The 129,256-nt window shown below is 42.6% G+C and overlaps 9 protein-coding genes and 1 pseudogene across 10 annotated transcripts; 7 read left to right on the plus strand and 3 right to left on the minus strand.

Moving 5' to 3' along the window:
- Window positions 1-1,519: 1,519 nt before the first annotated feature.
- eif1 (eukaryotic translation initiation factor 1) lies at window positions 1,520-3,826 on the minus strand. Its single transcript, XM_079746495.1, has 4 exons — window positions 3,658-3,826; window positions 2,514-2,677; window positions 2,107-2,208; window positions 1,520-1,974 (listed from the first exon to the last, which is right to left on the minus strand). Exons 1-4 carry the CDS (start codon window positions 3,686-3,688, stop codon window positions 1,930-1,932), a joined length of 342 nt encoding a protein of 113 aa, XP_079602621.1. The 5' UTR covers window positions 3,689-3,826; the 3' UTR covers window positions 1,520-1,929.
- Window positions 3,827-7,970: 4,144 nt separating this feature from the next.
- On the plus strand, window positions 7,971-11,941 carry LOC307082309 (keratin, type I cytoskeletal 19-like). Its single transcript, XM_079745835.1, has 8 exons — window positions 7,971-8,324; window positions 9,135-9,263; window positions 9,737-9,819; window positions 9,972-10,131; window positions 10,562-10,726; window positions 11,058-11,189; window positions 11,330-11,548; window positions 11,807-11,941. Exons 1-7 carry the CDS (start codon window positions 8,079-8,081, stop codon window positions 11,543-11,545), a joined length of 1,131 nt encoding a protein of 376 aa, XP_079601961.1. The 5' UTR covers window positions 7,971-8,078; the 3' UTR covers window positions 11,546-11,548; window positions 11,807-11,941.
- Window positions 11,832-16,409, plus strand: LOC307082308 (uncharacterized protein; the record flags this gene model as incomplete). The annotated part of the gene is made up of 2 exons (XM_079745834.1): window positions 11,832-15,525; window positions 15,699-16,409. 2 exons carry the CDS (start codon window positions 11,832-11,834, stop codon window positions 15,779-15,781), a joined length of 3,777 nt encoding a protein of 1,258 aa, XP_079601960.1. The 3' UTR covers window positions 15,782-16,409.
- A 12,305-nt stretch (window positions 16,410-28,714) lies between these two features.
- On the plus strand, window positions 28,715-40,820 carry LOC307083261 (uncharacterized protein; the record flags this gene model as incomplete). The annotated part of the gene is made up of 13 exons (XM_079747094.1): window positions 28,715-29,291; window positions 29,559-29,641; window positions 29,758-29,914; window positions 30,184-30,345; window positions 30,496-30,621; window positions 30,767-30,990; window positions 31,133-31,248; window positions 38,542-38,966; window positions 39,408-39,490; window positions 39,643-39,799; window positions 40,051-40,212; window positions 40,299-40,424; window positions 40,545-40,820. The coding sequence occupies exons 1-13, from the start codon at window positions 28,851-28,853 to the stop codon at window positions 40,818-40,820; spliced, it is 2,538 nt and encodes an 845-aa protein (XP_079603220.1). The 5' UTR covers window positions 28,715-28,850.
- A 1,113-nt stretch (window positions 40,821-41,933) lies between these two features.
- LOC307083262 (keratin, type I cytoskeletal 13-like) lies at window positions 41,934-47,087 on the plus strand (annotated as a pseudogene). The gene is made up of 6 exons: window positions 41,934-42,038; window positions 43,918-43,989; window positions 44,450-44,532; window positions 44,752-44,908; window positions 45,173-45,677; window positions 47,006-47,087. The product of its transcript is annotated as a keratin, type I cytoskeletal 13-like (transcript).
- A 1,336-nt stretch (window positions 47,088-48,423) lies between these two features.
- Window positions 48,424-50,890, plus strand: LOC307082975 (keratin, type I cytoskeletal 50 kDa-like). The gene is made up of 6 exons (XM_079746738.1): window positions 48,424-48,852; window positions 49,302-49,384; window positions 49,502-49,658; window positions 49,866-50,027; window positions 50,114-50,239; window positions 50,360-50,890. The coding sequence occupies exons 1-6, from the start codon at window positions 48,454-48,456 to the stop codon at window positions 50,576-50,578; spliced, it is 1,146 nt and encodes a 381-aa protein (XP_079602864.1). The 5' UTR covers window positions 48,424-48,453; the 3' UTR covers window positions 50,579-50,890.
- Window positions 50,891-56,884: 5,994 nt separating this feature from the next.
- On the plus strand, window positions 56,885-59,164 carry LOC307082974 (keratin, type I cytoskeletal 13-like; the record flags this gene model as incomplete). Its single annotated transcript, XM_079746737.1, has 6 exons — window positions 56,885-57,274; window positions 57,427-57,509; window positions 57,703-57,859; window positions 57,995-58,156; window positions 58,388-58,513; window positions 58,844-59,164. 6 exons carry the CDS (start codon window positions 56,885-56,887, stop codon window positions 59,123-59,125), a joined length of 1,200 nt encoding a protein of 399 aa, XP_079602863.1. The 3' UTR covers window positions 59,126-59,164.
- Window positions 59,165-69,956: 10,792 nt separating this feature from the next.
- Window positions 69,957-81,570, plus strand: LOC307083263 (uncharacterized protein). The gene is made up of 16 exons (XM_079747095.1): window positions 69,957-70,430; window positions 71,241-71,323; window positions 71,824-71,980; window positions 72,184-72,345; window positions 72,722-72,847; window positions 73,314-73,388; window positions 74,027-74,178; window positions 74,622-74,742; window positions 77,573-78,202; window positions 78,778-78,860; window positions 79,277-79,433; window positions 79,581-79,742; window positions 79,994-80,119; window positions 80,616-80,690; window positions 80,914-81,062; window positions 81,217-81,570. The coding sequence occupies exons 1-16, from the start codon at window positions 69,981-69,983 to the stop codon at window positions 81,332-81,334; spliced, it is 2,826 nt and encodes a 941-aa protein (XP_079603221.1). The 5' UTR covers window positions 69,957-69,980; the 3' UTR covers window positions 81,335-81,570.
- A 1,205-nt stretch (window positions 81,571-82,775) lies between these two features.
- LOC307082972 (uncharacterized protein) lies at window positions 82,776-88,005 on the minus strand. Its single transcript, XM_079746735.1, has 3 exons — window positions 87,801-88,005; window positions 85,564-86,319; window positions 82,776-84,726 (listed from the first exon to the last, which is right to left on the minus strand). Exons 2-3 carry the CDS (start codon window positions 85,996-85,998, stop codon window positions 83,614-83,616), a joined length of 1,548 nt encoding a protein of 515 aa, XP_079602861.1. The 5' UTR covers window positions 85,999-86,319; window positions 87,801-88,005; the 3' UTR covers window positions 82,776-83,613.
- Window positions 88,006-90,246: 2,241 nt separating this feature from the next.
- Window positions 90,247-115,934, minus strand: LOC307082973 (uncharacterized protein). The gene is made up of 5 exons (XM_079746736.1): window positions 115,452-115,934; window positions 102,487-102,792; window positions 98,245-98,553; window positions 97,470-97,771; window positions 90,247-94,821 (listed from the first exon to the last, which is right to left on the minus strand). Exons 1-5 carry the CDS (start codon window positions 115,813-115,815, stop codon window positions 94,558-94,560), a joined length of 1,545 nt encoding a protein of 514 aa, XP_079602862.1. The 5' UTR covers window positions 115,816-115,934; the 3' UTR covers window positions 90,247-94,557.
- Between the last annotated feature and the right edge of the window lie 13,322 nt (window positions 115,935-129,256).

Below are 129,256 nucleotides of genomic sequence, written 5' to 3' on the forward strand. Positions count from 1 at the left end.
TAAAGAGGATGGTTTTATATTAGGTCAATACGAAGGTGAATAGTTGGAGGATGGCCAACGCAAAAAAAAGTAAGGAAGGTTTTTTTCCAGGTGACTTTGAGAAGCCTTCCAGTCTTACTGAATCGGGGCTGCCGATCACCCAGGGGAGCTGGCCTGCAAACATCAATTCAGGACACTAGGTCTCACATCGCCGCCCTCTTCATCCAACAGCTTCGGTCAGACCATCATGAACAGAGAGGACTGTTTTCACTTTCAGTTTAAAGGGATCCTAATTATAGCATTGTGTTGAGGGATCGTGACAAGACGCAATCGATTTGCCTGTGATATCGCAAGTGTGGGTGTCCTCCCCCATATGTATGACGGATGGGTTCACGCCAGCCTACCAGTTGTTGAATTCCACCTGGGAAGTAACTGGGGAGTTAGTCGTATCATCATCACACACACACACACACACACACACACACACACACACACACTTGTGATGTCACAAGTGGATCGATTTTGAAATGGCTTGTCATGACGGTCAACTTTTTACTCTTGAATTCAAATATAAAGGTAGGGGAGGACATTTAGAGAAAACAGCTATAGTAGGCTAGATTTAGAATGCATCCAATTGAAAAATGTTCAGGCCTCCCTCCAAAGGCCCCCCATCCAACACCTGAGTAGCTACCTAGCTTTAGCAATAGGTCTGCATAGCCTTTTGGAAGGCTACGGCCTTGCGCAATGAGGGCACTGACCGGGGCACCCAGGGAGCCGGGTAGGTAGGTGGACAGACAGGTAGGCCATCCAATCATTGTGTTTGGGCTGAATAAATTGATTGTAAAGGCCTGATGTCATTTTTTTGTGAGAAGCTTAGATTGCAGTCAGGATGCTAAGAGAATTTCAACAAATATGACAATGCTTAAAAATGATTGGCCTTCCCTAGCTTTAAGATAAATGTGGTGGATTTACTCATTACTTGAAACCATTAGACCGTTAAGGGTTCAAATAAGTTGCCCAGTTTGGTCGTCAATCATTCCAATAAAATTGTAAGCAATCATTAATGAGCTTTTCCTTGTGTTATCTTTCAGGTAGAAACAGTGCTTCAATCCTGTTCCCTCACCATTAAACAGCCCACACATTGCATCCAATGTATATTGTACCCTTTTAAAACTGCTGCGTGTCACCTAATGAAAAACAGCAGCTTCAATCTAAATCAATTCAGACATAGCACTTATCTTAGGGTCTCAATGCCTGTTTATATTCAAAACAGTACCCTTCAATGCAAATTGACACATTGCTCTGTACTATTAGGGCTTTAAGAAACATTTAATGTCAGCTTAAAATTCTCATTGTCCACATTGAAGGAGATATTGAATATATGCAAACAATATTGCTTAGTCTACGTTTAAGAGCAATCTACCATCATTTGCCCCATCATAATTTAATGAGTCATTTGAGTGTAAGTCAATCAAGTACGGTAGCCCATCAAGCATAAACCCTTCTGCCTGCGCACTGTTTAATCAACACAACACTTCAATTCATGGAGACTCATTTTATTGAAACACCTTGTAGTACAAAACAAAAAACAGTTACATGAAACGGTGCCATATTAATGTAGCACAAAACCTAAAAAAAGGGGGACCTCAGGAGGTAAAAGGAAGGAAGAAGTCATCACCACCCGTCCCTGATGTCGTGTGGCGCGGTGGTGACACTTTGTTGCGAGGGCGCCCCCAGGTGTCGGAGCGGGGCTTTTTTACAGAGTTCCATGCTTTCAGAGGTAATTGGCTTGTTAGCTAAGTGGAGCTAGAGAAATGACGGGAGCCACCACAGCAGCACATAGGAGGGTTAGGGGAGGGAGGAAGAGAGGGGAGAGGGAAGGGGGACAAAGGGGGTGTGGCTGTCAGGATTAGGGATGGGAAGGATAGGGGCAGTGCAAAAACAGCTCTTTTAGAAGCCGTGGACTTTGAGCTGCTCCTCTTTAGCCAGATCAACCTGTGAGCCAAAGATAAACAGACGTAACATCAGTAAAAGGTGCCCTTTGGTCCCCAGTCTGTACATTCTGTTGACTTATTGTTGTGGGAATATCATTGCAGTTGGCACAATGTCAGAGGCTAAACGACTCACGTCGATCAGGAACTGGCGAATATTCTTGCGCTGGTCTCCCTGCAGCTGGATTACTTCACCATGCTCTGAATGCTCAACCACTGTGCCGTTACAGGCAAACTTCTGTTGAACGGGGCAGAAAAGAAAGCACAATGGTCAACAGCTGAACTTGAAAAAGGTGCCCCACAATATAGATGGATCAACAAAGTCGCATACACAACTGATAGAATGATCTCCCCATCATACAACTGGACAATCCCGCATATGATGTCACTGTAGGGAAGGGATTGTGGCTGAACATCGCACCCTGGTGGTAATTTAAAAGTAGTGTAGTTCGTTATTCTATCGTCTACAGCCACATGCCTCCCCACTTCAGTGTCGAGCCAAGCACATTATGTCATAGGATCGCAACGGGGTCCCTTTAGTACCTTCTTGAAAGCCTTGACTAGCTTTTTCTTATCATAGTTGGTGGAAATGCCCTGGACAGTAGTGAGCGTCTTCCTGCCGTTCCTCTGCTGGACTCTTATGTGGATGTAGTCCTCTCCCCCCGCTGGGAGTCGATCATCACCCTTAGTTGCATCAGCAAAGGGGTCTACAAGGAAAAAGAGGATTTTCAGAGATTACAATTAGGAACAGTGAGCAAACATTGGTAACCTCTCTTCGAATTTTAAACGAATATCAAAAGATTTCAAAATAAAAACCGACATCAAGTTAAAAGACTATCCCATGTAAAATGGCTGTCCGCAGTCAAAGTGCATAGTTACGTTGCCAAAACGATGAGCCGTGCTGAACAAACTATGCCCTCACAAGGTGACAACTGCTTACTCATGAGGCCTAGCTAGTCTGCACGCAGAACATAAAACATAATAGTCCTCGGACTGGAGCGGCTTAAAGACTGCATGCGGCGAACCGGCCTGTTGGGGTACAATTAGCGACGCGATTTGATGGAGAGGAGCATGTCTGCTTGGCTATGACAGCATTTCGATGAAACCATTACCATCCAGTCACCAATTTTTCATTTAATCGTTGTTTGAAGGCCTACGGTGCTACAGACCGACTTCAACCCGATCACCTCGTAGTTCGTGGGCTGTCTGGTTGCTGTCAACACATTCCGAGGTGGAGTCATATTTTCAAAAGACAGACTGCGCAGATCTGAAGGAGGCCAGAAGAATATAGCTGCCTTTATACCTGAAATGTTAATACTATAATAAACCAAAACACGGTTCGGACCAAAGTAATACTGGGTGTTCAGTTGATAACAACCGCCCCCCAACACACACATTTGCTCGGTGTCAGTATTGGATCTTTCCATTTCCAGATCCTGCAGAAGTGTCTGGAGGCCCTATTCAACTAGAGGCCTTATGGCCAGCGAACGGCCTCAAACAGAGGCCCCGACACCACAGTAATAAAATGTCACCCAATATCATAATATGACTCAAGTTTCCTACAGCACCAACAACGTATGTAAAGGATGGCAGATCCAATTCGTTGGTCAACGACTCGATTTTCAAATATTCGACGCGACGCCCATCCCCCACCCTGGTGGTCAGAACGACGGCGCGATCGGCTTACCAAAGGTTTGGAGGTTCTGGATAGCGGACATACGATAAGATTTCCCTTCCTTAAGGATAATAACTTGGTTAGCGAGCTGTTCGTCGACTAGCGTTTTTCTCTGTTGTATTCTGGAGTCTTGTCTTCACACAAGGACAACCTCGACTCACTCTGCTTGAAGGCTGGCACAAAATGGAGATTGTTGAGCTTGCAAAAGTGGAAAAACAAGCCTATAAGCTCCTCCCCGAAACCGGCGTCCTCACGCGGTTGACGTACGTGCACGTCAAGACGCTGGGATGGCGGCTCAACGGGAAGCATTACGTCACTATCGCCCAACCTTGTTGTGTTCGTAGGAATTGCCTAATCATGTTACAGTAAATGATATAATCAACAACAAAAACTCACCTCAGTCAATTTAATGATACCATATATGGGTTTACGCAGATATATATCGATTTCCTCTCACAGCTGCCTGGATCTCATTGTGTATAAAATTAAGTATTCCATATAATTATTGAGCCTTTATTAATATGGAAATCAATTCATCTAATATGATTTTTGATCAGTATGCCTATAGGGGGAGCTCCTATCAATTGCTTACAGGATTTTAAATTTTAAATAGGCCATGTTTTTCAGAATTAACCCTGTGCAATATAACCCTGTTCTAAACTAGACCGTGTTAGCACATCTTTTGATACCAATTCCAAATGCGACGTGTAAAATCAAATGCTTACAATATGCGTTATTGTACGCATAATTGAGGGCAAGTCAAATGAATATCAACCTATGTCAAATGTATAATATGTTAAATCTAGTTGTTTGAGTAAGGGTGAAACTGGGATGTCACAAATAATGAACTCTCACTCTGCCTTCACTCAGAGAGACAAAGGGAGAGAGAGAGAGAGAGAGAGAGAGAGAGAGAGAGAGAGAGAGATTGCATAATAATGTTACATTGAGTAATATTATAGGACTTTGAAACTGCCTTATAAGTGTTTTGTTGCCCTCAATAAAAATAAAATAAAATGAAAATACATGAAAATATATGACTAGCTTGACATTCGTAACCAAATCTAACACTGAACATCAGTCCATTTCTTTCACTGAGCACAAAGCTCCTCTGTAGCCCCATATGTTCTGGACCAGGGGCCAGCAACCTTTTCAACTTGCAGTGCCAGTTTTACATGTTGTCGTTATGAGTGTGCCTTAAGCAACAATATATTAAAAAGTAAGCTGAATTATGACACAGAGACCAAAAACATTTCCAGAAGACCTGGAATTGTACTATTTCCATATAGTCCACAATCATGCATCAACATTTTAAATGTTTTTTTGGTTGTTATATTTGCAGCATGGGCTTACAAATTATAATTACATATGTCCCATCTTAAAACACCATTTTCAGAAACTCATTCAAAAACATATTTGCACTGTGAGAAATGTAAAAAACGAGAATATATGAGAATGTTGGAACCATCCACATCAATATCTTTACGACATGTACAGCTTTGCAAAACCATGTGAAGGCGATACATAGAGGCCATTTGCAACAATATTTTAAATATTTTCTTCTCTATTACTCACTACATAGGTTTAAAAACTATTAGTTGATCCCATTTCTGAACACTGGTTTCTGTAACTAATTTAAACATATTTGCACTGGGAGGAAATGCCCAAAACAGAATTAAGTGCAAAAAAAGTCGGTAGTAATGATTATGCTGCCGCATTGTGCTGTGATTTTTTAAAATAATAATAATAATAATAATAATATATATATATATATATATATATATATTTTTTTTTAAGTGTGCCAATGATTATGCTGCCCCGTGCCAGTGGTGGCACGCGTGCCTAGGGTTGCCGACCCCTGTTCTGGACTGTTTCTAGATCAATCATTGACTTGTAGCCTAGTAGTACAAGTCAATGCTCCGACTTGTCTTTACCACCCTAACAAACAGAAGATTAACATTAGAACCAAAGACAATTTCATTTTCCTTTTCCTGCTGACTTAAAAGGGCAATTGTTATCTGTCATAGAATGTTACTGAGAAAGGTACACTTTTGCTAATTCGATTAAATTGACACCCGAAAATTAGCGTTTGTTCAGATAAACATATTCCAGAGGACATATAAAGTACATCTAACATGGAATACAGGAGTGGTTGACACATTCTAAAAAACAACCTTTTAAGCACATCTTTTGTTACTGGTGGTTTATTCAAACACTTTCCACACTGGCTTTAAACATCCTGATCTAAAATAAAATACGCTCTCCATATCCATTCTACCATTCAGTTCTGGCTAGTAAAGAGTTTTGACAAGAAACCTACAAAGCAGCTCTCAGAAATCTTTTGTTGAAACTTGAAACCCTGTGCAGTCTTCGAAATGTGGAATAATCTGTAAAAATCGGTTTATTTTTTCTTAGGTTGAACAAGTCCATTATGAAGAGCTGTTATTAAAGATAGGTATTTTTCTGTTAACTGTATTTTCCATGATGAAGGAGTTGGTACATGAGCCAATTGATTTGACTCCTAGATGTGACGGCAGGAGTGCAGCCTTGTCTAGGAGAGGCCCAGTCACTCTGATCACTGGCCAAAGTGTGGTCATACCCTGCAGAGGGTCTATATACCACAGAGGGTCCTGACCTATTACCTGCATTCAACTGGTTCAATCAAAGGCCAGTACAGAGTGTCCGAACTGTTCGTCCCTCCCTTACTTTAGATACTCCTGTACATAGTCCACCACATAAGCCAGTAATCCAGTAGTGTTGGATTTGTTACTGTCCAATCCTAGCACAGAAAAACAAATCAATATCAGACAGGCCACTGCTCTCCGCACCAGAACTTTGGGTCTACGAAGTCTCTGATGTATTGTAGACGGAAGGTTGCCCCCAAAACGTATGATTCTTCGTCCACCCTAATAGGTATGTTTTCCCCAGACACACAAACTATGCTGCTATGACAGCAACATTCATAATACTAGCGAGTGCAAGTGCTTTCATCAGTCGGCTTTAGGCTCAATCAGCATTGTGTTACCTCATTCATCTATAGATAGTGATTTAAAGCTAGAATTTGTAGCACATTTATTATGCTGTTTCATAAAACTGCCATAATATGTCATCAGATCATGAGGAAACAGGCCAAGTCGGAATACTGGCTTCTCCGACAACAATGCGACAGCCAATATGTTCTCCTTTGAAAATTCCCTTCCGGGGGAAAGGTTTGTTTTTTGTTTTGGCGTGTGTGTGATGACTCACTATGCTCCGAGCACCCCAGGTTGACAGATATGAAACTAATTGGAAAGCAAACACACTGGCTGCAGCCATGGAAACAAGCCAACAAATTGGATCAATTGAGATTGTACTAGATTCTACCCGACCTAAAAAAACCTCAACCTCTTTCGAAAAAGCTTCTAAAACATTCTGGCAACCAGCGTGAGCTTCGAGTCTGGGGAGAAAGGGGCAGGTGGAGAGAACTCTCCAATATGGTGATGAGTAGAGCAGTACCCATTTTGAACACTTAGTGTCATGTTACATAATCGAACAATATCATTAAATATTTTTCACTAGTTCAATAAGCGTGTATAATCATCTGCACAGGCCAACAGCTTAATTTTGGTATAACAGCCTGGAAGGCCGGATATGTTTCTTCTCACTCTGTGTAAAAATGGCTCTATGGCAAGTAGGTATAGCACACTGGAGTCACAGAAACCCTGTCTCAATCCCCTCCTGATCGTAGTAGTGCACTCAGACCACCATCTATCCTGAGTGTTCTCTCTCTCTCTCTCTCTCTCTCTCTCTCTCTCTCTCTCTCTCTGTCTCTCTCTCTCTCCCTCTCTGTCTCTCTCCCTCTCTCTCTCTTTCTCTCTCTCTCTCTCGCTCTCTCTCTTTTTCTCTCCCTCTCCCTCTCTCTCTCTCTCTTTCTTTCTCTCTTTTACACACAGACGCAAAGACTGACGCCAGTACATCATCTATTCTACCTGTCAAGATGCAGGCTTGGCAGAGACAGAAGCATATTAAATAAGTATCTCTTCCCTGCAAGTCATCTAAAATCTCCTCAAATCCGGGCTTGCACAGATTGTACGCTTCAAGGGCCACATTTTCTGAACAGGATAGGCATCAGTCTTGCCTAAACCTGCTGCGAATTCCACCGCTTAAAGGTTAAGACAGGGAAATAATACATTGAGGCTGTACACATCACAAAGGTAACGCCCTTAAGTTCAACTCAATGGCCCAATCAAGATCTGTGCTTTGCCGTGGGGGGTGACAGACTGTCATGAATGATGCGATGATGATGTTAAGCTCTGTGATCTACCAGACACAAAAGATATAAACGCGGTACAACAGCTCAGCTCCAACAACATCCTAAATAACGTTGTAGAAACCGGTGTGACAACAAGACAATGTGATAATTGAAAACACTTTCAGTAAGAGACAGGGAGAGAAAGATGGTCCTCTGGCAGCTGTTGCGGGCACGGGGGGCCTTGCAGACCATGCGGGACCGGACTCTCGGCCATGGCAGGGTGGGGGGCCAGGCCGTGCCGGGTAGCTATAACGGGCCCCTGGGAGCCTACGCGCCCGTGCACTATGCTGGGGACACTGCACATGGCTCCGTGAAGACTTTCTCCATGGGGGCCGACAACAAGATGGCCATGCAGGACCTCAACTGGAGATTGGCTTCCTACATGGATGAGGTAGACACCGACTCTGCTTTAAATGTGATGTAAATAAAGAGTTTTAGATGATCAAGAAGAATTCTCTCTCTCTCCCTTTCTTTCGTTCTCCCTCTCTCTACATCAATATTTCAAACGTTTACATTTGAGGTTTTTTTGTATTCAGTTATTACTTTATTTTAAATCTGTTCGAATTCATGTCTAATGAGTAGTACATGCAGTTATGCTAGAAATGCCAGGGATTAAAATGCATGCATATTTGATTCTTTAATTATACCTGAAAAACATTGATTGGACATCATCTAACAATCTTCATTCAGCAACGATAATTTGTTTAAACTGGAACATTTTAGAAAATTGTAAATTGAAAAGATATCTTGAGAAATTGCTATTTAACAACAATCCCAAATGGTCATTGGAATCTCGATATAAGGGTTCATATAGTTGTTTGTATCATGGTCCAGGGCTCCATTTTCTTTTTTAGTTATCATGAGTAAAGCATACCTTTAATTTATTTTAATGATAAACAAGTTGTTGGATCCTTAAATGAATTGATTATTCTAACAAAATCAAATTACAAATTGATGCTGTATGTTTGGAATAATGAATGTAGTTATTATAGACACACCAAAACATTATTATTTGATTATGATTAGAGAAAAACAGACAATATTTTAGAGTTGGGTTACTATTATTAAAATAATGCTGCACAGGACCCAGAGGAAACATACTATATAATAGACCTACTATAAATATAGAATAGTATAATAGATGAATAGACATTGGAATGCTGTTTACTGATTTTCTGTGTACACTGAATGGCGGTTCAAGGTCCAGGCTTTGGAGGTGGCCAATGAGACGCTGGAGATGCAGATCAATGAGCTCTTGGACAGGAAGAGCCCAAGTGATCTCATCAACCTCGACCGATACCTTGAAACTGTCAACTTGCTACACTCCCAGGTAAGCGCCTCAAAGATAATTACTGTGCCCTTTAACACTTAATGGGTTCATCCTCAGTAATATCCGTTAGGCGCACCCACATAAACATTGCAAGTCATACATTCAAAGAACGCACAGTGACATTTAAAAACAATGGACAGAGTAGACAACATAAAGGTTAGCGAGACTGGTTCTGACTAGCTGGAAGATTAGTGCTTACTTCGGTTTAATAGGTCATACAGGCACTGACAAGTCGATCTGAAAGGTTCTTACCGTGCCCAGTTGAAAATGACATTTGATTTGAGATCATCTAATCTGTCACCATAATGATGACTTGAAATTAATGAACACATAAAACACAATGATCGAAACTTTTCAAAACTTTTTTTCTTTCTTTCGTACTTTTTTTCTTGTGATGATTCTAACTTGATCATCTTACTCCTGCTCTCTTTCTCTCTGTGCCTCTACCTCTCTCTTCTTCTCTCTCTCCTCAGATCACAGAGGCTCAGACCGCAGAAGCACAGACCAAGCTACAGTTGGTCAGCCTGGTGCTGGTAGTCAGTGACCTCAGTGCCAGGTTAACACGCACACGCACACACATACAAACACACACGCACACACTCGCTCGCATACACACAAACAAACACAAGAATACACGAATACAAGAATACGCCAGCATTCATCCACACGCACACCTAAATGCTTAACTGTGCGTGCTGTGTTGTGCAGGTTGGATGCGGAGCAGGGCATGTGTGCACATCTGCAGGCTAACCTGAGAGATCTGAGGCTGACGGGGGAGCAAATGTTGGCCAACACGCTGCCTTGCCTGTCCTGTCTGGCCAGCTCGCTCACACAGGAACTCACCGAGCTGCAGACCCAACACCTCCAGGTCTGTGATCCTTTCCACACTGTGCACCACCTCCCAAGGCCTTCTCCCCAACACCGTGCACCAACCGGCATATTTGTATTGACTATTTCAGGATACTGTTAGCATCAAATAATATTTAGTTTTGGACCACACTTAGTTGGCTGAATGTTTAACATTGGATGTATTTTAAAATCAAATGAGTCAACAAGAAAAAACACCCTTGAGTCAGTAAAATATTTAAGTCATTATCTATCTATCTATCTATCTATCTATCTATCTATCTATCTATCTATCTATCTATCTATCTATCTATCTATCTATCTATCTATCCATCCATCCATCCATAGATATAGATATCAAATTAAGACGGTGTGAGGTGATTTCATAACCTTTTGACTTTCTCTCTGACTGTTGATCCATTCTTTCGCCTGCCAATCACTTGGCCCTCCAGGATGTACAAGATCTCCGTGCCAAGGCGTCAGGGGAAATTTCAATGCAGCTATCTTGTGCTGAATCAACCAAACTCAGCGAACAGCTGGAGATGTTCAGGGATGAGTCCCTGAATGTGATGATCGACAAGAACCAGGCACAAAACAATCACTGGTTCAACGCTCAAGTGAGTACAATTACAACTTTGTGTCAACTTTTCCACATATCCTATACTATCCTATACAACTTTTCCACATAACGTACTATGTAATCTGTTGAGTTAGCTTAATGCACGTAAGTACAACTTATCACGACTATTTCCTTTACAATACGATACAAACCACACAATTATAAACTTCTTGGGATAGGACACACCACAATAACATGACACACACATACACATGACATACACATAAAGCATGACAGATGGATGACAAACGGACACACAGTGGAGGTGCTTGCGCCGTCATGAAAACGATAGATAGATAATGCTTCCATGTTTGTGTGGTTCTATACAGGCCTCCGTGCTGACTCGTAACAAAGAAGAGAATCCTTCTATATCCAGTTCAGAGGTCTCCCAGACAGAAATGAACAATCGGAAGATGAACAAGTTCATGTTAGAGGAAGAGCTGACCAAACTACAGACACAAGTAATGTAGAACAAAGTTCTATGCTATGAATTTGAAACAAAAACTACAAATACATTGAATGTGCTTATATTTGTCATATGTGGTTATCAGTGACCGAAGATTTACAATTCCAGCAAATGCATATCCGTCTGTCTGTCTAGAAAATATTGTTGGAAGGGAGTGACCTAAGCATAATGGACGGCTACAGTATGCAGCTGGCCCATCTACAGCAAAGGGCAGATGGTCTAGCGCTGCAGCTCAGCTCCGTTCGACAGGCGACAAGCGAACAAGCTGAGGAGTACCAGGCTCCTCCACATAAAGAGCGGCCTGGAGAGAGAGATAGAAGACTACACAACGCTGCTCAACATGAACAATGACAGGTATCGTGTTTCAACAGGCCAGAGCCACAGGGGCACTTACCCTGTTAAAGTTGATTTATTGAGACAAGTCTTGCTGAAAGACTTTTTGCCAATCGTTTGTATAACTAATTGCACGTAGCTGAATAAGACAATGTGGTGCTTAAAGTGATCCTTGGATATGTCAACACACTTTAGCTCTAAGCAGACCTTCTCAACAAGGTATTAGCTTAACTTAAGTTTATGATTATGATCTCACGGTAGCTTTATTTTCCTCAACAGGACTCTGAGTTCAAGCTTTCAGACTATGACTAGTGCCGTTCCCCTTAACGTACGAACTAGTGGCACAGCCTTCCAAAGTACAGCCATAATGGAGCACGATAGAAGAATTGGAGCTCAGACCAGGACACTCTGGAATGGGTCAGAGTTAAAAGCCCAAGAGTCACGTGTTCACATGCCAACTACAATCCACCTAGGCCCCGTGGACCCAACATCAGATCTTCACATCTCAGTAAGCCCTTCTACACAAACATCTATCCGTCCAAATCAGGTGAAGTTGGCCGAAGATGCCCCAAGAAAATATTCCACATCTGTTACATCCATCGGTACCAGTGGTTTGCTTGACCGGTCATTGACATCTTCTGAAAACAAAATCCAGAGCATCACCAAAGAAATCCTAGGCACTCGCACTGGGAGCCAAGAAGGTGAATCCAAGATAGCGAGTTTAGAGGTGAAAGAACAGAGCATATTATTGGAAAGTCAAGTCCAAAGTCTACATACTCCTACTAAAAACACTGTCATCGTTGAACCAAGAGGTGTCCAGGAATTCACTGGGACTACTCTTGACCGACAAATGACCAAACAAGTGACCAATACCGTAACAGAGATTGTCGTCAAAAACACAAATATACAGCACACCATCACTAAGGTGCCAAAACCAGAATCGCATATCAACTCATATTGCCTCACCCCAACAATCCCAGTCATAGAGAGACTACTAGAGAAAGAACATGACATTTCACCCGATCTAAGCATTACCAGTTGTGACATGCAGATAAGTGAAAGAAGCAGCAGCCAGTCCAATGTTTGCCAGATTGATTCTGTAGTGCTCCAGGCTGCAGTTACAACAGGGACAGCAAATACAGATATTGTAGGGGAGCCAACAGTGGTGGATATAAATATATCTGAAGCTAAGAGAGTTACATCAATAGAGAGACCCACTGAAGAAGAGATCCATGTTGGCACCGTACAGGGGAACACACTAGATATCAGTCAGAAAAGTAAATCAGTGGAAATCACGGCAGTTGGCAACCATTTAGAGAAGACCATCCAAGAGAACACAGATGGTGATGCATTGGGACAAGCACAGGCTAGTTTGGATGAAGCTCTTGTTAGCAAAGAAGTGGATGTCAGGGTTCGGCTTGAGAGTAAAACATATTCCACTGAGGATACATCAGATCAGATCCCAGGTACTGTTGTTAAACTCCAGGCTTCGACAGTTACCAAAGTAGAGGATAATAGGTCTCATGTCGGAGGCAATGCAGAAGGCCTACTTCTGCACAGCAGTGTAGAAAGTAAGACTGATGACAGTTTTTCGCCCTTGTTAGCCAGTGCTGTGAGGATCAAGGAGGAGGCTGAGGATGTTGAACAGAGTGCAATAACAAGCCATGGTTCCTCTGATAATATTGATTCCATCAATCACACGCCTTTATCTGAGAACAACCCAATACCAGCAATCATTGATAAATGCCCCATAATTGAGAACAGAGAGGGAGCTGTCGAGTTGGACAATGCAGTGCCCAAGGTCCAGATCATTGAATTTGTTGACAAAACTCATCATGTCAAAGAGATTGAAAAGGGTCTTTCTACACACTGTGCTCTCGTGGAGGTTAAAAAGGATGAACCAGAACAGGAAGAGGGGAAGGAGAAAGTGGACCCAACACTGCACGCAATAGACAATAGCCTTCTTTCAGGCCTTCCAAAAACTATACAACAAGGTGATCAGGTTCATACAATTGTCAATGTGGTTTGTCCTAACCTAGAAAGTGAGGCTGCTTTGGTCGTAGAAGTCAACCCAACACACCAAACAGACACTGACATAGAAACAAACACTGGCATGTCTTCAATGGTTGGCTGTGAAGAGGAGACCAAAGTTAATTTGAGCCAAACACATCCAGACCTAAGCTTGAGTCGTGAAGATACAGAGTTGTGTTTGAGTCTAAACAAAACCGTAGTGTGTTCTCGCACAACAACCCCAGGGGTATCTGAAGGAAAATTTGTGTCTGCAAGGGATTCTGATTCCCTTTTGAGTCAGATTGATCCACACACTAGTTTAAGCCAGAAGGAACCAGGCCCTGTTGAAACTAATGATGCTGAGGTCATTGACCAAAATGAGTTTGAGACTTGTTTCAGTCCTGTTGATATTGGCAACATGACTCAAAATGAATTGGAAATGTGCATCAGTCCCGTTTATCAAGATATTCTCAATGAAAATGAACTACAAGCTTGCATGAGTCCTGTTGATAATAGTGACATTATGAGCCCAAATCAATTTGAAACTTGTTTCAGCCCTGTTGATATTAACGACATTCTGAGCCAAAATGAGTTAGAAGGTTGTTTCAGCCCCGATGATAATGACATCCTGAGCCCAAATGAATCCGAAACTTGTTTCAGCCCAGTTGATAATGACATTCTGAGCCCTAATAGGTCGGAAGCTTGTTTGAGCCCTGATGCCAACGAGACTGGTTGCATTAATCGTGAAGAATGCTTCAGTCCATCAGATGATGTGTGCATGAGTCCAACAGAGGAAAAAAATTCCAGTCCGGTAAAGAGATATTTGCTAACCACAGAAGAAGAAAATCAATCTTTGCCATTTTCAGGAGAGCTGAGTTTGAAGGAAAAGGACAAGGCCTCCAAAGCTAGTGAGCCCCCGAAAAAAGGGAACAGTTTTAGAAAAGTGCTGAGCTCTGGATTTAAGTTTCTTTCTAAAATGGATGCAGGAAGCAGGGATGAGGCAAATAATGGTGAAAGAAGCTTCAGAAATAGAAGCATCGGAGGGTTAGGACAAGATGCTTTAGGTCGAGTAGGTAGTCCACCAGATAAAAGCTCCAGGAAACTCAGCCTTGGAGACAGAGAAGACACCAGATTTCACAGCATCACTCGTAGCTCATGGAGCTCCAGTTCAAATAAGAGTTTGGATGGGCAGAACGATTCAACCAGAATGGCCTCTGGTAGCAGTTTAACAAACGAAAGATCTCATTGCTTCAGGAGCGTCCCCACCAAAGGGGCTAGCTTTAGTTCTTCGAGTAGCAATACAGAGGCTGCTTCCAAGAACAACAGGGCGACCAGTCCTGGAGGACGAATCTTTAGCATGGGGAGCGGTGAGTGGAAGCTGTATGGTGGAAGCGTGGGCCGCACGAGCAGCGCGTCCGGCGGCAGCGTAGGTAGCGGCGGGAGACTAGCTAGGCCAGGGAGCGGGGACAAAATTAGCAACGCGCCAAGTAGCAAAGTCATCAGTAGTTCAAGGAGATATGGCAGCGTGGGCAGCGGTGAATCCAAGCCTGTGTACAGCAGCGCTAGCGGGCACATCAGCGGCGTGGTGCGGCAGAGCGGTGCGCCCGGGGGCACCAGGGCGCCAAGCCCCGGCGCCGCGCGGAAGCTGGGCTCCTCGACCGGAGGCAGCGGAGGTAGACTCAGCTCGGCGTTTGGCGGGAGCAGGATGAGCAGCGGGAGCGCGGGGAAACACAGTCAATCGGGCAGCAACGATAGGCTCAGCGGTGGGCAGGTCCTGAGAGTCAGCAGCACGGCAGGCCAGGTGAGGACCAATAGCACGGGAGGAAGGGTGATCAGCAGCAGCGACCGGCCAGGCTCCAGCGTGGGTAGCGGCGTTGGCGCCAACAAGGAGCGCATCAGTGTGTGCAAGAGGGCCGCCCTGTCCATCTCAGCGGCCGGGAGAGAGAGGAGCCAAGAGAAACGCAGGTCCACCCAGCGAATGGCTTCGGGTAAGGGTTGCACCACACGGAAATGCATATTATTCACCCCCACCCCAAGTCAACGATTATCTGAAAACCATGCACCTATGTGCACGCATAGATATGGATGCATTTAAAACACCCTCACAAAATGATTGTTTAACTCAATTCTTTGTTCTTTTTCATGCTTTTTTGTTGCACAGCCAAGAGTATTCAGCATTGGGTCACGACAGGGGTCGGGGGAACAGACGGTATGGACGACCAGGACGACATCCTTAACCTCTGATTGGGTAGAAGTGGGAACCCTGGGTACTCAATCGATTTTTACTCATTGACATTGAGTCAAAAAAGATTAGCATTGGCTTTGATGACCATACTTCCATAAAGACAATAACACTATTTTTTAGATTTCTTTTGCCTTTTTTTTTTATCAGGACGATGATAATGATGATAGTTGCAATCCTAATGGGGAAAAAAAGGAAACCAATCCATGAGTATTGCATGGACAGCTTTCTGTTTTATCACTGTTTAATTGGTAATGCGTTACGATAAGGGTTCATTAATTAACCATCAATAAACATCAGTTAATGCAGTAATAAACATTGTAATGAAGTTTTAGCATGAGGGTTAGGTTTAGGGTAAGGAAACGGGTTAGGGTAAGTGGATATAGGTTAACCCTAACGTATTTATAATGTACGTACGTACCCAAGCTAACATGAACACCATTAATAAACTTGATTTGATTTCCTGTTGGTTGATGCTTATTACTGCATTAACCAATGTTAATTCATGTTCCTTCATTGCAAAGTGTTACCGTTTTATTGAGGTATTGTAAATGTTGGCTAATATGTAACAAATTCATTTCACAAAATGATTGTTTATGTTTCATGATTATCAATATTTTGTGTTTTGATATATTTCAATTATATCACAGTTACCAACAAAATAAAATTGATCATCAAAATATAGTCATACATTTTGTAAATATATACTTTATTGTGTACATTCATCAATCTTCCGTAACTTATGACCGTCAATTATTTTGCTGTCATAATTAGGGCGAAACTTATGACGGCAAAATATTTTTTGTTTTCCTCCCTCCGTGAAGAAAAGCTAAATTAATTAATTAATAAGAAAGAAAAAAAAATGACACCATTTGCATAGTCCTTTGTATATACATTTAAATCTAATAATAAGTAATCCCTTATTCACTAACACTTCATGCTTGTATCAGGAAAATGCAGAAAAAAAAAAAAAAAGAACAAGAGAAAAATACATATACGTACACACACATGCATATTCATATATATATATATATATATATATATATATATATATATATACACATATACATACATATATACACATATATACATGCATACTTCTGCATACCACCCCACAAAAAATGTGGCTTTTAGAATCTCTATTCCAACTAAAGGTTACTACCGCTTCTCATGAGAGAGTTTTAGCAGGATCTCTCATTTAACTACCAACCCTCCCTTTTCTCCACCACCCTTCATGCTTGATTTTATAGTAAAGGGCCCATCTTTTTTCAAATAAATGTTCCTTGTTGATAGTCTTAGAAGTTACCTTTTCCATGTTTTGCATTCCCTATGCTTATACCTATACTGGGTGCTTCTATTACTCGCCCAACGTACTCACATGCATTTTTAAGCTAATAGTGCCATATTATGATTGGTATAGTGGTTGGGTTTATTGTGTATTATGCCTTAATTTGAATAGTAGAATGGCTGCTTAATCTGTTTATTCTGAATAATCTTTTAAAATATGTTAAAAATATTTACAATTCTTTATACTCTGAAGCAAAATGTGTGTTTTGGTTGCATCAGCTGGACAACGACACGGACTGGTTCATCGGTCATAGAATTGCTGACCTCAGCAATCTCTCGGAAAGGTATGAACCCCTCTGGTTCAGGAGGTTGCCCTCGTTAGCAAATTAAATTTGACTTGGGGACAAAAAGCAACACCACGACTGCCTGTTTGTACAGCCAATGCGTAAGCCTCATAGTAGTCTAAGTTGTAAAGTTCTACCGCCTATAGATTGCTCGCAATGTCATCATTTTAAGTAAGAATCTCAGTGGCTAGCTCACATATGTATTATGAGTCTTTCCCTAAGTCCTTATAAATACTCAAAATGAATGCAGGATATGGTCGGCGATAGTGATGGGTGAAAATCTTTATGAAGAACTCTTTTTAGTGTCTGGTACGTTGTAGGCCTGTCCGATTCCGTCCAGAGGCATTTTTGTCGGCACCCGGTGGTGACCCCCTTTGGAAACCTAAAATGATCGGAGAGGTTCTTATAGGACTTATTGCAGTTTTCAATACTTCTGGAGATGCCAGGCTAGTATAACACACATTTATTAATGTAAACTATAATGCATTGAATATACTTTTTGTGAGGGGGAGGCACTATCTGTCGATCTGTAGAAACTGATTCCATTTTGAAAAACATAATCTAAATTTGAAAGGTTTGACACTGCCGACTCATTTACATGTATCAACTTGAAGGAAAATATTCTGTGAAAATATTTAGTCTGCCCATTAGGTAGCCATCATTTGCAAGCAAATGCGTAGTTAAACAGTACTTGAGCAAAATATAATTTGCAAACAGTAAATACATTGCAAACTCGAGCATAAGTTGATCAACTTTTGGACTTGTTATTACTTGTAATTGGTGAGATATCTCCCTCTTCAACATTGTGAATTTGGACTGCAGTTCCCAAATTAAACGCATGATGTCAGTGTTTCATCTTGTATCATTAACTGTTTTTTTTTTTTTTAACAATTTACTCAACTCAAAATGATACATGTCTTTAAATTAAAGGCAATACTATTCCAAATAGCATGCAAAGAGACATCATGCATATGAACCCATTTACCTAAAGATCACACTGGTAAATGTAATACCACCTCAATGAGATCACTATTTTCTATAGGCTTTTGAATGTATCGTGCACAAGTGCATCTTGTCTAACCTGCTCTCAAACAGGGATTGTTCGCATTGTCGGTGTGCGACACATGCTCCATATATTCACAATACCTTATGTAAATGTAGGTCTGTATTTTAGAAAATAATGACATGGAAGTTGGAAACTGAAGCGGGGAGAGTATGAGTTTGTGCTGAGGCCAGGGCAATAACCGAGTGTTTTTGTTGGTGTTATGCTATGACATGGGCTGACCACTGGATGACAACATATTCACATTTTTCTACAGAGGACGCAGTAATGCATTGCATTGACTCACTACAAAAAACTTTATTTCCTTACTGTTACACAAATTTATTTGGTTCTGTCTTTGTAAGTGGCAAAAAGCTTAGTTACATTATGTTTACTCTATTTATGTTTATTTTAGTTGAGCAGCTTATTTCAGTTTTTCAGTGTTTAGCTTATCTTCATTTTTGGTTAAATGTAGACGCCATGTGTCTACATGAAAAACCTTTTTAACTACTTTTCAACGGCAATAGCACATATAAGGGTGTACATCACATGCGATAAGCGATATATTTGTGTTTAAACAAATACAAAGTGTGCTAGGCCTAACTCATATGTCAAAGTCCGCATGAAGAGGCTGTGCGGGAGCCTCTGAGGCATTCAGAGAGGTGTTTCAGGTCGAGGGACCACTCCCCTGTGCCGACAATTCGGTTGTTGTAATTGGACAACAACCGCAGCCAGAACCCTATGGTGTGTTAGCTGACCTGGGCTCATTTTCTTCTTGTTTTGGGCATAAGCAAGTAAAACTACGCACACATGCATACACATATATACGCGGGAATATGCACACCCACACTCACACACAAACAAATATGCGGGCATACTATTCATGAAGACAAGCAAACCATCATGTGTGCTTCCACCTGCACACAGCCACACATACAGTCGCACACACAGACACAGGCGCACAAACACACACGTACACACACAGAGTTTAATCACTGATTTGTTTATTGAAGGTGCATGCTTGCATTGAAGCTAATGTGTCCCTTAAGAAATAAGTGAAAGAGCTGCACAAAGGTGTGTCTCTATGCTTCTCCTATATGACAGGAATGCTTTATAGGGCGAAAAGCATAAAAAAAACACAACCCCAAACCTAAAAATAGCACAATGACCAATGTTATCCTTCAGATCTGCTTCTGCGTCCCGCCGAGCTCCAGCATGCCTGAATAAACATGCGATAATCTGTCCTGCCCACTTAAGCTTAAATAAAGGACAGGAAAGATCCCGCTTAACACAGCACAAGTATTCATTAGGAGACCACACAAAGAGGTGAATAAAGCCACTGGTTTAAAGTGAGAACCGAGAACTACAAACCTGGTCAACTAGCATCGCTCTGGCCCCCGAAAGTCCACCAATCATAGTGGTGACACTTGGGGGTGTGTTCCAGCATAGGGGTGGGTGGATGGAGGAAGTCCACATGGTGCTTCGCATTACACGGTAGCGTTTATTTTCCTGCCCCAACATGCTGTTTCTGGAGGTGAAATACAATTAATTTAAATGTCAGAACCCTTTTGTGTCTAGTGTGCAGGGTGCATATTTAGCTGTCATCTCACGCTGGCTCAACAGTGTAAAGGTCAGACTTTGCGCAATGGAGGTCAATGGCGGACTTTGCGCAATGGCGGTTTCGATGACCAATTCCCCAGCTTAACAAAACTTTGACAGCAAACCTTTGATATATATAATATTTATGAATAACATTTCCTTGAAGCAAGTTAAAGTTAAACAGTGTGTATAATTCCATCTGCAGCGATCGCCATTTATTTTCAACTGAGTTACTTTCTTAAGAATAAAGCCCAATCCCCCAAACATAAATAAGGGTTTTATTCTCTCTGTGGAAAAAGAAGATCTAGTTTTAAACTAAATGGCAGATGACTGCGGCGACATTGTTGTGTCGTGTCCTTCTCTCAGTTTGCTACTGATGCAATTGCAGCCTTGTGTCTAGATAGCCAAGGAGGGTGCATTTAGCGGTTGTTTTGCAACCTCCTTTATCGATATGGGACAAAACCTTCCTACTGTTGGAGAGATGGGAGCTTCCATTAATAACAGCCTTAACAAAAGATTCCCAACTTACAAATGGACGGCATTATTTAACCAAGCCTGCGTAAAATCTTCAGTTATTTTGCTGGCCTTAAACTTTCCCCCACTCACAACTAATCCGTCAGCAAAACAGTTTAAGAGATTTAGAGCCAACGGTACTATTCAAACCAGTATTAACTTTGCAAACACACACAAACCCACACACACACACACACACACACACGCACACACACACACACACACACACACACACACACACACACACACACACAAACAAACAAACGACCACACCAACACACAAATTTGATATATTATAACCAATGAAATGCTTGTTTTCATAAATATATATATATATATATTCTGAATGGCAGATCATTATCCACTGTTATCCAAAGTTGATCATGGGCAAATATGAAGGACTGTGAACTTATTTTTAGGCATCCACTTTTTGCTTAACACAACAATGATTAAATGGCCACATTGTGCAGGTACAGGTTAAGTAACAGATAAGCAAGTTAACCTGACAGGAGATTGACAGCTGTGTATGCTACATGCGTTTCTGTTAGATCGGCATAACGTGATGTTATCATGTTCCCAGGATGTTTATCACATGGATTATTTTTCAGAATATCAGCTAGAATGTTGTGGAAGCTTGCCTGTCAGGCCGGCATAACGTGATGTTTTAATGTCATGTTATCATGTTATCAAGAGTATCAACTAGGATTTTTCTTCAGAATAGCTCTATTTCTTTATCTTAGAAAAACCTGTGTTATATATATGATGATGTGCAAAACCCTGCCTGTTCTGTATCCCAAACAATTCCAAAATCAACATTTTTGCCGATGTTGAAATAATGAAATTATGATTACAAAACAGATGCAACATGTAACAAAACAGGTTCAACTGTTTTGAAAGTCATTACATAAATGACCTAAATACATTATATGATCCTTGTTGCTACTCTGAATAGGAGTAATAGTTTGCAGAATGGTTCCTGCAGGTACCCCATTGGCGCATCGGGTAGAGAGTGTACCGTTTTTGAATCAGTCCTGATCGAAGCCCCGGGTTTGATTCCACCCCTTGGTCCTTTGCTGCATGTCCTCCCCTCTATCTACCATACTTTCCTTAACCTTAATCTCACTCTATAATAAAGCATACAATTAAATATACTTAAAAAGGAAATTCAGCAAATAGAAATGAATGCATGAATTTAATAATAGATCAATGTAATACAATTAATCAGCAATACCACTTAAATGTTAGTGATCTGCCAACCAGATTAGCAGCAGGGGCATATGGGCTACTATGCACGTGCTTCACGTTAAGAGAATGTCCTGTAAAGAAAAGTTATACAGAGCTAAGCTTAGAAAAGGTGTGGAACTGACAGCAGCCATACAAGGAACCTGCCAGAGGACATATAGGGGCGAAACCTGTTTAAACAGTGGCGTCGTTATGCCCACGGCAATGAGCAGCCCTTATTCATCTGGAGTCTCTCAAGCTGTCACACGAAGATCCACACATGCAAATGTCAACTTGTACAAAGTGTGAACGTGCATGCTTACATGCAAGCAGGAAAGCACAAAATGTACACATTATCTTAAACAGGAGTCTCAGAACTGGAAGCAGATATGGAAATGGGCCAAATCATCTGTGCGGGGCTGGATCCGAACACCTTATTGGACCCATTGTCGAGAGTGACAGGTCTAAAAAATAAATAACGTTAAAGTTCCCAAAAGAGTTCAGAATGTTAGATCCCAGAATGTTGGAGTGGTCGAGAAAGCCAGAGTCATCTCTGTGAGTTGGGTTGGCGATCCTGGATTGGTTGAAGAACAATTACTTCACCCAACGTTGTTTGCTTATGTACCTCACTTTTCCGATCAACGGTTATGACATTATAATATTAGATTATATCCAGACCTGATTCATTAGATTGCTGTTATTTTTATGAGAAAATATGTACCTGTCATCCTGAAGGTGTAATAATGATTGTGGTAATTATGGCCACATTAGTTGCAAGTTGCAAAGGATGTTAAATCATGTTGGTGGATGATGGCTTTATGGCCTTAAACAATTCTCCAAAATGATTTATTTCCCTGTATCTTTATTCTTTTGTGTGCATTCGCGTACTCATGTCTATGGGCCAATTTATTTTTAATGTCTGCCTTCTCTCCATGATGATCTGCCGCATGTCCTATCAAATAAATCCAATGTCGGGTGAGGAAGAGGCAGGTCTTCGCAGTGCCAGTGCATTCCTCAGCTTTCCCCCTCCAGTGATTAGGTTATGATTAGGTCAGTCTTATCTTGTCTCATCTTGTGTTATCTTAACTATTAAAGACTATACATCAACATTTCCCTGTTTCTTACCACAGGTGCCACTACACAGCGAACCCCGACAAACTGAACACATCACAACTGAATATTATGAGTTGAACTTAATAGAACTGAATTCATCAAACCAACAATATTGTACTAAATGTGGACGGTAGAAATTAACTTATGAACTGAAACGGTAGAACTTAACTTATGGAACCAAACATTTTGAACTGAAACGGTAGAACTTAACAAATGGAGCCAATAATGTTGAACTGAAACTGTAGAAGTGAACATATGGAACCAAACATTTTGAACTGAAATGGTAGAACCTAACTTAAAAACCAACATTTTTGAATGCAAACTGTAGAACCGAACAATGCAGCAAAACATTTGAACTGAAACGGTAGAACTTAACTTATGGAACCAAACATTTTGAACTGGAACAGTAGAACTTGAAAAGGCATTTTTTGTAGTGAAGCTAGAGATGTTGGCTGGGAGCGGGCCGTGTGTGAAAGCTTGAGCGGTAGTCTGCTTTGGCGTGCACACAACACATGGGACAAAGCCATGACAGGTGATAATTATTCCATTTAAAGGTGTTTATTCTTGCTGAAGGTGCAACAGGAACTTGGCACACACAGAGCATCTGACTGAGGGTACTTAAGAAAACATACCAAAATAAACACTAAGTAAATACAGTCTGAAGATGTGTTGATGTGGATTTGGATGTGACTTAAAATACGCTTTTCTTCAGTCATTCGAAACTCACCACCTTTAATTCCATGTGTACACTCATCCTATGCGTCTTTCTATGTCTCTCAGTGCTCCGTGTTCCACCTCCCCATGCCTTCATGCAGCGACGCTTCTACATGAGGACACCTCCAAAGGAGAGCCTATCCCTGGAAAAAGTTGTTGATAATCAAGCTCTATTTTTTATGCTATTTAATACACTCTGGAACTTGATTTGCATTCAAAGTAGATGTCTTAAACATTGAAGAATGTAAATGTTTATCTCAAAAAGTGTTGTTTACTTTCCAGATTAAAATATATGAATAAAAAGTTGTTTAAAAGTGTTAGTAGGCTCTATTTGTTTGTAAGTATTGTACAGTATTGTTAGTATTGAGTCGAAAACAAAATACTTCTCCACTGCTATTATTAAACATGACATGCTACGGTAGCCAACCAGTCTAAAGAAAAACTGTTAAATGTATTTATCTTAAACTTTAGTTTATTGGAAAATATCATATTCACTACCCCAAGCACACACACGCACACACACACACACACACACACACGCACGCACGCATGCACACACACACACACACACGCACACACACATAATCTTCTGATAAAGGCTATCCAGTGTTGTGCAATTACTAACCCTTTAACCAGTGCTCACTCTCTCTCTCTCTCTCCCTCTCCCTCTCTCCCTCCCTCTCCCTCTCCCTCTCTCTCTCTCTCTCTCTCCCTCTCTCTCTCTCCCTCCCTCTCTCTCTCTCTCTCTCTCTCCCTCTCCCTCTCTCTCTCTCTCTCTCTCTCTCTCTCTCTCTCTCTCTCTCTCCCTGTCTCTCTCTCTCTCTCTCTCTCTCTCTGTCTTTCTCTTCCTCTTACGCTCACATAAAATGCCTGCGTGCCAAGTAATATGTTGTCAATCTGCTACATATCTATCCGATGTGCTTCATAAAACATTGTAGGGGTTCGACTCAGATGCCTTGGCTTTACAAGACTACTTCTGTCATGCATTCATTCCTTCTTTTTCATTGTTCTTGCCCTACTTTGATTTCCCTATTACCTCATTCAATGGCGCCAGTTTTTCATTTCCTGTCGCCTCATTCTTTCAAATTATTATCCACCAGATCTATTCACCTATTCATCTCACCAATTAAAATTAATTATTATGTTGACAACAGCACACCATTCTGTCGGTTGGTTAGCTTGGGACATGGCCAATGCAATATACACCCCCCCCCCCACAGAACCCAACGAAATTAGAAATTAAGATGGCACCCATGTGTAGCAAATTAAGTTTTGTCATAAACCAAAGTGGCAAGCCACCACCTGCACTCTAAATAACATACGTGTTAGGATACACTTACTCACTCCTCAATCACAATCACAATGCATAATCACTCACTAGAGTACTTTCACATGTCCATTTGAAAAATAGTCTGCTTGGATTTTGAATGATTTAAGTGGTAAAGTTGCTCAAAGAAAGTTGCTCAGTGATGTTGGAGCATCGAAGACATAAAGCAACATCACGTAAGCAAAAATAGCATGCCTATTTTCAAAAAAATACACAATAATCCTCATGTTTCAAGAGTGACATGGGTTGATGAGTAAACGCGCTACTTCATTCTACCATTTATTTATGCGAAAAATAAAAAGATGTTTTTACTTATTAATTCATGTCATCCAAATGACATGAAGATCAAGGCTCGCGATGAGCAAAAACATTTCTAATAAACATAATTCAAACAGTGCAGGGATCCAAGAGGGACTTGTCCTGTCAACTCCTACACGAGAGGACTAACCTCCCCATCGCGCCCTGAAATTCTTCAACCACAAACGAGTGCCTGAGAAGGTATTCAATTCTAATGTCAGACAAATAGTAACATGTAGAGGTATTGTGCGTGTGTGCAGACGAAGCCGTTAACCTCAAGGCAATGTTAAGACATGGGTGAGGGAGATGAAATCGAACTAGTTTGGATGTTATGTTGCCCGATTTTAGAAACATGAGTTTGTTATTCTTGACGGCGCTGGGAGTCTTGTTGTTTTTTTGTTGCTGTTTTAGCGCTGAAATCAAATGTCTTATCTTATTGCTTTTACTATGTGACGTTTGCATGTTGTGCTGAGCGATGATTATGGCCTCTTGGAATGTGACGTGCATAAGGAGCATTTCTCCATGAGGTTGGGTGAGATTGTGTGCACATGGGTGACCAACCCATCCTCCTTCATGGTGGCCTTTTTCCCCACAGAGTGAATACACATATATATGTATATTTTATTTTAGTTTTTTTTGTATCTACTTCTTTATTTCCATATGCTTGTAGGCCTGTTATGGACAGGAGAGTGAAGAAAAGAAAAGTGCGCCGGAGAAATATATTGATGGCATGAAGCATGTAGCAACAGTACGATGCGTACAGTTAGCACCCCAGTGGGTTCAGAACGATTCTATTCTAGTTGTATTTTAACATCATTTTGAAAAATAAAACTATTGTCTGCGGTTGAAAAGTTACGGCAGAAGATGAAAAAAAAGTTAGTCAGAAGACGATCCGTGGCCTGTGATGTCATTGAACTGTAGTTTTACAGGCAGGTCGCAGGATTTAAGAAAACATCAAGCTGAATAAACATCATCAAGTAGGTACGTCTAAAAATAAAAAGAGCCGGGAATGCAGTGGTGGACACACCCTGTTAAAGTGTGAACTATAGCCGGGGGTTGACTAGAAAATTGACTTTAGTACACTCATAAAAATTTATTCTCTTGGTATAAGTAAATCATGGAAACAGTAGAGGCATTTTAGTGCTGTAGATGATGATGGTCAAATATTATTTCCAAGTTATGGTTTAGGTTAGCAGATTCATTTTTTATGGTCCTGTCCATAGAATTTTGATGAACATACTTACAACTATATCTGCAACAAATATATATATAGGTTTATATAAGTATAGGTTGCATGTACCTCTTCTTAGAGGGGAGTTGGACACATGTTTTGCTCGTATAAAAATTGCAAACTGCCCAAGTTTCACGATACGCTAAACTGTCAGCATATTTTGAGACTCTGTCAAAAAGAGGCCATCTAATGAAGCCTATACATCTATAGGGGAAACCGCCTGTCTCTGAACATTTCTCTTTCCTTTCATAATGCAGAAAGGTGGGGTCTTTATCAGCATTATTATATAACTCTGCAGCTTAACTCACCTCCAGCATGTTTTTGACATTCACTGAAACCGTAGATGCAATGCAAAGACGCGTGTATAAACACGCCTGACAGGTTAATAGTGGGACCGGCTGAAGCAGGTTTCCAAGGTGTGGCTTTGTGCCCCAGGACTGGTAGAGGAAGGGAGGAATGGTGAAAGTGAGGCCAACACCAACTTCATGACAGCGGCTTACTAAGATACTAAGCATTTAATCGGCCTTTCATAAATCTTCTCAAAAAAGTGTGAAATATACAATCCAAGTCAATAACGCCTCTTGCAACACATGGTGGAGAGAGAAACAAACTGCCTCTTCTAGATCACTGACCCCAGAAAGCATCAGTACTTGTTTTACATTCAGATTGTACGTGTTTATTCTGATGCATGACATCGGTGACAATCCTGCACATCATTGTTCTCATTTCAGTTTTCGGTATATAAAGTAAACACTAGCGTAGATTTGGACAACGCTTGACAGGCCTTCAACCCCAAAGAACAAGACATAATGTTCTTAAAGTTCTTATATACCAAGGAGCCCATACAGGCTACAGATGCAGAATCAGTCATCAGCTTTATTGGCCCAGTCTGTATATATATATATATATATAACACATACATGAATTTGATACCGTTTTCTTTCTATGCTTTCAATGCAGTCATACACAATAGAGATAAAGATAAAAGATTAAACATACAAAAAAAGACAATGAAGTTTGTTGCAATAATGCAGAGTCTTGAGATGCTGGAATACATATGGGATGTTTAACAGGTAACTTTATATACATGAGGTAGGTGGACATGACAGGTGCATGTTTACAATATACTGCATATACAGCGGGCTTTGGTTCATATTGGACAATGATGATATGGTCCAAACTGTGTGTAAACTACGAAATGTATAATGGAATAAATATAATGAATGGCCAAATAATTAATGAGGTCCCAGGTAATATATAGCATTGTATATTTTTTTATTGTGCAGAATTGTACTTGCCTGCAACTTTTAAAAAAGTATCTAATATATATATTTTGGGGATATTTCTGATATTTCTCAGGTGGGGATGGGGTCTTTGCCCATAAGAAGGTTAAAAACATGTCATCACCCATGTCCCCACCATTACACAGCACACATGTGTTGATGGGTTGATAATTCAAATATTATTATGATTGTTGAGTACATATTTAATCAACCACAGTCATTTTTATATCTGGATGAACAGAACATGCTGGTTCATTAAAAAAAAAATCCTTCTTGCGTGATGAGCACAAAGAAAGCCTCCTGAATTCCCCCTCCAGCTAGACAGGGACGTTGGAACATGCTTCCAGCAAAGAACTGATCATTAATGCCAATCTCCTCAAGACTCTAACTAAAAAAAATCCTTTTTAATTATACTACAAAGGATAATGTTTTTCAACCTTTAATTGATAATCAGGGTCTTTCCAACTATTGGGTTTTGTATGTAAGCTTTATGTTTTCATTTTAACACAGTGGTTTGACCTTGTCCTTCAGCATTGGAATTTCATCTCATTGTCAGTGCTGTTTACTCAAGATGAGGCCAGGCGTTAAAGTCGCTTTAGTGGGCAAGGGGACTTGTTAGTCAAACAATGACTTTACCCTTAAAACCAGTTGTACCTCTGTCACAGTAAGATAAACCAGGCCAATTCCATTCATCAACCTTGGTTACTACTACAAAATATACATACTATAAAAGGCAAAGCGATAATACTGACCTCCAATACATTCCTACATTCTCTATTCTGTTAATATTTCACAAGAACCCTGGAAGGTAAATAAATAGATGGATGCATGGTTGGTTAGGATTTATTGTACTGTCATGCCCACACCCACATTCTGTGTGTCAAGATCTTCATGGGGTCCACAGGTCCATTTGCCTCCTCCCACATTTGGCATGATTACGCTCCCTCTCACTGCCTGCCTCCCCCTCTTTGCCTCTATTCCTCCTTTCCTACATTCCAACACTCTATATAAAACACAGCTCATTCAGCAGATCTTCACTCTCTCCTCTACTGCTGACAGAGAATCACTGCCTCCGGCATCACTGAAACCACCACAACAACATGGCCTTTTACTCCAGCAGCAGCTCCATGAGGAGCTCACAAGGTGGAAGTCGGCTATCAAGCTCAGGCATGGGCTCAGGCATGGGCTCAGGCATGGGCATGAGAGCTATGAGTGTGTACGGGGGTGCAGGGGGCTCGGGCTCTCGTATCTCCAGCTCCAGTGCATCCAGGTCCTTCTCATCCGGAGGCGGTGGCGGCGGTGGTTTCGGTGCCGGTGGCGGGTTCAACATGTCTGAAAGCATTGATTTGTCTACCAATGAGAAGGCCACCATGCAGAACCTGAACGACCGCCTGGCCACCTACCTTGCCAAGGTGCGCAGCCTGGAGTTGGCCAATTCTGACCTGGAGCTGAAGATCCGCCAGCTTCTTGATAGCAAGACCTCGCCAGCGGCCAGAGACTACGCCGCCTTCCAGCTCACCATCGCTGATCTCCAGGGCAAGGTAATTGAGCATGTTATCTTCTTCAATACATGGCCTTTCCTTTACACATGACTCATGATGCTTTGTTTACCCGACCAAGTCACCGATTAGTTATGAAACCGGTTGTATTAGAATGTTGACAGGTGGAAGTGGAATTGCTTACTTATATTGTATAGTAATCGTCATCTTACATTCTTAAATACCTTAATAATGTGAGCCGATGTCAGAGACAAGTTGGGCCGATAAATCCCTGCATCTAATAAGAAAGCCACCGTTTTTTCCCTCTAGATCCAGGATGCCATCTGTGGCAACAGCAGAGTCTACCTATCCATTGACAATGCCAAGCTGGCTGCTGACGACTTCAGAGTCAAGTAAGTACTTCTCTTTGGTCATAAAGTATATCCAACCATTTAGTATATTTCAAAAGATACCGTTGACTGCACAGCAAAAGTATTCAAGTAAAAACAAAGAATGGTCTGCTCTGCAGGTATGAAAATGAGCTGGCTATGCGCCAGTCCGTCGAAGCAGACATCGCTGGGCTCAGAAAGGTTCTTGATGAACTGACTATGGTCAGAACCGATCTGGAGATGCAGATTGAGGGCCTGAGAGAGGAACTGATCTTCCTCAAGAAGAACCACGAGGAGGTTAGTGAAATCCTCCTTCTGGTGCCAAAACCCAGTGCTAGTTTTGATGTAGCCAACTTTAACCGTGACAGTTATCAGAAAACCATTTGGAGAACTAATTTAACATCCTTGCACTTCAGAAAAATCTACCGAAATTTCATCTCTTTCCTCCTGTTTTTATTTTAATCACTTTCCCTGCTCATGCAAACATTAAACCGATTTATTACAAGTGAGGTGAGGACAGGGGCAATGATGCATCCTTTGGATTTGTGTTTTTGTTCCTCCTCTAGGAGCTCCTGCTTGCGCGCACCCAGATGAGCGGACAGGTCAACGTAGAGGTGGATGCTGCGCCCCAGGTGGACCTCAGCAAGATCATCGCTGAAGTGAGGGAACACTACGAGGCCGCGTCCGCCAAGAGCCAAAAAGAACTGGAGGCATGGTTCCAGACTAAGGTAGGCAAAACATTTGCGCTTATATGAAAATGTATGAACCTTTCTACTGAATTTCTTCGATTTTTACTCCTAGATACACAACAACAAGACATGATGATTGATAAACGCATGACTCAAAACTGAACCCTTTCTTTTCACCCCCTGAAATAGTCTGAGAATCTCCAAACGGAAGTCATCGTCAGCACACAGACTCTCAATACATCCAGGTCTGAGATGACGGAGGTCAAGAGAACTCTGCAGAGTCTTGAGATCGAACTGCAGTCGCAGCTCAGCATGGTAACCCAAACATTATGAAATCATCTGATCCTCATAATATCACTGATGACCTGATTGATTTAACTGCACCTGATCCTAAGTCAAGACTATTGTTATCACTGAGCAACCTGACTGATTGCTTTGACTGATTTGTGTCCATGTGTAGAAATCGTCGCTGGAGGGCTCCTTGGCAGAGATCTCGAACCGCTACTCCATGTCTCTGGCTGGCTACCAGAACCAGGTGACCAGCATGGAGGAGCAGCTGGTGCAGCTCAGAGCTGATCTGGGCCGACAGGGACAGGAGTACCAGATGCTGCTGGACATCAAGACCAGACTGGAGATGGAGATCGCTGAGTACAGGAGGCTGTTGGACGGGGATATGTCTTCCAGGTGAGGGGGGACCATTTCACATTTTTGAGAGAGACTCTGATGACTGTACGTACGTGCTGTGACATTCAGGGAAGGAGAATATGACATTAGCACAAAACCTCAACCTGTGTTAATATATCAATTGTGTTCCTCCTGTCCTCAGCATGGTTTCCAAAAGCAGCTCAAGCAACACAAGCAGCTCAACAAGCACAGTAACAACAAAGGTGGTGACCATCATTGAAGAGGTGGTGGATGGCGTCGTGGTCAGCAGCGAAACCAGCTAGAAACCATGATGAAGCCAGCCAGAAGACTGTGCTCTCAACACTCACAAACCATAACCTGGTTCTATTTGTCTATCAGGCTTATCCCCTGACCAACATCATAGACCAACGGAAAAGCAAAATAAAGTGTTGAAACTTACCTGGTGTCTCTTGATTTTTTTCTTAAAACATGAGAAAAGTGCTGTCTTTACTTTACCCTGTTGGAATTTTGATGCCTTGCTTGAGAATATGGAAGCAAGGTTCATATTAGTTGACATTGGGAATTGACCTTTGGGTCAAGGACAACTGCCCTAAAGAATCATTTGTAATTCCAGTATAAATGATTGTTATGTAGCATGGTTGCCACAATAAAGTTGATAAGGCTTGGTTGCCATTGCCTGCACAACAGGACACTAGGAAGATGTAGGCCTGAGGCTCAATGGATAGACAATGATTTACCATTAACATAGATGTCTGAGTAGGTTTTGTGTAATATGACTTCCAACTTCAGAGTAAAACAGGTAGTTTAAATGACAAAATAAGATAGTCAGCTACGTGTTTGCAGGTTGAATAGTTCATGGAGGGAAACCATGATATCCTATGGTCAAAAGTTATGGGTGGTCACAACCACTCACAACATGCATTATTAGTATTGTATTATATTGGGATGTCAAATAACTAATGTAATACATTTTTGGGGCATTCAATATTGTATTGGTGAATAATATAACAGCTAACCTATACCTATAATCTGCAAGCTCATGTTTTATTCAGAGATATTTGGCATATCTGCTGGGCCCCACCCATTCAGACATATTCTGCATTCAGCCATGTTAAGGTTGGATAGCTGCTGGACCCAAGAGCAGAACACAGACAGGACTGGGGTTGGAGTAATGGACAGGTTTATTTGGAGCAGACCAGGAGTGAGGCAGGGGGCAGGTTGGAGAGTGGCGAGCATCAGGCTGGAGGTGTTGATCCACAAAGCGCAAAGGCAAAAGGAAACAAAGGTTATTTCAACAGGAGAATAAATGACTTGTAAATGTGAATACTGGAGCCAGGTACGAATAACCACCACTGAAGGTTGATGCGCGATCTGGCAGCGACAGCAGGGAAAACAGGTGCATTTAAAGGGGAGTTGATGAGCTGATGCAGGCCAGGTGTGAACAGTTGAGTTTGGCAGGCGCAGCACGGAGACAAACATGGGGTGTGGCAGGCACATGGGGAGACCACACAGCAGAAGAGCTGTGGCTATGACAAACCATTTTGCACTCAACAGAATATCTTAACACATGTCGACGGTGCACATCAGGCAGTTCATTCACTCTTGACCTGACTTGGTTATCAAAAACCCTATTCAATGAAAGGGGAGTAGTCGGCAACCTAGGGACATGTTGAACGTGGCTGGGCTACACCTAGTGCTGTGCCTTTGCTGTGGGTCATTTAGGTTCTACTTATTAGCTAAAGGCATTTTTCCTGTTTTTGGATAACCCTTAAATAATGCAAAATAATTCAGCAGAGTTGTCAGATGTGTGATAATTCGTATTGGAACAATCATTTGGTATCAATAATATTAAACTCCCGTAACGTGACTTGGTATAGTAGTGTGGTATCCAATGTGAATGGGCTTCAAAGAAGCTCTTACTTATACGAAGTCTCATCAACTTGTTCTCCGGGGCTGTCAAGATAACTGCATCCATTTATTTTATAACTCGCTCCAAGGCATTAACCTCAAAAAGACTGTTCAATCCAGTGCCTGCATACTTACTAACTTACTTAAAGAAATGTTTCCATTTCTATGCACAAAAAAAGATTTTAAAATAAACAATTTAAAAGAAGTGCGCATTTAAACACAACACAAATAAACAGGCCATGTGATTGGCGCTCAAGTAACAAAATATGTGAGAATCGCTCTGAGTTACCCTGTACATACATCTTTTAAAATTGACAGAACATGGCAGCAAACACCACACATAATAAGTGCATAACAGCAGTTACAAACACATAAGAATCCAATATGCACAGAGAGAATCAGAAACACATGAGCATGTATATGTCATTAAGTGTACAGCTGACCTCCCAGCTTGGGAGAACACAAATGGGCCCAGTGCATGGTCAGGGGAATCAACTAAAGCAGCATCAGGTTCCAGAACAGAGCCCATGTCCTTGGTAAAAATGAACAAGCCAGCGGGGTTACCAGGGCTGGCAGCATCCCTCTGCAATGTGGAAGGTGGGTGCCAAAGGAAAGTTCACATGCAGGTTGTAGCACCGTTCCCTGTCTTAATTAAAGGTTAAGAGGTTCATGCCCAAATGGGCTATAAATCTGATATGTGACTCCTTCCTCGTCGATCCTGTCCATTTGTTGATTTACCAAGTAAGTCCCCCTCCAGTGGGGAGCTGGTTTATGACAGCTCTCTTTGGGATTGTTTATTTAGACACATATCCCAGACCTTTTTTTTTTAGTTTGGCGTCATAGTTATTCCAAATAATAATAATAAAAAAAACAACTGTTTCCAATCACAAGCCAATACAGGTCCCATATTATACCAACAAGTGTGAGTCTGTCATTAGCCATTACAAGCCATTTTGGAAAATGTGCCTCTTCTGACATCAGAAGTGGGCGTTTCCACCTAGATGTGTGATGGATAGATCAGTCACACCTGGTGGTATAATATGGGACCTTTAAAGATACTAGAGTTTTCGTACCTCAACCTCTAGTTGTAATTAAACCCATAGCAATAATGTAGAAATCCCAGTCGATAATGTAACAAATTTCTGAGCACATAATATAATAACATTTTGCCTATAATTTTACAACGTATAACATTTCTTACATACCGAACCAAAGGCAACAGGCTGATTATCATTTAGGGGGCCACTCAATGACATGCAGAAAGGTCATCAACACACCCACTGAAGTGGTGTGAGAAATACCGACTTTCTACTCCTCATTCACATATAAGGTAATTTACATTTCCTACGGAGAAAAAATACTACCTCAGGGGTAGTAATATTCAGGAGATTTTCAGGTACAAATGTCAGGATGTGTTGTTCACACATACGGCCCGTCAGGAGAATATCAGGACTTACACGTGTGTCTGAAAGCGTCTAGTGTGTGAGCATTTGATTACATTATAAAATTAGTCAATTTATGATAACAGGGATAATTGTTCAATGGAAAGTGTAGTATACTATGCATGCAAATCAATTATTAAGTACTATTGGTTAGTTGAAAATAATAATCATCATTGAGATTAAACATCTCTCCCAGTGTCCTGGCCAAGACAGGCAGCAGTAGCCTACAGTCACACATAGCATACACACAAAATATAAGAAAAATAGAACAACTAAAAAAGACCGCAGGGGGGAGGGGGGGATATCAATATCACAAGATATTTGGGGAGACTCAAGGAGAAGAGTAACATAAAGTTTGAGCAACAAAGTGTAAAGACATTTCGGGAGGCTCAAGGAGGAGAGCAATATTACATTTGAGCAACGATGTGTACTCTTGTGGTGGACTCTATAGACATAATTCACCATACTGTGTTATTGACATGTTTTCGTTCTGTGTTATAGGTACACTGTCTCTTTAATATCACGTGACTTCTGTGACTCTTAGTGCAATGTTTGAATTTAACGGTTTTTATATGACAAAATTAACGGCCCGCCGTTGCTTGTCGAGGTGAGAAATTGCCTCTTCCCTTCTTTTATCGCAATTTCTACAGTCTATAGACAGAACGTGTTACCTGGAAGAGTTTGTCGACAACAGAGCCGTTATGTTTAAAAACATAACGGCTCTGTTACCTTGGTGACTGTGTCGCTGCGGTGTGTGTGTGTGTTCTTACCTGCACGTGTGTGTTGATGGCGGAGCCGTTATGTCTAAAAACATAACGTCTTACCTGGGCAGGTGTCGCTGCGGTGTGTGCGCGTGTGTGTGTGTTCTTACCTGCGCGTGAGTTGATGGCGGAACCGTTATGTTTAAAAACATAACGTCTTAGCTCGGCGAGTGTGTTCGCTGCATTTGTCTTGACGTGCGGTGTGTGCGTGTGATTGTGTGTTTGTGTGTCTGTGTGCGTATGTGCGTGTGTTTGCGGTGTGTGTATGCAGTGTTTATGTGCGTGCTTGCGGTGTATGTATGCGTTTGCGCGTGCTGTGTGTGTGTGTGAGCTGCAGGCTGCTTGGCACATGCGCACATGAGTAACTTGAGTAACTGGTGCAACATGCCTGCTATTATAGTAGTAAGATCATTTGTAGGATTGTGGCATGAACAACTTGACCTATTTTATATATTTCGTTTTCTTGGGTACTTACATTATCCTAAGTGGTTCTACCATCTCTAAACTCAGAGAAATCCTTACTTTTATATATGGTAATGTGCCGGGCAATTTTATCGAGCGTTAACGGCGTCATCTGATCTTTTACCCCTGACGTTCAGGAAATACGGGAAACACAGAGAGAGAGGAAGGAAGTCGTTGAACAAGATAGTTGTCCACTCTTTGTTTTTTTTTATTCTATTGCATTTATTGCTCACTCATGATGGATCACGATTCTTCAGTCCAGTTTGCTGCAAAATCTGTTGCCAAAGCTGTCCATGTAAAGCTCAAACGTTCGGGTGAATCAACGACCCATGAAGATGATCTGACCAGAGGAGAGAGCCTATGACTGTAAACATTTGTGCAGTATTCTCAACATGGAGAGCTTAGCAACGAGATAGGACTACAGAGGGACGCCAATCTTGCATGTGTTTAACTACATAGGTAAGCACCCATTTGGCTCACGTTCAAAATGATAGTAGTAACCACCATAGCATGCAAAATACATTTAATGATACTGTTGGAAAACTATCTATATCTTCAATGTAGATAAAACAGTATCATATGATGATACCACAATGCAGTCATATTGTATGATCCAGTGTTGAACTGGGGAGGCACACTTTAAATTCACTGAGGCATTTTATGAACAATTGGCCCTTAAATGTATCAAACACAAGTCCTAGATAAAATGTGACTTTAAGCTGTTGTATTATTTAAAGGGAATGTGGTGTTGGTTGTTTTAAATTAACAGTAGGCTATACACAACGTGTAGCATTCAGCAGACAGTGAAGATATTACTTGATGAGAAATAATATACTGTATAATACTTATATACTTATCAGAAGACAGTAATGGCAGACGTTTGATATGCTACTGTTGTCGGGTTATTCCTACTCACCTGAATGCAATGTATTTTACCTCACAGGGGCCAGCTGTAAATTACAAAAATGACAAGAGGTGAACGTAAACTACAACCTCGTTCCTCCGAAACCCACTGTCACTCAGCGGTCAACCGAACGTGCTGCACTTTTATATATTTTTTTTTCATTTTTCATTTAATTCATTAAGTGTAATTACATTCATTGCAAAGCAAATATTTTACTTGAAAACAATACACATTTTGCTCTAAATATAAATAAATGCCTTGTACTATATATAAGAAACATGGCTTCTGTATTTTATCACTCATACTCTTACTAATATGTGAATAAGCAATGCCTTATAAAGAAGGAGAAAAAAAGAAGGCAGTACTTAACCATATTATTATTAGTATAGTAATATTATTATATATATTACAACATAATTGTATAATAATGTACAAAAAAAGACAAACCCTTCACTTCTATAAAAAGTAAAATATTTGTATGGACACTGGTGTTGAACGCAAACACGACTGGCATCAGAAAAGTGTCACATTCCCCTTCACAAGACAGGAGTGTATTTACCAATTGGTTTTTGATTGTATGGTGTGGTGTATGTTTTTCGTCTCACCCACCTTCCCGCGCAAATGTCTCAAACCTTCTGATACCAACTACCTCCAATCTTTGTGTGCAGTGTTCACAGTAGCCCTGTTTTCCAGGATGTAGCCCTCAAAGTGACAGTGGTGGCTTTTTGGTCAGGCATGTCAAAGAGATTAATGGACTTGGTGAAATAGTCCTTGACGATTAAAGCTTTTCGGCTGCCTTTAGAAAATCGTAGAAACTTTACTGAGACTCTAACTGTCATTAAGGTGACTTCAAAAAGTTGGTGCTTTCAATAAATAATTGTTTTCTTCACTCAATGGTGCCAACCATTTTTTATTTGGGTTGTGACTCGCATACAATGATTTCCCTCAAAATACAATAATTTTAAGCCATTGAACTTCTATGTGTGCCTGCAGGCATGAACACGCACAGGCTCGCACACACACACACACACACACACACACACACACACACACACACACACAGGCGCAGATGGACACTAACATACACACACTGACACGTTGTCAGTACGCAACAATAAGTACTAGAAAAATCTTTTTTTGTTTTTTTTGTTTAGAGGATCCAGGTAACCATGAAGATGTGCATTTACATGTAATTGTGCTAACACTGGCTTTCAGCCATCCTATAAAACACTTCTGTGGTTTTAGAGCTGGTTGAGTAAAGATTCTCATTCTAAAGGCTGATGCAATCTTTAAGAACAATCACACATTAAGAAGTATTCTTAACAATCTGGCATTCTGCAAAAATTGCCAAAATGCAGAATTCTTTTTCAATAATTGACTTTCACTTTCAAAGTTGGAGTAACTACAAAAAACACTCAACGGCATAGTTTACAAAAGATACCTTGACAAAGTACAGAGTAGCTAAGGTAATCAGAACATTTTCAAATGTAAGACCAATTTGTGCTTCATACAACCACTGTTAAGCTTTAGTTCTTTGAAGCCTTTCTTGTCCTCTCTTTCATTTGCCTGAAAGAGAACACTATTCCATTGTGGTCTCACACTGAGACAACCAAAGTCTGTTGGCAGATTTACGCATCTCCTTTCAAACCGGTATTGAGACAAGTAGAGACTAGACGTATGGAATCCATACATAAACAAAAGTGTGTTTGTGTGTGTGTGTGTGTGTGTGTGTCTGTGTGTGTGTGTGTGTGTGTGTGTGTGTGTGTGTGTGTGCGTGTGTGTGTATTTGATTTGTATCTTGGCCAATTTACTCGGACAATTGGGACGGGTTAATGGACGTAAGAAGGCCCCATACATTTTTTTCAGAAGGAATGCCAGAAGATTCTGAGGCCATTAAAGATCCATACACCTCAGCTTAAGTAGACCACATATTTTAAATAGCGCCTGTTTCTTGGAATGCAGAAAGGTTTGCATTTTGGAAGCACATGTCAGCGCTTGTGTGTGTGTCCGAATTTCAAACATTTGCCCACAGGCGTGGGGGTTGGGCAGGCGTTTTTGTGGCATAAAAGGGGCGATGTCCAACCGCTTGACACCAGTTCTCTTCTCCTCTCAGAGCAGTCAGACCCTCACACAGCAGCCATGACTTCCTCCTTCTCTCGTTCCTACGGTGGATCCGGCGGCAGCCGCCTGGGCTCCATGCGGGCCGGAAGCGTGTACGGTGGAGCCGGAGGTAGCGGGGTCCGCATCTCCAGCACCAACGCCTCCAGGTCCTTCGGGGCCGCCGGGGCCGGCTCTGGCTTTGCTTCTGGCGGATCGGGCTTCCAGCTGTCGGACGCCCTGGACATCAACGACTCTAAGAAGGCCACCATGCAGAACCTGAACGACCGCCTGGGCAGCTACCTGGAGAAGGTGCGCACCCTGGAGAGGGCCAACGCCGATCTGGAGGCGAAGATCCAGCAGTTCTTGTTGAACAAGACCTCGGTGGAGACTCACGACTGCACCGCCCACAAGGCCACCATCAGGCTCCTTCAGGAGCAGGTGAGACCACTTTAAGCCTGACATCATGAGAACATACAGTTATCATACAGTGTGAGCTTTTTTGAACTACTTTGTATTAAGATGAAAGCAACAAGGTTGTCGTAAGATGAAGTCATTTCAAATGGGTTATGGGCAATCCCATGTCTGTGTATCAATTAATGTGTGATGTGTGATGATGCCTTGTCAAACAAAGACCTGTTCTATGACAGAAAGACCAGGTGAGACATTTGAGGCTGTTTTCTTTGAGGAAGCAGGCCAAGCACAGCTCTGTATTCCGCATGTGTGTATAGCCACGCCCTAAAGTATTCCCTGGGGCAAATTGAACTAGTTTGACTGACCAGAAAACTTACTTTACATAAATATTAAGTAAATAATTTGAGCAATTAAAAAATGGATAAGATAATTAAATATTGACCGAATAAATGTTGTTCCTCATTACAGATAATTGATGCAACCCGCTCAAGAGGAGCAGTCATTCTGGCTATTGACAATGCTACGCTTGCCGCAGAAGACTTCAGGGTTAAGTTAGTACATCAGCAGAAGCAACATTGGATGTTATACATATATGTAGCATTAAATTATTATTAATATAACTTTTCTTTTATATAATAATATAATTTGAGTAATATTTCAAAAAAGTTTGTACAAAACTGTTGTATTTTGGTTTTGATTGCAGACATGACAATGAGCTCAACATGCGCCAAAGTGTGGAGGCAGACATTGCCGGACTCAAGAGGCTCTATGACGAGCTGACCATGAGCAGAGCTGACCTAGAGATGCAGGTTGAAGGGCTGAGGGAGGAGCTTATTCAAATCAAGAGAAACCACGAAGAGGTAAGGGGCTGTGAACATGTATTTCAGAGTGCACTATGTGGCCATGCAGACAAAGGTCAAAAATTAGGTAATCAATGACCAAAATCACATCATTTAATCACTTCATGTTACATGACGATGACCACTCCCTTTAAATATATAAAATAACACCTGTCAGCACAAACACATCAATCAGGACCACTAACATGGCTAGGAATGGCATTCAATCATTGGATGAGTCTTTTGACCCAAGTTGCCCTTTCTTTCTACAGGACCTTCTACTTGCACGCTCCAGTATTGGAGGTCAGGTGAACGTGGAGGTCGATGCCGCACCACAGGAGGATATGTCTGTCACCCTGGCAACAATGAGGGAGCACTATGAGGCCGTTGCCACCAAGAACCGCAAGGCACTGGAAGTCTGGTTCCAAGCAAAGGTAGACCTACCTTCCCTTGCCTAATACTGAATCCAATATGAAATGGATATGATTTTGTATTTATTCTTTGTGATTTTCGATTTCAGTCAGAGGAGCTGAACAAGGAAGTTTCTGTCAGCACTGAAACACTCCAAAGCTCTCGTTCTGAGATCACCGAGGTCAAACGCACCCTACAGAGCCTGGAGATTGAGCTCCAGTCCCAATTAAGCATGGTGGGTTAACAAGTTCCATTATTAAGTTGATTCAGTCTCAATTCACCCTGATCCCTCCTTGAATTGTGAAGCCATTGGAATTTGTCATCAATACACTTTCTCCTTGGTTGTGTTCTACAGAAAGCATCTCTTGAAGGCACCCTGGGAGATACACAGGGCCGGTATGGCAACATGCTGGCAGGCTACCAGAGACAGGTGACAGCTCTGGAGGAACAGCTGGGAGAACTGAGGGCCGGCCTGGCTAACCAGAGAGAACAGTACCAGATGCTGCTGGACATCAAGACCAGGCTGGAGCTGGAGATCGCTGAGTACAGGAGGCTGATGGACGGAGAGCTGTCTGATTCTACTTCTACTACTACTACTAGAACTTACACTACTACTACTATTGTACAATAAATCTTACACGTACTTGTGCCTAAACTATGTACCGTTCACAGAAATCTGAAAAATAAAACTTTTCTAAGGAACTGACATGAGACTTAATTTCTTTGGTCATTTGCTTTTCATTGAGTTTTCATTTACAGAACATAAACAAAGGTGGTACATATGTCGACAGGACATCAAAACAAACAAAAATATTAGGGAGAGGATCTTTTTGTAATCCAAAGCAAATGTCAGAAAGTCTATTTATTTTCATGCTTATATACACACACTATACACACATAAGTACGTTGCCATTCTTTATCATGCTTACTTATGTCTTTCTAAAGCCATTTCCTAGTGAAAGCATTTTTGCATACCACCAACAAAACCCTAAACAGGTATTTATCACACTTTGTTAAAAAAAAGCTCTTCCAAATCTCCCAGACACAATATTTTGAAATTTAAAGACTGTCACCAATACGTCCTGGACACTTCTCCAAAATGGAGCCACAGAGGCACAATTCCAGAAAATGTGAAAGTTATTGGCCAATTGTCCACAGGACCTCCAGCATGTGGTCTGATTTGAATATTTACTCTTTAACGCCAGGGTAGTATATTAGTCCTTAGCCCAAGGAGGAGTTCAAGTACCTCGGGGTCTTGTTCGCGAGTGAGGGTACATTGGAGCGGAGATTGGCCGGAGAATTGCAGCAGCAGTGGAAGTATTGCGCTCGCTTTACCGCACCATTGTGACGAAAAGAGAGCTGAGCCGCAGGGCAAAGCTCTCAATCTACCGGCCGATCTTCGTTCCTACCCTCACCTATGGTCATGAAGGATGGGTGATGACCGAAAGGACGAGATTGCTGGTAAAAGCGGCTGCGATGGGTTTTCTCAGGAGGGTGGCTGGCGTCTCTCTAAGGAATAGGGTGAGAAGCTCAGCCATCTGGATTACAGCCGCTGCAACTCTGCTTAGAAAGTTGAGGTGGTATGGGCATCTAGTAAGGATGTCCACTGGGTGCTTCCCTTGGGAGATGCTCCAGGAATGACCAGCGGGGAGGAGACCACTGGGAAGACCAAGGACTAGGTGGAGAGAATATAAATCAACAGTGGCCTGGGAACGCCTCGGGATCCCCCTGTCAGAGCTGGTCAATGTGTCCCGGGAAAGGGAAGTGTGGGGCCCTCTGCTGGAGCTGCTGCCCACGCGACCCCACCCCGGATAAGCCGATTGAAGATGAGGATAAGGATGAGGATGAGGTATTTTTTCAGATCTTGAAAAGCAAAGTATAATTTGGAGATCACTTTTAGTTAGGGAGCATCTTTATAGGCCCTCCTGCAAGTTCCAATGATCTCTTCTAATATAATTTCAGATTATGGAAATTTCTTGCTGATAAAGTCTCTGATATGCAGATATCTATGGAAGCCCATTCTCGTCAGTAAGAAAAAAGGGGTGAAAATGCTTTGTTGATGCCAGCAATGATGGTGACGATGAAGGGACCTTGGAAAACAGCGCTACTGGAGCTCATGCACACTTTCTATCTCATAATTATGACTTACAATCTTTTTATCAAGGAGGAGTTTTAATCTTTTTTTTTTTTTACTGGCGGAAATGGGCTTCCATAAAGAGGTCTTGATAATTAAGATTAAAATTGCCCTTGAGATGCTGTAAGCTCTAGGCTGAACCTTGGTCTAAAAGGGTGCAATATGCCGTAAGGCAGCTTTAGTTCAAGTTTCTAAAGCTTGAGTCATGTTTACAGGGCTTAAAATCCTGATCATAGGCTAACCATTAAAACCTGTCAGACCTATCGTTCAGCTGGATTGGATTATTTCATTTCATATCTTAAGCAAATTTGTTATCGAGGGGGTATTGGGATCTGAAAGGGGATAGGTGAATGATGGATCTCCAACTAATGAGTTAACTGGTAGTCCCTTTTCTATCAAGCTCTATCTTTTTCCATCTTGATCTATAATCTGGGGTACACCAGCCAACAAGTGGAAGAATTTCAGCTGGTCTTTAATAATCAGACAGGGAAGGGCCAATCCGCCTCTCTCCTTCGATATTTGTAAGGTTTTATATCTTGCCCGTGGTTTTTTCCCCGCCCAAATAAATCTAGAAATAACTTTATCCCACTCGAGAAAGTACTGCTCTGGTTTTTCAATGGGTACCGACTGAAATAAGTACAAAAGTCTTGGTTGGATATTCCTTTTTACAGCTTAAATAGGGGACTAAATTCCACCTGTTAATGTCTGCTATAATTCATTTTTAAGAGGGCCATTGTTAATTTCTTCTAATTTGGATAGGTCTATAGGTAATAAAAATCCCATGTATTTTATGGATTTCTTATCCCAGCCTATTTGATACCGGGAGCGAAGATACTGAGGGGGGTTGTAGTGAATATTAAGGATCTGAGTTTTTTGTTCATTAATTTTATAAACCGAATATGACCCATATTCTTCAAGCAGTGATTTAAGTGCCGGCAGGGAATCTCTTGGGCTGGAGAGAAAAATAAGAATATCGTCCGCAAATAAGGCCAGTTTTTGTTCCCCTGTGGCATTTTTATACCGTTAATCATTTTATTCTGTCTAATCTATTGTGGCAACGGTTCAATAAAAATCACAAAAAGGAGTGGACTTAATGGACTGCCTTGGCTAGTGGATCTCTTTAACGGGAAAGATTCTGTATGTTCGCCGTTGATTTTCAATTGGCTGATGGCCTGCTGTAAAGGGATTTTATTGGGTTTATTAATACTGAATTAAATACAAAATTCTCCATAACATTGAATTATAATTTCCCTCCAACAGAATCAAAAGCCTTTTCAGAATCTAAACTGATTAGTATAGCTTGTATTATATTTTGGTAATTATGTCTAATGATTTGTAAAGATTGTCATTGCTCTGGCGGGAGAGAATGAACCCTGTTTGGTCCATATTTATTATTTCAGGTAAAATATTTTCCATTCTTTTTACAGTAATTGAAGTAAACAATTTTATAATCAAGGTTTAGCACGACATGATCCTTTATATGTGTTATCTTGTGTGTTCCTACGAAAATATTAAGAGATTCCCAAGTGCCAATCGAATCACTGGCTGATGGATTTGTTATGAGAGCACATAAAATATATCCTAACCCCTATTGTTGAACGAGACCTCGGTGGAGACTCACGACTGCACCGCCCACAAGGCCACCATCAGGCTCCTTCAGGACCAGGTGAGACCACTGCATGCCTGACATCATGAGTACATACAGTTATCATATGAGCATTTTTAACTTCATCATTTTTTGTATTAAGATGAAAGCAACAAGATATTACTAAGTAGAAGTTAATTCAAATGATGGGCAATCCCATGTGTGTGTATTAATGAATGTGTGATGTGTGACAATGTCTTGTCATACAAAGACCTAATCTATGACAAGAAATACAAGGTGAGACATTTGACATTGGGCCTGTTTTCTTCAAGGAAGCAGGTCAAGCACAGCTCTGTATTCCGCATGTGTGTATAGCCACGCCCTAAAGTATTCCCTGTGGCAAACTGAACTAGATTGACAGAACAGAAAACAGTGCATACTTAAACTAACTTTACATTAATATTAAGTTAATAATTTGAGCAATCGAAAAAATAGATTAGATAATAGATATTGAATGAATAAATGTTGTCCCTCATTACAGATTATTGATGCAACCCGTTCAAGAGCAGCAGTCCTTCTGGCTATTGACAATGCTACGCATGTCGAAGATGACTTCAGGGTTAAGACAGTATCAGCAGAATCAACACTGGATGTTGATATATATATATATATATATATATGTATATATATATATATATATATATATACATCATATAGAATTCAATTAATATTAATATTATAATAATAATAATATAAATTCTGAGTTATACTTCAAAACAGTTTTTCATTTAATCCAATGTTTCACAGAAGTACAAAACTTTTGCATTGTGGTTTCGATTGTAGGTTTGACAATGAGCTCAACATGTGCCAAAGTGTGGAGGCAGATCTTGCCGGCCTCAAGAGGTTCTTTGACGTGTTGACCATGAGCAGATCTGACCTGGAGATGCAAGTCAAAGGGCTGATGGGGGAGCTTATTGACATCAAGAGAAACCACGAAGAAGTAAGGGGATTTAAACATGCATTGCAGAGCGCACTATGACTATGACATGTGTCATCAATTAATTAATCAATGACCAAAAACACATTGCATCACTACATGTTAAATGAAGAAAAGCCCATGGAAATACAATAGCACCTGTAGGCACAAACACATAGTTTTGTATTGCGACACAATGATTGGTTGCATCAGGGCTAGGCTAGGAGTGGTTTGACCACTCAATCATTGGATTAGACTTTTGACCAGAGTTGCCCTTTCTTTGTACAGGACCTGCTGATGGCTCGCTCCAGTCTTGGAGGTCAGGTGAACGTGGAGGTGGACGCTGCACCACAGGAGGATATGTCTGTCACCCTGGCTACAATGAGGGAGCACTATGAGGCCATTGCCAGCAAGAACCGCAAGGCACTGGAAGTCTGGTTCCGAGCCAAGGTGGGCCTACTTCACCTTGCCTATTTCTGAATCGAATATTCAGTCTCAATATACCCTGATTCCTCCTTGAATCGTGAGGCCAGTGGAAGTTGTCATTAATACACTTTCTCCTTGGTTGTGTTCTACAGAAAGCATCTCTTGAAGGCAACCTGGGAGATACCCAGGGCAGGTATGCTAACATGCTGGCAGGCTACCAGAGACAGGTCATGGCTCTGGAGGAACAGCTGGGAGACCTGAGGGCCGGCCTGGCTACCCAGAGAGAACAGTACCAGATGCTGCTGGACATCAAGACCAAGCTGGAGCAGGAGATCGCTGAGTACAGGAGGCTGATGGATGGAGAGCTGTATGATGCTACTGCTACTGCTATTATAACTACTACTACTACCATATTAAAATAAATCTTGCACTCACTTGTGCTTGTTCCGTTCACAGAAATCCGAAAAATAAAATTTCTGCTGAGGAACTGACATGAGCCTTTATATATGATATCTTGCGTTTTCCTACGAGGATATTTTGTGCTTGGCCGAAGATTATTCTCCCTATCTTGACCCGAGAACTTATGTATGGCTACCTACATTGAGGAGAACCCTGGTGACAGGCCATATCCGCACCTCTACATCCTCTCCACCGATGCCCTGGGCCTCTAACATCAGGCCTTCTGTCAGAAATCTCGGGGTGATTTTTGACAGTGCCTTCAAGTTGGAGCAGCAGGTCAGTGCAGTAGTTAGGAAGAGCTTTTTTCTGGCCTCCACATCTATGCAGCCCAGTCTCTAACTATTTTTAAGACCCATTTAAGGACCCACCTCGTTTCACTTGCATTTGATTAGTGTCTCCTTTTTTTTAAGTGCCAGTAGATAGTGTCCCCTTGTTACCTTTTAGATTTTCTCTCTGTAAATGCGCTATAGAAATAAAAATGTACTAGACTTCACTTGACTACATCTCCTGCCGTTGCAGGGTTCTTCTTCGTGGCCAAAGGATGGAGAACAGCGGTCTTGCATAGATTATATGGGACTCAACAGGATCATTATTAAGAACCGCTATCTTCTACCCCTTGTAAACACAGCGTTCGAATCTCTACATGGATCTCAGATTTTCACTACATTAGACCTAGAAGTGCTTACAATGAGAATCAAATCATCAAAACCATATTTATTGTCATTTTGTTGATTGCAAGTAACAACAAAACGAGAAGGTGTTTCTCAGGGATCAAGTCAGTACATACATTGCCACACATTAGTTTCATACATACATCCCAATGATGAATAAAATAGATGTAGCTGGATAGCTTAAATAGCTAAAAGACCATAACATAATACACGTCTATGCACTGAATAAATAAATACATTTAAAATGCTGTAATAAATAGATAAAGTGCAACAGATTAGAAATTATTTAAAATGATGTGCGCAAGTCCAGTGAGATCTAGGACGCTGGTGTGTTGAGCACCCTGACAGCTTGAGGCAGGAAGCTGTTCAGCAGCCTGGTGGTGGAGCATCTTATGCTGCGATAGCGCTTCTTGGAAGGTAGGAGCTGAAAGAAGCTGTTCAGAGGGTGAGAGGGGTCTCTCACTATTTTCTGGGCCCTATTCCTGCAGCGGCTCAGGAATATGTCCTGGACAGAGGGAAGTGAGGCTCCAATGACCTTTTCCGCTGATCTCACCACTCTTTGCAGGGCCTTTTTGTCCGCCGCACTGCAGCTGGAGAACCAGGTAGAGATGGCGTACGTCAACACACTCTCCACTGCCCCCCTGTAGAATGTGGTGAGGATGCTGGGAGGTAGTGAGGCCTGTTGGAGTTTCTTCAGGATGTACAGTCTCTGGTGGGCTCACTTCACTAAGGGAGGGAGAGTGGAAGAGTATGAATATCTGGTGATGCCCTTTGATCTAGTTAATGCACCTGGGCTATTCAAGGCGATGGTTAACGCTGTCCTGAGGGAACTCCTCAACCACTGTGTTTATGTATATTTTTAGACGACATCCGTTACTCTTATGGGTGCACACCTCGAACCCCACCTGGGAGTATGGCTGTCTACCCGGGATCTTCCACTTCGGAGGGAGTCCAAGGAACTATCCTCGAGCTTTATCGGTCCTTTCAAAGTGATCCACTGGATCACCTCGTAACTTACCGTCTGCAGCTTGTAGATTGTAAAAGCACGTTGGTATCCTCCCCGACACTGTACAATAATGAACAAATCCTGTCTATTTATTCCCTCTGTTCCCCTTACTTCCTGCTGAGTGTTCACAAATGGTTGTTGCATTGGATTTTACCAGAACGTCTGTTACTTACTTCACTTAAGAAGATATTTTGTTTTACAAACATATTGCTGGATTTAGATTCACACTTTACCCAGGCCGTAACAAATTCCTATTTCTGAGCTTTGGTTCTTTGACGCCTTTCTTGTCCTCTCTTTCATTTGCGTAAAAGACAAAGTAAATTCCATTGTGATCTCACACTAAAACAACAAAAGGCTGTTGGCAGATCTACTCGTCTCCTATTGAGACAAGTAGAGACTAGATGTATGGAATCCCTACAGCCGACAGAAAGTTTGTGTGTGTGTGTGTGTGCATGTGTGTGTGTGTGTGTGTGTGTGTGTGTATTTGTGTGTTTGTGTTTGTGTGTGTGTGTGTGTGTGTCTGTGGGTGTGTGTGTGTGTGTGTGTGTGTGTGTGTGTGTGTGTGTGTGTGTGTGTGTGTGTGTGTGTGTGTATGTGATTGTGTGTCTTGAGGGTGCCAATTTACTCCGACCTTTGGGGCATGGAAATGGACGCAAGAATGCCCAATACGTTTTTTTCAGAATGAATGAATGAATGCGAGAAGATTCTGTTCCCACTACAGAACACTAAACCTGTGCTTTACTAGACCACATATTTTAAAAGGCGTTGAAGCGGTCTTGTTTGTGAAGAAGTGTGAAAGACTGTGTGTGTGTTTGGGTCTGGCTATGTGTCAGGGCCTGTGTGTGTCTACATTTCCCTAATAATTTGCCTGCACGGGATGGGGGCTGGGTTGTTCCTGAAGCCCTTCCTTGTGTTTTGTTTGCATACAAAAGGAGGGATGTCCTTGAGGGACGCTTGACACCAGTTCTCTTCTCCTCTCAGAGCAGTCAGACCCTCACACAGCAGCCATGACTTCCTCCTTCTCTCGTTCCTACGGTGGATCCGGCGGCAGCCGCCTGGGCTCCATGCGGGCCGGAAGCGTGTACGGTGGAGCCGGAGGCAGCGGGGTCCGCATCTCCAGCACCAACGCCTCCAGGTCCTTCGGGGCCGCCGGGGCCGGCTCTGGCTTTGCTTCTGGCGGATCGGGCTTCCAGCTGTCGGACGCCCTGGACATCAACGACTCTAAGAAGGCCACCATGCAGAACCTGAACGACCGCCTGGGCAGCTACCTGGAGAAGGTGCGCACCCTGGAGAGGGCCAACGCCGATCTGGAGGCGAAGATCCAGCAGTTCTTGTTGAACGAGACCTCGGTGGAGACTCACGACTGCACCGCCCACAAGGACACCATCAGGCTCCTTCAGGAGCAGGTGAGACCACTGCATGCCTGACATCATGAGAACAAACAGTTATCATACAGTGTGAGGTTATAAACTTTGATGGGCAATCCAATGTCTGTGTATCAATGAATGTGTAATATATGGTGATGTCTTTCTGGAATAGTAGGACAATGAGGCCATGTTGACAAAGCATGTTTGATAAGATTAACACAAACAAAGACCTGTTCTATAACAAGAAAGACCAGGTGATACATTTGATATTGGGCCTGTTTGCCCAGAGGAAGCAGGCCAAGCACAGCTCTGGATTCTGTGTGTATAGCCACGCCTGAAAGTATGCTCTGAAAACTGAACTAGTTTGACAGAACAGAAAACAGTGCAAACTTGACCTAACTTTACATATATGTTAAGTTAATAATTTGAGATTTAAAAATAGATTATTTATCAAATATTTAACGAATAAATGTTGTTCCTCGATACAGATTTTTGATGCAACCCGTTCAAGAGGAGCAGTCCTCCTGGCTATTGACAATGCTACGCTTGCCTCAGATGACTTCAGGCTTAAGTCAGTACATCAGCAGAAGCAACACTGGATGTTTATTGAAATTATTATAATCATATAACATTTAAGTCCAATGTTTCACAGAAATACAAAATTGTTGTATTGTGGTTTTGATTGCAGGTATGACAATGAGCTCAACATGCGCCAAAGTGTGGAGGCAGACATTGCCGGACTCAAGAGGCTCTATGACGAGCTGACCATGAGCAGAGCTGACCTAGAGATGCAGGTCGAAGAGCTGAGGGAGGAGCTCATTCACATCAAGAGAAACCACGAAGAAGTAAGGGGGTTTGAACATGCATTGCAGAGCGAAATATAATATCAATATATGAACATCTATTTTTTGGGTCAAATTACCAAAATAACATCATTGCATCACTATGACACAACGATTGCTTGTATCAGGACAACTAGTATGGCTAGAAATGGTTTGACAACTCAATCATTGGATGAGACTTTTGACTCATGTTGCCCTTTCTTTCTAAAGGAACTGCTGCTTGCGCGCTCCAGTATTGGAGGTCAGGTGAACGTGGAGGTCGATGCCGCACCACAGGAGGATCTGTCTGTCACCCTGGCAACAATGAGGGAGCACTATGAAGCCGTTGCCAGCAAGAACCGCAAGGCACTGGAAGTCTGGTTCAAAGCCAAGGTAGGCCTAAATTCCCTTGCCCAATTCTGATTCCAATAGGAAATGGGTATGATTTTGTATTTACTATTTTTTGTTTTCATTTTCAGTCAGAGGAGCTGAACAAGGAACTTTCTGTCAGCACTGAAACTCTCCAAAGCTCTCGTTCTGAGATCACCGTGGTCAAACGCACCCTACAGAGCCTGGAGATTGAGCTCCAGTCCCAATTAAGCATGGTGGGTTCCCAAGTTCCAGTTTTAATTTGAGTCAGTCTCAATTCACCCTGATTCCTCTGTGAATCTTGAAGCCAGTGGAATTTGTCATTAATACACTTTCTCCTTGGTTGTTTTCTACAGAAAGCATCTCTTGAAGGCACCCTGGGAGATACCCAGGGCAGGTATGCTAACATGCTGGCAGGCTACCAGAGACAGGTGACGGCTCTGGAGGAACAGCTGGGAGACCTGAGGGCCGGCCTGGCTAACCAGAGAGAACAGTACCAGATGCTGCTGGACATCAAGACGAGGCTGGAGCTGGAGATCGCTGAGTACAGGAGGCTGATGGACGGAGAGCTGTAAGGACATGTCTCCTTTAGTAGTTGGATAATTCCTACCACTACTTATATTATTATATGATTACCATTGACTGGCAAAGTGGGATTGACTGTATCACCCACATTTACATTATGTTTCATCTCTGTCTTTGAAGATTAAAGGAAGTTGATGCTTTCCCGACTATACTTTATACTTGATGCTCTTTGTTCCCCAGCCCTGCTCCAAACCTGATTACTAAGGAGAAGTAGATCTATCAAATATCCTCTCAGCACAAAAAGTAACATTCAATAAACTGCGTACCATTCACTGAATTTTGGAAATAAAACTATTTCTATGGAACCAACATTTGAGTCCTGACACGTTTTTTCCTATGTGTTCTTGGAATGATAATTCCACTATTCTGAATGGCCATATGTTTACTTGTTGATGGATTTGTAACAAGGGAGCACAGAAAACTGCATGGGTAAAACAATAATTTAAAGGGACTATGGGTTGGATTTCAACACGCATGAATCACTTTGAATGCCAATATTTGTAAGAATATGTTATAATTTGACCATTTTACCTCAAAATGTGTACTCCCCGATTCTGTTGCATAAAACAGCCTGCTGGGTAATTTCAATAATGCTAGGATGGTACTGGTTTTGGTGGGCAAAAGGAAGGAGGTGACGTCACAGTGTGGATAATGGCAAAAGTATCTCTCCTTTTTTAAAGTTTGATATTTAATGTGCAATATACCTACTCAAGCCACCCCAACGGTCTGTATATACATAACCTTTATTGATGTTTAGAACTGATATTAGTTCATGATTGTTATTGCCTCAACCCAAGGTGTTCGCAATAAAGTTATCTCCATGAATGAACCCGACCACCTGGGTGTTGCATTGACTGGCGTATGAACCAGGGGTTTTGGCACTAGTGATGCGACGTCTGGATCTTTTCCGAATTTTGATCCTCACATCTTGTTCATACAAATTAACAAATGAGTCGGAGCGTTCATTTGCGCATAGAAATAATGCATGTCATATACGGTAGTCAAATGCACTTGCGCATGTATAGGGTGATATACGGTAACAAAGTGACGACGTCGGGGGCTATGCTAGAATTCGTTTTTAACTGGACAATTCGACAATCACTACACATATTTAAACACCACATAAAAAAGGGACCCTATTAAGTGTTAATCAAAAAAGAGATGAACGAAGCAGTCGCGGATACACTCGCACGAGAATGTTGGTACAGACCGGGAAGAGGCAGCTGAGGAAGGAGTGACAGGTGGAGGAGTGACAGGTAGTGTGATGAGGTGAGGTCTTAAATGGATTAGTGAGAATGAATACGTGAAAGTTTGTGCCTTTTATCAAGCATTTTGTACATACAGAAGAGTTCAAAGTTAACAGAACTGATCGCCTACCCAGTCCAGTATTACTGTGTTTGAAATATCCTATACAATTTGTATTGCATCATGAGAACCCTGACGCGACCACGGAGACCGAGGGAGTGGCAGGTCGAGCTGCAGGGTGTGAGGTGGGGATTTAAAATAGTTTCATCATTTTAATGGGTTAAACCCAGAAAGGAAACCAGGGAAGCATGGCTGTTGAGTTCCTTCATGTTCAATGCCAGTTTCTCAGATCAATAAGGAAAAATAATACAACGCACAAGGTTTCTCAAAAGCCCCTCGAGACCCCTTCAACCATGAGATGGACCACTTATCTGGTCCGGACCCGAAGGACAACTTAACAGACAACACTACTGACCAATGAGCAACTGGTCCGGACCACAAGAACCACATGGAGCACCGGTTCATCTTTATAAACAGTTAAATTAAATTGCTACATATTTGCTATGAACAGACAGACCAACAGACAGACAGACAGACAGACAGACAGGCAGGCAGACAGACAGGCAGGCAGGCAGGCAGGCAGACAGACAGACAGACAGACAGACAGACAGACAGACAGACAGACAGACAGACAGACAGACAGACAGACAGAAATAAAGATAGATAGATGGATATATATATATATAAACACATAGACAGTTATAATATATAACTCTTGGTATAACCACAGAAAATACAATATGCAGTCAGTGCAACAATAAGAATATAGGCATAATCAATAAAAGAGTATATTTAATAGACAAGGGATTATGATCTCTGACATTTCTTCTGCTAGCAGCGTTGCCAACACGGCCAGAGAAGGAGAAGGTGGCTAAGGACCACAAATACCACTCCACAGACCATTCGCTAACTGGTAAAGATCTAGGCTTAGGCTTAGGCCATAGGCTTGGGCGCCCCTTAGTGGTAGTAACCAGGGGTCGGTGTGAGCGACCGTGGCCAGTGGACAGACCACTGAATTGGCAACAACCCCTGCTCCTGACCATGTCCCCGGCAGGTATACACCGTGAAACACGCGGAACTCATACCAGATCTAAACAAACAAGACAATGGTACATTTCCAAATCCCATTTGGGAGAGCATTTGGTCTAGGAAAGCGGTAATTTTTTATCCATTTCTCAATTTCAAAGCAACACAACATTTGTAAAGAAATACAAATTCAGCTAGTTCCAAATTTTCCTAGTAGCCCACATTGGTTGCATTTTTTTTTTCCCAGTATCCTCTGATACAACGCCAAGGATTGTTTAATAAAGAAAAAGAGGTATAAAGCGGTGTTGCAATTATGTTGGTTACTGAGCTACTATGATGACATATGGGCCTAGATGTTCAAGAAGAATGGAATGAAGTCCAACTGGTCTACCGCTCCAAGCGATGCACTGTAGGCCTACGCAGAAGCAGTGGGCGGGGCGGGAGCTACCCTCAGGGCTGCATAGCTTCCTGATGAACACTGAAGGCAACTGAACGGTTGATTCTTGAATGAAAACATGAGTGCAGTCTGCCATTAAGGGAGTTGAAGTGAAAGAATAAACCAATTTAAACCAACCAATACCAACTACGTCCCATACCTGGACATCTTATGTTGTAAGATATCAGCCATGTTATTAACACCAAAACTATTTGTTTTAGAAAGATAGATTGATAATACATAGATAGAAAAAAACTTTATCAATATTCCTTTGTTACAACAGCCCAGCAGCAGTGGAAAATCCAGGATAAAATACAATACAATAAAAATACAAGGTACTAATGATAATCAAAAATAGAAGGTAAATTAAATGCTTAAGTAAATGCTAAAGTAAAGACAAACAGAACAAACAGGGCATTCAAAACAGACAGTATAACCAATATAAATTATAACGTGTAAAGTGTAAATTAGAATGTGGCGAAGTACCTGTACTTCACAGTGTATTCAAGTGTATAAATGCAAATGTAAACAAAGGGAAGTGGCCCAGTGATCATGTATATACAGTGGGGCAAAAAAGTATTTAGTCAGCCTCCAATTGTGCAAGTTCTCCCACTTAAAAAGATGAGAGAGGCCTGTAATTTTCATCATAGGTATACCTCAGCTATGAGAGACAAAATGAAAAAAGAAAATCTAGAAAATCACATTGTCTGATTTTTAAAGAATTTATTTGCAAATTATGGTGGAAAATAAGAATTTGGTCAATAACAAAAGGTCATCTCAATACTTTGTTACATGCCCTTTGTTGGCAATGACAGAGGTCAAACGTTTTCTGTAAGTCTTTACAAGGTTTTCACACACTGCTGCTGGTATTTTGGCCCATTCCTCCATGCAGATCTCCTCTAGAGCAGTGATGTTTTTGGGCCACACAGACTTTCAACTCCCTCCAAAGATTTTCTATGGGGTTGAGATCTGGAAACTGGCTAGGCCACTCCAGGACCTTGAAATGCTTCTTACGAAGCCACTCCTTCGTTGCCCGGGCGGTGTGTTTGGGGTCATTGTCATGCTGAAAGACCCAACCACGTTTCATCTTCAGTGCCCTTGCTGATGGAAGGAGGTTTTCACTCAAAATCTCACGATACATGGCCCCATTCATTCTTTCCGTCACACGGATCAGACGTCCTGGTCCCATGGCAGATAAACAGCCCCAAAGCATGATGTTTCCACCCCCATGCTTCACTGTAGGTATGGTGTTCTTTGGATGCAACTCAGCATTCTTTCTCCTCCAAACACGACGAGTTGAGTTTTTACCAAAAAGTTATATTTTGGTTTCATCTGACCATATGACATTCTCCCAATCCTGTTCTGGATCATCCAAATGCTCTCAGGCAAACTTCAAACGGGCCCGGACATGCACTGGCTTTAGCAGGGGGACACGTCTGGCACTGCAGGATTTGAGTCCCTGGCGGCGTAGTGTGTTAGTGATGGTAGCCTTTGATACTTTGGTCCCAGCTCTCTGGAGGTCATTCACTAGGTCCCCCCGTGTGGTTCTGGGATTTTTGTTCACCGTTCTTGTGATCATTTTGACCCCACAGGGTGAGATCTTGCGTGGAGCCCCAGATCGAGGGAGATTATCAGTGGTCTTGTATGTATTCCATTTCCTAATAATTGCTCCCACAGTTGATTTCTTCACACCAAGCTGCTTACCTATTGCAGATTCAGACTTCCCAGCCTGGTGCAGGTCTACAATTGTGTTTCTGGTGTCCTTTGACAGCTGTTTGGTCTTGGTCATAGTGGAGTTTGGAGTGTGACTGTTTGAGGTTGTGGACAGGTGTATTTTATACTGATAAGGAGTTCAAACAGGTGCCATTAATACAGGTAACAAGTGGAGGACAGAGGAGCCTCTTAAAGAAGAAGTTACAGGTCTGTGACAGCCAGAAATCTTGCTGGTTTGTAGGTGACCAAATACTTATTTTCCACCATAATTTGCAAATAAATTCTTAAAAAATCAGACAATGTGATTTTCTGGATTTTTTTTTTTCATTTTGTCTCTCATAGCTGAGGTTTACCTGTGATGAAAATTACAGGCCTCTCTCGTCTTTTTAAGTGGGAGAACTTGCACAATTGGTGGCTGACTAAATACTTTTTTGCCCCACTAGTGATGGGTCGTTTGTGACCGAATCAGTTCTAATGAACGAATTTTTAACAAGGGCGAACCAACCTGATTATTCTCTCTCGTTCATCTCGTTTGTCTCGTTCGTTCTCAGACTCGACTCCTCCCAGACCCACTAGTCGCTGAGTAGCTGACTCGCTGTTTATTCACTGACTTTAAGTGGTGTAGAGGCTTAGTGAGCAAGCGTACAATAATACTATTAAATATCAGTGAAATAGTATATGCATGCTGTCTTTGTATTTTCTGTGTCATGCCAGATTACTAAAATATTTGAATGTCTCGTCAATCTGTCTCGTTCTTTCATGTTTCATTCTCACGCATGCGAGCCGGGACCCCGACCTTGGTGGACCTTGATCAATTCTTGAGTGGGGGTAGCCATCTTCACAATAGTGTTAAGGTACTGTTAACCCAAGAAAAATCCAATATGCCCAGAAAAAACACAACTGTACATAATTTACTTTTAAACGACATCATTGCTAAATGAAGTCTATTAGCTTGCTGATGTGTTAAACATCCAATAATCAACAACACCCCCCCCCCCCATCCTGCTGCGTTTGGTTAAAGTTGTAATGTTGTATTGATTGATGACAGACTTGCATGATCGTTTGAGAATGAGAACAAGGGAGGAGCTGAGTCTGACTGACTCAGCTGAGAACCGTGCATTCCATGATTCGATTCACCGCTACCGGTCACGCGACTGAACGAACAAACGATTCTGAACGATTCTTCTTGGTGAACTGACCGGCGCAAACTGAATCAAGGGAAAGAATCATGAAATCCATTACTAATATATACACACATACATAAACATGAACACATGCATATTCATACACATACACATACATATACATACATCAGGCGCTGTCGTACAGCCTAATGACTGTTGGCACAAAGGATACATTTGTGAAGTCATAGATTCACGGGTAATGAACAAAACAGTCAATAATCTGACAAATAATAATCTGGATTTATAACATAACCCATCGTCATTATTTTACTGTAAAAGGCACGCTACTAATCTGATGGAATTCAGCAGAATGTTGAAGGTGTGCTTGGATGGCCTCAAGCTGCAAGGGACTAAAAGGGCACAGCCCCTTGGACTGACCAGACCAGTTAAAACAATGCTGGCTGGTGGGGGGGGGGGGGGGGGGGGACATCAGAGGCACATTCCCTGCCCTGGGCACTTTTCTTGCCCTGGGCAGCATTTTAGGTGAAACAACTATTGTGAAAATCAGAAACCTATCCGCCCTTCAGAAGGCCCATATAAGAGGCTGCCTCTTCAGCAGCTCATTCAAGCCACTGACCAGCAGAGCAACAACACCAACCACAGCAGCCACTCAGAAAACAACCACCGACTCAATGGCCTCCTTCTCAAGCCGCAGCGGTTACTCTTCTGGCTCAGCCATCAGGAGCTCCAGGATGATGTCCTCCTCGTCTGACATGTCTGGTGCCCAGGCCTCCGGAGCCGGTGGCGGCAGTGTGTATGGCGGCGCAGGGGGCTTCGGTGTCCGCATCAGTCAGGGCTCAGGGTTCAGCCAGGCCGGCTCCATGAACCAGTCCGTCAGCGAGAAGGCCACCATGCAGAACCTGAACAACCGTCTGGCCAGCTACCTGGAGAAGGTGAGCATCCTCGAGAAGGCCAACCGCGAGCTGGAGCTGAACATCATGAGGTTCATGGAGACCAAGATGTTGCCGGAGGCCCACGACCTTGTTGGCTTCCAGGCAACAATCAAAGACATTCAGTACCAGGTAAGCGTTGATGAGTTTTTGAATGTCATTTCCACCATTCAAAGGATTTGAAGTTCTCTAAATTTTGGAGTTACTATCTAAATAAGGTGTATATTTTGTTGAACATTGAATAATAAGACTCTACTTTCCATTCTATTCAACCCTCCTTTCAGATTAACTTGGCCGCCCGTGGAAACTCTGGTATCTTCCTGGCTATTGACAATGCCAAACTTGCAGCAGATGACTTCAAAATGAAGTGAGTTCACCTTGTGTCTATTCCATGATTTTTTACATGATGCAACATAAAGTCATAAAACACATGGTGGGTCTGATGACCTAACTGACATTCAAACACAGATACAGGTTATCATTGACCATACGTGTCTTTCATTGATCATCAGCACAAAGTGTGTACATCCACATAAAGCAGCTTTCATTTCATTGTCCAGGTATGAGAATGAGCTGGCTATGCATCAGATGGTGGAGGCAGACATTACTAATCTCAAAGGGGTTATGGTGGAGCTGACCAGAGACAGGAGCAGCCTGCAGGAGGACTTTGAGGGGCTTACACTTGAGCTCTTCAAGATGAAGCAGACACACGAGGAGGTAAGGCAAAACAACACCGAAAGAGACACCCGAACATGATTGTGGAGCGGGCCATATTGTCTAACAGTTAAATCGCGCTGTTGGTTCATGTTTTGGTTGATGTGTGTGTGATTGTGTGTGTTTGTGCTTTTCCAGGAGCTACTGGTTATTCGATCCCAGATGGGAGGTCAGGTGAACGTGGAGATGGACGCTGCACCACAGGCGGACCTGTCCGTCGCCATGGCCGAGATTAGGAGTCACTACGAGGGAGTGACAGAGAAGAACCACAAGGCGCTGGAGGCCTGGTTCTTCACCAAGGTGGGCTGGCTGCACCATGTCATGCTTGAAACCCGGTGGTTGCATGTGTTGCCCGTGCACAATCACTAGTTAAAGGATTTCCTTTGATTCAGTATGTCTTGTCTTTTGATTCCTTGGGGTATTATTTTATTTTTTTTCAAATATGCTTAGTTTTTACAAAAGGCGGCTCCTCTTTCTGATTATATCTTTAATTCTCTTTGCAATGTTTCTAACGATCTTCTTTATCTCCAGACGAACGAACTTAACAGCCAAGTTTCTGCAAGCACCTTGACGGTCGAGTCTTCCAAGAGCGAGCTCACCGATACCCGACGCTCCATGCAGAGTCTGGAGATTGAGCTCCAATCCCAAAGCAGCATGGTAAGACCTCGAGACCTCATGCATCACTATTCAGAGCAGAGTGAGATGGCATAGAACGGTCTAGTATAGAATGGGATGGAATAGAATTGATTCCAAAAGGGGGAAGAATAATCAGGTCTTTTGACTCCAAGACTAGATGTTCTGGGTTGGGACCCCTATGTCTGCAGTCCACCTATAGTGATCCCTGAGAGCAAGATTTCTTACCGCCTACCTGCTCCTTAATGACATATATGGCATGTACAGGTATTTATGGGTCTTGGTTGATGCGACAAGTAACATTTGATCAAAACATCATGCATTCTTATGTCTTTTCTCCCATTCCTCCAAAAGATTGCGTCCCTGCGAAGCAACCTGGGAGATACACAGGGCCGGTATGGCAACATGCTGGCAGGCTACCAGAGACAGGTGACGGCTCTGGAGGAACAGCTGGGAGAACTGAGGGCCGGTCTGGCTAACCAGAGAGAACAGTACCAGATGCTGCTAGACATCAAGACCAGGCTGGAGCTGGAGATTGCTGAGTACAGGAGGCTGATGGACGGAGAGCTGTCTGATTCTACTTCTACTTCTACTACTAGAACTAGAACTTACACTACTACTGTTGTAGTACAATAAATCGTACACTTACTTGTGCTTTAATGATGTTCCGTTAACAGAAATCTGAAAAACAAAACTTTTCTGAAGAACTGACATGTGCCTTTGCATGTGTTATCTTGTGTGTTCTTGCAATGATATTTTGACTTTCCCAAGTGCCAATCAAATCACTGGCGGATGGATTTGTTATGAGGGGGCACATGAAACTGCATAAATAAAACCACTGGAGAAATGTAGCAGACTAGAATTGCTTATTTAAAAATAGTTGAGAAAATGTTGGGCTTTAAAGACTTTGTGTAAAAGAAACAAGAGGATGGCCGATAATAAAATCAAATAGGAGCCAAGAAATAAATGGTAAACCAAAGCATAGACGATCCAAGAGAGAGGAGTCATTGATGGAGTGACGGGAGGGTTGTGAGTAGCAATGGGAGAGATTCTGGGCTCACTGTGCTGTACCGACAAATTACAACCCTCAATGAAAACTTACCTGACTGGAATCAACGAGAATTAGCAGTTGTAGAACTAAACGTCATAAATGAACCCGGCCAGGGAAAACAGTGAGGTAACAGATGGTCATCGGCTGTGCTGGCTGCATCTCCGATCTACATTTTCCAATTATAAAGATTTACATATTGCGTTTTCCATAACTTTTAAAAACATAACATAAAACATGAAATCTCTCTCGCCTCTCTTTCACATGCTCCAAACTGTCCTCTGCGTATATAGAACAATTCTTTCTCATAATTGCGACAAAACATTCCTACATTTACTACAAAATCACACTTACATGGGTAACGTGTTAAACCAACATTTAGATAGTGCCTTGATGTACCTTTTGAAAACCTATGCACCCATACATTTGACTGAAATTCTCGATCCTTGTGATAAAAGGCTATGTATGTATATAGATTGACTTCAACAAAATTCAAAGAGACAAGATGGCATATGTGTGAAATCAAAAACAAACTAATAGTTTTTGATCTACTGTCAGAACAATTGGAAGTGTGCATACTTAATTTCACTGCAAAATGCAACTTTTGGTAGAATTTTCCCTTTTTACTGAATGTTGTGAAGTTGTCAGCAACTTCTTAAAGGGGACATATCATACCACCAGGTGTGAGTGTGATTAGCCATTACAAGCCGTTTTCAAAATGTGCAGCATTGTGACATCACAGGTGGGCGTGTCCATCTAGATGTGTGACGAATAGATGGACACGCCAACCTGTGCACAAGTATTTTGGCCCACTCTTCATTAGCAAACTGCTCCAGTTGTCTCAGGTTTGAAGGGTGCCTTCTCCAGATGGCATGTTTCAGCTCCTTCCACAGATGTTCAATAGGATTTAGATCAGGGCTCATAGAAGGCCACTTCAGAATAGTCCAATGTCTTGCTCTTAGCCATTCTTGGGTGTTTTTAGCTGTGTGTTTTGGGTCATTATCTTGTTGGAGGACCCATGACCTGCGACTGGGACCAAGCTTTCTGACACTAGGCAGCACATTTCTCTCCAGAATGCCTTGATAGTCTTGATATTTCATTGTACCCTGCACAGATTCAAGACACCCTGTGCCAGATGCAGCAAAGCAGCCCCAGAACATAACTGAGCCTCCTCCATGTTTCACAGTAGGGACAGTGTTCTTTTCTTGGTATGCTTCATTTTTGCGTCTGTGAACATAGAGCTGATGTGCCTTGCCAAAAAGCTCCAGTTTTGTCTCATCTGTCCATAGGACATTCTCCCAGAAGCTTTGTGGCTTGTCAATATGCATTTTGGCAAATTCCAGTCTCGCTTTTTTATGATTCGCTTTCAACAGTGGTGTCCTCCTTGGTTGTCTCCCATGAAGTCCACTTTGGCTCAAACAACGACGGATGGTGCGATCTGACACTGATGTACCTTGACCTTGGAGTTCACCTTTAATTTCTTTGGAGGTTGTTCTGGGCTCTTTGGTTACCATTCTTATTATCCATCTCATTTTGTCATCAATTTTCCTCCTGCGGCCACGTCCAGGGAGGTTGGCTACAGTCCCATGGACCTTAAACTTTTGAATAATATGTGCAACTGTAGTCACAGGAACATCAAGCTGCTTGGAGATGGTCTTAAAGCCTTTACCTTTTACATGCTTGTCTATAATTTTCTTTCTAAACTCCTGAGACAACTCTCTCCTTCGCTTCCTGTGGTCCATGTTCAGTGTGGTACACACCATGTCACCAAACAGCACAGTGTCTACTTTTCACCCTTTAAATAGGCAGACTGACTGATTACAAGTTTGAAGACACCTGTGATGCTAATTAGAGGACACACCTTAGTTTAACATTTCCCTATGGTCAAATTATTTTCAATCTTTTCTAGGGGTACCATCATTTTTGTCCAGGCCTGTTTCATTAGTTTGTTTTTTAAAATGATTCTGTTGAACCACAATTCAAAAGCAATGTCTGATTTTCATTGGTTAATTTTCAGTAAATGTTTATTTATTATTACTTTTGTCAGTTTCAAGTTATTTCAGTGGGTACCAACAATTTTGTCCACGTGTGTATTTAGTTATTTTCTCAAGTGAATGCCTTTGGCTTTCGTAGGTAGGGGCATGTGATCAGTTAGTTATGGCGCGTTCACATCGCTGGAGATTATGGGTAAAAAATATTTTTGCGTCATCGGAAAGTTGCCAAGTTGGTGATGTATGGTTTATTAGTGACGCGCATGAACATGCCGGAACATGAAAGTTTTACTCAATATAAAATAATCAACAACCATTTCACATACTTTATTATTGATTGACGTTGTAACTGCCTGTTTGCATCGACTTTGCTCAGTTTTAAACGTTTTAAACGTAGCTTTCCAGTGGCAATACAATTTGCTTCTCATGAATTAAAGCAAAAGGATAGTAGGTGATAGGCTACAAGGAAATAAAGGCGTTCAAACTTGAACTGATCCAACTAAGTTCTGTTTGGTTCTGACTGTTTTTTTATCAGATTAAAATAACCTGCTGTGAGGAACTTTACATAAACGGTCGCTATCAGGAACATAAGTAAGCGTGAGCGTCATCACTGAGGAGTCGTCTCGTTATCACCAGGACCGTGGACGCCCCTTTAAACAACAAGAAAAGTTGCTAAGTTGATCACAGAACTCCGCCAAGGAATCAGCTTGATAGAAATGGACCTGGCCTGGAGGGAGCTGATTGGCTGCTCTGAGTCTGACAATCCGCATGGTCTCCTTTGGAGATTTTCAAGAAAACAGGAGGTTTGCAGGGGCTGGGGGAGGTCAACTAAAATTCATTTTGAACCCTTGAAAAAACTTTCAGGATTATGGGCCCTATCTTGCATCCGGCGCAATTGACTTTCTCATTGGCGCATGTGTCGTTGCTAGTTTGCAACTGGTGCAGAGCGTTCTCATCCCTCCTGCGCCATGCGTCGGTAAATTAGGGAATGATCTTGCGCCCCAAGGGGCTGTTCGACGAATGGAGGAGGCGTGTTTTGGCGCAAACGTTCCCTGGTGCTATTTTGCAGTTTCAATGCTATTTTAAGGGCGCATGCATAATGTTGCTTGTGCACCTCGCGCATACACTTCGCTTCTCTCATCTACCTAGTCACACATTCTTGGTAAATTATTTGGGAAAGAACAGCTGATACAGCGGTAATAAGTTGTACTTTTAAATCAATGCATCTGCAAACACTGTACAGCAAACACATATTTTCTTGACACAGACATTGTGTACATGCCCATAACTTTTAGGATTGATGAGTATTTGATTGTGAGAAAACATTGTTTAACCGCGAGTGTTAAAAAGAATGAATGAATGCGGGCGCACGTGTGTGTATGTGTAAAAGAATTAATGAATGCGGGCGCTCGTGTGTGCGTCCATCTATTTAAACACACGCAAACTAAACACGTAACGCATTATACAGTCCATGGTAATGTATATTAACGGGGGACACATGCATATTAGGAACACAAGTTGATAACGATAATGCATACAATACTGATAAGAAACAATGTTTATAATGTATTGTGTAGATCATTAAATAGAACCACAGTTATCGCATATCATATGTGTGTTAAGTTTTCTTTTTTATTTGAGGTTTTCTTATTTATTTGAGGACTCAGTGTTTCTGAAGCTGTGGAAGAAAACGCTATTCCATGTGTGAATTAGGCCATATTATTTGGCCATAAACTGAGCCATTTGAAGTTTGAAATTCCTGTGCATCTGTCTCATCGGAGACTACAGACGCCCTGTCAAAATATCAACTCATCAGAATCAAATGTGCTCATGGCTCTTAAAGGGGATGGGAGCTGGAACTCTCATTGGTTTATTGCACGTTACGCCCAAACCACACCTACGGGTAATTAGGCTACTTCAGACCAACCCTTTTATGATTTGCGCCGGGCGCAAGAGTCATTTTTGCGCCGGTAAAATAGCGACATCGCCATAGAACCGCCCACAAAGCTACTTGCGCTTGGCGCTTCTCACTTGCATTTCAGACCATTAATATAGGGCCCTATTTGTTGCTGGTTCATGCTAATCTAAAATAAATTATGCACACTTTTGTGTGTGCCACGCCCTTTACAACACCCCATTTGGCTGATTGGCGTGCACCGTTGATATCTTATAATCTTTCCAATAACCAAACTGCCCACCAAATCTTGGGAAAATCCGTAGTCAAGTGATTCAGATATCATATCCCCCACCAAGAACAGGGGAAAATGTTAAACTGCTTGGCAGAGGAAATACTTTTTTCTATCATTTCATACCTGCAGTATCACCCAAGGTCTTAAACATATCAACGTTTAAAGACATTGTTTTCTTTCTTGTTTGGAACTGCCATGCAAATTAATTAACATCATCAAATGGCACTTTGGCAGAGGTAAGACCATAGACATCCTATATCATAGACCGAGCATCGAACGCTACTGCCTACTGGCGCTGACGAGACGCGGGCCGCCATCTTGGAATGGTGATCCGCTCCACTCAGTGAACTGTCAGCGCATTTAATTAATCATACCTCACTGAATACCACTGATTTTCACCAGTTTTTTTGTCATGCGTGTAGCTATGATAAAGGACACATGGTTTGGCATGTTTTATTATTCATAGTTGGCTTAACAGTAATAGAATATTCGTATATGCTATAAGTGACTAGATGGCCGAGATCAGAACTGGGAACATAATCCCCGAGAAAGAGGAAAAAAAACGGTCAGCTATTTTTGAGTTGAAGAAACAATATATGATTAGGCTATATATACATATATATCCTACATAAACAATGTATGAATGAATACATTAGATATCTATATATCTTACCTTATAGACTGTATCTCTGACTTGCTGCAGCAGCAGAGTTTATTCTGTCTTGACACTTTGCATTGATATTTTGTATTTACTTTTATTAACAACATTCTTTCCTTAAATTATTATAATGTTCACAGTGATTGTTTTATATGTATTTTTTATGTATGTCGCTTTGGAATAAAGCGTCTGCCAAATACTTAAACAACATATATAAACACCTGAAAGTTTTTATATCAGCTAAAACCACCAATCTGTTTCACTGGATTCAGATAAAACCAAATTCTGTCTTACCCAACAATGTTAGCATTTGAATATTGTTACTTGACTCCATTTATATCATGTTTACAATTATACTGTTAAGAAAGTATTGTCTTATACTGTCTAAAATGAGAATGCGTCATGATACAAATCTGCTGATGGAATGTTTTTTTGTGGATGGATGGGTGGAATGGACTGGAGTTTGCAGATGGGAATTGATGATTATCTTGAATTAGGAGTGAAATTCAAAATACAATAAAAAGCAGTCAGGGTATACAGACTGACCAATGTAGTGTATGCAAGGCAATGTGAATGTAAAAAATATCAATATCTGTGTGGGATTAAAACCCTGAAAGAGGACTGTTTTGCATAGCTTCTTTCTCGTGCTTCCTTTCTGAAGTTCAAGAGAGGCGAGTTTGGCTATGTGGTGCAGCCTTATCTTATAAAACACAGACAGAACCAATGATGACAAGTCCGAATGGTGGTTGTCGATGCCAAATTGTGTTCCCAAGCAGAAATACATCCCCCATCCCCACTTCAAGATGGCGGCCGCATTTCTCGCGTCCCAGCAGCCAATGCTGCGTCTATGTATAGGATGTCTATGGGTAATGCAGCCACGAGACAAGGTCTGCACTGTTTGTTTTCCGTTATCAGACTGCCATCTACCTGCAGCGGGACAACACTGCGACATCTCTTCACATATACACACTGTTGCTCTGTAGGCGGCGCAAACGACCCCCGGGTATGCTAAATGCCCATGTCACATCTGCACATTTATATGTATAGTCTGCATGAATCTAAAACGTTAATGTTTATGTATTAATGTATGCATATGTCAATTATATTCATGCAGTTGCTCGCAAAGGCTCTAAAAACATTTTGCCTGCAATTTGTATTAGTATTATTGTCGTTAAACACAACATACATAAATCCTTGAGTTGATTCTCCATTACAGCAGATCTTTATTGATGTTATACTGATGAGATACTACTCATACTACCCTCATTATTTATTTTCTTGCTGGTGAGACAATGACGGGCTGGTTAATGAAAAATAAAAATCATCGCCTCATATTTACAATACAGGTACAAAACGACATACCCACCCAAAAATGGGTGTGGCCACCCGATCCGCTAACGTTTATGGATAGTTCGTGGATCATATGTGTAACACCAAATTATTATTGTTGATCAATGTCTGCCATTCCTTTCATTTCTTGATGTAGGGTCCAATATTCTCTGCAACTCTCCGCAAAGAATCAATGTCGTTTGGGCAAGCCCCACTTCACCAAATGAGTCTGGGCATGCCTTACGAATCTAAGCCCTTACACTATACAGCTGCAATTTCTTACAGGTGCTAGTACGTTACGACAGTGGCCTCTGGGGGCTAAAGTGGCCCACGGCGTTCCTCCATATATTTTTTATTTATAAGTAATTGTATTCATAAATACAATATGTTCATGCTGTAGGCCTATGTACTGTGACTGTCAGTGAACTTAGCATGTATAGTGATAGTGTGCGTTGTTTGCTTTTCTTTTCAACAGCTTGGATTAGCTCGCAAAGTGTGCAAAGGACTTATTCATGATGAAGAGTAAAAAGGAATAGACAATCTAGCTTTTTCTAAATCTCTTCCTGGCACAGTGTCAGTATAATCTTCGGATTGAAGGAGAAGCAACAAGATGAGGCTAGTTTGGATTTTTGCAGATTTTTTTTTCAAAAAGCCCACAGTCTTAGGAACATGGCCAGCGTTTGTTCTCACCCAAAGTCCACCAACTTTCAAACCAACCAATATGTAGTGGTGACGTTAATTCAAATTTGGTGAATTATTTGCAAATAACTATAGTTCAGATATAAGAGAGGGAACTGAGAGCAGATTGCCATTGCTTATTTTTTGTAAGAAAAATAAATGACAGACAGGCATTTGTTGCAGAAGCTCTTGCGAGAGCACAATTTGCTAATTATTAGGCTTTATATATATAATTGCAGACGACAGGTTAATGACATCACATGATGTAAATGCTGAAACATGAATAAGAGGCAGTACAGCTAGCCAACTTATCTATTTTTTTTCACCCATATTTATAGCACACATATAATACTACCATACCTAAGAAGAAGGTAGCAGTCAGGTGAATGAGACCGGTCATTGCCAGAGACACCGCGAGCTTCCAGCAAGCAGGCGGTTGCTATGGGAACCAACACACGGGCATCGATCAAGAGGACGTCCCACACCAACATACGTGGACATACTTCTGAAAGACGTGGGAGCAGAAAGCAGCACTGGCGAACTAGTCAGATGCATGGAGGATCGAGAGGATTGGAAGCAATCCTCTCGTGTAATTTAATCCTACCTAGAGTAGAATTAAATTACATACTGCTTTGGGCATATAATTGCACTAATTCTATATAAGGCTGCTTTTGTCATATCCAGGGCATTGTGGGGGCGGCTTCAGTCACGCGCAGGTTCCGTATTTTTTTGGGGGAGGGAACCAAAAGCCTTGAAAAAAAAAAAAAGCCTTCCCTTGAAAAAAAAGAAAAGAAAATGACCCTAGGGGCTTCGTACAATCTGCTCCAGAAACGTGTGAAAACTAAAAAAAAACACAGGCCTAAGTTACTAGGCCTAATGTTACGAGGCCAATAAAGTTGTTTCCTCATTGTTCAGTACTTAATCTTGAAATGTTTCGTCATGACATGATTGTTAGGAATTGTTGTTTGAAACAGCCACAGCGTTTCCCATGCAAGAACTTTGCAACAAAGTATTTATTAGCCTAGGTTACGGTATATTCAAGTAGATTTAGGACCTTAACAGCACTACAACTTTCTTGCGTCCTCTCAATATGGCGGATGATGGGCGGACACATAGGCATAACTTAGACAAATAATGTTGTTTTTATTCATTACTTTTGGTTATAATTGCAATGCAAATATACCTCTTTGACGGTATGTTCATATCATACTTTGGGTTCGTAGTACGATTATTTGAAGGTGGTGTGGCTCGGTAAATGTCAATCGAGTGGGCTGCTTTAAAGTAGCGGTAAACTGAACTCGGAGACAGTTATAGTTACATGAAGTCAAAACTATGTGTTATGGACTGGTTTGTGCATGTGCATTATATAGAATAAAATGAATAAAAGTAACAAACAACTTGAACCCTTGAACCCTAGCCCTCACCCCATATTACACATTGCTGGTGTGTGTGTGTGTGTGTGTGTGTGTGTGTGTGTGTGTGTGTGCATGCGTGTGTGTGTGTGTGTGTCCTGAAAAGAAGTAGAACTCCACCTTTTTCAAGTGGTAGAATGAATGCAATTATGACATTCACCTTTCTGTCCTGACATTTACAAACAAACAAACTCTTTGGCATGACGCCCCGGAAAGCTGTCATTTTCTTGATCATGTTGAAACAAATAAAAGGTCAGGAGATGCATTTCCAACTGCTACAAATCCCTTTGCCAAATTTAGCCCCAGCACATCCTGTCCCCCAAACCACCCAGGAGAGGGGTCTGTGTTCAACCCACAACGTCCCACCACCTGTAGGATTTCCTACAGGACCGAACCCCCCCCCCCCCCCCCAGCTGCTTATTAAAAACATTAATATGGGTGCTCTGGAAGTCACTTTGGTCTGAGCCATCTCATAATGACCTAACAAAAGTCCATTCAGCCTCAGATAAATACTAAACTAACCATACTAATACTAACTAAAGTTTGTGGTCATACTAGCTCAGCCTGTTTTGGTGTTTCATGTTCTTCCTCTCAAAGCCATCACCTCAGGAAGACTTCAATACAACGGTGACATTGTCCCTTAACAAAGATAAAGAAAGCTTTTAGTTGAGGAATTGGGTGAAGAGGAAGGGCAGGGGTGTGTAAACTGGTTTTACACGCCCCTGGCCCTGTTTTTGTTTATTGTGGACAAAGATTTGCATATATTGAGTGGATAAACTGTTAGAAACGTCACTGGCTTCGCTTTGAATATGTGTCATTGTCGCTGCATTGGTATGATAGATGGATTCTTAAGTATGAGGTTATCATTACGATTGTATCGATACAACTGCATCACCACTCGTTGCATAACATTTACATTTAGGGCATTGAGAGCATTGAGAAACACTGTGGCAGTTTCAAACAACAATTGCTAACAATCCTGACAAATCATTTCAAGATAGTACTGTACAAAATCACCCCAAGTACATTAATTCTAACATAATAACCAACTTTCCAATGCTGTTGTGCTTCAAAATGGATGTCATTGTGACATCCAACGTACAAGCCCTATACATCATAGGTCATCCACAGTGTATAATAGACATTGTTCCAGGTCGCTTTCGTTCCAGTGAATAACGTGTGGTAGTTTCTTCTTCTATCTAAAAACTAACAATTTTCTCTCTCTCTTAACATTAATTAGGAAGGATGGGCTTTTGGTAAATAAACATTCATGTTTTTTCTTATATGCATTCACATATTTTACCACCCATCTCCTTCCAACTGTATTTTCTCACACTTTTTTTTAACCTTTCCTGGTCTCCTTTTCTTCGTCTCTTTCTTTTTTCTCAGACGAGATGACGGCAGCCAACTTGTCGGGAGCACTTATTTAGGGTAAGGTGTCTCACTCATCGCTCCTTGACTCCCTTTAAGAAGGCGCTGAGGATTGAACTGGTAAACTTCCGGTTACAGGCCAACCCGCTCCCACGCCTGAGCTAAGCCGACCCGTATGCAAAATGATACCCTTTAACAGCCCATACCGTCTGTTTGTGAGATGAAAATCAAACGTTCACATTAGGCAATATGTGTTTACATATTTATATTATGTATGTGCAATTATACTGCATTTTGACAGCTGTGAGTTGGTACTGGTATTTGTTGTTTTGTGCATCTTTTATATTGCTCCCCCGTCCAGCACCCAGGATCACATTCCTAATATTCATTCACCAGCCCGCCACTTAAGTGGGTGCTCTTTGAATTGACTTAATTGACGTGCTTTGACAACAGTGCAATAGTAATAGTTAGTAATTTCCCTCCAAAGGGCACCCCGAGCCCGAAGGCTTTGCTGACATTATCACCAGCAGGTCGCGGCATGGTGAAAGCATAGAACCGAAATGCCATCTTTGTTATCATGGCAGCTAGCGTAAAGGTTACATTCCTGCCTGACCTTCAAGAACCGCACCTATGATAAACCAAGACCAGGGAGGTACCGCACCTTTGAGAACTGTACTCTCTTCCCGGCAAGTGATTAACATCATCAGCCTCCCGCTTTAAATAACAGCTGTACATCCCCATCTGCTCACACCTCTCCCGCTCTCTCTCCAGTTGTGGTCTTCACCCAGAGCAGAAAACACAGCATTCCTTCTACCATGGCAGCCTGCTTCTCATCTCGCTCCAGGACCTCCTACGGTGGCTCCATGTCAGGGGGCTCTTTGATGGCTGGAATGGGATGCGGAGGAATGTCCATGGGCGGGAGGGCCGCCAGTGTCTACGGTGAAGCTGGGGGCTCCAGGGTGCGCGTCTCCTCCTCCTCCAGGTCCTTCTCATCGGGTGGTGGCGGTTCTGCGTTCGGCATGGGTGGAGGCTACTCGAGCAGCTTCAACGTCTCCGGGATGGACGACTGCGTCATGGGCAACGAGAAGTTCACCATGCAGAACCTAAACGACCGCCTGGCCACCTACCTGGTCAAGGTGCGCAGCCTGGAGACGGCCAACGCTAGCCTGGAGGTGAAGATCCGCCAGTTCCTGGAGAGCAAGACCGGGCCCGTCACCAAGGACCACATTGCTTTCTTTGCCACCATCGCTGAGTTGTTGGGCAAGGTGAGCCTCAGCTTATCTTGAATAGCATTACTATTTGAATGGGCATGTCATGTTTTTGGGTTGTGGGTTTTTTTCCCCCGGATAAGCACCATCCCCTGATACCAACTAAAGCAGCTTACTACATTAGTAGTTACTACATTCACATGGGGAGGTGTGGGGGGATATTTAAAGCCATGCATTTCTACTTAAAGCTAGAGTAGGCAATTTTGGGAAGCACGATTTCTTCTGCATTCTCCTTGGACCTAGAAATACCTCCCTTCTTCTCTCTATCTTGAGTGCTGTTACGGTAGTTTGCATTTGCATTCCCACGGTAGCCACGACGTCTGATACTAAGGCCATGCCAATCGACTGACTTCTTTGTTGTGTCGATTCATTTAACTGTCTTGCAGCCTTGCTTGCAGACTTGCAGACATATCCATATGTGATTTCCGGAGAGTATCCAACTGAAAAAAATCAGACCCCTGACTCCATGCCTCCATGCCACCAGAACCACTCCCCCAAATCATGTGACTCACCCCTTAGCTTAAGCGATAGGTCTGCCTGGCCATGTGGAAAACTGCGGACATGCGCAGTGAGTGAATGGGCAGAGTACACACAGGTAACCGGTTGGGTAGACAGACAGGTAGGCCATCCAATAACTTCATTTGAGGGAATTAAATAATTTGACAGGCCTATTACTGACAGTAGTATCTGTGCCTGTGACAGCCACAGATACTACTTTCAGGATGTAAAGGGAAATTCAACAAATAGGACAAAAAAATCGACTGTGGGCTATGAACATCTGTGTGCTTGTCCGTCTTCATTGTTTAGATCAGAGCTGCCAGCTTGGCCAATGGTTCTGTCCATCTCAGCATCGACAATGCCAGGCTAGCTGCAGAGGACTTCAAAATGAAGTGAGTACTACTCCTCCCTAACCCTAACCCATAGAGACAAATAAATGGAGTCATCACACAAACTCATAGTATGACTACACTATCTTGTTTTGTGTAAGGCGATCTATTAAATTTTTACCTTTAGGCTTTTTTAATATGTATACATATCATATAAATGTAAAATGTGTATTTATTTATTTTTCTCCAAAAAATACAAATGGTTATATATTTATTGAATTCTACATTCGCACATTACAAATCCATCTACTGAGCAATATATTACAACTTTAAAATGTGCATTGCTTTAACCACATGCTGGCTCTGTGCCTGCACAAGATGAGCGAAGAAAAGCTTTGGAGTTGCTATGCATGTTTCCTTCCTTTCCATCTCTTCCTTTTCTTACTTCTCTACTTCATATCACCCCCCCCCCCCCCCCCCCCCCCCCACACACACACACACACACACACACACACACACACACACACACACACACACACACACACACACCTCCATGTATGCAGGTATGAAAACGAGCTGAATATGCGCATGTCGGTGGAGGCGGATATCGCTGGCCTGAGGAGGGTGTTGGATGAGTTGAGCATGGCCAAGACTGACCTGACCATGCAAGTGGAGGGCCTGAATGAGGAGCTTCTATACCTGCAGAGCAACCACAAGGAGGTGTGGTTCATACACACACACACACACACACACACACACACACACACACACACACACACGCATTGGTTGATTCAAGAGGTGGTGGTTCAAGAGCCAAGCAAGCTCCTGACCTGGGCAACACTATCAGGGGGAAAGTGGAGCAAGTAAAGAGTGATAGGACCCCAGTAGTCTAACCAGTGGTCTGTTGCTTTGGGTCCCTCCAGGAGCTCATCGCGGCGCGCGCCCACATGGGAGGACAGGTACACGTCGAGGTGGACGCTGTGCCCCAGGAGGACCTCAGCAAGGTCCTGGCTGAGGTCAGGGAGCACTACGAGGCCATGAACGCCAAGAGCCGCAAGGAGCTGGAGGCATGGTTCCACACCAAGGTAATGGGGGGGGGGTAGACGTATTTATTGGTAGACGTAAGACCTTCTGTACTGCGCTGTGCGCACTGTGATTGGAGTGCTATGGGGAGATGGATGTGGGAGTATGTCTCAAGGGGCACATTGGATCATTTCGTGGGTCATTATTTGACATGTGGTGAAGTGTGTTATCCTTTGACAGACCAAACGTGCTATGACCCCAATGCAAACAATCAAAGACCTGCTTTTCAAATGCAGAGAGAAATGCTGAAGCAAACCCTCTACTTGATAGGGGAATTTAAAAGCCAAAGTCATCCAAATGTTGAGGGTTACGTGAAAACATTTTGAAGAGTAAAACGGTGTGTGCATCTGTGTGCGCGTGTGTGTCTGTTGTGAGTAGACAGAGACGCTGAACAAGGAGGTGGTCACACAGACCACTGTCCTGGAGTCCTCCAGGTCTGAGATCACAGAGGTGAAGAGTACCCTTCAGTCGCTGCAGATCGAGCTGCAGGCCGTGATGAGCATGGTGAGTGGCGGACCCTGGGGCCCAGTGACCACTGACCACCAGGAGGGGGGGCAGGATAGTGTGGTTACGGCTGGACGTCGCCGTGGCGACACTGCACTCACTTAATGGACCCAACGGGACATAGGGAGATGTACAAATATATGGATCATGGATAATGAGCTACTTTTCCCCATGTGACTTAGTGTTAAAGGCACCTTTTGTTATTGTCAGAATCACACTTTGGAATCAATCGGTTCAAATGTTTTAAGTAAAAAACCCTTAAAAGCACACATAATATATATATATATATATATATGCATATTTTATATATATATATATATATATATATATATAATGTATACATACATAAATACATACATACATACATACATACACACGCAGACACACACACACACAAAAAATACTCAGAGCAGGCTTCCATAAAAAGTGCTAGTGAAGATGTAAGGTGTTCCTCTCCCCCTACCAGAAATCGTCTATGGAGAACACTCTGGCGGAGATCCAGGGCCGCTACAGCATGCAGCTCTCAGGCTTCCAGTTCCAGGTAATGCAGAGTTCCTTCTCCTGGTGATGCCTTATACTCCCCTTCCCCTCTTTATTCTCCTTCTTCCATGCCATCTCCTCCCTTAAATCTCCTTTCACAACATGTCACAACTTGATGCAAAACGCAGCCCTTAAACTTGACAATCTGGATTGATGGTACATAGAGCGCCATCTGGAGGCCAACCTTAACCCTCTTTTTCTGCAACGATTATTCAGTAAAAGGGTGGTTAGTAGAACAACCTGAACATTGACTGTAAGATCTTCAGATGACCTCTGAAAGCCTTAAATTGGTCAAGTTGCATGTAAGCATGATCTACGAATACACACGCCACCGTTAATTAGAAACGTGCGAAAGACGCCCAAGAAACACAACCAAGCAAGCAATGAAACGTGGCCATTTAAATGCACAGCTCAAAGACACAACGCCTAAATACTATGGGTGGATGCAGGGCCGTAGCAACAAATTCTGGGCCCTGTATACAATTTTGTTTTTCATTCTATGGGCCCCCCTCTGCCTTGGGCCCCCCTACAACTGTGTAACTTATACCCGCAGTCCGGCGGCCCTGGGTGGATGATCACTCGCCCCACACATCGATTGGTTGACCCCCTTTTCTCTTCTTCATTTGAATCATCAACCAGGTGACCAGCCTGGAGGAGCAGCTGATGGGACTCAGAGCTGACCTGGAGCGCCAGGGACAGGAGTACCAGATGCTGCTGGACATCAAGACCAGACTGGAGATGGAGATCGCTGAGTACAGGAGGCTGTTGGACGGAGAGGGCGGCAGCATGAGGTTAGCACCTGCAGTACCAGAGATGGGTTGAAAAATACAGGGGAATATACCGATAGAAATTACAAATACATAGCACACTAAAATAAAAAGGGAAAGGAAATGTGACATCAAAGAGTGGGACTCGATGAGGAGATGTTTAAAGTACTTTAAACAGTATGAAACTAAGAAGGAACTTCTTCATAGGAAGAATTATATATGTACGATTTAATTTATTCATAGAGGTATGTTCAACCTGTAGCTCAATCTATCCTTGTGTACACTTTATCTCTGCCAAGAACCTTTCTTGCTCTAATGGTACCTGCTTGATTGATAGTCTAAGTTACGTAACGTATTTAACAGTGCACCAGTTCAGCTAAATCTCTCCTTTGGAATTATTTATGTCAATCATAAATCCCAGGCTTCCATCATTGTTTGATGAACTCTATGTTGCTTCTGTTTTCCAGCAGTAGAACCTCCTCCTCCTCCACGGTAACAAGCCGAACCAAGACGGTGGTGGTGGAAGAAGTGGTGGTGGATGGGAAGGTGGTGTCATCCACAAGCTCATCATCCTCCTCCCGCGCCCTGGTCCGCTGACGAGACCCCCGCGTCATGTTGTTCAAGAGCCCCACCCCAACAGAGCACAAGAGCCTCCTCACCCTCATCTTCAAACCGCCTATGTGGGGTCGGGTCTCACACCCAGCACAAGAAAAAAACAATAAAATTTGAATTCAAACTACATTCACCATTCAACATTCTTTATTGTTACACGTCATATGCAAGTATGAGGCAGTACAAGTCATCGGTTCTGGCTCCTTTGCCTAGCAGCAGCAAATAAGTTATATTTTTATATAAAACACACTATATAAAGGTACTATAATGAATATATAATTATATGAACAAATATTCATGCAATTGTAAGCAATTAGTTAGCTATGTTTACTCGGCAAGAAGTCAAATGCATCTTTTGTGTTTAACTTCAAGCGTTCTAGTTCATACTTGCAGAATAGCAATGGCCAAACAATGGTTTAAAAAGAAAAAAACTGCTGCTGAGTCAGTTACAATAGAATGAGCAAGAAATTTCAGATTCCTTCTTAAAGTGCTGTGTGTCCGTGCATGCACCTGTGATCTGCAAACAGAGTTCAAGTTAGGTCAACGTGGACACGTTGGGAGGCAAAGTGGTCTAGTGGTTAGTGTGTTTGACTCCCTAACCGAAGGGGACGGGATCACACCCCTTCTGCAGTCTACCTACAGTTGAGCTCCCTTGAATAAGACGTCTACCATGTCTGCTTCCAGATGAGGTGCGTCTGAGTAAAATAGACTCACTCTATGTTGCTTTGTATAAAAGGTAAAAGACAGAAGAGCCAAGGGCACTGTCAAAATGTTTTACGGCATTATAAATCTGCGCATACAGCTAGAGGGGGTTGAACTATTCCCCTTGCGGTGTATATTAATTTGTAACTGTTGCAGCTTGGCAGCTATCCATTGATTCCTCTCCACTTCGTATCTTCCCAGCATTTCACGATGCCACTCTTTAGCGTCCGCGGCACCAAGGCCGTGTTTCAACTCATCAGAGCTTACATGGCTGAGATGGGGCGGTTTTACCTGCCCACGGGTAGAGTCACTGCCTCTCAAGAGGCTAACCTGCACACACCCATAGATACACCCATAAACACACAGACACACAGACACACACACACAAGCACACACTTATACAGCCACACCCACACAGGGGCATGTTAGTACAAAGTCAGGCATGTATGTACACTCACTCACAGGCACAAAAACACGCACGCACGCACACACACACACACACACACACACACACACACACACACACACACACACACACACACACACACACACACACACACACACACACACACACACACACACATGCGCACACACACACACACAACCACACACAAAGACACAGACACACACACACACTAACACACAGGCATGTACGGTCAGGAATGCTGGTGCACAAATTCACAGGCCTACATTCATGCACACACACAAAGCCCCACACACACTCTAGAAACATTCAAGGGCTTGCATGTGCACACACACACACACACACACACACACACACACACACATACACACACACGTATGCAAAGCATGGATGCCCACATACTGGTGTATACACACACACAAGCATAAATGTATGCACACAGAATTCACCCGTATAGAAAATTGCATTGGAAAGGTGAAATTAAATAAATGTTAAATAACTAATTCTGATGTAAATATGTTGTTGAATGCCTTTGCAACTTGTGTTCAATACATGTTTTTTGCAAGTAGCCAAAACAGCATTGAGTTCAATGGTTCACTTAATGATGAACCCTCGCGGCCTGCCATTTATCATTGGATACTATTTTCTTCCACTATACTACACGTTACAACACATGCCTAGCCTAGCAGGCATGCACGTTCCCTCAACCGTGAGGCCTTCATCACAAAGTCAAGTGGCCTTTTAGCCATAATTCACACCAAAGTGCTACAGGTTATTCCCTCCCCCTTCCAACCCACTTGACTGTCTTTCCAACAAAGGCACACATTTCAATCAAATAAAACACTGCTACACCTCTTGGTGTAAATCGTTTTTTATAACAATGTTGTTAAGCTGTTGAAGCTGCAGTTATGTGTTGCCAACACTGGAAATGGTAAGGTTTCCCGTTCACGTATATATATTGAAATATATAGGATATATATAGGAAATATATATTGCGTTTATATATGCACACACGGGCACACACAGGCCAATTTCTGATGTGCACCGATATTTGTGCACCCATGCACACACACACACACATGCACCCACTTACACACACCCATTCACGCACGCAAGGTGCACTGACATTCGTACATGCACACACACAGACCGATGCACACACACAAACACAAACACACCCATTCACACATACACACACAAACGCACACCCATTCACGCAGGAACGGTGCATCGACACTCGTACATGCACACACACACACACACACACACACACAAACACACATTCATTCATGCACACACACACACACACGCGCACCCAAGCATTTGGCAGTGGTCACCGACAAGTCTTTGTCTTTCAGCGTCCTCTTGACAGCCTCTCAGTGCAACCTCACAAAAAGCCACTTGTTTAAGATAGAGACAAGGGCACGTTTCACATGCTTAGACCATAGGGTAACCATGGCAGCAGGTATTATTTTGCCAGGGGGCTGTTCTCATGCCTCTCTGGGTTTCACACTCAGAAGAGGGACGCGCTCCCTGCTAAGACATGTTGAATCCCCTGTCAATCACCTCACCCGGAGGAAAGAAAAAAAAAAGGAGATATATGAGTTTATATTGAAAGAGCCAACGCCCACCTCACATGCTGCTTCCCCCTCACCCCTCCCTAATCATCGCCAATAAAAGGAGAAGACGCTACCCTCAACGCCAACTCTCTCTCTCTCCTCTACCCACCTCTCCGGTCAGAGCAGACAGAAGGGCACACAGCCTCTACCTGTATCTCCACCTCCACCTCCTCTTACTCTCATCATGAGCTACGGTCGAATGTCCATCTCGGGAGGAGCCTCGGGACGCAGCATGTACGGCGGGGCGGGAGATGTCCGCATCTCGAGCGCATCCCGTTCATTCTCCTCCGGCGGTGGCGGCGGCGGCGCTAGCTCCTTTTCCTTATATGGTGGAGGTGGCGGAGGAGGCGGCTTCGGAGGCGGCGGCTTCGGCAGTGGCGGCGGTTTCGGAGGTGGTGGTGGCTACGGCGGTGGTGCCGGGTTCGGCGGTGGCGGTGGCGGTGGCGGAGGATTCGGCGGAGGATTCGGCGGAGGATTCGGCGGCGGGGATGACAGCGTCATGGGCAACGAGAAGGGCACCATGCAGAACCTGAACGACCGCCTGGCCACCTACCTGAAGAAGGTGTCCGACCTGCAGCAGGCCAACTCTGAGCTGGAGCTGAAGATCCACGGCTTCGTGGACAGCAAGTCCGGTCCCACCACCCGGGACTACAGCGCCTTCTTCGCCATCATCAAGGATCTGCAAGACAAGGTGAGGAAGGGGAAGGGAGAGAGAGAGAGAAAGAGAGAGAGGGAGAGAGAGAGAGCAATAGAGAGGGAGAGAGAGGGAGAAAGAGAGAGAGAGAAAAAGAGATAGAGAAAGAAAGAGAGATAGAGGGAGCAAACGAGAGGGAGAGAAAGCGAGAGAGAGAGAGAGAGAGAGAGAGAGAGAGAGAAAAAAGAGAGCAAGGAAGAGAGAAATGAAGATGAACATGGAGGATAAGGACTCCTGCTTTGGTTTAACATATTGTAGTAGCTTTGCTCATAACAATAAATAACTTCTAAAATATAACAAATTGCTCAAATGTAATCCAAGAATGTAGCTAAACCATAGGCTAGTTGAATGTAAAACATAACACAACATGCATACCAATGCAAGCAGCGTACAATAAGTTGCTTTTCATTGTTGGTAGTGTACAAATAACATTACATTTATATAGCGGCACTTCTATCCTAAGCAACAATAAAGGCATTCGACTATGAAAATACAACCCAGAAATTTAAAGAATCATGCGGTTACATTTAATTCATAAAATAAGCTAATAAATAGTGTTTGTGATGTCACAGATCTTGGATGCCATCAACGCGAGAGCCACAGTCATCCTTAGCCTTGACAACGCCAAGCTGGCCGCGGACGACTTCAGGGTCAAGTAAGTCATTTATCATTTACCTGGCGGACTTCCTTGTCAACTTTGGGACGCTTTTGTAGCCGTAGTTTGGTTTGTGGTAAATATTGGTGTATGCCTATGCAACTATTGCGATACAATATGACCTAAACTGAACAATAGAGGGATGCTCAAAGTCAAATGAAACATCGAGCCCTACCTAGGCTCGCGGCGTAACATATTTCAAAAGGGTGTGTCGGTAAAAAAGTATACAGATCGGTTTCATAAGTTTCCTACCTGCGGTATAGCCCCCCCTGCTGGCCTCACGTCATGATACAAAAAGAGCATGTCGGATCATTATAAAGGCTGAAAGGGTATTCGCCTCAGAAATGAAAAGAAAAAAACATATATTAAACGTGCATAACAATTTCCACACATTTTCTCTTCCCATGTCTTCCCAGATATGAGAATGAACTGGGAATGCGTCAATCGGTGGAGGCAGACATCGCTGGTCTGAAGATGCTGATGAACGAGCTGGGCATGGCCAAGACGGACCTCACCATGCAGATAGAGAGTCTGACGGAGGAGCTTGCCTACATGAAGAAGAACCACGAGGAGGTCTGAGCCTCACATCAAGCGTAGCCCCTGGCTCTCTTAAACCCAGAGCAAAGTTTATGAAAGGCTGTTCATCAGCAGCTTTGAGTTATAGCTGCAGGGGCATTCTTTCTAACACCGAACCTCCTCCTCCTCCTCCTCCTCCTCCAGGACCTCCTGTCAGCACGTGCCCAGATGAGTGGGCAGGTGAACGTTGAGGTGAACGCCGCGCCCCAGGTCGACCTGACCGCCATCCTGGATGATCTCAGAGAGCAGTACGAGGCATCGGCCGCAAAGAGCAGGAAGGAACTGGAGGCTTGGTTCCAGGCCAAGGTACACGCCCAAATCCCTATCCAATCACAACGGTCGAAAGAAAAGAGCCCACATAGTCAACACATGATTCCAATCAGATCGACAAATCATTAGCACGGCAACTCTTAACCCTCTCCTCCTTATCCCTTTCATCCCTCTTCCTCATCTCGATCCTCTCCCCGGTTCTTATTCCCTCTCTTCTCTCCCTCCACCTTCTTGCCTCCGCCTGTGTGTCTCTTCCGTTCCTTGGCCTCTTTGGTGCCCCCCTGCAGAGCGAAGCCATCAGTGTGGAGGTAGCAGAAGCTGAAATGACCGTGAAGACCACCAGCTCAGAGATGAAGGACGTAAAGAGCAGCCTGCAGGCTCTGGAGATTGAGCTCCAGTCCCAGCTCAGCATGGTGAGAACTCCGATCACTTGGTTTGCAATGGACATTGGCACCGCCAAGTGCCAATGCGCATTGGGCGGAAACCTTGTGGCTATAGGAAGCATAGTAGTCTGTTGGAGAGTTTCAAAGCAGGGGCGGGGTCACAAAGGGGCTGTTTTTGGCGCATGTCCCCTCCCCAAAACATAATTAGTTTGACCAGCCATCACTATTAAATCAGTTTAAAGGATTTTAACCTCAATCTTGGGCATTGTTGTACATATTCTCTGTGCCACTCTGCCACAGTAGTGTTACCCTGTGGTGCCCACTGCTTCAAGGACCCCTATTTTACCACCAGGTGTGATGTTGACTTACAATTACAATTTCAAATTGTACATTATAATGAGGATGTGTGCCCAGCTGTACCAGGATAATGGCGTATCAGCATACCACATCATGGTGTTAAAATAGGGTCTAATGTGGGTTTCTACCGTCTCCTTCCATCCCAAATCTAAACTCCATGTTCTTGCAGAAAGCATCTCTAGAAGCATCTCTGGCAGACATCCAGAACCGTTACGGCATGCGACTGGCCGGCTACCAGAACCAGGTGAGCACAAAGCATTTGATCACTACCAGCATGCATATCGACACATTGGTCACAAATAGAGCAGCTAACAGCAGATTTGGCCACTATTCCGGCGGCACGCAGATGTAATACAAAGGCAAATATCAGCATAAGGGTTAGGGTTAGTTTATCAATCGTGCCTCGTGGATGTCCCGAGTCCCAACACACGATGAAACCCGCCTCCACTTTCTGTCCGCCCTTCAAGGTGTCCAGCCTGGAGGAGCAGCTGGTGCAGCTCAGGGCTGACCTGGAGCGCCAGGGACAGGAGTACCAGATGCTGCTGGACATCAAGAGCAGACTGGAGATGGAGATCTCTGAGTACAGAAGGCTGTTGGACGGAGAGGGCAGCATTGGGTAAGCAGCACACATCACAATGTTGGCTGAACAATGACACACACACACACACACACACACACACACAGAAATGCAGCCAGTGCAAAGTCAGTTAGCTAGTGTCCTTCAGCTTGGACATGTATCTGATGCATCTCGATGGCTTCATCCCTTCAAGCATGAGCAAATCATCGTCCATGATGTCCTCCTCCTCCTCCGGGGGCATATCCTCCTCCTCCTCCTCCTCCTCCAAGACAACCACTGTGGTGAAGATCATCGAGGAGGTGGTTGGATAAACCCCTGGCCTCAGCAATGGGAGAAGACTGGGAGTCACATCTCGTCAAACAACACCCACCCCCACCCTTCCCCTTTCTCTATCTACCTAGGATCTCTTTACGACTGTCAGATTCAACAGATTATTACCTTCCTTCACATTGGGTCTTTCCCTTCAAGCTGAATGTCTAACACCTTCAATTGGGGCAACATGTCTACGTGATAACCTGTTTAGTGGTTGGAAAAAATAAAGCAAACTATAAGCAATTCCTTGATATTGTGTGTTTTCATGTGTGTTGGTGTCAATGTACATGTAAGAACTGTCTGTAGGGGAACAGTGGCGTTCAGAGCTCAAATGAAAGTCCACATGAATTAAGGACTTAAGATTCGTTTTTTTCCACCCACTCCATAATCAGTCATAATGAGCGTAACAGCAATAATATGACAGGCCACAGCCACAACCTCAACGAGGTGACAGGCTTGTTTATGTCCGTTAACACCGTGGAACAGGTTGTTCGACGCCATGGATAAAGAGTTGACAAGAGTTGACAACCAAAGCCTAGAAAATCTTTTAAGACTCCATGGTGCTACCACCAGCTTATTCTCCAAAGTTCACAGAAGGGATACCAAAAAAATAATAAAAACAAGATTCCAGCTTGTGAAACACGCCTCTTCGAAGCAGTTGCACAAACATGCCGCACAAAACCAAACATTAAAAGCAGAAAGCATATTTCATTAGTTTCTTTAATAAGTCTTTCAAGTACATGATACTGCTGTTCATTTATTTTTTTTAGAAATTAAACATGTTTACAATAGATCTTTTTTTATCTTTTTTTTAACACAGTGAGCGATCGCTGGACAGGTGTTGGAGTCCAGTTGGTCTGGTGAGTACCCTGTACTCGCGTAGCAGTGGGTTAAGGCCGAAATTACACTTCTGCATCACGAAGCCACCATTACTGGGTCTCTCTACCCGTATCTACACTTCGTCTGTAATCCTGAGTGTAGACTGGCACGGTGAACAGCGCCCTCTGTGGGCTATGCAGGAGAACTCCAAGCAGGCTGTTCGACATAGAAGTATAACATGGTCTTTACGTTCATGGGTTTCAGTGAATTGATTAATTATGTACTTGGTATCGTTAATCCGCACTGACAACCTAGAAAACGGTAATAACAAGACTACTGGAATGATGTCAAGTAATGGGGATCTGCTGTTCCTCTTGCTCAAGTTTAACCATTTACACGTAAATTCATTGTGCACCAGTATTACATTTTTTTTTACCCCGGAGCAAAACTGAAAATGTATACATTTATAAATGTACATTTAAAACTTTTGACGTTGCAGTTGGAAAACAGCATCATAATTTAATATAGTTAAAAAAAAATCATATATATATATATATATATATATATATATATATATATATATATATATATATATATATATATATATATATAGCCCAACAGGCAGACCTTTTGTACTTCCTAATTATTCACCAAGAAAAATGACAAAATCTAATTAAATTTTCAGAGGAAACATCATCTAAACTCCTTGGCGTAATTATTTAGTTTGGAATACTAAAATAACTTCACATCCAACCAAAGTATTTTTAGCTTATGTATTAAAATGTAATGGTATCACATCAAATAAAAAAAAAATTCTGATCTGTCGTCAGCAAATACCCATCGTGGTCAGTAAAAACACTGGCATTTTGTACTGGCAAGTACTGAAAAATAAGTACTTATTTATATTTTGGCCCTCAGTATGGCATAGTACACAGAATAAAGTACTCATAATAATAAATGCTATTGACAAGTACACAAGTACTCACAGTTTGGTCTGCTAAAGGTTGGTACTGCGTATTGAAAAGTACAAAAACAAGTACTGTAAATTGGTCATCAAACCGCTTGGTGCTTGGTATTGGTAAGTACTTACAGGAAAAGAAAAATAAGTACCCATACTTGGTCCTATAAAAAGATGATTTAGGGTTCACCTCTATACTTGATATAGTACGGACAAACCATTAACACATAATCAACAAGGCCCTTAGTAAACCCCACACACACACACACACACACACACACACACACACACACACACACACACACACACACACACACACACACACACACACACACACACACACACACACACAGAGAAAGAAAAGCACAACGGTATGAACATTTGAAAACAAAATAAGGAACAAAACACACATATATATCTATATATGCATTATATAAAAAAGGAATAATACTTTTTCCCCCCCCTCCCCATGACATTAAATGGTGTATAAACTGTTTTGTTTTAGCTACTGTCATTTCCCAGAGTGCTGCTTTCATTGCTGTTGGTGCTTCCCGTGTCGGAGCGCTCCCGCTTGTGGATCTGCTCGTGTGCTTTGAGGTGGCCGGACTGGCTGAACGTCTTACCGCACTGGGGACAGGCGAAGGGCCGCTCCCCGGTGTGGATCTGCTGGTGGGCCTTCAGGTGCCCCAGGCGCCCAAAGCTCTTGCCGCACTGGGTGCACCCGAACGGCCGCTCCCCGGAGTGGATCTTCTCGTGGGTTTTGAGCACGCCCGAGTTGCTGAAAGTCTTGCCGCACTGCGAGCAGCTGAAAGGCTTCTCGCCGGCGTGGATCTGCAGGTGGTTGCGGTAGCTCATCTCCTTGGTGAAGCTCTTGCCGCAGTGCTGGCAGCAGTAGGGCCGCTCGCCCGTGTGGCTGAGCTGGTGGGCCTTCAGCTCCTTGGACTGGCCGAAGCTCTTGCCGCAGGTGGCGCAGCTGAACGGGCGCTCGCCCGTGTGCAGGCGCTGGTGCGAGCGCAGGTCGTCCGCCTTGGTGAAGCCCTTGGGGCAGTGGGCGCACACGTAGGGCTTCTGGCCCGTGTGGATCAGCTGGTGGCGCTTCAGGTTGCCCGCCTGGCCGAAGCTCTTGCCGCACTGCGAGCATGCGTAGGGCCGCTCGCCCGTGTGGATGCGCTGGTGGGTCTTCAGGTTGCCCAGCGTGCTGAAGTTCTTGCCGCACTGCGGGCACGAGAAGGGCTTCTCGCCCTGCATGTTGCGGGGCTTACGCGAGGCGAGGCTCTGGCCTTTGCATCCGCCGGCCGACGCTTTGCCCCCCTCCCCGGTCGGGAGGCCGTACGCGCCGTCGCCGGACTCGGGCTCAACCTTCACCACGCCGTCCATGAGCATGGGGTCCGGCCGCAGTTTGTTGAGCTCGTCGCGGAGCTCGGCCATGTGGATGGACTCCAGCGTGTTGGGGTGGTGGAGGTGGTGGTGGTGGTGCAGGTCGGGCCGCTGGAGGTGGCCGGACATGAAGTTGTGTTCGGGGTAATCTGGTTTCAGGGAGCCCAGTTCGGTGGTGTAGTAGCAGTGCAGATCCACGTGGTGGTCCGACTTGATGTACTCCAGGGTGTCGGACACCTTTACAAAGAATAGAAAAAGGTAGAGGTCAGCTATCAGGGTTCAGCAGACGCTAACGTCTCAGCTGTACGGCAACGGACGTTGCACACGAAGGCACAATCGAGCGCCAGATGCTTTGCACTGCATCAAACGGTTTGAACTGTGAGGAAACCTGCCAGCAAAGCTTGGCTGCCTTCGGTCGAAAAGAAAAAACATCCAAACTATTGGTAAGTTGGGGCCCAATAAAAAACGAAAGCACCGGCCCAGCAGTAACTCCTAATGCAACTCTGAACTGATCCATAGTGTAGTCCCTGAATAAACAATGCTTGTGTTCTTAACAGATGAAAGATGGAACGTTTTAACTGGGAAAACAGGCTGGTTTTGAAAACTTTCTCCAAGCCAGAAGGTTCGGAACCAACATTCTATGCAGCACTGAGAAAAGGCAGATATCATGAGCTGATCATAAGAATTACATATTGTAATAACAATGGCATATTTTCTCATACAATCTACTAGCAAAACAGTAGAGAGACATCCCCAGTCACAAATGGAAATTAGTCTGTTTAAAATGTTCTGAATAAATAGAGCCAACAAAGCAACAATGGATATACACGCAGTATACACCAATTTCCAATCCCAGATTAATAAAGAACCCTCTTATCCTAGCTCAGGGAAATTCATGAATGAGGCATTTAACCCCCAAAATTAAGAATCCTATAATATTGTGGTTTGAGTGTATTATGTTATAGTTAGGAAGCAGGCAACTCCAGTGGGTTTTGTGTGAATTACAGTTGACCTAAAGCCTTTGCTACTCAAAGCCTTTGCTTCTCCCATCATGAATATACAGTATGGTTATACCTGGGAAATGTAGTCAAACACCAGGATGGGCTCGTATTGGGACTTGTAGTCCAGTTCGGTGACATCAGCGTTGTGGAACGGTCCCAGGTGGTGGCTGCCGTGGTGCTCAGACCTGATGTAGTCGAGGCCACTGATCTCCATCTTGATCTGCTCCTGGCCCAGCTCGGCGGTGGACAGCGGCTGGATCTCCGACAGGTCCACCGTCTGGATGGGCTCCAGGTCGGGGTCCTCGGGCTCGCTCTTGATGCAGGGCAACATCACCAGGGGCTCGGCTATGTCGGCCCCCAGGGAGCTGAGGGTGGGCGTGGGGCAGGCCGACGAGAGGAGGACCAGCGAGGCGGGGGAGTCTGGGCCCAGAGAGCCTGGAGAGCCACACTCCGAGGACATGGAATGAGCCAGGCTCAGGCTCATGCACTCTGCCTCCAACGCTGTCATGGTGAGGGGGAAGAGCTGCCTTCCAAAGTCTTCCCACTCTTCCGCTCCTCCTGGTACTGATCCCAGCACCGTTCTTCCACTCTCCGTCACTTAACGTGTTGCGGCGCACAAGACGCACTTGATCCCCCCCGAATCGGTCTCTTCTCCCTTGCCTCCGCCTTGTCCAACCTCCTGCGTGTTTCTCAGAATCTACCTGTCAGTGGAGGAGGTAGAATGGAATACTGGCACACCTGGTTGGTTCCCTGAAGACATAAAATGAGCCACAGTGGGGGCCCCTACACCTCCTGCTGGTGTCACCAGCCACAGTTGCCTGGGAATCATCTGGGGAAAGGAGAACAGACAAAGAAATGTCTTAGGACGGGAGAACATCCTAGTGTTAATATGGAGGTTATAACAGTTACTCGATATTGTGGTTGAGAGCAGACTAATAGGTTTTATTGTTACACTAACGCTGTCACGAAGAGTTAATCTCAGTTCAACTGAAAATCATTGCTGTTATCGGTGAATGATGAGCCTCAGAGGCCGCATTACATTAGAAAATGAGAAATTATGTCATTATCACATGTTATTGAAGAAGGCCATTTAATAATTACTATTAGGCTTATTAGGGCAATGAAATGGTTGACATGAAATGGTTAAAGTTTTAACAAGAATAGGCCAAGCAACACAACTAAATTGCGAAGAAAAAAGGTCAACAAACAGGGGCAAGGTATATTGAAATGCTGAGTACGTATTTCGATGTGATACGAACGAATCGGTTCTCATTACTTAATCAGTTATACATATTGTTTTATTAAGAACAACAGCATGTATGTAAGATGATATTACAAGTTGATGCGCTCCCTTATGCATGAAACCTGGACAACTCCGGTCACGGCGAAATGGCCTATGCTGTATGCACACACGGAAAAGTTTGCAGGAAGTTCTGCAACACTTGCCACAAGTTACACCTACGAAAGTTAAATCCTTCAAGATGAGCGGAGGGACAATATCAACAATCGGTTTAAAAACACAGGGCTTTAGTATAGCCTTGTCTTGAAACGGTTACAAATGGGGGAAGTTAGTTCGCCTACCTGTCGGACCTAACGCTATCCAGGTAGCGATCTAACCTCGCCACGCAACCTACACACTAGCTACTACTAGTTGGCTCAGAAGATTCTGGCGGTGATTTTTTTCCTGTTCAAATTGTGCACCGTGTCTGCACAATCTGACTATTAATGCGGTTTGGACACTGAAAACAATGACACACGGCCAGTACCGCACTGAGCGGTAAACAAAAATAGTAAACAACGTGCAAAATAGATACATTAGTCCCAGCGTTTGTAGCATACAAAGACAGGGCAAGGTGCCATGTCTAGCTAGCTAGGCTAGCCAGTGGCCATTTTGTTGTCTACTACTGCCGTCGATTTCTGCTTGGGAGCTAGGATAGCTAGTGTTAGCTTGGCAGCTAACGCTCCGCTATCGCTCAGTGGCATACAGGGGAACCGTGGAAAGTGAGAGTGAAGCGTGAAAGCCACAAAACGAGCTGGGGGGGGGGGGGGGGGTGGGGGGACGGGGACGGGACACAATCTCCTAACCTTGATTCGGCGTGTGCTTAGGATAGTGGAGCCCGTGGCCTGGCCTCTGATAAAAGACAAAGTGTGTCACATAGTGAAAACCCTGGCTGCCGGGGGGGGGGGGGGGGGGGGGAATGCATTCACCAAGATTGTCAGAAAGAGGAAAAAAAGAAGATCTAAACACGCCAGTCTCACTGCTGCCACGTTGAAAAACATCACATGCCTGCAGAAATATAGAGGGTTTACCTGCCGTCTGCTCGCTTCATGGTCCTTTATGTTGTGACAGCGCCACAATCGCCTGACTTTTAACTCCTCCACCGGACCCGCCACGTCCACCTCCGGAGCACTACCCTTCTGCCTCTCTTTCTTCTCTTCTCTCCTCCTCCCTCTATCATTGACTAATTCCGCTCCACTCTCACCGACTCCCTCCCTCGGTCCCTTCTCATTTCTTTCCCTTCTCTGTTTCTGCTTCTGTACTTCCGTCCTTCGTTTGGTGGACGGGTTTGATTGTCAGTGTGCGTGCACGCCCTCATCCTCCGCACCGATTCGCATAACCCGGGCGACTAGTAATAACCGAATCGGTCGTTTATGCAGGCACGCGCTTGCTGTATTGTTGCGAGCACCGTCCTCCCGTTCCTCTTCATGTGCCCCGGTGTCATAAATCAAAGCAACTATTGTCGCGCAGCAGCAGGCTGCCCGCTGGGAGCGGGATGGGGATCCAAGCGGAACGTATTGTGTGTGATAATGGAACGGGGTCACCGCGGTCAATAAGCATTAAGGCGTTTTATTCTTCACAAAATAACTCCGTTACAATGCCAGTTAATTAACTTAACTACAATGGGGGATGAGTCCTACGCCTTCGCCACACTGACATAAATCGGTACAGACAACAGTCAAAATAAATGGCAATTTCAGTGTCTAGGATAGGAATCAGTGAGTGGAAATTTAAAACCAAAACAAATGAGGTTCCCTTATTGTCTGATGTCCAAGTGTACCCCGTTATATTTAAATTCCGTTGAAACCGTTCAATAAAGGCCTACTCTGGGCAATATCGATAAGACTATGAAAAACCAAATACGTCCTGGGGACGAAAAAATGGTCAAGCCAAGCACAAATATATATTATTTCCCCTTTGGACTATTTTCATCATTGGATGAATTAGGCCTACACAAAATATTGTCAAATGACTTCAATGTAGCCTGTGGAACCTACTCCCTTCCTTTGTCAATCCTTTGGAAGTGAAGCGCAACTGAAGAAAACATGTGGACATCTATCACATAAATAGACATCTATCACATTTCTTGAGCTAAATGCATTTTTAAAGTATATTTCAATACAGATGATCATTAAAATTTAACATTGCAGCTAGCTATGTTAAATATATTACGTTTTAAAAAAGTATAATTTGATTCCAACAAATCCTCATTCAATGGTGTTCTCTGACATATAAAGTAAGCCTACATCGAACAGCCATAACAAACAATTCAAGAGTCCAGTATTTCGCCTTGTTGAACAAAAGAGGAAAATCATACAGACTGTTTGTTATTATACTGACATACCATTATATTTTATACAGTATTGAGTAATTATCCCACAGCATGATAGCCGGTCTACTGAGCTCATATTTCTGTACGACTACGTGCCTCACCCAGAATTGTATCCCTTTTAAACCAATAGGGCAAAATGCAAAAAAACAATATGTACCCATAACTCGCTAAACTGCACTGCCTTATTAGTAGGAATTTCGCTTCACGGAATGTTAATGCTAACAGATGCATTACAATTGTACTTTAATCAACGATAGCGTGTTTAGCAGGATTTACTGTCCTGCAGGTTTCATCAGGGGTTTATCCTGGTAGGACCCATGAAGCCACCAGGGTGCATCCTTTTTCCATTTGTAAAAATTACATAAGCAGTTCATTCTTTCTTTAGAATGGGCTTACATATCTTCGAGTGTGCAAAAAAAAAGGGTGGGAAACAATACGCACCACCTTGTCTGATGTTGCTTTGTTCTTTAGTCTTGTCTGATGTTGCTTTGTTGATCTTTTGAGGCCTAAAGATTTTTCCCATTCAGGGAGTCAATGTGTCCCCTAACAGCCAAAAAAAGTGAACCGAGGTATGAGAAACCATAGGTGGGGACCTTTGTTTGATGGCAAATGTGCTTGTTGTGCAGGCATGAAGCCAAACGGAAACGCTGACCCTTCTGGTCAAGAATAAGGCATGAGAGGTCCCCCCCCACACACACACACACACACACAATTTAAGTGTAGTTTTTTTTTTGGTGGGGGGGGGCGATAATGTCACGTACATTCTAGAGGGTCACCAATAACCACTTTTTAGTGCCTTATTTCTTATTTTGCATGACACATGACATGTTAAAGTTACAGCTAAGGTTTAGAAATTGTGAACCATGCATAATGCTGCCTTTCATCCCACAGTGCCACTATAGGCGGCTCCTAGTTCATCAAAATGTGAAGGATCACAATTCATAAAATAAGTTTTCCTTCATGATAAAAAAAAGAGCAGGACAATGTAATTTCGCCAGACAATAATAAGTGCAGCAGAGCAGTATAATTCTTCCTTTGCACCAACAAATGCATCCATCAATGACTAACACCACCTCAAAAGAATTACTGTGGGACAGATCTTCATAGAAATCCACGTTTGTGATGCAAAAAACTGAGATCAATCGTATTGTTGTCCGTTATTTTATTTAGGAAAGCTTATTTTACATCTTTCAGGGGTTTCCGCCTTCGAGATGCTTCCTCGAATGAGCTATCCCCAAAAAAGGGTCCTTTTATTCCTCATAAACGTTCATACAATTCATTGAAAATGCAAACAATACACAACAAACCCCATTGCCATTTCCAGTATTCTACCGCCATTTCAAATCTCCCTTCATACGGTGCATACGACAGAGTACCCACGAGGCCTGTGTAAACATGATGTTTTTGATACATGAAGACTAGAGACTGTTCCTCCCCTCCACCCCGACTCCCTTGCACACTGTAACAATGAACCATACAGGCCAAAGAGAAGACAAGAGAATGGACATGTTGCTACAACAAGTCACAAAAACATGTAGTACACCTGAAGCACAACTATAATTGGGTACAACAGTGCCAGCACATATTCTGGTATCTCCAGCGATTTAATAGCCTGGAAAAGAAAACTGGTTGGAAAATGGGTTAAATGGTAACAATCTTCCCTTCCTTAACCATGACGACTAATGTTCCAATGTACAACGTACACCTCGACCGGGAGCTATAGCAACATGTATAAGACTCTGCTTGGCTATTCATATTTGGCCAACAGCTGATGGAATAGCACTGTCCCGTGTATGTGAAGCATCAAATACGTACATAATTAAAAATACAAATAGTCAAACAATGTTATTACGCATTTTCCCCAGTTGCAAATTCTAATAACAGGCTTTTATGGCTCAAATATTGAAAAATTAAATTAAAAAAGACTCTAGGACCTGTATGTAAACAAAATGGAGGAGTTGTCCGCAATTTGGCCAGATAAGCAGGTCAAATCAGGTCTATAGAAAGGAAAATATATATATTTAAAATAATAATCATTAATCTTTCCCTTGAACTCTGCCAACAAATTTCTTATTCCAATTTAACCCAAACTTAAACTTTGGTTACTACGGGGCAGTATAAATAAATATATTTGTAGCGCCTCATGTTTTGATATAATAGAACCAAATCACATGAATGATAATCATTCATGTCCTCATCCTCAAGTCTCAAGTCTCAGATAAAAATAAATAAGATAAGATTTATCATTTTAAGTTATCTCTCTATTGTGGCATGGTTTGTCTTTAGTTATAAATAAACCTGAATGCTACATAATGTAGAGGCTAATATTGAAGATAGACATTTAAATGAGGGGGGAGAACTTTTAAAGTTCATAATGTTGTCAAACATTGGGGCTTGTTAAAAGCTCAATCACAAGATTAATCGTTACTATCGCTGGGTGGGTCACATTCTGTAACCTTGTGGTCGATTACGTTGAATCAATGTCAGTCACTTTATATTAATTTCATTGGGAAAATCAAAAAAAGTAATTTGATGAGTGCTCCTCGTCACAGAACTAAAGGGGGAGCTTTCAAGCTCACTGCATTTAGGACAAAAAACATGTAACAATAATGAATGAATGTGATTTGTAAACACATCCTTGATTGCTAGTGCTCTACACGCTCCATGGCTGTTTGAATTGGTCCACCTGTTCACTATATAAATAGGGCCTCACCATTTTGCAGTGCTGTCCAAAATGTGAAGTGTACAAATCTAGTTTACCACATAGTGCACGACTTAATACTCAAAATGCATCGTAAAATGAGCAACATGAACAACGATGCACATGCAAATTCCCAATAAATTCCATGATGCACTGCAGCTTTCATGGCCATTGGATTCATCCAATAGACAATAGCAAAAACAGGTTCCTATGCAAATTAACTATCACGAGGTGACATTCATTGTTCAGGTGTCAGGTTGTTCGACTAATTCACATCAAGTCGATGGACTGCGCAAAATGAATGCCCGACTTCCCCATATACTTATTCCTTAAATAATAGTGTTCCATTGTAGGGTTCACTATATAGGGAATAGGGAATGAGGGAACAAGTGAGCCAAATCAAACATAGCCCATGTATTCTAAGCAGGTACACAAGAGCAAGTTAAACACAGCTGAAAGAAAACATTAAGGAAGACAATGCAATGACAAGAAAGACCATATAGGACAATATCAAACTTCATGGAAATGAAAACAAGAATAAAACGGAAAGACAACAAAAAATTGCTGGCCGTGTACCAGCCATGACCTGAAGTTTGTTCTTTCTCTTCCATCCATGAGCAAAAATAAAAAAGCTGAGCACAAGGCGAGCTTCCCAAATGAAAGACCATGGCTGTTCATTCATCCATATCTCCATGCTCCGATACTTCCTCTGCAAATGGATGGTTTACTTTCTGCCATTATGGATCATCAGCCGTACTATAAAAGAGGCAGGAGGACATAGACGGGCCTCACAATTACAACAAATGTACTTCTAGAAAATGACACTACTAAAAAAACATCTAGTTGAAAAGAAAAATGTCTTCTTGACCACCAATCAAAAGGTTTCGCCAGACCAGGGAGCGACCTTGGCAGTTGCTCTCCCTGATCCACCTCTCCTCCCATCACTTTTCATTCATGCTTGAGGTTTCTTTCCTAGCGGTCAGGGTGATGGAAGTAGGCCTTAAGACAGCCGTGAAACGTGCCCAAGAGATCCCCCAAGTAGACAGTTTCAGGTGATAGGAGCGGACAGTTTCTCACGGCCCTATCTGCCCCTACTGGATGCCTACAACCATAAGGGTACTATCACTAGTTGCTAGGCAATGCAAAATGGACAATGTAACAGGGCCATTCCAATGAAAGGTACGAGTATGAAAAAAAACAACCATTTACTTCACAGAGGTATTTGTGTGGTAATGTTGACATGGAATACTAACAATGAGGAGCAGAAAATAATCAGAGGGAAAAGAGGAGGGCTATCCATCGTTTTACGTTTACATAAAATCGATAGACAACTTGACCCTCCAAAGGTATCTGCATTGCCTCAGTCCCTTATTAAATTGAAAGTTAAGCAACAATGTAGATATAAAAAGAAAAAAAACCTGTGATGTACATTCACAGAGTCACAGCAATGCCACATATGTACAGACACAATGCACACTTCAGTTACATCTTTTGGTGTTTTTTGAATTTTCTCCTTTTAGAATTCTTTTTGCAAAAGGTTGAGGGATTGCCTCTCCATGAATAATGAACAAACCGCAAATGAGAAAGAATCTACTTCTAAATCTAAAAAATATCTAAAAATCAAAACAACCAAAAAAAAGACAAAATTACACACACTTTGCGATTATCACATAATGTAAAAGAGTAGACAACTGTTTGTTTCTAGAGAAAAACATAAAGGGCACTTAAAAACAAAGTCCAAACAACTCTGTATAAAAATCAAAGTCTGTTCAGCAATCGCTGATGACCTTCAGTAATTGAGTGGTGCGTTGTACAGATTGTTGTCACCATTGTCCCTGCACCACCACCATTGTCTATAAACATCACAGTGGCCCTTTTCACAGAATGTCTCAATCGAGTGTGAACTCTTAAAACGATGGCTTGCTCACCTACGCTATCTGTGACAAAATGTTACGATATATCAGCACACAGCTCTTGATTCCCTGGTGGGGTTTACCCACAACGGCCACATATTCGACATGGAGCTGACAGGTCAGCTGAGTTCAAATGGCATCCACGTGAAGAGAACCATACAGCCTTCGAAACTTTTGCTTGTGCGTGCTTGTTTTGTTTCTGCTTACCGCCCTCCTGTATTCAAGTTTCTACCTATCACAATCCATCCCATGTATTGCTATGGGTTCCATTTTGGTTTGGACTCACTCGGTTTCCTACGGTTGGGCCTCAGGTTAGGCTCTGATATGTTATTGGTATTGTAGTAATAATCATTCTATTGTTCGTTTCTGGAAACTTCACATTTTATTGACTGGTTATGTGAGTGGTCCCTCGGTGATCCGTTACAGTAGCAGTATTGATCCCTGGTACTATATATCCATACCAGAGCATCAACACTGAAAGCAAATAAGCATTATTGTGGTTTCTAATATTATGTGCGTTGTAGTATTGTTTGTTTCTGCCGATTAACATCTTTGCGTCAATAAAGATGGTTCCACCCTCGATTAATCGACCTGCTCTGGCTTGTCCCTCCCTCTTATTCCAGTCCAATCTCAATCAAATGTGATGACTCGTGTTCATCTGTTCAGTCAATCTGACCAATCTGAGCTGACAGATGGTTGGCTCAGATCCGGCTCTCCTATCCCACCCGTTGCATTTCTTTTTCTTCCCGTTTGGGTTCCGTCCTGCTTCCCGACAGTCCTCGGCTTTCTTCAGGTCTGGCCCGCCCGGACCCCCCCCGGTCGCGTGGTCTCGGCCCGTGGCCTCAGGGCCGTTTCCCGGAGGGCGGGTGCTGGTTCTGGACATGGCTGTGCAGGCGGGCGGCCGAGGAGAAGTGCTTCCTGCACCCGGAGCACCGCAGGACGGTCAGCGCCGATGGAGGCCTCTCGTCTCCGCCGCCCGGCGAGGAGGCGGAGGGCTCGCCCGCGGCGGCGTCGGCGGCGTGCGTCTGCCGGTGCGTCTTGAGCAGCGAGGCGCGGCTGAACCGCCGGCCGCACTCGTCACACTCCAACCACAGCCGCCTCCTCTTCTGGAGGGGGGGAGAGAGAGATAGGGAAAAAAACAGTTTGTTGAAGTACTTCTGCCCACAACACTCACTCTTGAGATACTTTCCCATCTGAAAACAACGCGTTTCCGTGGCAGTTCCGGTTGGTAGTTCTGTTCTGTTAAAAATCAACCAAATGTGACCCTCATCGTCATCTTCATCTTCATCTTCAAACCGCTTATCCAGGGTGGGGTCGCGGGGGGCAGCAGCTCCAGCAGGGGCCCCCCAGGCTCCCCTTTCCCGGGCCACATTGAGCAGCTCTGACGGGGGGGTCCCGAGGCGTTCCCAGGCCAGTGTGGAGATATAATCTCTCCACCTAGTCCTGGCTCTACCCCGAGGTCTCCTCCCCACTGGTCCTGCCTGGAACACCTCCTAGGGAGGCGCCTAACCAGATGCCTGAACCACCTCGACTGACTCCTTTCTGAGCAGAGGAGCGGCTCTAATCCGAGTTCCTCAGGGAGGGCTGAGCTTCTCACCCCATCCCTAAGGGAGACGCCAGCCACCCTCCTGAGAAAACCAATCTCGGCCTCTTGTACCCACGATCTCGTCCTTTCGGCCATCACCCATCCTTCATGACCATAGGTGAGGGTAGGAACGAAGATCGACCGGTAGATCGAGATCTTTGCCTTGCCGCTCAGCTCTCTTTTCGTTATAACGGTGCGTTAAAGCGTTTGCAATACCGCCCTCTGCTTCTCCGGCCAATCTCACGCCATCATACTCTAACTCGCGAACAAGACCCTGAGGTACTTGAACTCCATCACTTGGGCTAAGGACTCATTTCCTACCCGGAGTAGGCAATCCACTGGTTTCCTGCTGAGGGTCAAAGCCTCTGATTTAGCGTTGCTGATAATATGATGTGGAACCATTTTCTCAACGGTCACATTGTGAAGGCAAAATAATTAAGTAGATTTAGCCTCTTCATCAGGAATATCCATCAAAAGCCCACTTCTGTAGTTAGAAGGCACAGGTTGTCAGGGAAAGGGCATTCAGATTCTATCTTACCGCTGTGACATGACAATGAACTGACTATAGTAGGATATAATAGCATGAGAGAAGTTGGAGGTTATTTGGTTGTTGGTGGTTCCTTTGGATTATGTCGAAGCACGCTAAGCTGGCTGTGTTTAGGCATGTTTTAGGCTTTATGTAAGGGGGAGGGATGTGGCAACATATCCACCGTATAGTCAACCGGAATATTGGTTATTACGTGACGGATAAAAGCGTTGCATCATCACAAAGTTGAGGAAGTTAAACTTATTCAATTTGGATGTTGAAAGTCAGCAAAATACTGATTAATGCTAAATGTGTGTTTTGATTCACATCTTTATGATTGAATAAATACGATAGGACTTACTTTCTCTGTAACTAGTCTTTGAGAGAGCAACTCGCTCACTAAGAAACACCTACTCTGTCCAACCAAAAATGACATGAATAAGCAGTTCCTAGCCTGGGAACCGGACGAATCTGCAAGCTCATATGGCATATGCGTCTGGCCCCCCTCCCATCCAGACAGATTAACAGATGACCTGGCCCATCAAAACTGTTTATTTAATATGGGGCGGGATGAATATGATCACGGTACAGAGGAGCGACCTATGGGAGCGCTGTTGCGGCATCTTCTATAAACAACCAAGATGGCTGCCGCTGATGTGTCACACGTTTCGTTGCTCTGCTTTGTTGAGGGTCTATCAATTGCGGCCAGACACATAAGGGTCTGGCGATGTCAGGCTAAGAGGTTCCTGCTATGGCCAAAAGAAAATAAGCCTCGAACCCTGATTTATAGGTTCAATTAACCTGCTTTAAAGGGTTGAGATGAGTTGAAACCCGAAACAGCTCTGTAAATGGGCTCCAGCTGTGCCTGGGCCTCCTTTGAAACTGGCACAATGTTTTTTTTGAACTGCAGTCATGGCTTTGGTTTGAAAAGATTCAGAGGCTTCTGAGGGATAAAAAACAAACAATAACGCCCGAGTCATCCCAGGAGTTTCACTTCCCACTTGGAATCCATCTGACCGGTCTCTCACCTCATTGTGTGAGAGTTCCCATGCAAACCATTATTTCGAGGAACTCACCTGAAGCCTACATGTTTTTGCCTTCAGTGTGCTCGAGTCTCGACTCTGTTTCACTGTTATGATACACTTTTCGCTCCCAACGCTGGGACTGATGTCCTTGCTCTGTTGCTTTTGACTGGGTGCTGATTACCTTGAGCTACGGCCTCCGGCTCTATGGCTCCTCAGAGCCAGCCCAGTGACTTACTGTCTCTTGGAGAGCAGCGCGCGTGTGTGTGTGCTTCTTTCTCTCATTGCTAATTGAATTATACGAGTCCCTTTGGAAGCAAAGCGCTATAGTGAGAATGAATGGGTGGCGGGGGGTGCATATTGAATGGCATCCCATTGTCTATGACATAATAAGTTCCGTCTATGTCTTGTTTGTCCCGTTGGTTCTCTCCACAGGTTCTCGTCGGGCACAGAGCCCTATAGTCACCGAAAGAACACCACTGTGGAAAGAGAATATTTGGTCGCAGCTTACCATCCTTACTCCATTGTCATACCCCCATACGACCCCCCATACAAACTTATTTCGAATGAAAAGACTGAACGTAGGACACAAGTCTTTTGTTTCCTCTGACGCCTACCTACCTTCCTTCCTTTTTCCTCCTCTTCCTCCTCCACCACCACCACCGCCGCTTGCTGCTGCTGCGGTTGGGGTTCTCCCTGTTTGGTCGAAAGGGACGAGACGCCACGCGGCCCTCCGTCGTAGCCACTGCGGACCCCGCCGCCCTCAGGGGCCAGGGCGTCCAGGATGTCGGCCACCTTGAGGGAGATGGAGTGGGCGGGCTCGACCTCGCGGCCCCCGCAGTCGTCGTCCTCCTCCGTCAGCTGAGCGGGCAGCGTGAGGAGGCGCTGGAGCATGGAGGCCGAGGACCGGCGGCGCAAGGATTCTGAGGGAGAGCGAGAGAGGAAAGGGGTGAGATGGAGCGAGGCACCGAGAGAAGTGGGGGCAGACCCGGGGAGCACGGCGATAACGTTTGCTCAGCACTCTTCATAGCCGGGATTTGCCTCAGGTCAGTTATATATTATTGGAAAAATGTCCGGGCTTGAGTCACCGAACCGGTTATGAAACATCCGCCGGGCTTCTGCCATAGCACGAGAATTTAATCAACCGCCCTTTGGTCGCCATATTTCATCCGTCTTGATACAGCTGTTTCTGATCACCTCGGTGCTAGACAGCTGTTTCTCCAGTCAGCAGAGTGACTATAACGTGACACTTTCGGGAATACTGCAACTTTAAAAAAAAGGGAAGTGCCAGCCTTATCCTGCCTCATAATCATCGTCGTCAATCACATACGTCTAGGTAGATCCTGTCTCTTGAATGGCAGTTGCATGAAGACATGACCTAGAGCATAGAGCTCACCTGCGGGGCTCACGGCTCGGTCATGGCCCCTCCCCGCTTTGTTGTCGTCCGGGGACAGGACCTCCATGTCCTCCAGGGGGGTCCAGCGGGGGTCCTGATGGGGTAAGGTGGGGGACGGCTCCATGTCCACAGGGACCAGGTTGAAAGGGGAGGTGACAGACCTCGGGCCCCCGCCCCCCGGGCCCTTCCCCCGAACCACCTCCAGCTCCTTGACCTGCCAGATGTCGCTGCACCACTTTTGTCCAAACACCTTGTCCAGGATGGGGACCCAGTCGTGGGACATGGACAGCACCGCCGGCCGGTCTGGGTCTGAGGAGGCAGTTGGGGGGAGGGGGGGGGGGGTCAGTAAACACCAAAAGTGACTTCTATTCAGTTGAAAAGTGCTGAACAACATTTGAGTGTTTTTGAACTTGAATGTATTCGGTTGTTGGGGGGGAAATTCTCGGTATAATAAAAGAAGTCAGCTACTTCCAGCTAAAAACGTGTTTCCAGATTGGCCGTTTTCTATTGGCTGCGCACCTTAGGTGGAGCGAGTGTGCCGTCCGTTATGTACCCCCACTCACACTCGCTCCTATTGAACCCAATGGTTCAGTCCCATCCTAAAACCTTTTCGATTGTTCAGAACCACGTTCTATTTGTTTTTACTTGCAGGCGGAAGTTCTCCTGCCAAAACGGGCATTTACTCACCCTTTGAGCACAGGTCTAAGAAAGATCCACAAGGTGAAAAAGTTATGGGAACATCAGGGCAAAAAAGAACGAATGGATAAGGATATATAGGAGAATGTAGTGTCTTTGACTCCCATCTGTAATCATCAATGCCAACAGCCAACATACAGGAATCCCAGAGCAAGATGCCCACCTATAAAATAAATAACAACCATGTAACTTTGGCTAAAAGGGTCTGCTAAATGACTTGATAGCAATCAGCAAGGAAGGAAGGAGGGAGGACGGTGATATAAGGGAGGTTTGAGGAGAAGGAGGAAGGAAGGAACGTAAGGACGAAGAGGAGGAGGCCACCGAAGTGTGAAGGAAAACTGAAGAAGGGATTCCTGAGAACAAAACAGGTTCAACGTGATCTTAACCAAACTCCTACTCAGCAGTTAAAAACCTGAGCAAGACCTTAAAGTAAAAGGTTGTTAAGTGTGGAAATAAGAACAAAAGGTGCGGGAGCAAAATGCATGGAGAACAGCAAGGAAAAGGAAGTTGTAAAAAGATCACAATGAAGCCTGCATTCGTAATAGCTCAGTTTGCTATGCTGAATCACATACATACATACGTCCAGGGGCGATTTAAGACCCTATTAAGCGAGGCAGTCAAACTACTTCTTCCATGTCACATTTTTGGTTTAACCACTTTTATTTAGGCTTCACCTAAACCGTAAGGGGGCTTATAGATTGATTGAAGCAAATTAACCTATAACATACATTATCCAGGCCTGGGAACCAGACGAATTATGACCAATCATAACTGTTTCTTTAATATAAGGCTGGATGAATACGATGATGGTGCAGAGGGCCGTAAAGACAGAGATGACTGCCGCTGATGTAGGACCGTCTGCTGATTACGCTAATAGACACAAACTGGACGGTCGACAAATTACTTTTGTTGAAAAGAAAGATGTTTTTTCGTCACTCAGTGCTGCGTCACCCTCTTCTTTGCTATGATTGGTCGTAGGCCTATCCAATTGCATTTAGAGATATTTTTTGCCAGTTGGTGGCACCCTTTGGAAATCTAAAGAGAGGTTACATTTAGGGCATTTAGCAGACGCTTTTATCAGAAGCGAGTACAGCACATTTGTCAGAAGAACCAGGGAAATAATATATTGCTGTCGGTACAATAATCAACACTGCGGTGCGAAAACAGAAAAATTCCAGTTTGCAGTTTGCATATCATCTGGCGAAGCAAGGCTAATAACCCATGGATCTATTAGATATAACCCTATCACATCATCAGCGTCCTGGATGACCCCATTTCCCCAACCGTTACCTACATAACCATTGCGAGTAGCAGGCTACACCTGTTCTTGTAGCAATCAACAGAGCACTCTAACCGACCAGTCAAGGACAATGGGCTATTACCAAAGTATGTTCAAACTAGGCTTGTCTTTTCACCCTGGAGACCTTTAGTCGCCACACAATATAGACTTAAGTTGACAGTTTAAGGTCATAGATTTAGAGATTAACATCATATTAGCAAATCCCCATTCATTATCAGCCAATATAGCATAGAAGGTGCATTTAGGGGATCCGGGAGATTTCAATACAGATATTCCATTTAAACTAACCGATAAAAGTAATGGTGTCTCCGCTACTTGGGAAAACACACTGCCGGAAAATCAACCTTTCGAACACCAGTTAGCCATTCTGGAGGAAAAGCTTGGCAAGCAGGCTATATTCTTTATTAAAGGCTCTACCAGCTTTCATTGTTATGGAAAATGTCACGTAAAGTGCGCAGATACGGATTACCCTGAATAATCAACCCTATTCCACAAGTCATGAATTTTGATAGATTAAATCTTTTGATATCTCAATAATAAAAGAAGGATTTTCCTCCCTTTGTCCTAGACAATCTATCCCATGTGTTGAGAGAAAGAGATTTGCGAAAAACACCACATTCACAAAAACACATTTCAATAAAACAGAACTTGGCCACAGCTTTACGGACCAGATGGCACCGTTGTATACAGTCAAGATTGGGAAGAGCATTGGTAATGTTTTACAACATCCAAGACCTCAATTGATGTTTGATACAGAAATAAAAACCAGTAAAAGCAAACGTATGACCAGGCACACACCATAAACTGCTAGGTTGCCACCCCTCTCTCCACCATTGCCAGATGTTCAGAGGATAAACACTTGACCGCCCAATGTGTCATGTCATGTCTTTGCACGACGCTTTTGTAGAAAAGTGCTCAATATTTTCCTGTATTACGAAAGAAACTTCTTTCTTACGTAATCAATGTTCACTTTATTTTGGGGCGAAACATAGTGCCTACTGTAGATTGCTTTTTCGTATGTTCTTTGTATTTCATTGGACTGGTTGAAGAAAACAAATTTCCCAGCCAAATGTAAGCATCAATGTAATTACATTGGCTTGGATAAGAATTCCTAGAATAAAACATTTTCCTACTCTCTATCCATCTATATAAACAGTTAAGAACGCTTAGAACAGTTAAGTTAACCTAAGACAGAGGACTCTGATGGCAGATTACACTGACCGCAAGTAAATTACATCAGTGTTGTTTGGTATGTGCTCGGTATTTCACACAACTAATTCAGTTTTGTGGTGGTTTCTGAGAAAGGTTTCCCCCACCGCCAATTGTCTGTTTCCGTAGCACAGAAATGTTTGGGACTAAATACAGGGACAGGAAGTCAATTAAATGCATGAACAAATACACCAAATTCTGGTCTACAATGGCCCTTAAAAGGAGACCATGTTTCTTTATAATTATCCTTGTTGGTAGCCCCGATCTTCAGTAAACTCTCTAGCAACATTAAACCTGTTTGAAGTTAAAGCTAGGATTATCATGATCATGAAAGCCAAATTCAAATGATTGGAAGGGATAATTACAGGCCTGCGACAGCCGCAGATACCACATTATTCTCTTCTTTTTGTCAATACATTTGATTTATTGATTGCTTGTCCATTCTATGATCAAATAATCAGTCTGTGGTTTGAACGAATAATCAAATTTTCAATTAGTGCCGACATTCACAAAGGTAGGTCACTGTCACTTTAAGGGGAATAGAGCTTCTGTTCAATCTATGGTGGGATGTTTACCTTGGAGCTACTTTCTTCTCTGACTGGAGTCAAGCCCCTATAGCAGACACTAGCTCTATTCCGCATATCTGCAGAGGCCCTATACCTCTATTTAGATTGTCTTTTATATTCTTAGAGTGTGCCCATGTGGAACTCTAGAGGGACTTTGACATGAGTTAGCCTTTACCAACAGAAAAGGCCTATAACACTATATATTGACTACCTAACTCACACAATGCACTGTTGAATGATGTCCGACTCCCTCCCCGCTCATTAATGTACTGCTGCTGTTTGTTTGTGTTGTATGCATACATATTTATATTTCGGCTTATGCTTGTGTGTTCGGTCCGTTCATTTGTGTTTATCTGAATTGAACATTTGCTTTACCGGTACAAATGTAAAAAAAATCTGCTTTGGCTCTGGTGAACGAATATTCAAATATTCGATTTGTTCGGACCCATCCCTACCCTACCCTCCACTCACCATCAGCCTCGGGCGTCTCCGTGGATACGACGACGTCAGCCAGATCCTCTCGGGTGGCCTCCGAGCCGCTGGGTGAGGAAGAAGAGTGTTTGGACCCCCGTCGTCGGCCTGCGCCCCTGCTCCCCCTGTCCCCTGGTGCGCCTCCTCCCAGTCCGGTGCTCCTCCCCAGGTACTCCTCCAGGGTCCTCTGCTCCCGCTCCTTGGTGGTGATCTCCAGCAGGAGGTCGTCGAACGAGGCCTCCACGATCTTGGTCAACTCGCACACGGCAAAGTCCAGCACGCGCTCCATCACGCCTTTCAACTGGCCTGCGGAGCACAAGAGGAGCAGGGGCGATCACGGCGGTGTTGGAGAAATGCAAGAGAAGTGTGGCGTACATTTTCCCGCGGCAAAACCCCATTGGAACGCCTGCACCTGAATCCTCAATGACGTTGACCTTCGCTGCGGTGCTCACGGCAGAAGAAAGTGGGTCCCTAAGCAAGGATAAAGCACCGTGCTAAAAGCCTGGTTCCCCGTTGATAGCAATTACAGAGTAGCCTGCCCCAGCTGTTAAAATGACTTTGCTGTGATCGGGGCGTGAGAGGTAAGGAAAAAGAAATAGACCCATATATATTTTTTTATTTAGTACTTTAGCTTAAGTCGAAGGGAAGGGGGGTTAAGTAACATGGTAGTCACTACACTATGCTGACCAGCCCGTCTTGAAGATGGAAATGCTTTGAGACAACCCAATTTTTTTAGACCCGACTGCTATGGCAGCTGCTTGAAGACAATCAATCACCCTGTAGCACGTCAGGGTGGAAGGGAAAACCACTTGCACTCCTCTGTGGCTGCACATAACTGCATTGCCTGGAGATTATGAACTAAATAGGGTCTTGTATTCAACCAAAATGTATGTTGAATAAGGAGGCGCGCATTGATATTTTAAGAATGCGGAAAGTGTCAGTTAAATTGTCACGTTAAAAGCCCTAACAAGGCCAGTGTGGTTCTTTGAAACGTTCATGTTCTTAATTGATTAAATGTGCAACTGAAAAGGTAGCAGTCCTTGTTGGCGATGAAAGTTTTGTGTTCCAAAATCTCCTCATCAATGCAAGATAGACAAGTTTAACTAAAAAGTAGAAAGTATGTTCGAAACAAGTAGCAAGAGTAATACATAAAAAAGTATTTGAAGTAGTTAACAAATAAGTTAATACGCATAACATATGTACCCTGGATATTAATATAAATAATAATAAAAAACGATAGCCAATACTGCTTATAATAGTGCTACACAACAACACAAACATAATCCAAATATTACAATGAGATAAAAATAGGTGATATACATTTGTGTAGTCTGTATTGTCAGTTTGTATCTCTGATTTCAGTAAATTTTATCAGTTGCTCCGTTTGTGGAAAATAATTATGCTACCTGGCCTGGAGCGAGAACTTCAATAGCTACCTGGTGGAGCCGTGTGCATACCCACAGTCCAAGCCTTATTCAAGAGCCGCCATTAAACTGTAAACGGTAAGATTCTTCATAGCCATTGTCTATCCAGGACAGATTAGCTGAGCACTCTCCTTTTCTCACCTCATAAGAAGGCTAGAGGCATGAGAAGAGTAAAGACATGTCTAGCGCCCCAGTAATTATAGGCCTAGGGACATTGTGCAAATAAACCAGCTCCCTGTGAACCCTTCAGCAAGAGCATGCTCCCAACTCAGGATAAACTACAGTGTGAAAAGTAATACTGGCGGTTATTGCGTGTGTGTGTGTCCGGGTGCGTGTGTTTGTGTATGTCATAACTATATTATGTACCTTTCTGTCAACGGTATGCATGAAGGTGTTTATAGTTTTGTACTTCAGGTGGTTTAGTGCCTGGGGCACTATGACGAATCCATCAATCATCGAGATACAGACTTGACAGTACAGGGCGATAAAAAAGCTGTAATACAATGATGGGCCATTATCATCATTGAGTGGCAAAGTGCTGTCATTAATAAATAAAATGGGTAATTCCCCATTAGCCATGGATGCAGGTCTTGATATTATCCCAACTTAGTTTATACTAGATAAATATACAGATAACCAATCAATAAATCTCTCAATCCTAAGAGGCACGGGCTTGTGAACTCAATTATTTTGTCCTTTGCTACCACATTGTTGCCTTTGAGCAAGGCATTTTACCACCGACCTAGCCTTCCAGATGATCTGCTCAGTTGTGGGCTGTTGGGCAGCGAGTCCAGGGCAGCTGGGAGGCACCCAGTGAGCATACACTAAAACATATTGATTACACTGCTCTTCTCCCATGTTTAGATAGTACAGTCGACTGGAGGCGTGTTAGATAATGTCGGATGCATGCTCAGTTAAGCCATTGCTTAAGAAGGTGCATGAAAAAAGGAAACACATTTTATTTTCTGAATCATTTGGACACGTTGCTCGTTAAACCCAAATTAAATGTTCATGGGGTATGCCATATGTCATTATTAACCCCACAACTTTCATTACACAATATGTTTCAGGTTAAGCCAACTTTTCTTTTTCTGGTACCAAGATCTTCATTACAGACAAATTATCATTATATTATTAGACAGATAGCCGAGCCAAGTGAATGAAGACTCTACCTGTCGTTGCATGCACACCACTATTTTTCACATCATTCGATTCTATGCATCAAGGTTAAATATGATTTGTTATTAGGTCAACCCCAGTTCTACTCTTGAAATAATGTTATAATATATATAACATTATGCTAACACTACATTTGCCCTTGTGGTTAACATAAGCTTTTAATATTTCATCATTAAAAAAATCTCCTAAATAATCAGAATATTGCTTTTGTTTATCGTCAAAACTTGGTCGAAAATCTGCAAATTCATCACAAATACATCACAGCATGAGGAGCGATATGATCAATAACTTGTGGCATTTCAGGTATGTCGTCACTCTCAGCGTTGTTTCCAAAATAGGAGCGTGGACCACACCGCTTGTTTTGCAAGCCATACTTAACGAGCAACAGATACATGACTTACGGCCCCAAGCGTCCTGTATTTACGGTTTCACGTGGTGGATAACACCCCTGCTGAAAAAGGCTTAGTATAGTTTCAGAGGTTTGAATCCCAATTATAGGCCATTTTCTTTTGCCTGTGTTGGCAATCATACTAATTTTAAATCTTTGAACGCAGATACGTCAGTTGATTATTCGCCAGAGAATCACCGCGACTGGAAAGCAGGGGGAAGTTTCTTCCTGCCTTGCTCTACGTTAGCGCTTTTACAACAACAGAGGAATGTGAATATATTACGTCATTGCAACGATCAAAAGGATGGAGGATCAGAAAGGAAAGGAGAAAGGAGGTGGCATCACACAAATGTATCTGTACGAAGGGAAAGACTTTTGATTTATGTCCCATCGTTAATTCCATCACGTGACTTAGTCTTTGTCCTTTTGTTTCTTGTTCTACCAACTCTCTATCCTTAAACCCATCTTTACAATCTTTGTATGCATCATCTTCTATACATTTCTTGTCAATCTGCCAATGGGGTGAATCCCAATCCGCCTACGTATTCATTCATTCATTTTTAAACCCGACTCTAAAAAGAAAAAAACAAGGTCCTGGGAGGAAGACAGAGGCCCCTTAACTAGCATAGACCAGCCTTCTGCAGTGTGGCAAATGCAGTGTGTGTGTGCGTGTGTGTGTGTGTGTGCGTGCGTGCGTGCATGTGTGTGTGAAAACGAAGATGCAGCAAATGCACTAATAAACTATAGGCCTAGTTATATATGAGCAAGTAAACTGTTGCGCAAAGGCAAATGTGGAGCAGAGGTCTCGAACATGTCCATGTGTGACGATGCGTATGGGGAAGAGCGTCTAGCACCCCTGAAAAAGGTTTGAGAGGAAGGTAGCTTCAAGACATTTCCTCTCAATTTCTCCCATTATAATGGTGTCAGTTCCCATTGATGTGTTCAAGGGTTCAAGTCCTGACATGATGGAATATGGTTTGAGCTCTGCACAATGTCGGCTGGAGAGCTACTTGGAATATATATATATATAATATTTTTTTTTTTTCTTTTAAAAATTGATTTATTGTTGTTAATTTTTCAAAAGATGAACAAACTAACATAACCTGCGATGCCAGGCCACTTATTCTCATTTGGCTTTTCTAGTATCCCTGCACCATCAATCATTTCTTAGAAAGAAAATAGTGATGTATAGCCCTCATATTGTTAAATACTGACAAGTTTAGCAAACATCTTTTTTGTTGCTGCTGAATCATTTGTGTAATGCTATTGACGTCAGGCCCATATGGCCTGACGGCTATTTAAGGGACATGTTCACAGTTTTGTGAACCTAAAGGGACCAATGTCACCTTTGACGTTGACCATTCTACTGCATAAAAAGTTAGCGGTAAGGGTACGTAAGCAATCATGGCAAATGAAGGGAAAGTCCCAGTAAGCAAATGCTAGCAGCGGGGTCAGCAGGATTGTGTGGTGTCCAAACTGTTCTCAGCCTATAAAACTGTGAAGGGAAAATGTTCACTCCTTGACGGCGACAAGGAGTGGATTTTGAGCCGAAGCTGGGAACTACAGGGTTAATAAGTTAATAGCTATAAACCTATAAAGACAACTTGGACAAGACCTCCTTCCACTAACGGAAATATCAGAAGCAATTTAAATTAATTGACTTAAAGGAATGAGCCAATGCATTGTCTGTGGGACTGTACTTGATGATGAGATAAATGATCAACTTTTCTCAAACCACAATATGCCCCGGTAGCTGTGGAATATTCATAAGAGAGTCAAATGGTGCAACATTCCAAATTTGAATGGCCTCTAATTTTTTTACGCTCACCTTGTATTACAAATGGCTACAAAATGGCGAGTGTGACAACTCCCCATAGATTCTATATCCCTTCCGGTGGTGTCTGACTGGGGGCCAACTCCTCAGGTCAGGGGTCACATCTGCAATTTACAGACCATATCCTCCAATGCAGGTTTCCTAAAGGACATCGGCATGTGTTGCCTTCCGAAACTAACCATAAATCACTTGACAGTGGTGGCGTTTTTTGTAAGGGACTTGATGACAAATTTCAGCAAGATCATGTGACTCATAGTTTAGTATAATAGTATCTGTATTGTACTTTTAAATAGACGGACAGGCTAGTGAATCCAGGTAAAACCAAAGGGTCTTACTGTCCTATGTGATGTTGGCCAAAACAACATTTTCGAAAACCAGATTGAAGCTTGATATTGGTATATTTAGCGCATTTATTTTTGCTGCCTGTTAGCAGTTTCATTAAGATTTCAATTGTAGTTGTTCGTATGTTTATTTTACAGCATTATTTACTTTAAACCATTATCGGCTTTTCTTAAACCCATGAGTGTGTTGCCTTTTCAAGCAAACAGTTGGAATACATTGCCTTGTGGAGTTATTGGCCTAGAACTGTTGTCGATTATAGCTTTGTTTTCCCACTTAAATTTCCAATAAACTGCTCCATGATAGGCTCTGTCTGTAGGAAAAAGCTGGTGAGCAAACTACCAGGCTAGGTGCAGCAAACCTTACTTTCTCCTTCGCTCATGAGGCGTTGGTATTCATTTTATTGGTAAGTGTTGAATATATATTAGCATTTTTAACAAGTGGAAAAAAGGAGTTAACTAAAAGGTAATCATAATAACTGATGAAAGCAAACACAAACTAGGCGGTCCACCCCATAAAATCCCCCTGCCGAGCATATATTGCTGATTTTGCACCATTTCCATTGTACTCTTAATATAGAAGATATGCTAATGATGGTCTAGAGACGTGGATGCCATTGAACTCAGGTGACCTGTCAGCTCGATGTTGAATATGTGGCCGTTGTGGGTAAACCCCACCAGGGAATCAAGAGCTGTGTGCTGATATATCGTAACATTTTGTCACAGGTAGCTTAGGTGAGCAAGCCATCGTTTTAAGAGTTCCCACTTGATTGAGACATTCTGTGAAAAAGGCCACTGTGATGTTTATAGACAATGGTGGTGGTGCAGGGACAATGGTGAAAAAAATCTTTACAACGCGCCACTCAATTATTGAAGGTCATCAGCGATTGCTGAACAGACTTTGATTTTTATACAGAGTTGTTTGGACTTTGTTTTTAAGTGCCCTTTATGGTTTTCTCTAGAAACAAACAGTTGTCTACTCTTTTACATTATGTGATAATCGCAAAGTGTGTGTAATTTTGTCTTTTTTTGGTTGTTTTGATTTTTAGACATTTTTGGGATTTAGAAGTAGATTCTTCCTCATTTGCGGTTTCTTCATTATTGTTGGATAGGTAATCCCTCAACCTTTTGGAAAAATAATTCCAAAAAGATAAAATCATATGTCTGTACATATGTGCCATTGCTGTGACTCTGTGAATGTAGCCCTCCTAGATGGATGGCAGATGGATAGCCCTCCTCTTTTCCCTCTGATTATTTTCTGCTTCTCATTGTTAGTATTCCATGTCAACATTACCACACAAATACCTCTGTTAAGTAAATGTTGTTGTTTTTTTTTACATACTGTACCTTTCGTTGAACGGCCCTGTTACATTGTCCGTTTTGCATTGCCTAGCAACTAGCGATAGTACCCTTATGGTTGTAGGCATCCAGTAGGGGCAGATAGGGCCGTGAGAAACTGTCCGCTCCTATCACCTGAAACTGTCTACTTGGGGGATCTCTTGGGCACGTTTCACGGCTGCCTTAAGGCCTACTTCCATCACCCTGACCGCTAGGAAAGAAACCTCAAGCATGAATGAAAAGTGATGGGAGGAGAGGTGGATCAGGGAGAGCAACTGCCAAGGTCGCTCCCTGGTCTGGCGAGACCTTTTGATTGGTGGTCAAGAAGACATTTTTCTTTTCAACTAGATGTTTTTTTAGTAGTGTAGTTTTCTAGAAGTACATTTGCTGTAATTGTGAGGCCCGTCTATGTCCTCCTGCCTCTTTTATAGTACGGCTGATGATCCATAATGGCAGAAAGTAAACCATCCATTTGCAGAGGAAGTATCGGAGCATGGAGATATAGATGAATGAACAGCCATGGTCTTTCATTTGGGAAGCTCACCTTGTCCTCAGCTTTTTTTAATTTTGCTCATGGATGGAAGAGAAAGAACAAACTCATTTTTTTTGTCTTTCCGTTTTATTCTTGTTTTCATTTCCATTAAGTTGTATATTGTGCTATATGGTCTTTCTTGTCATTGCATTGTCTTCCTTAATGTTTTCTTTCAGCTTTGTTTAACTTGCTCTTGTGTACCTGCTTAGAATACATGGGCTATGTTTGATTTGTTTCACTTGTTCCCTCATTCCCTTCCCTATATAGTGAACCCTACAATGGAACACTATTATTTAGTATAATAATGCAGTATAATAGGGGGGGGGGGGGGAGGTTAAACCGGATGCCGATAGCCGCGGCAGCTACGTTAGCATTTTGACCTCATAGCAGCCCGACACAGTGTGGCCTGCTAATAAATCCAAGGAAAAAGATGAACGCGCACAATGAACCAAGATCAACAATGTAGGACGTCCAAGATGGACGGCAAACTTTTGTGCAACGCCGTTGTCCAGAAATACCTTGCGGATAATGTGTTTGTTTATTATGATCCCCCTGTCTCACGGAAGTGAGATTCTGTCGACCAATCAATGGGCGGCGTGTGTTGCTCGAACTTGCCGGCACGCTTTCAGGCGTCTCAGTACCCCAACGGAGGAGTACAGAGAGACGAGTATGGCTCAATACGGCTCAGTCCGGGTCACGCCCACTTTTGGCAAACTCAACCGACCCGCACCCTCCGGTGGAAAAGCGCCATTAGTTTTCCCTGAAGAACTCGCATATCTAATATTAGTTCCGCAATACATTAATTAATTTGCACGCCAATTTTATTAAATGTTATACCGTGTATTCTCTGTGTAAACCAATGCATCGAACCGTGACGCCCGTCCGATTCAATACGAATACATGTATCGTTACACCCCTAGTGCGCAGTGCACCGAAAGGCAAAAGAAGCTTGATTAGACAAGTTAGTACTCTGGCGTACGCTTTGGCTCATTTGCAAAGCGGGACAATGATAGTGTCTGTGTTTTGCAGACAAACGCGTTTAAAGTAATTGGCTAATAATCTGTTTACCCGGCTGGACCACTTTGGACTAGCAAGCAACAACCGCAGGAATATCGTTAAGTTGTGAACGTTTAAGAGATATTGTTCAGTATGTTGGTGAATGTCAAAATCACCATTCACCAGGGAGAGAAGCGAAGAGATACCTTCAGTTTAAGTCGACATGTGCTCTGTTTGTAGGGTAACATCAGCACTGTAGAATCTGTGCCCTACTGTGCACTAAGAGATGTTTCTGGGGGAGCAGACTGTCTGCTCGATTGGCCTTGTCAATCAGCATGGGTGACGAGTGAATTTCAAAACCAGTTTGCCGTCTCTTTTTCCATGGATCTGTCACCTCGCATCTCTGTTTTCCACATGCCTGCTGCTCACTAAAACTTTGCTCTGCACTCCATTAGAGTATTAAACGTTATGGATAAGATTTGGATTGGTTATGCTGATGTTAATCGGACACACAGACTTTTGGAAAGGGAGCCATTGTTTGATATAGACCTTGCTATTTTATTTTAGATAGAAATACAAATAAAGTTACCCTTTTTTTGTGTGTATCCACATAACTTTAACTATATTGCATGAAGCTGACGTAACACCTTCCTCCCGCCGCCCCCCTGTCAAACGGACCGTATATCTAGAATAAACATGATTGGACAATATGGAAATAGTGACGATCGCCCAACCCTATCTATATATTTTATAATAATAATGACACACAATTGGAGGAAATTAATTCTAATATACAATATTTTTTTTGCATTCCGCTCTCCATCATGCGAAGGACATTGATATTATCCAGTGTTTTGCAGTGAAATGTAAACTATAATAAATATTTTGAAAGAGGAAAAGCACTTATAGAGTAAATTCTGAAACAAAGTTATAGTTGCTTAATATCAACATATCGGCATTTCATCCCTAGTTGCTCGCTAGAAGCTTTGCTGAGTTATGCTTGGATTAGTAGTCAAAAAGACCTGACTGAACTAGCCAGAGGGGCTCTTTAAGTACCAAACGGAAGGAGTTGGGTAGATTGTGTTTACAAGAAAGCAAAGCCAGGCCGTACTAGTGAAATAGAATCTGGAACCCAAAAAGGTCAAAACCTAAATGCAAGGGTATACAAATAGGTGTCGAATAGGAATGCAGAAACAGGGCTAAAAACAAGCAGGCCCCATGTTAACAGGTCCAAAATGAACACCTGCTACTGGGAGGTATATTTAACTATATGCCAGTTTTAAAAATAATTACACATGAAAACAATTGCTTTTGTGGTTGATTTTTCCACTCTGGCTTTCTACAACTACATTTGGGACCTTCTCTGTGTTTTCAAGGAGCCATGCTTGCAAGCTCGATTGAAAACACTTTTACATACCAGCAAACCAAAATACTATGTTGACAAGCATGCGCCGACACCCCAGACATCGTCCTTCAATGAGCTTGCAGTCGCTTGACAAGGTCCAGTTAAGGGGCTAGTGTTAAAGATGTTACCCTCTGCATTCCTCCGAGGCAACATGTTGAGACATGACCCAATTGTCATACATCCTATACACACACATGCATTTAGAAAACAGCCCTTTGATCGTGACGCAGGATCCCATCACCAATACATTTCTGCAACAATAGAAATTAGTCGTTATATGCAGAGGTCAAAGGTAAATGGTGGTTCTAAAGGGAAAATAAGGCTATCCTTTTAGTGATGTGAACTGAAGTGAAAAATTGAGGATGAATAGGGAGAGGGTTGTTTAGGGGGAAAACCGTGTTTGGGATTTGCAGGGGCTATATTTTGAGGGGAAGCAATTAGTAAAATAGGACAGCGAGGCATGTAGGCTAAATCAAAATTGTATTTAATCGAGAAAAAATAAATACACTCAGAATAAATAGATTACATAAGTTAGACAAATATGCAAGAACTTCACTGAATGACAATGAAATCTTTTATAGTTAAGCATCTGAAATAAATACAGTATGGATAGAAAAACAATATTCCCGGGCTTGATTGTAAATCGCCTCCGCACCCGTCTATCCCCCTAGTACGTAGATATGCTCATTTCTTTGAACAAGAATCAGGGATGCAGTAGGTGGGCTTATGTGTTATGTTAAATGGAAACGTTTTAGACACTGTATTTCCGTCTCACACATAATATATTTTTGTTGATGTTCTGTTATATGCGCATCATGCGTAATGCGAGGCAGACCCATGCGCTGCAAGTGGAGTTCTGTTGATATCCAAGCCCACCAGTACTTTTTGCTATTGTGCTTCAGTTACTTGAATCTATTCAGTTTGTGCCTTAAATTTACTTTCATCTAATTTCAGTTTGTGCCTTAAGAATGCAATACCGTTGTGCAAATTGCTGTCTCACTACAAATTGCTGACTCACTAATATTTTCAAGGAATACATTTGTGTCTTTCTGTTTTCTACCTTCCAAAAAGCATCCCATGATGACTGCTATTTTAATAAAATAGAATAAACTGTACAAATGGAATATGGATTCAGCTAAACTTCTCTAATGAACGGCGCAGTCATTCTTAATGAAACAAATGTTTCAAGCATTGTTTAAGGTCTGCATTTAGCAGGTTTAGATTAAATTAATTATTGCTGTAGTTAAAAGCAGCACATTAAAGTGTTCAAGATTACACAAAAGAAAAGAATGGGTTAAAGTCTGATCAGAGCCGACTTCAGCCCCAATCACCCCTGAATCATGCTCATAAGGAGAGATGCACAGCCCTGGAGAGTGATAAAGCTGAGTACTTCAACTCAACATACTTGGTTGTGTTGACATTCAAAAGACGCAAAAGCCACCCCTTTGGCTATGTACCCTCAAGTTTCCTGCAATTTCAAGTAAAAGCTCTGAAAACAGATACAAACTGACTTACTTACCCTCAGCAAAGGAATGTATTAATGTACTTAACAGATAGAGTAAATGAAGTAAACATAGAACTCACATGCTGTACGTTTGTAGGAGATAAATGCTAGAGGGAACACAAATGAGGACGTAACTATTGTCTCTTGTGAATAGGAAACATTTACTTTGGGTTATTTTCAGTCTAGCGAAAAAAGTGTGAAGCCGAACAGAAGAATGTAAAGATAATGGTCGCATTAACAAGGAGGAACGGGGATGGAGATGGGGGGGGGGGGGATCTCCGTCTTTGACTGGATACAGTACAAGTTCTGTCCTTATAAAACACTCCATCTAGCGTGCATAGTTCAATTTCGATTTTCGAGCGGCGCACCCTCTTAGATCACGCTATGTCTAAAAGATGTCTGACTGTGCGTTATTAAGCCACCATTTGTCCGGATGTATCCTGCCCTAACAGATTGTGTGGGGTTTACGGTGGCCAACGGTAATTGGATGACGCCAATGACGGGTCTATGGGTTATGTTGGGCTCAGCCAATTGAATTGTAAGCACTATACAACAATGGAATTACTGCCACCTGGCAGTACCAGATTTGGAACCAGATTTGTATTATCTGTGTACTTGCGTGAGGATATATGGACAGCAGAAATAACAATCATAATGGTCAATTTAACATCCATCTAACATTAGCTGTAAAGGACAAATGAAGCATCAACTAAACAACAAGATAAAGGATGTATGTTGTCCCTACTGAGTGAGCCAGTGGACATTGTGTGGTGTCCTTGTGTACACAAAGAGACCATGGGAAATCTCGCTCCTGATAATAAAGTGAATAGTAACGTCCCCCTGCTGACTCTCGGTTTAAGCCTGTATGCAGAGAAGACCAATATAACCTAGCATAGACTTAAAAAAGAGGGGGAGAAAGGCAGCGCGCCCGGGGCTAGTTGGCTCGTAAAAATTCCACCCAAGCAATCATTCCTTCGGTTGCGTTTCTGTTAATTATGTTAAAATTATTCACATTTGGGTAACATTTCCTGCTCCCATTCGATTTTTCTCTGATTTGAGACGTTTCATGATTGATGAATGTGAGTGCCAGAATCAGATACTAGTTCAGTTGGGAAATGGAAGTGTGGAGCAGACGTCCGGCACGTCTTCTCCACCGTGGTTCATGTGCAACCATGTGTCGACATTTTGTTTAAGGCACTTTCTCATGTCCTTTGTGCCTATGCATGGGTCGTCTCCTTTTTGCCCAAAACAAACAAGCGTTGAAAGAATGCAAGGCCCCATTGACACCCCACTAACATCTATTGGTTGCAACTCAACTAAATTATACTACTACTATGCACTATATACTATACACTATACTATCTTATCCTGACATAAAGCACACATTTGATAATGCTTTCACTGACATATACATTTGGTCTCAATACTCAAGGTACGCTATCTTGTTCATTGTAAAGATGTGTGCAACTATTTTATATACACCCAGGGTGTTATCATTCAAAACCAGGTGAAAGTCCTTTTTTTCTGGGAAAGATCTTGGGAGAACTATACTGTTGTAGGAGGTTGTTAATTATTCATTTGGGCGAACTGGAAACAGACATCCACCTATAGATTTACTACAGGCCTATAGGTATGCATAGGGTAACTAAGTATGAAGGAGAACAGGATATATGATGTAGCCACTACCAATGTGTTAAAACTTTCTTTCCTTCAGTATATATAGCCCCAATCAAAATAGAATGAAATTTATTCATGTTTACGTTTTGTGACGTTGAGAAATACATTTATTCCCGTCCATATGGCGCTGCTTTTTTTTTTTTTTAATTATATCTCAATACAATATGTCAGAAAGGCATAAAGAAACTCTTGTTTGGCTTCGTATGGGCTCTCTGTGGCCCACACTCCACTGGTTGTGCGCTTGCTATATTACGTAATGTGCCGCGTTGTATATAGCACAATAAAGGAGTACCACGAGAGAGTGTCTGCATGTGTTTGGGGGCATATATCGGAGGAGTGCACAATCTTACCCACAACTCGCCCTTTCTGCTCCAGTCTGCGTGTATCTGCGGGCATGCCGCGCGCGGTGCAGTGGACGGGGGCGTGTGAGTCTGGTAGTGGCCCGAGCTTTGTTCTGCCACTGCCCGCGCTGTCGGCCGCCCTGCTAGCGGGCATCGGGCACCCATTGTCGAGGGCAACACCTCCATTCTCCCGCGACTGGAGCTGCAGTTTAAGTTGCTTGTTCTCCTGTTCTTTGACAACAGTTTCCAGCAGCATAGAATTGAGACTCGACCCCACAGTCTTGCTTATTTCCTGGACTGCGAGTTGCACCACTTGCTCCAAGACAGGCTCGAGTTGTCCTTGGAAGAAAGAAATGTACACGGACCCGTTCATGATTTCGTCCCGTTCGCGTTGAGAGCTCTTTCATTCTTCTTTTGCGCCCCCGCTTCCTTAAAGAAAATTGAACACAAATGAAACAAAAGTCGGCTCTCCAGCAATTGAAACGCAAGGCGGACTGCCTCCTCTATCACTATGCGTCGAGTATACGCCGTAGAAGGCTGGTGCACACCCCTTCAGACGCTACCGTAGGACGTCTGGCGGAAGCGCAAAAATATTTTCCCCATCTCGTGCTAAATTTTATGAGCACACATGCCGTGCTTCCCCATCCACGCCATTTTGCTTATGAGAGCTATAAGGAAACCCTGATACAAAGATGGAGCGCACACAATCAAATATACGGCATTTTGAATGCGGGCATATTTTAACAACCTACGTTGCCAGCAAATCACTGTAGTGTATTGATTGATTCATAGTCAAAATCCATTAATCAAATTATTCATAATTAATCGACTCACAGTAGAAAATTGTATTAATTAATTGTACGTATCCTATCATCAATTAATATTATAATTTAAGCCAACGGGAAACTTCTGTTATCTTCTTTCAATGCGACACTGATCCTTTTTTTTTTCCTAAGATCCTTTTTAGGATCTTATTTTCTATAGGCTAAGTTACAACATACCTTAAGTTAAAAGTATTTACAGGTAGCACAAACTGGCTCTTATTCTTTCATGAAGTACGCGTTTTTCTCTAAAAGTGTCCGTTTCTGTTGCATGTAGTCCATTCGTAGGGAAAAACGTAATTAGAAATAAAAAAGATTGCTGTCATTTTGTCTAAGTTGAACAGAGCATTAATCACGTATAGGCCTATTCCCGTTGTTAAATTGGCTTCATTGGCGTTGTACCTGTATGACTACTTTGCATAATGAAAATAAAAATTCATGAAATAACTGTCAATTAGCCTACGACTGCCTAGGAATAAGGAGTTGAACTCTCAAGTCCTTCAACTCAAATTATGTAGCCCTTGACCGAACAAAACACAGCTTGATAACTCACAGTGGTAATACGATACGGCCTAACTGAAGCGTTACAATCCGTTATTTGTTCCCCATAAAGTTAAGGACAAACTTGTGATAAACCTGGGTAAACGTGTTTCTGCCAACTAAATCCCAATGGTGGGTTTTTCTGTGTTCATAAACAGTAGCCTACCTGGTATAGCAACATCTGGTATAGCCAGCCAGACGACAACAGACATGCTATGGATAGCCTATATGATTTTAAACGCCGCCCTCTCCCCTATACAAACGCGCGCATACATGCACGCGCGCACCCACATGGAAACATAAATAGCAAGCACACTCACATTCAGACATACATACATGTATAAAATGCGTATTAGATAGATACATACATAGGCCTACCTACAACTACCTACATATCTATATACCTAAATAATTAAATAAATACATACATACAAACATACAAACATACATACATACATGCACGCACGCACGCGCGCGCGCGCACACACACACACACACACACACACACACACACACACATACATACATACATACATACATACATACATACATAAAAACAATGGCCTACATATACACAGGATATATACAGGAGGCTATTTACAGTAGGCAACACTCGTCTATACAGACCTACGCGCTGCATACAAAGCATAAATACATATCTATAGGCCTATATATACACTTCACTCATAGATCACGCATTGGCAAGGCGGGATACATGTGCAATAGCCTCTCCCAACACTTTCCATAAAACGTACCGCAGCGACGGGACACTCCCCCCTGAAAGGTTCGCATTTAGTATCTGTTATACGGTAACCAGCGTCAAACACACTGGGTGTCTGTCACTCGTTGCGTGCCTTCTCTTTGTTGTACGGGGCTCATCTCGAGACCGACGTGCCCCAGTTCGATCAGACCCCGCCGCGGATTCCGTCTGGACCGCACGGTCCGGCAGCATGACAGAATCGACCCATTTGGTCTTTTAGAAAACCAACCTGGCTGTCAGCGGGACACAATCTCTGATGCGTTTCACAAAACACCTGCATCCTGATACAATGAGTTATAATAATAAATATTATTATAATAGTAATAAAATAATAGTTTATATTATTGCTAGGAGTAGCCTAACGTAAAGTAAGTTTGAAACCGTGGACAGTTGCATTGCACATGTGCGCCCTTACTGCTGTGGCTGAAGCAATAGGCTTATGTCGCTTTTATGGACATACATAGAATGCGATCCCTTTCCAAGATCACAGTTCTTTCAAAGAATAAGTAGATATAGAAACAGGAAGGGAAAAAAGAAAAGGAAATTATACCTTGACACGAGATACTTATTCTAAGCCACAACGGCACGCCCAAGAAAACAAGAGGGGTTCTGGGGTGGCATATGCCCCCAATTCCCCCCCAAAAACTATTTGTATTAGCTACCGCAACTAAATCTGTCAGTTTTTAGGATTTTAAGAGTTGTGAACAGTAAGCAGTTGTGTTACAATACGACACTATATATTTTCTAATCTTTTGTATGGTACTAGTTTGTAGACAGATTATCAGATCCTCTCATTCTTTCTTTCGTTCTTTCTTCCTTTCTCTCTCTATCTCTTTTCCTCTTTCCCTCTTCCTCTGTAGTTGCTCGGTTTGTGTGTAGTTCAAGTGTGCTGGTTCATTCTTTATTCTACAGAAGCTGGTATTCAAGATGTTTTGTAGAGCTACAAACACCTTGCTAGCATGTCTCTGCTTGATAGAAACCCAGGTAAGGCCAAAGGAATCTCAGCTTTCGTGCTCTACAGCTGTTAGTATGATAATTATTGTTTATATTTGGGATGGAACGTAGCACCTCCATATGTTGTAGCTGTTGCAAATATTTTGAATTAAGAAAGATCAAATCATTGTATTTTTTTTATAAATGGAAAGTAAATAAATGCATAGATGTTGAAAGAGGAAGATTTATTAAAGTAATAAAATAGTTTTCTTAAAAAATATGGCTTTGTAAATGATTGGGGGGGGGAGGGGGGTTTGAGGCACCAGTGGTTGTTTTGCCACCACTGGTGCCTCAAATAAATGATAATCCCATTAAGATATATTTGGGCTTTTCCCCAACATAAACTTAAACGTTAACATTTTGACTTAAACTTCAGACTAATGAAGCAGTTGTTTTTGTCTTATTATAGAAAGTATTATAATATAATCAATTATAATAATTCCTGCTTAAATCTTAAATACCTCCTAATATATCGATTCCAGTTACAGCGTGAAATGACCATATAGTGGGAGTTTTTTTTGTTCCAAAATAAAAAATATAAATAATTGAGCAAGCGGGTGTTTGAAAAGAAAGATACTCAATAGTGTGTACTAAGTAAGTAGCAATAAAAACACCTTCATTTTGGTGAATTGATTTGGCCAACAAGCAACATAAATATGCAAACACTTGGACCACAAGTGTACTTAAAGGTATGATATGTCGTAGCATGGGAACATGGAAGTTATTCTCATTTACTTCTTGTGAAATTGCAACAAGATAACATAACATAATGTCAACTTGCTAACTTATGGTTAGATGAGACGGCTGCCCAACAGCTGTAGATAATGTTACGTTGATAGCCCATACCTGTTATCCATGGCCAGAACAATCATACTAAAAATAACTTTGGGAGCATGCTGAACGTTACTGTAAGGCTGTAACTTTATAATGTTACTGTCAATGGCGTAAATATAGACTGTTGAGGCCGTGTGGTTGTACTGGGGCCCTTGGGGTGGGGTCCATAGAGAGAGCTGGCATTCCAACAATGAGTTGGGAATAAGCCTGTGTTCCAACAAGAACTCACGTTCAATTAGAAAAGTGCATTTGTTATGATAGTTTTGTGGTATTTGTGGCACTCCGAATACTAATTTGTGAACTCAGGATAGATTGATGAATTTGACCAGGCGTCTTCTCCGCAGGGTTGATCCTGCGCATGATCGATTGGAAAGGCGCTTCATGGTTTGTTGTCAGTGAGAGAGAGAGAGAGAGAGAGAGAGAGAGAGAGAGAGAGAGATCCTCTACAATGAAATACGATTATTGTTTTACTTTTTTTAAATTGTATATATATTTTTTATGTATGGGAAACACAATCGATTGCCAATGTCATCGTTAATTGGATGGATAAAAAAAACTAAACAATAAATAACCCACCAAAGTTAAGTCTATGCGTGGGAAACACTGCAATAGGTTGGGAGCTGACTTGGACCACATATCAAAGTAGCACATTGTATTATGCTAGAACGATAATAGATAATTTAAGTACATAACTCAACAAAATGTATAACATAGATCTAGTCGGTTTTAGATTTTTTATTGCAGAGATTTTTCACAATACCTTTAAACCACCAACTCAGTAAAATACCATCTTGGCAGCAATTGAGGCCTCCTGACTTAATTTAGCTCTTGTTCACATAGTATAAATCTGCTCGCTGTGGTGGCAGCAGCAGCAGGCTTTTGTCAGCACATTCTGTGGTTAGACAGAGAATCACTGAAGCGCATTCCACGACTGCTTGTCAATCAAACACTATTATTTTTCAAACATAAACATAAACTTAATAAAGATGAAGAAAATTTAAAAAATGGAAGATTATAAAGCATTGCTATTTGTCTTTAAAGCTAATACAAACATTTCTGAACACTGCCTTCTGCTGGCAAGTTATATGTCACTTAACCCAACACGCCATTACCAAACCCAATACGCTCCCAGTAAATATGAAACTCTACCACACACACCCAAGAACTAAGTTTGTGCAACGTTCACCCTAACAGTCAACTCACCATAGAAAATATGGTTCCCCTCAAAACTCGAAAAACCCGGATCCATTTCCTGTGTGGCGTTGCTCAAAAGCATAAGCACTCCAGTTACCAGGGTTAGGGCTTCCATTTCCTGTCCACCTTGATGTTACGAGTTCCAATCTAACAACGGCCCATTTCCTTGTAGTGCAGTGGAATTTTGCAATCGCTGTCTATGAGGGAATGAGTGACAGACAGAGAGAGAGAGAGAGAGAGAGAGAGAGAGAGAGAGAGACAGAGAGAGAGAGAGAGAGTGAGAGAGAGAGAGAGAGAGACAGAGAGAGAGAGACAGAGAGAGAGAGAGAGAGAGAGAGAGAGAGAGACAGAGAGAGAGAGACAGAGAGAGAGAGAGAGAGAGAGAGTTAGTACAGTGGAAAGGCTGTGGTAAAGATAAGAATATTGGATTATCCAAAAATATAGATGGGTCGGAGAGGGGGTGCCGGGGTTTGGTTATATTGCATTCGTATTTCTAAAGGAAGAGGAGCTTATGAGGAACGAATTCAGCATGTTAGCCAATTCTGCATCTCCAGCAGATAAGCAGATGCCAAACTAATATTACATGGATCTCTGTTGGTCTATGGTACGCCATGAAACCCCTTTGGCCCGACGATGCGAGTTATTCCTGAATGAAAGCCCAGCATTCATCAGCAAGTGTAAACAGGGACAACATGGTAGTAAAGAGTTTGTTGATGAACACCATAGATAGACTGACTAAATAGGCCAGCATTCTGTGTGTACGCTGCGGTCTCACCATGGCTATTTTAGGACCTTCAAGTCTTGCATGGCAACACATAAGAGAAACAGGTGGATAAAGGAGGGTTTAAACACAGGTGGTTATCGGTAGGCAGGCAGAGTAACTTTCTCCTGAACTTAAGTTGACGGCATTCGTGGACTAGGAAATTGAAAGATTTAGTCGTTCTTCATACCAGCAGGAGAGGCTGGCCTTATTTAGTTTGTTAGAGCGTTCTATGTGTTGTTTTAAAGGCTGCTTTCTCCCTACCTCATCACATTCAGTGGGTTTATCGATCCAAGATGCTAATGACATTGGTATCCTTGGCAGGCCTTTATCACTAGTCCTTCAGGAAGAATTCAGTGATCATTCACCATGAAGGGATGCGTTGATCTATGATACGTATGGGAAAAGCAAAGTTATCAAAGGATAGAAGAAAAGCAGCTCGCTCAAAGAGGCCTCTAGTAATACAGGGAGACCGAGGATATTGAGGTTCACACTCCTGAAACCCTTTCAACTGGGAGTCCAACAGCCTGTAACCACTTTTCAACCTGTGGGGCATGTACCGCTGGTGGATCGTGAAAGTACTGCAGGTGGTATGGGTTCTATTCTTGAAAAATACACATTCATAATATTAGGACAATTATTATAGATAAATGAAAATAAACATGTTATACATATTATTCAGTAACGCAGTAACATCACTTCCTTAAATTTAATTTCATACTCTTGATTTCAAACCAGTGGATTTTTAAAATAAGTGCTCTTCGGAATCAAACAGTGAAAACAGAAAGCACGCATTGAAGCACAGCATTGTTTCATTTGGAGTGTGCTGCTCTAAATCTGGATCCACTGTGTGTTCATCTGTATTTCAGATGTACATTTCTCTTCTGCTGCCTTCCATCATATTTCTACTATAACATTTTTCTTAGATTCATTTATTGGCATGTTTTCAATGATGCTCTGTGCTCTGTTTTTGAAGTGCTGTATGTTTTGACCCTTGCAGCAGCTGTCTGCTCTTATGTTTGAAGTGGATGTCTTAGTGTTTGTTTTGTATTTAACATATATTGCACAATATGGCAGAGTTTTGTATTGCTGATATATTACTATTCTATTTTTACTGAATCCTTTGTGATGCCCCATAGATAATAAAGCACATCATCAGTGGAGCAAGGGATTGACTTGTGATGTATGTTGGCCATCCAACTCATGAATCAAATTATTGAATTGTCTTCATAATTCAAACACTGGAGAAGCACAACTCAGTGTGTGAGACTGCACATTCCCCCGCCATCATGTGTCAACAAGCACTGTCTCAGACGCTGGATGTGGACCTTCAGTGATGTTTGGAACTAATCTGGGCGAGGCATTATTTGTTACCTTTTCAATAGTTACTACTTACTTGTTGAGCAGATGCGTATATCCCAAGGGACTTATAGGGAATTGAGATACACTTCTTTAGAGACCAGGTATAGGGGGTCAGGCCTCTTGCCCAAGGATGCCTGTAGGTAAAATGTGACATAGGGATTCCAACCAAGTGTCTTTGGCGCTGGGAGTGAAACCCCCTACGATCCAGACACTATCCTGCGCCTGGTTCTATATTCAAGCTGTTTTTACAACCATCTTGAGGACCAGCGATTATTCACTTTTTCTAATGTGTTACCGTTGTGACATATACATTCTCTAAGAGTCGTAAAATGAAAGCAAAATCAATCGTAATCTCTTAACTGTGATGTTGATCAATGGAAGAATGTCCTTATGCATCTCATTTATCGTTTTCGGTACATCAATCAATAGTCCAAAGTAAATATGTCCCCAACAACAAAAGACGACTGCAGCTATCTGGCCCAGGTGCCGCTAAGTATTTCTTTCCAGGGTGGGAAGAAACTGCACATGATGTTAGTTTTGTCTTGCTCGGGAGAATCAGTGCCAAGTACCAATTAATTTGGAAAATTGGAAATGTAAATTCTTCCTTGGTCTCAGTGAAGCCTTGATGCATCTCCAACTAACTGGTGGATTGGTTTCCAGACAGTTTTTATCGAGTGTGTTAGAAAAAAAGGAGAGTATTTTGTGAATAAGCAGCTTAGGATGAGGTCTGCACTAGATCCCATTCGTAAAACAGTTTAATTGCACTTTGCAGCCAACACAACAAATTGGGCAAAAGAAACGAGACAAATGTGTATTGAGATAGATCTAATTTGACCTGTATTGATTAGTCAAATCCTTTTACGATTAAGATACCCTGTCCGTCTTCTGAAACAGCAATTTTAAAAGCAAGATAATCCTCCTATTTTTTTTGCGATTAAGATATCCTCTCTGTCTTCTGAAACAGCAGTTTTAAAAGCAAGACAAGACAATCCTCCTATTTTTTCCCCCTAACCTCTTTACCTCCACAGAATGCATAGACGGCCGATGGGAAGATGAGGACCAAACTCCTTCATGGACAACACCTCCCATCTCCTATGTGACAATCTGGCAGACTAGATAAGCTTCTTTAGCAACAGGCCCTATAGGAGAACTTTTCAACCAGACGCAAGAAGACTCTTTCTAACTCCTCGAGCTGGCTGCATGGGATGATCAGAGACAGATTGAGGGATGTTAACATGCTGTTCATGCTGTCCTAAAAGTACATAAAAACAAATCAGCTGTACGACGTAAAAACATTACATGTCACTGTATAATTGAACATTCAACCCTTAAGGGTTGAATAAGGTCATGGCTTTGGTTGACATTTTAGGTGACCTTGCTTATTATTTTAACTTACTTTATCATTATTATTACCAATTTAGTAAATTACCTTTCTAATCTCATCTCATCGTACTTATCTATAAACATGTTTATGTTTGCATGCTTTGCCTCCTGAGTTAACCTTTTCTTATCCAACTCTACTCTTTTTGTTATCTTTATAATGCATAAAAGTGTGTGTGTGTGTGTGTGTGTGTGTGTGTGTGTGTGTGTGTGTGTGTATGTGTGTGTGTGTGTGTATGTGTGTGTTTTGTGTGTGTATCTAGCTGTTTTCTCTTAAATAGGACAATCTATTCTTCTCAGGCACATTTCTTAATCACCTGTTGGATTCTGACAAGGTCCCCAGAGGCCCGGACTACCAAGAGAACCCAATACGTTCTATAAATAATATACTATAAATATTAGTGGTTGTGCTTTAGCCAGAAGATGAATATCATATATCCTGTTGAAGCCTGTTAAGCTTAGAGATAGAGCGATGTATGGGAGGAAATGGAAGACTGCAATCAGGACTAATGAAAGACAACCGCAATGAACCATCTTGTAATAAAGATGTTTGTGATCAATGGAGTTGAATTTAATTATTGTTATAAAATAGAAAAGTACTTTTTGTTTTAATACTACTAGAATATGTACGTATAAACACAAGGGGGGCATTTTTTTCCCCCTTTTCTATAAACACAGCTTGCGCTTGATGAGCCACTATCTGAACGACAAATGACAAAGCAGTGTGTAAGTGGAGTCACTCTCTTGCTGGCTGGGTTCCCGTCCTCCCCTATAGTTTCTGTCCCTGTGTCAGTGAGTTCAGGTTATAATGCAAATTGTTGTTTACGTTGTTGTATCATTGTAGGCCCAGGCAGTTGCATCACTAGGCTGTTTTATTTGGCGCTATAGCCCCGGATATTATTTAATTAGCCCTGAATATAATTTTGGGGTGAAGAAAATTAATTCTATATTTATTGGTATATTTACTGGTTACTATGGAATGCATTAATAACATTCAGGCTAGAAGTGATGAAATGATTCTAGTCACTAATGGTAGTAAGTTATTTAGAAAGAAACATGTGGATTCCAAGGACATCTCAAAATAAAGTAGCCTATTCCTTATAGATAGTCCTTCTGGCAAGAGAATAAACTGTTTAGAAACATAACCTGTTTACCACCTCAATTGAATTAACCTATCCTATCCCCAGTCAGATCCATATATATATATATATATATGGCGTATTTTGTTGATTTAGGTTAAGCATTGTGAAAAAATGTGCATGCAAAAATTGAGAGGGGAGTCAATGTGAGGGGCGGTAACTCCATCACCCCCCACCCCCTGCTGATTGGACATTTTTGAACACAGTTTTCTCTCTTGGCCAGAGGGCTCTTCAGCCAATGATGGCAAAGGGGCGTTGGTCTTGGTCACTGTAGTCACCCTTCTTTGCACGTGCCCGGGCAAGGCCCTCGTCTGACTGCAACAGTGTGTGTGCAAACACACCAGCAATCTGTTGGTATGAGGGACGATCCGCCTCTTTGATTGAAGAAGGTATGCAGGATATTTGTCCTCAGCCGTTAAAGTGTATATTTTGTAATGTGGAAGGTCAACTCCGTCCAGCAGAAGGCGTTTTGGCAGCAGCCCAGGGAAACGGTTGCTGATGAGGCATGGTAAATCATCCGTGCACGTTTGACCTTGTACTCATAAAATATAAAAATACAAGAACATCCTGATGCCCAATCCACCATGACAGGCTGGCTAGATAAATTCAAGTTTGCACGTTAATACACATGATAAATCTTACTTTGTCTGTGTGTGTTTGTGTGCATATTTATCTGTGGGGATGTGGGTATATGTGTGTGTGAGGGGATACCTGTGTGCATGCATGCATGTGTACTTTGTCTGTGTCTGTGTTTGTGTGTGTTTGTGTGTGAGTGTAGGTGTCTGTGTGTGTACGTGTATGTGTGTTTGCTTGTGGATGTTTGTGTGTATTTGAGCATTGTGCACATGCTTTTGTATGGGTTTGTGTGTGTGTGTGTGCGTGTGTGTGTGCATGTGTGTGTGTGTGTGTGTGTTTGTGTGTGTGTGTGCGTGTGTGTGTGTGTGTGCGTGTGTGTCAACGTGCTTCTGTGTGTGTGTGTGTGTGTGTGTGTGTGTGTGTGTGTGTGTGTGTGTGTGTGTGTGTGTGTGTGTGTGTGAGTGTGTGTGTGTGTGTGCGTGTGTGTCAACGTGCTTCTGTGTGTGTGTGTGTGTGTGTGTGTGTGTGTGTGAGTGTGTGTGTGTGTGTGTGTGTGTGTGTGTGTGTGTGTGTGTGTGTACGTGTGTGAGGGCCTGATTATCTGTCTGGCCTGAACAGCTAAATACAGACCCACTATCACTCTGGCATCACTTAATCACGGACCGTCTTTGTGAGGATTTGGACTGCCGTGCTTTGTGTGGAGGGAGTAGGGTATCACTGCCATCTCTGATAGCAGTGTGTGTGTGTGTGTGTGTGTGTGTGTGGTGTGTGTGTGTGTGTGTGTGTGTGTGTGTGTGTGTGTGTGTGTGTGTGTGTATGTGTGTGTGAGTATGTGTGTGGTTCCTACTAAAACACAAACAGACAAGAAGGATAGAGAGCACACGGCAGAGTGGGAGGGAGAGAGAGAGAGAGAGAGAGAGAGAGAGAGAGAGAGAGAGAGAGAGAGAGAGAGAGAGAGAAAGAGGGAGAGAGAGAGAGAGAGAGAGAGAGAGAGAGAGAGAGAGAGAGAGAGAGAGAAAGAGGGAGCACATTTTGGGATGGAAGGTAGAATTAGCCGATTAATATAGATATATACTAGTAGACAATTTAAGTAATTTCATTGTACCTAGGATCCATTAACCAACTGGAAACTATTGAGATTGTTCATGTGGTATGTATGTATATGTAAATATATATTTATTGTAATGTATGTATATACACAGTCATAAAAAAGAAATATATAATTTGTGAATGCATTTGGGAACACACACCTGTGGATGGTAGATGGATAGATGAATAGATAGGTGGAGGAATGGATGAATGGATAGGTGGAGGAATGGACATACGGATGAATGAATGGATGCATTGAAGAATGGACAGAAGGATGTAGGATAGTTGTCAACCCAACAGAATATCATCAATTCTACATCCTCTTTCTTCCTCTCACGTATGGCGTGGTGTTCCTCATTCTGAAAATTAAAAACAAATGGAGCGTGAGTTTCACTCACGCTCCATTTGTTTTCCTTCGTGAGACACTGAGGATGAGCAAGACCTCAGGCCTGACATAGTCTCGTGGTCAGGCTGTTTGGCATCCAGCCGGAAGGTTCCAATGACGCGGCCTTCCTGTAGGCATTCTTGAGCAAGATGGTCGACCCCTACCTGCTCCTTAAAAGGACAATACCGTTCTGGGTGATCAAACTGGAAGTACCTCTTCTATCTTCACCAAAGCATGTGTTACCAATGTACTTTGTCCAAAGGGGTTTCGTGTACCAATTCTGCAGAAGAACATTTGGCGTGTAGGCACTTGCACAAAGTGCCTACACGCCAAAGGTAAACAAAAGCCCTATAGCTTGTATGGCCATTCACTGTTGTGTCCACAAACTCTTCGCTGACGTACATATATATATATATATATATATATATATATATAACACGAAAGTGCTGTATTGCCATAGCTATGTTTGTGGCAGGCCTGCACTTTAAATGCTCTTTGGGCGGAATTGTTACATTGAAGTCATTTTGACAAGTTTTGTTGTTATTGGATGTTTTAGCGAGGTCAGAAGTGACGGTTGCAATGTTTTGATCACCTGGACCGGTACTGTCCTTCAAGAACAATAATCTGAATCCATTGTAAGTGGCTAAGGAGAAAGGCATCTGCTAAATAATTAAATGCTTAATCCACTTTAGAAGGAGAGAGACAAGAGTTTACACATGGCTCCTGAGGCCCTGGTGATTCAGTTGTAGACTAAGGTAAAAACTATTGTTTTCAATTGGTTTGGAGTTGTCAGCAGGATGTTGGTGTGTGTGTGTGTGTGTGTGTGTGTGTGTGTGTGTGTGTGTGTGTGTGTGTGTGTGTGTGTGTGTGTGTGTGTGTGTGTGCGTGTGTGCGTGTGTGTGTATGCTGATCTGGGCTACTGCATCGAGCAGGAGAATGTCAAGATTAGATTAGATCAGATTAGATTAGATTATCGTATAGTAGATTAGGGTAGAATAGGGTAGATTAAAATAGACTGTCTTGGATCAGAGTAGATTTGATTGGATTAGATTAGATTGCCTTGGATTGGATTAGTCACATTAGGGAACACGTGCAGGGAGTTTACAGAAGTTCTGATGAGTGAGATTTTGGAGAGGACACATTGCCTATATCTGACACGGCATGCTTGTTTGAAAAGGTTTTGTGGTAGTGGGTGTTCGTCTTACAAAGATTTGCGCTTTCCGTTGAGTCATTGGTTTGTTAAACCACAGAGGAAGTGATACCCGTAAAACACACACGCATTCACTCATACACACAAACTCACTCACTCTCAGACACACACACACACACACACACACACACACACACACACACACACACACACACAGACAAATACACACACAAAAACACGTAAACATGCAGCAAAGACCAGAAACAGGTGAATTCTTATTTACATACACACATAATCACCAATTATCTTCAAATCAGTTTAATCATTATTTATTAGTCTGAAAAGCAATGCTTACTTTATTTCATACAATGTAATGTTTTCACTGCAGTGCCGATTTGATATTGATGTTTTTGGAAAATGATTTGATTTAAAACAAACTTCAGATACTTCCTCTTCACGCTGCAGAGAAATAAGTGCAGGTTAGGCTGTATTTGTGTGTGCGCATGCATGTGCATGTGAGTGGGAGTTTGTGAGCTAAAAAAGTGTTTGTGTATGGCTCATGAATGTACATCCGTTTCTTTATGTGTGTGTGTGTGTGTGTGTGTGTGTGTGTGTGTGTGTGTGTGTGTGTGTGTGTGTGTGTGTGTGTGAGAGATCATAGTGTATGTGTCGCTTAACACCTTATGGTGACCTTTTGTTTTATACACACATCAAACATATGCAAAATACATGCCCTAATACTGCCTTCTTCAGCATTTTTTTTTACTATTGCATCATTAATTTATGACGTATCAGGGTTTATATATTCCATCACATGAATATTTCATCAGT

The sequence above is a fragment of the Pollachius pollachius genome (genome assembly GCF_949987615.1).
Source record: "Pollachius pollachius genome assembly, chromosome: 11".
NCBI classification, from domain to species: domain Eukaryota; kingdom Metazoa; phylum Chordata; class Actinopteri; order Gadiformes; family Gadidae; genus Pollachius; species Pollachius pollachius.

What these genes read in the sequence shown, in the direction of transcription:
- LOC307083263 (XM_079747095.1), top strand. Translation starts at nt 69,981, where the DNA reads ATGGCAGCCTGCTTCTCATCTCGCTCCAGGACCTCCTACGGTGGCTCC. An exon ending in CATCCTCCTCCCGCGCCCTG is followed by an intron (nt 74,743 to 77,572) that starts GTCCGCTGACGA and finishes CGCCAATAAAAG; the next exon opens with GAGAAGACGCTACCCTCAAC. An exon ending in AGGCTTGGTTCCAGGCCAAG is followed by an intron (nt 79,743 to 79,993) that starts GTACACGCCCAA and finishes GCCCCCCTGCAG; the next exon opens with AGCGAAGCCATCAGTGTGGA.
- LOC307082975 (XM_079746738.1), top strand. Translation starts at nt 48,454, where the DNA reads ATGACTTCCTCCTTCTCTCGTTCCTACGGTGGATCCGGCGGCAGCCGC. An exon ending in TCAGGCTCCTTCAGGAGCAG is followed by an intron (nt 48,853 to 49,301) that starts GTGAGACCACTG and finishes TCCTCGATACAG; the next exon opens with ATTTTTGATGCAACCCGTTC. An exon ending in TCCAGTCCCAATTAAGCATG is followed by an intron (nt 50,240 to 50,359) that starts GTGGGTTCCCAA and finishes TGTTTTCTACAG; the next exon opens with AAAGCATCTCTTGAAGGCAC.
- LOC307082973 (XM_079746736.1), bottom strand. Translation starts at nt 115,815, where the DNA reads ATGAACGGGTCCGTGTACATTTCTTTCTTCCAAGGACAACTCGAGCCT. An exon ending in GGAGACGCCCGAGGCTGATG is followed by an intron (nt 98,554 to 102,486) that starts GTGAGTGGAGGG and finishes CTGCCTCCTCAG; the next exon opens with ACCCAGACCGGCCGGCGGTG. An exon ending in AGGAGGAAAAAGGAAGGAAG is followed by an intron (nt 94,822 to 97,469) that starts GTAGGTAGGCGT and finishes CCCCCCCTCCAG; the next exon opens with AAGAGGAGGCGGCTGTGGTT.
- LOC307082309 (XM_079745835.1), top strand. Translation starts at nt 8,079, where the DNA reads ATGGTCCTCTGGCAGCTGTTGCGGGCACGGGGGGCCTTGCAGACCATG. An exon ending in TGCAGACCCAACACCTCCAG is followed by an intron (nt 10,132 to 10,561) that starts GTCTGTGATCCT and finishes TTGGCCCTCCAG; the next exon opens with GATGTACAAGATCTCCGTGC. An exon ending in TGACCAAACTACAGACACAA is followed by an intron (nt 11,190 to 11,329) that starts GTAATGTAGAAC and finishes CTGTCTGTCTAG; the next exon opens with AAAATATTGTTGGAAGGGAG.
- LOC307082972 (XM_079746735.1), bottom strand. Translation starts at nt 85,998, where the DNA reads ATGACAGCGTTGGAGGCAGAGTGCATGAGCCTGAGCCTGGCTCATTCC. An exon ending in TGTTTGACTACATTTCCCAG is followed by an intron (nt 84,727 to 85,563) that starts GTATAACCATAC and finishes TTCTTTGTAAAG; the next exon opens with GTGTCCGACACCCTGGAGTA.
- eif1 (XM_079746495.1), bottom strand. Translation starts at nt 3,688, where the DNA reads ATGTCCGCTATCCAGAACCTCCAAACCTTTG. An exon ending in CCAGAACCTCCAAACCTTTG is followed by an intron (nt 2,678 to 3,657) that starts GTAAGCCGATCG and finishes TTTTCCTTGTAG; the next exon opens with ACCCCTTTGCTGATGCAACT. An exon ending in TTCGCCAGTTCCTGATCGAC is followed by an intron (nt 1,975 to 2,106) that starts GTGAGTCGTTTA and finishes TTTGGCTCACAG; the next exon opens with GTTGATCTGGCTAAAGAGGA.